This window comes from Neolamprologus brichardi, chromosome 5 (assembly GCF_056152115.1).
Source record: "Neolamprologus brichardi isolate AB-2024 chromosome 5, ASM5615211v1, whole genome shotgun sequence".
Classification (NCBI taxonomy): domain Eukaryota; kingdom Metazoa; phylum Chordata; class Actinopteri; order Cichliformes; family Cichlidae; genus Neolamprologus; species Neolamprologus brichardi.
Window position 1 is genome coordinate 25,258,683 of NC_142108.1, and position 144,179 is coordinate 25,402,861.

Consider the following 144,179-nt stretch of genomic DNA (forward strand, 5'->3'; position numbering starts at 1 on the left):
CTCAGACTGAAAAAAGAAAGCCAAAATATTAAGTGAATGAATGAATGAATGTAACAATAAAAAGTAAAAGTCTGATACAGGACTATCAAACACAGAGTCCAAGAGGCAACTGGCCCACCGAAGGGTTGAACCTGGCCCCTGAAATGGCGAATGTTAAAACTGTCATCAGGTCAATGAAAATGTACTTTCAAAAAAATGTAGTCAAATTGTAAAATCATTTTCCCCAAAAACACTCTGGATGTGTGTTTGTAGATCTGCTGTGATTGGTGATGCACATAACAATATAATAAGCTGGCTTATTAAATTAAATGGGTGTTTACCTGTATTTCTTGTCATTATAGAAAGCTCACTTAAAGTCAAACTGGGTCATTGAACTTAAGGGAGTTTGATCACCCTGGTGCAATTCAAATTGAGTACCTTTATTTATGATACTTGAAGCCTATTTAATATCAATGATGGTGTTTATTTTGTTAAGTAATTATGAATGCTGATAGTTTGTGTTTAACATGGTCCTAAGATGCTTCCATTGTGATACTAACACACCAGTTCCCTATGTTGTTTCAGATATTCACTGTAGTGCATTCTGGACACATTGACAAAACATGACAGGGCTAGCGCAGACAGATGACACACTCTCTGTGGCTGATTTAGAATAACCAGTTACCCTAAATTGCATGTAATTTGGTCTGTGGTCACCAAGACATAAAATGTGCACGTATAGAATTGTCAGTCAAATGTGATTTAAAAAGAAAAAAATAAAAGTTTTTTTTTTTGGTGTGATTTCCCATTACCCACAGATTTCAGTTCAGGATTCTTTGAGTGCCATCTCTGTCTCATAATGTCAAAAGTTGTGTATCAAAATGTCTAGCATTAAAACAAACCCATATAAAAATTGCTATTAAAATAAGTCCATATTTTTTGTTTTTTAGAATGCAAGGGATTGTTTCCCATCTTCTCAATGTGTCTAACCTAAACAAAAATAATAATAAAGAAAGTACATTTAATATATATATATATATATATATATATATATATATATATATATATATATATATATATATATATATTGAATATACATTTATGTTCAATTCAGGTAATAGACTGCTTCTTTAAAGTCCGTATTAAAGCCTTATATAAACGCACCTTAAACACACAGGCTGTGTGTGGTGTGGGGGGAACACAAGGATTATAGTATTAAGCATTACTTTGCTGGAGAACCAAATGTATTTTTTCATCTATTGTTTCAATTCAACCGGCTGCCTAGCACAGACACCTTCATCCCACGCGGAAGTGCTGTGAGATAGCGTTGCCCCTAATTCCTCTAGTCCAACCCCTTTCTGTCTGAATCTCGCCCCTGATTGGTGAAAATATCATCCCCTAGGCATTTCATTGGCTGCATGCTTGCCTTTGTCAATCTGCTATTGGTCAGTTGTGACTGAGAACCCTCACCCCGCTTTGTGCCGCTGTCTGGACAGCAGCAGGGGTCTGGAGAGTGGGAGGAGGGAGAAAAACCAAAGAAAGGACAAAATGAAACTGGATGAGCTGAGGGGTGGCCGGTGGGGGCAATAAAAAAAGAGAGGGGAGACAGAGGGAGGAACCGAACCAGGCAGCCAAGAGAGGCAGCGAAAAAGGGGAGGGAGCAAAGAAGGTTACCTCATCTAGAACTGTACACACGGTGCAGGGGAGAAGTTGTGGGAAAGTAAACAGGACAGGAGATTTCCAATCTGTGTTTAGCCACTTGCAGCCCTCACAGGAGACTATAAAGATGAGTGTGCTGGGACTGGAGCTGTGGTAAAAGCTGAGAGTTTATGGGAGGCTACCAGGATTAAAGGGTCATCAGGGAGTGCCTGAAGCTTCTCGGAGGACACACTACTGAGGACAAGGAGGTGAGAGGCATATTTGTTGTGTTCCAAATAGGTTCCCCCTTTCCTTGTCTTATTTTTTATCCTTTTATTCTGTCTCTTCTCCTTCTCACTCCCCACTCTCAGCATGGTTAGCATGTTGCAAAGACTGCAGCTTTGTCCAAGAGGGTTATTGATGGAGTGGAGTTGGGGGTGGGTGTGCTGGTTTGTGCCTCTCTGTCTCTCAGTCCGGCACTTAGAAGGGCAGCTGAATGGACAAGAAAATGTGGAGGAGAAGAGCAAAGGATGGGAATGGTAGATACCTGTGTGGCCCTTTGGCAGAGTACACACCATCATGGACGATTAAACCTGAGCCTGCCTCAAATAGCCAGCAGGGATACAGAGGATGAGGCCTTGTTATGATAGCAATTTCAGAGACAGACACCAGAAAGGATGAGAGAGGGATTGGTGGCTCAACCTAGACCCAAAACACCTACTGGCTGTTTTTTTTTTTTTTTTTGCACACTTCTCCAGTGCCTTTAGCTATAAAAAAGAGGCCTGATCCCGGCCTAAACCATTCCAGTTTGACGGTTGCTTCCCGGCGTACAATGGCCCCTTCTAGGATGGATTTCACACTGCCTCTATACTCTCAGCAGAATAGAAAGGGGACACAGGAGGGTGGAGGGTTGGAGTTGGGGGGCCTAAGGGACCTCTGACCAACTAATTTGCATTTTGTGCTAGGGCTCTGTTTGTGCTTCACTGGCCGGATGTCCAAGGCATTTTTTTTTAAAGAAACTCTATGGGCTCACTGTATCCGATTTTTTTTTCTCCTTAGTCACAGTCCAGCACTTCCAACAGACATTAGAAATCCATTCATGCATGTCTTTAAACTACCACAAAGACTTTACTATCAGTGGACACCCTCTTGATTTTGCCAAACATTCACCCATGAAACTTGCACACATGCACTCACACAGTGTACACATGTAAGGCCTTCAGACTGAACTTAACAATAAGCCATTTGATAGTGGGTACACGCCTCCCAAATGTTTACCGGTGTACTGTATCACACACTGACTACATTCCCCTGGGATGTAGTCAAGAATTAGATAATTAACTAGTAGAACACATTCAGAACTGTTTGGATGTAGAAGCTTATCTGAAGTATTTTGTAGTCACATTAATGTCATGTTACCCAAACATGTCTTATCGTATTTCCTGTTAGCTCTTTTTGATAACAAATTCTAAAGCCAAGTCAACTTAACAAAATTCATTAGCCTTCATTAGCCTTCATTAGCCAACAACATGTTTAGTAGGTTAGTTAGTGATTCTGAACTGACTATTTTTCTGAATGTGAGTGTGAATGGTTCGTTGTCCCTCTGTGTTAGCCCTTATAATGTACTGGCAAGCTGTCCAGGTCCATCATGGCATATTCTGAATTACAACTGAATGGGTTTACAAGACACCATCTCTACTTTTTTATTAAAGTACAGTTAGACCCATATATATTTGGACACTGACAAAAGTTTAATTTTTACCTGTTTACGGAAACATATTCCAATTATAGTTATATAATGGACATAATGTGTAGGCGCAGCTTTTATTTGAGGGTATCCACATTCAAATGGAAGGGTTCAGGAGTTTCAGCTCCTTAACATGTGCCACTCTTTTTAAAGGCACCAAAAGTAATTGGACGCAAAAGGCAATTTCATGGGCAGGTGTGGGCAATTCCTTCGTTATGTCATTGTCAATTGAACAAATAAAGGGCCTGGAGTTAATTTGAGGTGTGGCACTTGCATCTGGAAGGTTTTGCTGTAAACAGACAACATGCAGTCAAAGTAGTTCTCTGTGTGGGTGAAACAAGCTTTTCTTAAGCTGCTAACGGACAGAAAAACAGAAACAGAAAAAAAATCCATCTGAGAATATTAGGAGAGGCAAAATCTACAGTTTTGTACATCCTAAGAAAGAAAGCAAGCACTGGTGTACTCAGCAATGCAAAAAGACCCAAACGTCCACGGAAGACAGCAGTGGTGGAAGATCGCAGAATCATTTCCATGATGAAGAGAAATCCCTTTACAACAGCCAACCAAGTGAACAACACTAAACTCCAGAAATATGCAGTCAAAATGATTGGGTGGTGTTTCATTATACAGATAGATTATACAGACAATTACCCAAAACATACAGCCAAAGGAACCCAGGAGTTTATTAAAGCAAACAAGTGGAATATTCTTGAATGGCCAAGTCAGGCATCTGATCTTAATGAGCATCCATTTCTCTTGTTGGAGCCTAAACTTTGGACAGAAAGGCTTACAAATAGACAGCAAATTTGTCCAACTACCTTTGAGCCCCTAAAAGGAAGGGGTTGTGTTTAAAATGCTTTAGTTGGTTATATTTTTATGCAATCTTTTTGTTCCACCCTCTAAATTAAAGCTGAAAGTCTGCATTTCAACTATATATATGAGTTGTTTCATTTAAAATTCATTGTGATAACGTACAGAACCAAAATTATAAAAAAAGTTGTCTCTGCCCAAATATTTATAGACCTAACCGTAGTTGGATCAGGTGACCCTGAATCCTTCCTTAGTTATGCCGCAATTGGCTCAGGCTGTTGGCAGCTTCCCATGATGCCCTGAGTGTTTGTTATTCGTTCACCTCTTTTCACTTTCTGTGTTTATACACTCTGACAATGAAAGTTTGCCCTGTTACTTTGAGCTGCATAACTCTGTGTTTATGCATTTAATCATTAGTTGTTAAACTCAGGCTCACTTCCACAGTCTGGCTTTTGTCCAGTCTTCCTCCCCTCAACCCCGACCGGACGTGGCAGATAGCTGTCCCTCCCTGTGGCTGGTTCTGCCAAAGGTTACTTCGTGTTAAAAGGGAGTTTTTCCTTCTCACTGTCACCAAGTGTTTGTTAATAGGGGGTCCTTTAATTGTTGTGGCTTTTTCTGTGTTATTGAAGTGTCTTTCCCTGCAATATTAAGTGCCTCGAGGCAACTATTATTATGATTTGGCATCATATAAATAGGATAGAATAGAAGTGCAATTAAACTTTTGAGCCATAAGGAAACATTTGTTTGAAATTCAGTAAAATTGAATTTTTTTATAATTGTTATCTTTTGATATACTAACCTTTATCGGTCACAGTAAGTGTCAACACAAAGATAATGCTGGCACTCACTCAAAAATTCTCTTAGTGTGGGAATATCTTTTTATCTTGTTTTTGCTTCAGGAAAGGAAATGTGAAGTTTAAAAAGCTTTGACATAAAGCATTGACAAACAACCAGTGTTGGTTAAATTAAGGTAGGGTTTTCAAGGTCTGACACTGACAATCTTGGAATTTTTGATTAGTAGTTTCAGTCAGAAATAATAATAATTTTAGATAGCCTTTACACTACAGAGAATGTCTTTTGGAATATGATTATTCTCATACAGGATCCCCTCTGGTTTCAAAGTGGATTTTTTTTAAGAGGGGGATTTTGCATTTATTTGGAGTGTAGAGTAGACAGGAAAGGAGGCGAGAGCAGGGGAAGATGAGGCACAAGGGGCCGTGGGTAAGACTTGAACACATGCTGCATTTCAGCCATATGGCATATGGTTGCCTTCTCAATCGGTGAGCTGAACTGGAAAATAGATTTTTTTTTAACTTGATTTGACTGATGTAATTGTGCGAAAACAACTGTGTTCTTTAATTTAGCTATTCAGCAGCAATGTGGTGGTACTTTGAAGTCTCTTTATGTACTCTGTGAACTATGTTATATGTACTCATGTATTTGGAACTGCTGACGGTACTGACAAAAAAGCCAAAACATCAAATCTGAGTAAAATAATTAACTTGGTGTCCTTTTCCAAACAGAGGTATGCACCTATTCTTTTCACCCCATAAACTATTTTTATCTTCAACATCTCACTAGTTATACTTTTAAAAAAAAAACTTCTATGTTGTTTCTGCACAGATGTGCCAACCTGTCTGATACTGCTAAGTTATGCAAGTATAGAGATCTAATTTTGGAACGTAAGAAACACTAGGAACTAAACATTAGGGCACCCTGACCTCTGTAGTATTGACTAGTCTCTTTCTGTCAGATCTAATGAAACTAAGATTTCAATTAAATTACATGTTTAATGGAATTGCAGGAAGGTTTAATTGCACTATTATTAAAATAACTTCTTGAGATTTCGTAAGAAAACCAAAGACATTCTTTCATTTGGGAGCACATTTTCATATGTGATCTCTGATTTGATTGGCACATCAAAAGAGCAGCCACCCCTGTTTGTCACTGACAATGACAGTCTGCCTTGTTACTTTAAAGTGCACAATAGCAAACATCAAACAAACACAATGTCAAATCTAATGCTAAAGGCAACAGCAGACTGCAGAAATCTAAGAAAGTCACTGCACATATCAAAAACTGACTTGTCTGAGATTGTTTACATAAGACATTTTAGATTTACCTAAGTGTAGTTACTATTGTTGTTCTGTGGTCCCAGTTGCTGTTTTTATTGTTACGCTCTAGCCTGGAGCAAGATCAGATAGAAGAGACTGACATCTACTTGGAACTCAGAGGAAAGCCACTGAAGAGTTTTTATTGGCAACAGGGAATTATTCCCGCTACATTTGGATGCTCCAGCATTAGTCTGTATTATCTTTAATGTGGACAAAGAACAAATCAATAAAACACTTGCAGCATACATCATACAAGCTCATAATAGCACTTCACACAGGGATTTTTTTTTGAGCATTTGATGTTACTGGAGAATTCCCCTTTATGTATCAGACAACTTTGATATTTAGAAACACTTGTGATAAATTTTATGATTTTTCAGGCGTGTCTCTGAAAAATCTAAGGGGGTGTCTTTTTTGATGATTATATGCAGTAGACATTGGAGACATTGAATCTAAAATGCAAAAAACCTTCTTCCTGGTTTCTTATTAGTTTTTGCATATTTGTCATACTTCCATGCTTCAGATCATCAAACAAACTTTTAGACAAGCATAAACAAAGATAATACAAAACCCAGTTTATAAACACACATTTACTATGGGAAAAAAGCTAGTGGTGCAACCGATCAGAAATCTCACGGTTCGGATCGGTTAAGGGTTTTAAGTCACCGATCGGATCAATTTTCGGATCAACAAAAAAAGAAAAAAAATTAAACATTTACTTATTTACTTAGTGAAGTATTTTTTGCCTGTTAAAAACATTAAACTCAATACTTATTCCACGAAATTATATAAAAACAAATTATCGTACAATATAGGGCAATACAGGGCTTTGCATCTATTTTATTTATACAGTGTCAAATCACAACAACAGTCGCCTCAAGGCGCTTTATATTGTAAGGTAGACCCTACAATAATACATACCGCTCATTATATCGCACTCCGCTGTGACATAATGAGCTGTCACGGTCACGTAGCTTTCCGTTGCCCTGGAGATCCACCTATTTGTAGTTGGGCAACAGAAGATGCCTGGGACAGTCCAGCCATAACGTTAAACATTTCCTGCTCATACATGCTTGGAACGATCTTGCCACTAAAGTGGACGCGTAGCGTGGCTCAAGCGCGTTCATTACAGTTCAAACCCCGTGTTTTGCACAACGGAATACGGCCTCCCGTCTACAGCTAAACACCTTAATAGCTTTTGTAATAACTTTAGCCCGGTCGGATTGGGCAGGAAAGGGCTGCTTAAATACCGCAAACTCCTCTGCTCCTCCACTTGGACCGCTAGCGCTGGCCATAACTATCGCTTGACAGACCCACCACGCGCACCACACACATACTTTTTTTCCTTTTTTTTTTGAATCTTCGGATCATGTGCGTGCCGCACCCTTGCAATCAAGTGTTAGCAATAACTGGCCATGAGTCTTTCACATCACTGCAGAGGAATTTTGGCCCACTCTTCTTTACAGAATTGATTTAATTCAGCCACACTGGAGGGTTTTTGAGTGTGAATGACCTGTTTAAGGTCGTGCTTACACAAATCTTGAATGAAACTCTTTTTTATAGCATGTATACGGAGGAAATATATCAACATTTGATACAGGCAATGTCTTTGGGCCTTTGTTTTCTAACATTTGAATTGTAAGGTGAATAACACCATATTGATTAAAATGTTCCTCTAGACCTTTGAGTAATTGCTTTCATTTACTTCTAATGGCTGACTGCAGGACTTATTGAACTTAACCTTTCCTACATATGTTTCTGTCAAATCCTCCAACTGGTGACGTATTATTAACCTCACAGGTAAATCAAGGCATATAGAGACACCCAGATTACATATAAAATCATCAGTAATGGTTTTGCAAAAGAACAGGTGAAAATAAAAGAGAAGGGAATTAACATAGATACTACAGTAATTTGGGCTAGTTTGGATTAATCAACAATCCATTTCAAGCCTATGCAGGTACAGCAGTCAGTTTTACACATTTTTGCAGATATTTTATACTTAACATACTTTGTTTTGGTTAAAAAAAAAACTACTTCATGGATCAGGATATTCTTCAGCATTTGAACAGTAAGGGACACAGTTGTCTTGCCCACTATTGTGCTGTGTAAACAAATGGGATATGGGGAAGTCACAGTTAGTCCTACTGTTTCCTTGATTAATGTGACATCACCAGCAAATGTGCTGTTGTGAGCTGACATTACCACCAAATCTCTGTACAGCAGAGGACATATGAAGGCCAAAATGGTTCTTGAATGAATAATACATCCCCATATGTCTGAACAGTGAAAACATGACAGCAGATCTGGGAGAAAGTAGGAATAAACGATCAAAAATTTGTAAAGATAGCCCTCTTATCATATTGTGCTTACAGTGTGTTATTGTATTACACACGGCCTTTGGCACAGGCGCCTTGTGAATCTCTCGTGATCATTCATAAAGTATAAACCAATAAGACTTATCTTCTGGGTTCAAAGTCTTTGGTAGGGCAAGTCTATGTGTAAGCAAATCCATGAAATCCACAGATGTCTGTGAACAGCCTCCCACTCAAATTGTTACGCCTTTTGACAGCCAAAGAAAGACATATTCCGTTTGTTCTCAAAGAACTGTTTGCAGTTACTAAATTGGCCAAGTTACATTTATATCTCCTGATAGGAAGTCCACCGGGATGCTGAAGAAAAGATGAAGAAGGAAGGAATGCCAGCGGCAGAATCATCTCTGCCTGGCACTGTTTGTTCCTGTCAATGGTCTGCTAGTCTCTCATTGTCTACTGAGTGTTTGTGTGCCACTTTCTGTAAAGGAAAACCCTAAAGTAGTGGTGCTCTCAGTGACTCTCTGTTGGGTCTTTCCAATGCTGTTTATTCAGTCATCACCAGCTGCTGTTCTTTGCTTTTGTCTATAGATATGTACAATATAGTCAGCCACTGACTGTTGGCTCTGAGGTTTATCTGTATTTGGTCTAGTACTAAATATGAAGCCCAGCAGTTGTTTTTTGTCCTCTAACTTTAAACTCTGTGATTTAATTTCATTTTTAAAGAAAATTACGCACCCTTACTGCTTTGTCAAGTTGTTAAGTAAACTGCAATAGAGAGATGAGATGGAATCGTGGAGCACAAATTGGATGCCAGGGACCCACAAGATTTCACTCAGTAATCAAAGACAGCACACTTTGAATGGAAATAAAATGCAGAAGAGAACAATACGAAATATGCAAATCCAACAACTGCCACATTTAAAGTACGACAAGGTTTCAGCTACAAGGTACTCTGTAAATGTGTGTCCTGGCACAGCCTAAAAAAGACACGCATTTTGCACTTTCCCTGTACACATACATCCCTCCTCTCATTACCACATTTGGTGCACAGTGAGGGAGTTTTCAGAGCCCTATGTAGGTCAGGGACAGGGTGTGTAGGAGTTGGTTTCATCTCTATTCTGTGATGTATCTCATTTTCCCCACAAGAATAGCTTTCACACAGAACCACTCCTGGGGCTCTTTATTTTTCTAAGCTTGAATCTTTTTGATGGCTTGTCCAAATGCTTTCTTTCAAAGAAAGTTTGCTCAGAATACCTGCCATTTTAATTCTGAGGGGGCTATTTCAAGTTAAAGATTCTGGGTTGCGGTTTTCTATTAGCATTCACAAGCAGAACCTTTGTTTAAACCACCAGCTATCCTGTTGTCTTGAAATAATTCATAAACATCAATATTTCCATTGTCATTCATGTGTTGGCTCAGACCAAGTCTATAGTGAAGAAATGAGAATGATTCTCCATCCAGTAAGGCTTTTATCTGTGGAAGCACAACAGCAGAAACTTTCCAGTAAACTTAGTGTTAAGCTTGGCTGATGTTTATTTTTTCAATATTTTATATTTTTACCTTACTGACATTTCAGTCTGGCATGTGTATGATAAAGATGGTGAAATTTACATTCACCTAAATAAATAAATACATAAATAAAAGGAACCAGTATGAAGGAAAGGTATGAACAGTGGGCAGACTAAATGATTGAACTTTGCTACTTGGCTAGCTGACACCAGATAGGCTACTATGTTAAACTATAGGGCTGTTATAATGATATATATCGGATGACGATATAAAAACATCTATCGTTTCATTTTACGCTATCGTTTGTTTCGTGGTGTCGCAAAATAAACTGTTTACGGCAATATTTTTTCATTGTTTTGATGGTCACTGTAGTGGCTATATTAATTTCTTAAAGTTCTCTCTTTCTCTTATATTTTATATAACCACACTACGGACAGACAAGCGCCCGTTTTTATGCGTTGTGGTTAGCAACAACGACGGTAACACCATCGCGTGTCCGCTTGTTTATGTTCCACATAAACCTTTCACAATAAAGCTCAAGATCCTGTTGAGACTTTTCAAAATAAACTGAATCACGTGAAAGAGCAGATTTACGGATGAGAATTAAAAAAAGAGCCGCCAGGTGCTAAAAAATAAACCTTAGACTCAAACGTTAGGACAGACTTTTCCCCGCAGCACGCCGTGTAATAAATACTCACAAAGAAAACGGCGGCCGTTACAACTTATGTCTAAAAATGTATAGTTTCATGCATCTGTTAAAACACTCGACTCCAGCTACATGACACGCAGCTGGAAACACTTCCCGCAAGACGAGCTGCCCGAGATTCACAGAATTTACAGAAAATGTTACATTTTTGTGATTTATATCGTTATCGTAATTCTTATATCGGAATATGAGATTTTGGTCATATCGCACAGCCCTATTAAACTAATTATGTTATCAAGTGCTACAGTCAATGTCTGGCACTGTACCCCAACAGTTCCCCTCCCCCATTATAGCTATAAACAAGAATACTGAAAAGTATAATGGGGTGGTCTGTCCAAGCCTTTCCAAAAGGGTCACTGTTGACCACTCAGCTGAATTCTGCTGACATACTTTTTCAACTGTAAATAATACTAAGACATTCAGTTTCATAAAGAAAAAAATAAACACCATTGCTGATAAGTTATTGCAGTAACAACCCAGCTCATGTTCATTATTTGGGGTAATAGTAGCTCAGTGCTATCACTTAGCTTAACTTAGGAAGACACTGATTTTGGAGAACATGAGTGTATGCAATTCAAACTTTGGGAAGTACCTCTCATAAGAGGTCATTCATCAGCTCATGAAGCCGTAGCTTTAAAACATGATCTCACTTAAAAATTGTCAAACAAACGGAAAAGTGTTGAAGAGATTCTTTGCTGACAGTCAGTGACCCCAACTGTTCCAGTGTGTGGTGCGTTTATTAGCTGACTTCTGCACCTTGAGAAAATGTGTGTGGTTGCATAATGGTTCCTGATGTGGTTTTATAATGTTTTTTTTCTGCTTGTATTTTTTGTATTTGTGTGTAACGCCCAGAAGTGGTCGAGTGTGCATGTGTGAATGTAAGTGACACTATCAGTGTAAGTCTCCTTTCTCTCTCCCTGTGAGGTTTTACTCTCTTTAGTCGCAGCTTTCTAAAATAGTCCACAAAACAGTATCTGTGTTGGCTAGCTCACCTTTATCACTCAGAATACCCCCCCAAATTTTATTAGGTACACTTTAATTCTCACAGTCTCACATTTCAACAGGTAGCTAGGCTTGGTTAAATTTTCCACCACCATCCCTCGGATGGCATTTTTATGTAGGAATGTACATTACGTGACCTTAATACAGGTCATGGAATCCAGTATCAATTTAGTAGAAAGAGGAGGGTCTTTTAAAAAAATGTTTTTAAAAGGGATTTCTAAATACACCAGCATAATGCAATACTGTGATATTGCACAAACCCTATTGAAACATTCATGCATTCCTGCTTCTTTCCTTAAAAAATTTCTCCTTTCTTTTACAAAGAGATACAGCCATAGGCTACACAGCCATAATCCAAATGTCTAGTGAATTAATCAGTACCTCACCGCAGTGACGAATGTAGAAACAATGCTTTTGGAGGACAGAACAGAAGTTTTTTCATCCACAAAAGAGTCATTGTTGAGTTGACCAGGGAGTGGGCCGAATGGAGAAACTGTGTATGTGGTACAGAGGTTGTGAAAGAGGTCAAAGGCTGTGTTGGCATGCAGTTGTTAACAAGCAGAGAACCAGTTTCTGAGGAAAGGCTTGTGCTCTCTATTAAATTGTTTTGTTTTATGTTCATTTAAATACCCACAAATGTTCGCAATATTCCAACATTTTCCTAAAACTATTGTTAAGTTTTGGGAACTTGAATCAGTCCTTGTGTTCCTTAAAAAACACTTCCAAAATCACCATTTCCAGTCTCTACAAAAATGCATGCTTAACTTTATCTAACACTAACATGAGGTAAGTCAGATGAATCAACACGATAGCTTCTTAAGTTAGTCTACGGCCTTCCTCTGCAGTATATCCTGTGTTCCCAGAAGCAATGTTTTTCCTTTTTTTTAGCAGCAATGCAAAGAGTGAACTATAATAAAACACCAACTTAAAAACACATTCAGTTATTTTGTGTTATTTTAATTACCCGAAAAGGAAAATGGACAGAAGAAAGAACAAAATAACACTCTAGTGTTCATGTTGGTATGTTATTGGTGTTTTAAGATCAAAATGAAAACTAATGAACCTACTCTTCAAACACATTTGCTTTAGGATTGAAAGCCATCACTAAACCAGAAGCACAGCACAAATAAACATCATCCAAATTGAGCTGTCAGCATGCAGTAAAAGCTAATGAGAGCCATAACAGACATTACCCTTGTATCCAGGTCAAACAAAATTGCTCACAATGATTTTTTACAATCCTCAAGCAACATGTTTCATGGCTGTGTTCCCGTGCATCCCGTGTTTAGCTGTCATTTTCCAAAAGCAGTCTGACAAACTGCCCCCCTAATCCCAGTTCCAGCACTGGAAGCAGTTTGGTGCTAATCAAAATGCAAAGCAGATGTTGGGTTCAGGATTGGTGCACTAAAATGGGCCGAAATGGAGTAAGTACAACATATTTAATAATTGTGTGGAGCAATTTAGTACCTTGTGGGAATGTGTGTCATAGAAATTATAAAACAACAAAATAAAACACAATTTTGAAAGTGCGATTGCAAAATCACAATGAAATGGCCTTTATTATGTGTACCAGTATGAAAGATTCTAAAATCATAATGTATTTATTGAGAAGACAAGATGAATTCGGCTTCTTCTTACAGTGTTCTCTATGCATTCATAAAACTGTTATCTGTTGTGTGAATGCCTTCATTTCCTTAGTATTTAAAAAAGTGTACATGAATCTTATTTCTACAAAAAAAGTCCACTGTTCATCCTTTTGTTCTGAACACACTGCAAGGTTAAAAGTTCATTTTTTCCGGATTGGTGTTGTTTAGTACAACAGAGATCTTTATCTCCTACTTCTTTGTGTCTCTTAAGCAGCTTTGGTATGTTTGCAAAGTTAAGACGACATTCCAGTCTTCGAGCTTATTTACCTTTTTGCCTTGATCCTGGTATTAAAATTGCAGTGATGAGAGTTGAAACAACATATTTAATGTCTGCACAATGTTTTGTGATGGAGCAGCTTATTATTAGACTTGGGGTGATATAACCACCACCTTTTCTCTGCTTTCTACTTGGAGTGTATTATCACCCTGTCATTCAGTGCGTCAAGTAACCTTATCTTTTTCAATGCTGAGATCTTTTTTGATTACGTGGACACGATACTTTTTCTTGTTTTGTTCTCTAAGTTATCATCTGTTATGAAAATGCTATAAACAAAACCATTTACACTAGACGTTTCACTCTTTTTCAGCGATTATGTCTACTGTGGTGTCTCAGCAACTGCTAAAAGAGGATGGAGAGGATGATGACGAGGAGCAAGGAGAAGAGTTTGAGTTTGATGACAGTACAGATGAGGATAAACTTCAGGAAGACAGTAAGACGGTCATAGACTGTGTCAAACCTGTCCAAGCATCAAAGCATGAAGACAACGTGACATCAGGCAGCGTCTCGCAAACATTTACTGACAGCACACTGCTTCCTACAACTTCACCTTCTGCTGGACCAGACAGCGTTGCCACCAAGGATCCAGTTTCAGTTTCTGCCACAGGTAACTAGTGTCCAGAAGTAAAAGGGGTATCAGGCAAATGCTCATGTGGCTTCTTAGTTATGTATTTTGTAAAATAATAAATAAATTCTACAAAACAGCGTAAATAATTGGCCAATCTAATGTGTACACTGGGGGCTGTGCGATTATCGTTATTATATTTTTAAGGAGAAAAGTCAGCAATCTTCTTTAAAAAGTTATTTATAGTAAACAGATGTGCTATTTATTTATTTATTTATTTTTTAGATATTTTTAAATGTCAAGGGATTTGCCAGTTTTACATTTGAACTGAAACAGATAGTCCCTTTGAAATCCTTTTAAGACCACCCATTTACTCACGTTTTTATCTTCCACTACAAAACTTAACTCTATCAAACATATCAAAGCCACACATCAAACAGATAAAACCATGGGATTTCATACTCACTTTGGTTGATGGACTACATACAGTCCAAGTCAGTCTCGATTGAAATGATTGTGCAATACCATATATTAAGAAAAATAACCTTCAGAAATGCCTTTTTTCCTTCCATTTTTTTTAATTTAAGAAGAGGATTTTATTAAAAAACCCAGTGAAAGGCCGCTCTTGCTCAGCTTGCTTAAAAATTCCCAAGGCATCAGAAAGTATTAGGCTATTTCCTGTAAAATTATCTTCTGATTTAAGGCAGTTTCCATTTACAAAACAGATGATGAACAGCCTGAGAGCCTACTGCCATGCGGTACAATGTAAGTTTCACAGTGGAGAGGCACAAAAACTGACAATTACAGTCTTTGTGCTTCAAACAACTTGTCTAGATCTAGAATTACTTATAATTTTCCAGACATTTTCACACCTGCACAGCAATGCTGGCAGCAGCACAAAAGATGAAGATATTCATTTTATTAAAACGTAATGCTAGCCATCCAAAGTGGACCCTAGTTGTGGACTCCAGCCGCATGTTTGGCACTCCTCAAATGTTAACAAACCGCCAGCCAACATGCCGACGCTTGTCACAGAGCAACAGCAGCCTGCAGACACAATCCACCTTTGCATAATAACAGTATGTGATTGCATTCACGGCAACGAGCTACCGCAAGGGCGGCGATCGTGTGGGTAGCTGTTAACTTGCTCTTTACGGAAGTTATATTCCTTGTTTTTTGCTTTTTGCGAACTGTCTTTTCATCAATGTACAACCCTGCATCAACAGCTTTATTGGGCACGCGGTAAGGCTAGCCATTCTCGTACAGCCTCTAAAATGGACACAGGTAAACAAACGGATATGAACAGAAATATCTAAAATAAGTAATTTACTCGTGTAGGCATCGACAAAAAAATAGTAATCCAATCCATGTCCTGAAATTATTGACGAAACTAACTGGCATAGTTAGATATGACGTTACTTAAACTCAGCACTTGGCAGCCGCATAAACTAGTTCATGGACAGCAGTTAGCGGTCATCGGCTTTTAAGGTAGTAAAAGACTGTCACGGTAAGAGATGCGCAAAGCTACTTTTTTATACATTGTGTCCCGTAAACAGGTAACGTGACACCCAGAGCACTCTCTACGCACCTCTAGCCTGAGCAGCATTGCAATACACTTGGCTCGTTGGTCTAGGGGTATGATTCTCGCTTAGGGTGCGAGAGGTCCCGGGTTCAAATCCCGGACGAGCCCTAGGTATGTTTCCTTTTTATTAGTAAAATTCATCAGTATAGGTGAAGAGAGCTTCTCTGTCAGCATGCAGTGGTTATTTGTGCATATTTATCTTACAGTTCTATTTCTGTACATATGTGCTTCATTTTCTTTAATAATTTGCCTCATATTTGCTGTTTTGCTATTATTGACGTTAAGGACTTCAGTGAATTACACAGAGTCGGTAGGTACTTTCAGCTGCCCCTTTGTTTCCCAAGGGGTTATGACAGGACATGAATCACATGTGTGATTTGGCACAGACTTTTTTTCCCTTCCTCGGGATGGGCATCTGGTGTAATATCTGCTCCCTGAGGCTGGGTGTTTCTCCTCCTGGCTTCTCCCAAGAATCTTTTGCAAACACGATGACTGTGTAACCTACATCATAGATTTACCACCTTCATAATAGTACTTAGTCTGTTTTCATTGTTATGTTTTCTTAATACTAGATTACAATACAGCTGGGGTAGGCACACAACCCTCCATGACCCTGAATTAGATAAGTAGAAGAGAATGAATGGATGGGTGGATGGATTATAATACTCATGTAAAAAATTCCAGATGTGGAAATACTGTATAATTTCTAAAAAGTGTTTTTAATAAGCATCCAAAGCTTTGCACTCAAAGTTTTACATCCTCCTGTCTTTTGGTCTAAAAAGCAAATAAATGTCTGTCAAATGTAGTGAGGTAGAAGTATGAAATAGAATAAAGTCAGCAGTATAAGTGAAAATGACTGTGTGGTTGGCTGTACAGGGGTTTCAAGTCATCAAAATGATACCTATTCTGGTTACAAAACTCTGTTAAAAGTACAACTGAAAGTACAAATGGAATAAAATGGAGCTTTCTTAACGACAAAAGTGAAGGTTACTGTTTTGATAATTTTCACCTGTGAAACCCACAAGCTCCAGCCCTGTGTTATATTACGCAACTTCCATTAAACTGCCCCTGGGCATAACGGTGAACTGCACCTACTATGCCACTGCCTAATAGCTCATCTCAGGTAAGCTGAGATGTAAATGTGATTTTTCATCACTTAATGTGATCTGATCTGTTTTCTGTAGCAAGACAGAGTCTCAGTGACTTCAACCAGTTGCTTGTGGATTTAATCTCTCCTTAAAAGGATTTAATTGTTGCCCGAAGCAGACAGGCGTTAGAGAGCAGAGTTAACTTTCCTCTTAATTGGATCAACTTATGTAGATATAAGTATGATATATTTCAGGGTTCGTATGGGTGCTTGAAATCCTTGAACATGCTTGAATTTTAATGTTGTCTTTTCAAGGTTTGAAAAGTGCTTGAATTACAGATGTGGTGCTTAAAAGTGCTTGAAAGTGTAACTGTATTTCATTCACCACAAATAACTATCTGATTGAATAGTTTTCTTATCAGATAGAGAAATAAAATGAGTCGCAAAATGTAAAAGTAACATTAGCCAGATACTAGGGGTGCAACAATACTCATATCGATATTGAACCGTTAGATACAGCGCTTTCGGTTCGGTATGCATATGCATCAAACAATACAAAATTTTTAATTTATTTTCTCAACTTTCATTCTGACGATGCTGTCTGTGTTGAGCGCTCAGTGGATCTGTGCTCGACAGTGCAGCCTAGGCGGAGTAGTCGAACGCAGATTCACTGAGTGCAGGGCAAGCTAGCGAGACAGAAGTTAAGCTGTCATTGCAACATGGCAAATTGAACCTCCCCCACTCTCATTCAGATCTGGCGTTTGGAACTATTTTGGTTTTCATATGAGGTATGACCCTGAAGGTAAGCGCGTCATGGACAAAAGTAAAACAGTATGTCAGATGTGCCAGGCAATGCTTAATTACATTGGTGGGAACTAGTGGTTAGCGCAGGTAGCTCGTTAACGTGTTGGCCGTCCAGCCCCACGCACGGGGCCATCCGCGGTAGCTCGTTAACGGAGATTTGCCGTGTTGTGGCGTTAACGTCATTTCAGATTAATGCTGACAGCACTAGTGGGAACACAACGAATATGACTGCACATTTACTCTGACATCATCCTAGTGCAAAGACAAGTGGAAGCAGACAAAAACAACAAGCACGCATGCTGCAAACTTTACTCGAGTCATTTAGACAGCCGTTAGCACATGATTCTCCTTATGGGGACCTGATATGTTTAATATGGTGCTGAGAATATAGCCCAGAAGAAGCGTATAGTATAGCTTTTATTTTGGAAAGAGCCATTTCTCTGTAATAAACTCTCTTTTCCAAAGATGAGTGATTCCTTGATCAGATAGATTTATTTTTATTACTTTGTTGTTTCAGCAACATTAAATTTAAAAACTGTACTTTTGAGTTAAATATATATATTTATAATTTTAATAAATGACAAATTAAAAAGGCATGAACATTTTTTTTTGTATCGAAAAAATATCGCACTGTGACACCAAAGTATCGAACCGAACCAAACCGTGAATTTTGTGTATGGTTGCACCCCTACCAGATACATAACTAGCCAATTTAAGGCTTTCTGGTTAACCCTCTGGGGTTGACAGACCCAGGGTCTCCATTTCAACTTGGGTCAAACATGCGGACTTCAAACTATATACCTGTTTTTAAATTGTGTTGATAGGCCATGTAAAACCGATGTTTTTTTTCTGAATACAACAGTGGCGTTTACTCCGGGAAGAAACGGTTAAAATTGCATTTTCTAAGGAGAGTGCTAGCAAACACGCTTTGCTTGTGAGTGAAAAAAGAAACGACCAATCAAAAAATGATATGGCATCGTGGCATTTGGTTGTTTGGGAAGAGGCGGAAGTTTTAGGAGTGATCGAAAGAGAGTGAGAGTTTTGATACGTGAGAGATTTGTGACGTTTCCCGTGTTTGTAGTCTCAAGTTAGTGTGTTGTCTTGTGTAGTTAGTGTGTAGTGTAGTCGTTGTTTTGTTTTGTGTGTCAGTTCTACTAGTGAATGTCACAGTTGCTGCAAAAAAGCCACCAAAGGCAGATTGCAGTGTAAACGCTGAGTGACACACCTGCTGTCAGACCTGCAGGTTTATCCCTGTGCTGTTCTCATCTGTCTTATAGTGGACACAAACTATTTTTTGGAGTTGCATAGATAATTTGTGTGCCTTCTTATTTGATGCAGAACACCTGATTGTTCTGTACATAGTTTTAAATGGTTATATAAAAAACGTCTGAGCCTTGGCTGCATTTTTAGGTAAATAGTACCATATAACTTTGTTGTTTGCAAAACTTGTGCATATTTTTTAAAAGTGTACAATTTGTATTTGCATTTCAAGTAATCAAAATGATTCGTTAAACATGCTTGTGGTTTTTACAGTAAAAAATATCACTTTCTACTCGTATTTTAAATTTTGTCTGAATTTAGATAAATTGTGCTGATACAGTTTGTCAAAATGAGAAAATAACAGATTGGCAAGATAAACAGTTTTTAAAGGTGAAATATAGAGGCCAAATCAAAAGTAGTCAAAAACGGCCAGTTATACCCTGGACCCCAGAGGGTTAAAGGCTAAAAGCAAAGTTGTCACCAAGTACTGTTTATATTTGTTTGTACAGCTTTTTTGAGTATTAACTTGGTGCCTTTGGGTGAAATGATGGTAATATGAGGGAGCGATCCATATGGTCACAAAGAATAGCCACTTGTTTCTGTGCTACCAAAGTTCCCCGGCTTTCATTCAAAATGTGTTTATCATCAGCACCTACACATTAAACTACTTAAACATTATAAATGTCTTCAAGCTCACACTGAGGCCTGTGCTGGAAAAGTTTGAAAAGGGACCTTGAAAGTGCTTAAAAAGCTTGAATTTGACCCTGAAAAAGGCGTATGAACTCTGATATTTACTACCTGGCTAATGTTGCCAAATAGGCCCTGGTAATTACATGCTCAGATAAAGAGGGAGATTTAGGTCTTGGGGAAGTTCTGTTGGACAAAGTGGAGTGATTAGTCCTTAATTAAAAAGCTTTTTTAGCAAGTATGTGTGGTAATCCGTTAAGTGGGCTGTGAGATGCGTAGGGGAATTCTGAGTGTCGATAACAGTGTGTAGTGGAGGTCTTATGTAATCTAGGGCTGAGCGCAGCTAAAATGTAGATTCTTCCCTCACTTCGATGACTCAAGCTTTTGTGAAAGGTGCCAAAGTAGATTGATTGTAGCCTTTGATTAAGGGCACCTTTTTTTTGTACAGAACATATGCCATCACAATACATTACAATCATGCAAATCACTTTTAGCTGTGGGTTATACACATATTGCTTCACTTCTAGTAACACTCATGAGTTTATTTAAATTCTAAAGACAAATTTAGTTTATGAAAATTTCTGCATACGAGTAGTAAATAAATAATAAATACACCAGAGTCACAAAATGTCTTTTTATCATGTGGTAAAGTTTCATTTTAAAGTTTTTACGCAGTGCTTCATTTTCTTCGGAATAATTTGCCTCATGCTTGCTGTTTTGCTCTCTTTGACAGATGTTCCAGTTACTGAGTCACCCAACTGGTAAGTTGCCTTTGATTATGATCAGACCATGGGGAAAACCACTCAAGGGTGGTGGAGAAAGTAAACTCATTACTATTATGTCATTACGCCTGCGATAATGTCATGCTTGCACTTCATCCAAACACGACATTGAGTGGGAGATACTGTGACGTTATAACATTTAGATGCCAGATGACATGTCACAGATAATGACGAGGTAATGTCAAGTATGAAGTGCTTCTGCTGATACAGTTCTAGAGGGAAATCACTGGATTGCCTGACTCACAATGATGCATACAGTATATTAGGATTAGCCTCATCTATAATTCCTAATGTAGTAATGTAAATTTTGCAAGTCTTTTTTGCAATGCAATTTAGTTTTCTTCATATAGCACCAAATCATAACATATATCAACTTAGCACACTTTACATAGTAAAGACTAGACCTGGTTTCTCTCCATTATCCTTTGCAAATGTCTCCCTAATGGAAATGAAGCAAGTCTAAATGTATGCATGTACTGACAGTGGGGTGCATGTCGATTACAAAAACGGGGACAGCGTTTCTGTAAAGACCCGTGTGTTTGTTTTTGTTATTGCTTTGAGTAGAACAAATTGAATTCCATTAATCTTCATTGTATAAGTGTTGTGGTACCTGTTAAAGCCCTGCACATATGGAACGCCCACAAGTTCATTCCATTTATTTATTTTTTGTTGGTGTTGTTGCTGATTAGACTTCTTAGAACTGTGTGGGCGTGTATGACTATAAATGACAGCTCCCTCCCTCGCCTGTTAGCTTTGCTCTGAGATGTGGGGGAGGACTTCATGTACTCATATCTGTACACAGAGTCCTCACATAATTCCAAGCAGAAGTCTGACTGCCTCCAACCTGAGGAGTGGTCTAATCAGCCAGAATGGCTGAATATGCTTGTGTGGGTGTGCAGGGACATTAGGAGGCAGATCACGCCATAACTTGGCGCATAATACTAACTGCGTGGTTCTCTTCCACTGGGAGTACATTTTACTTATTTTTGTTGAGTTTTTGGAAATATTACATATAATATTTGACATTCACGAATGAAACTTTCTACATGCATGAATACATGATAATCCAGTACCTGACTCTGAATCATTGGAAATGTAAAATGAACAGCAGACAAAATATCCATTCCTGAGAAGGTGCATGAAATGACCTCGATATTGATGCAGTCAGAAATCATCTTTCATGCAGTTAAGATGATTTGCTGTGAGGCGTCTGCATAGTAAATGATGATTTGATAGTTTATTGATTCCACTAAGGAAACTGTCTTTTTGCCTCCTGCTCTCCACAGGGAGGTCAGCAGTCAAAGTCACTTACAGAACAGAAACCCAGACACTGACGTGCAGAATTAGAGTTTCTCCAAAGCATATTTCAGCTCACGGTGAGTTTGAACTCACCGTGAGCTTGAAAAGCAGTCATCCTATTAAATCCCCAAAGGTAAAATCCATTGCGACAGTCAATAATAAGGAAAATAAAATGAACACTGAAATTAGCCGCAATATACAAACACTTGACTTACACTAGTTATATAGTTACAGCTGAACTTACTAAGAGGTAGATTATCCTAGATTCTAAGTGGTATATTTGCTTTTTAAAAAGGACAGTTCTAGCTACCCATAATCACTCAGGATCACTCAGCGTTCACGACTCAAGTGTAGAGCAAAAACTGACCCGTGTGTTTCGGTCCCACAGGAGACAGATTTAAGAAAAAGCTGTACAATGTCAGTAATAGAAAGGTGTCAAAACGCAGGAAAGATTGCTGTGTGTGGATATATGTAGCGACAGACTGGTCAAAGAGCCCACACTGACCCCATCTCCTATGTTGAAAGTGCTTTAATAGGCATGTGAGTGCATGGAAGTAGACGTGGTCTGATGAGTCATATTTGCTGTTACACCGTGTGGTTGACTGTCTATGTGGCAGCAGGACACACTATTTTAAAAAGGCTGCAGAGGCACACTATGGGCAGTATACTGGGTCTTAGCATTGATTTAGATTTTATTTATCAGTGTCGTGCTTCGGCAGATTAATAGCTCTTACTCTACTACAAAAATAGTTTCGGAATAGATTTAGGTATTGACTTGGCCTCTGAATTCCCTGGTGCTCCGATCAAATATCTGGGGGTTGTGCTTTGTAGCTTATACTGCTTTTTGTACTATATTTTACACACTGACCTTGTGTGCAGTTCTATTGTTTTTATTTCTGTCTATGAAAAAAAACATTAAAACTACAAAAAAAGACAAAAAAAACCCTTTGGTTTGAGATCTCATCAGAATAATTTCTCTCTACCCTCTGTGCTTGCTTGATGGAAACCATGAGGTCTCCCACCTGTGCTTCTAGGAAGTGTGTTCAGAAACCTCTGCTGATAGTTTGGATTCCTGTCGACTTTCCTGCGCTGAAAGAAGTTGCCTGTGTCTGTACACAGGTGTGAGCGTGTCTGTATGTGTACATTTCTGCTGTGTGCATATGTGAGCGCATAAATGATTATATACGTGTGTGCCTGCGTGCCTGTGTGTGTGCGATAAAGTCACAGCGAGGTCTTGGCAATTTCTTATTCAGGAAGATTTCTGCTGAGTGCACATTTCCAGTTTGGTTTAGTCAATAGTCTGCCTTTTAAAGAAAAGCTATCAATAGCACTTTCCACAATCAAGGTGTTAAGACTGTCAGCACATCCACTAAATCTGTCAGCAGTTTTAGAATAATATTGCCAAAATTACTTTGCGAATGTTATTGTAGAAATGTGTTTTTTTTAGCACTGCTATGACAGCACATCAGCTCGTTACAGCTATTAGGCTCAAAGCAGCACTTCTCTCCTGAGTTTTATGTGCATGCCAGTGTTTGATACCAGCATTTACCTCTGACTTCACATTTTAACACTTGACAGATAGTTTTCATTAAACGGATGACACGGAACCTCAGCAGTGAAAAGATTAGCACAAAAGATACCATGACAACGTGTCTGCATGCATCTGTTTTATGCACACAGAGCTTTAACCTTACCGAATAATTTTCCTTTTTCACTTTTTGTTGTTTTTCCCCACAGAAGTTTTTTGCCTTCACCTTTTTTTTCCCTTTTGCAACTTTGCGGGGAACTTTACACATTTGCCCTTGGAAAGCAACGTGTCTAATCTACCATGAAGAACACATTTATTTTTCACAGCCACTTTGTTTGAAGAACTCTCACCTTGTGCTTCCCTCTGTTGGTTGCGCTGTGAACGAAAAAGAAACAAAGATGATTCTTTAAAAACATTCAAAGCAAACTAGTATATAAATATAACGAGAAGCCATGAACTCAAGACTTGCAGTGCAGTCTAACTGGAGTCTGTCATTGCTGTACAGAAAAGCTTGGCATTAACACAGTGTGCAATTTGGAAAAGGTTCAGGATAAGTAGTGGGCAGATACAGGGTTACTCAGTGTGCTTAATAAAAACACTAAAAGTGCTACTGTTTATTATTTGTTCTTTAAATTATGTTTGGACACATTGACTTAGATGACGATCATTCAGATCACTGTGGCGGGGTGTGGTTTGTGGTTCAGCTGGGGATGTGTTCACAACATTTAGTGGCGTGTAGTGTCTGCGCTGCACCCAGCGGTGACGTGGGGGTCGTCGGACGCTTACTCTGGTGAGAAGGAGATGACGGGGCCCCGCCGGCTCCGGTATTTCCACTCGAACAGCATCGTGATGACACCCTACGCTCAGCCTTTCACCAAGTGATAAGAATTGATGGTCACACGGTGTGCCCTGATGCAGCGCTGCATTTTGTATTGATTAAAGATAGGCTTTAGCGAGTGAGTCGTGACACTCACACAGAAGAGGAACACGCCCAGCTGTTGGCGCCTAAGAGCTGCTGCGAAATGAATCTCCAGGCGGCTCATTATAACCCAGTGGCAGGGATTATGGGATATGACAATACTCTGGAATGAATTATGGTCCAAATTATTGGCCGTGCATTTGGGGGGATGTGCATCAATGGTGCGCGTCCAGCCTGGGATGTGAGCTGGTCAACTGACTGGCCATACCAAAAAAACCTTTGCGCCCTTTGCCATTAGTGGAGGACCCTTTTGAGCAGCGGTCTCCAACCTTTTTTGCGCCACGGACCGGTTTATGCCCGACAATATTTTCATGGACCGGCCTTTAAGGTGTCGCGGATAAATACAACAAAATAAAACTAGTACCAGCACCGAAAAAAAAAAAAAATTATTCATAACACACGTGAAAAGACCAAGGAAAACTGAGTAAACGATAACAAAATAACGCTGAAAACCGATAAAAACTCTGAAAACTATACATTTCACACCTGAGCCTCAACTCTCGCGGCCCGGTACCAAACGACTCACAGACCGGTACCGGTCCGAGGTCCGGGGGTTTTGAGCACATTGGTATCAGAAGCCAGATAGCTCCCCTGCCTAAGTTGGGCAATGGGGGGTTGTGGCGGGATGTGTGGTGTCATCGCATGGCCACGCCTTCCCTACTTCAGTAGGATGCCGAGACCAGGGGAAGGTGTGCTGCACAGAAAGAGGTGGCTGAAAAGCCTTATGAGCAGGAAGCAAATTGTAAATAAAGTCGTTCACGTGTCTATAACACCATGTGCTTTGGGTCCTTTCTACCACACATATTATGAGCAATCACCAGAAAAATTCTGATAATTCCAAAGGGTCATTTTTCCTTTTAGCTCTATCTGAGATGATCAGGAGAGATTGAGGGGCTAAAACGGGTAGGGATTTGGCATATTGCACTGCTCTGGTGTTGTTGGTAAAGAGAATGGTAACAGATGGAAATGCAGTATTTGCATTCAAGCAGCTTCCACTTTAGGCTGTGCTCTGCCCCAGGCTATGTCATTTGCATTGAAAAATCATTCCTCTTTCTCTCCTTAAGCTATATGACTCACTAGGGCTTATAGGCAGAGATAAGTTGTGACGGGGGTGCGCAAAAATATTCCTGGATCGATTGCTACCCTGCTCAAATTACTCATACTTGACATGAATGCACACAGTCAGGGAGGCAATCTGTGTATCACTATTGTTCTGACTCTGCTCTTTTCCCACACAAGTAATTTTAATGACAAGAGATCAGTTCATTGCAAGCAATGTGATGAGAAATAGCTCTTGTTTTGTTTTCATGTGGGTGGAGATCCTTTTTGTCCTTCAGATTGAGATGAATGATGTCACATCATAGTCAATGCATTAGAGTAATACTTTGCAGAACTTGACACCACTGTAAAACCAAACGGTATTATCAGTAGCTGTAATACAACATGTTGGCAAGGCGTATCTGCTTCCACCTATGTGGCAGGCGTTTATTGTGCAACAGGGAAACATGGCACAAACGAGAACTGAAGCTATATATATACAGTGGGGCAAAAAAGTATTTAGTCAGCCACCGATTGTGCAAGTTCCCCCACTTAAAATGATGACAGAGGTCAGTAATTTGCACCAGAGGTACACTTCAACTGTGAGAGACAGAATGTGAAAAAAAAATCCATGAATTCACATGGTAGGATTTGTAAAGAATTTATTCGTAAATCAGGGCGGAAAATAAGTATTTGGTCACCTCAAACAAGGAAAATCCCTGGCTCTCACAGACCTGTAACGTCTTCTGTGAGAAGCTTTTCTGTCCCCCACTCGTTACCTGTATGAATGGCACCTGTTTGACCTCATCAGCTGTATAAAAAACACCTGTCCACAGCCTCAACCAGTCAGACTCCAAACTCCGCCATGGCCAAGACCAAAGAGCTTTCGAAGGACACCAGGAAAAGAATTGTAGACCTGCACCAGACCAGACCAATCATCAGAAAATGGAAGACATACAAGACCACTGATAATCTCCCTCGATCTGGGGCTCCACGCAAGATCTCATCCTGTGGGGTCAAAATGATCATGAGAACGGTGAGCAAAGATCCCAGAACCACACGGGGGGACCTGGTGAATGACCTGCAGAGAGCTGGGACCAAAGTAACAAAGGTCACCATCAGTAACACACTACAACGGCAGGGAATCAAATCCTGCAGTGCCAGACGTGTTCCGCTGCTGAAGCCAGTGCATGTTGAGGCCCGTCTGAAGTTTGCCAGAGAGCACATGGATGATACAGGAGAGGATTGGGAGAATGTCATGTGGTCAGATGAAACCAAAGTAGAACTTTTTGGTATAAACTCAACTCGTCGTGTTTGGAGGAAGAAGAATACTGAGTTGCATCCCAAGAACACCATACCTACTGTGAAGCATGGGGGTGGAAACATCATGCTATGGGGTTGTTTTTCTGCCAAGGGGACAGGACGACTGATCCGTGTTAAGGACAGAATGAATGGGGCCAAGTATCGTGAGATTTTGAGCCAAAACCTCCTTCCATCAGTGAAAACTTTGAAGATGAAACGAAGCTGGGTCTTCCAACATGACAATGATCCAAAACACACCGCCCGGGCAACAAAGGAGTGGCTCCGTAAGAAGTATTTGAAAGTCCTGGAGTGGCCTAGCCAGTCTCCAGACCTCAACCCCATAGAAAATCTGTGGCGGGAGTTGAAAGTCCGTGTTGCTCGGCGACAGCCCCAAAACATCACTGCTCTTGAGAAGATCTGCATGGAGGAATGAGCCAAAATACCAGCTACTGTGTGTGCAAACCTGGTAAAGACCTATAGTAAACGTTTGACCTCTGTTATTGCCAAGAAAGTTTATGTTACAAAGTATTGAGTTGTATTTTTGTTATTGACCAAATACTTATTTTCCACCCTGATTTACGAATAAATTCTTTACAAATCCTACCATGTGAATTCATGGATTTTTTTTTCACATTCTGTCTCTCACAGTTGAAGTGTACCTCTGGTGCAAATTACTGACCTCTGTCATCATTTTAAGTGGGGGAACTTGCACAATCGGTGGCTGACTAAATACTTTTTTGCCCCACTGTATATATATATATATATATATATATATATATATATATATATATATATATATATATATATATATATATATATATATATATATATATATATATATATATATATATATATATTTGAAAATATTTACAATACCTTTTGTGTGTATATGTAGAGACATAACCAATGTAAAAGAGGAGAGCATTTAAAACAGTGTTTGTGATGCTTCCATCATGCAATGCTTCCATTACAAAAACTCAGTTAATCTTACCTTTCCATAGTCCAAAAATCGCAGATGGTACAAACGCCTTCCTGCTAGCTTTGATCATTGTACACACATTGTACACATGCTCCCACAGTGAAAGATAACAGTTTGCAAGATTGTTGAATACCAACAGTGTGTTTCAAGCTTGCAAGGCTACCTCCCCAGCAGTTCCCATGGACAACATTCTTCTGGCACGTCTCATTTGTCTACCAGTTGCCCATCACCTTGAGTAGCTGCTGCTGCTGGTACTGGCATTGCAAGTGTTGCTGAGGTGTTTAGCTGAGAGACAATTTAATTAGTGTAGATGAGATTCTCCTACATGCTGGATCCTGTCATATTATCAGTCATGTGGGGGAGAAAAATGCCTCACTGGCAGCATCAACACAAGCATTGTGATAGCTGTATCAACACGATTCCCCCCTGTGGTGCTAGAGTCTGATTTTAATAGCTGGTTCAGGGCATGTTTTCATTCATAAAGCCAGTAGTAATTATAGTCAGACTCAGGCATGACAGACAATGATATGACAGTGCTCAGGGACAAGTTAAGTGACTCAAGTAGCACACTTTGGGCTTTGCAAAAGTTCTTGTGAATAATTGAATCAGCAAAGTATAGCCCAGTTACAACTGAGGGTATCACTGTTTTTTGGGATTTTTTTAATGGCATAACATTGCTGTCACAAGATTTAAACAGTAATTCTACAATATGTAGCTATTTTCAGCATTGGTAGGAAGATGTTCATGACCAAAGAGCCTCTAAATACCATTAAAAAACTCAACACCAACAACTTAAAAATATACAAAAAAGAAAGCAATGAGACAGGTTATAGAGGCTGAGCAGTCCCCTTAATTTAATCTTGGTTTCTGATCTGATTTCACAACTGTATCTCGAAACACATAGTGGCACAATGTCCACGTACGGTTTAGTGTTCATTTATATGATAGAAATCTGTGAAATTTTCCTGTTTCTGGTGGCTTGGTAAAAATGATGTTGACTTTTACTTTTGATGTTTGAAAACGCTTGATTAAACGAAACACAAATGAGAAAACAAGCTGAAATTATGTTAGAGACTTTTCTTTGGTCGTTGGACGGTGCCAGAATTCCCCAATGCAGGAAAAAAACAGTCATCACTTCCAACCAAATTTCTTTGAAATCAGTTTTTGTCTTGGAGAAACCTCTTTTAAATATCAAATAAGCACAAAGACAAAAGGGAAAACAAAACATCCTCTAGCCAAATTGGGAAAAGAATTATGTTCCTGTTTCCGAAAGAAGTTACTTCAGAAACGCACATGAATTTGACAGTAGCAAGATGTGTTCTGTTACACTTTAGGGAGTGTGCATTTGCACGCTTGAACAGCAAAGAACTATTTTCGACCACCCCCCCACCCACCCATCCACCTCCAACCACTCTGCCTCCCCTTCCTCCCATTGAAATTAACTTATTATGAGGCACACAGAACTCGGTGTTAGTTTAACTGTGCTAATGTTTGGGTACCTTCCAGTGCCTCAGCAGCAGAAGCAGATGAGCCCAGTGCTTCAGTTCCTTGTGTAGGAGAGGCGCTCCGGGGGCTTCCTGTGGCACCATCAGCTGTGGAGTCCCCGGTCGATTCAGGAGACCACAGCAAAGAAACCGTCAAGCAAGGCTCGACGGGCATCCCTGAAGGTACGAAGCTAAATTATATTGACAGTGAACCGTGCACCTTATATTGTAGATCAAGGGTTCAATTTCAGACCAAAAAAGATTAAACCTAAGCTTGCCTTGGGACTCCAACTCATTCCACCTATGTATTACAGTGTTCACATTGCGGATAGATCTGATAGAAAAACCAATACAGCCTCCAGAATTGGGTAAACAGTACTGTGGACCACACCATAATGAAACTGGCAATATGAATTGTAAACAGTATTTTGTTAGTATCACACATTCCATCTCTTGACCTTGATCAAAGGTGGCAAGAACACCATATTACAAATCTGTGGTCATCTCATGGCTCATTGATTTCTACATTGAAAGGCCAGACACACATAAAGATGCCTTCATGTGTATAAACACATATGTACCCCTTTCAAACATATACTGATACAACACAGACTGACACACACACACACACACACACATATTCTGTGCCATGATTTGATTTCTACACAGACATGACATGAATCCAATTAATTTAGGACGAGGATCAATAGAGTACCATTTCCATGAGGGAAAATTGCTTTCGGATTTCGACTCAGTCAGCAGTGCTGCTGTTTGAAGGTGGCTCAGAAACGGGAGATGTAAAGGAGCCCTGCAGTACTGCATGACGTTTTTTATGTCCCACCCCTCTGATGCATTTTCACACAGGGGCCTCTGCTTTAGTCTGAATGCGTACAATGCAGTTAAATTGATCAAATAATGGAAGTATATTAAACCTTTCTTCCTGATATCTAAAATTAAAATACAGAAAATGGTAGATGCAAGCTGACTTAAAGCAAGAAAAATGACTACAGTTGTGCTGATGCTAATGAGAAATTTATTACTATTTCACGCTTGCCACATTTTCAGATAAAGTCTTCAATTGTCGGACTTTGTATTTTGCATGTGGATTAACCTGCACTGGAACCAAAGTTGTGTAGAGTCATTGTGAATAATTAAGTTTTTTCTCTTTCTTAAAGCAACAATATATTTTTGTGATCATAGATATTATATGGATTAGAGTGTGCCTTTAGATGCAGTAAGAACTAAGAATGAGTTTATTCAAACGTCACTTTCTTGCTGTGGAGAAAAGTTAAATATAAAGTAAGAAAACACAGTGAAGAACTTCTGGTATACCACATTTAAAGTAAAAAGCCATGTTCCCAAGAGGCCCAGTCACTTTGCCGATATGCTGGGAGTCAGGCTGATAGCCCAACTCCAGTTGTTTTCTTCTCTGTTGTGAATCCTCTTTGAATGCACAGGCATCGGAAACCAAGCGAGGTATAACGAACATTTGTGGAGCTAATCCTTTTTTGTTGGGGGATAAAAGAGGGAAAGAAAAGAATAGTTTATCTTCTGGCTTGTATTGCAAGGTTATTTTAAATTTTAGACTCAATAATCCATGATAGAATTCACATCTTCAGTCAGATTAATTGAAAACAGTGATTGTTGCTGTTCAGGGTTTAGGGGAAAGTGTTGCAGACAAATCACAGTTTAAGACCAAATCAATAAAGCTCACTGAGCTAAATTAGGCTGAAACACTCTCAAAGCAGTTAATGACAAATCCTGCCAAGCGTGGAGAGAGAATGGGTCAATAGCTCAAACAAGCCTGATACAATCATCTTATGTCATGTAGGCAAAGCCGTTGTGGCAACAGTACACAAGATACACATGATATTTGGCAGATCTCCCTATGAATAATGATGTTTAAATGCTGTTAATGGCATAAATGTGGAAATATTCTAAAACTAAGTGACACCCAGAGTCTAAAAGATCGAGCATAAACATTCAGTCGGTGTAAAGCTCTGTTAGATTGTGTTTGCTGTTTTTTTTTTAGAGATATAAAAGAATGATGTAACAAAAGCAGGTGCAAGTCAGAACATTTATTTCAACTCTCCTGTTATTCTCTGCCAACTCTATGTGTGACTGAAGCCGAACCACCGACGGCAGAGGCTTCGGAGGTGATCTATGATGATGTTCCAAGCGAAGAACCCCTCTCTCCTGATGAAGGTTAGGAGCTGTAGACACCTATTCACTTTTTTTGCTTGCTTTCTCACAAATCTCATTATGCAGCTTCTGATGTGTAATAGTTCTTGTGTTTAGCAGATATGATCTATGAAGACGTTCAGAGAGACACTGGTGCGTTGGAGGCAGGCAACGGATGGAGCTCCAGTGAGTTTGAAAGCTACGATGAGCATTCTGATAACGAGGCCAAACTACCAACAAAGAGCAAGGTAGAGCCTGTGTGAATGCATCCGTTTCCTTCTCTACACAAGTTGTCATTTCTCTAGATTGTAAATGGCAGCATGACTGACCAGGTTGTTTTGGTTGGTTTCCAGCAGATAGGGAAAAAAAATCAATGTGACTATTTCATCTGGTGCTTCTGCTGTGCAGTTGTCTTTATTAATGTATAGAACTGTAAGGAAACTATAAATAACATAAAAAATGTATACCAGGCTGTCTAGCTTTATACTTTCATTGTGGGATGAAAGTAAACAGAAGGCATTTCTTTTTGAAAAGCCTCAGATCTCTTTGCCTCTTTTCTGCCAAGGATGCTGTTAATCAGTGTTCGGCTTCAGAGTGTCCTTCCACATGATGGCACTGTGTTCACATTCACAATGTGCTGCATTTCTTTTCATGCTTCACCAGCCTTCAACACGCATACACCGTTGCAGGCATGAGAAAAAATTTCAATCACTCTAATAAAAAAAAGTATTTTGCTCAGTTGAGTCTTTATCAATGTATAGATGTACACCTACCTTTACATATTTTTACATATTGAAGGTGTTGATATAACTCCATGGTAATCCAAGAGAAGCTCAAGTAAAATTAATGCTTTGAGAAGCGAGGGAGACCATAGGTAGCAAAATGCTGCTTGTGAAGGGAGAGAAAAATGAGTTCAGGTAATTACACGAGGGTGTGCTGTGAAAATCCCTCCACAGGTCTCTTTGCAAACTTGTCCCAGGCCACTGAACAAAAGGAACGATTCAGCGTCACTGGTTTGACAATTAAAGGCCCATTAGAGCCCAGTAACCCTTTTTGGCAAGTACAGCCTTGATCAAAAATATCCTTTTTTTAATTAGCTTCGTCCAATTAATTTTATACCAAGTATACCTAAAGTTCTCATCTTACCGAAGAAACCTGGGAGACCTGCAATAGAGTTTTCTTATTTAATATGTTCACTAAACCACCTGAAACCCCTGACATCCTTCTCTAAATCAAAGGCCATCAGTCTGATACAGCATAACCCCTCTGACCAATGCAGTGCTTCGAGCTTTCACTCTGCGCTTGTGATTAATTCCCAGTGTTTCGTTGCTTGTTTTGCCTTGATCTCTTTGCCTCCATTTCCCTTTTCTATTTCCTTTTTCCTGCTCTTTCATCCCCCTGTTGCCTTTTGTGGCTAAACACAACCCGCACCTATGCCCTGCCCTTCCTTGTCCGAAACCTGTAGCTCACTCCTGAAGTGCGTCGGCTGAGGGAACGGTGTGCCAGGACCAAACGAGAACTGGCCATGAGGCTGTCTGGAAAACACAACTATGACATCAAGGTATATCTCCAGCAGCAAGTGAACACAGCAATATCTCACCGTGTCTTTAGAGAGCTAAAAATCACTCTGCTAGATGTTTGCCAATAGGATTGACCCTGAGCTGAAATATGCTGTCTTGTATGCTCAGCTGATGTAAAGGCTTAACTGGCTTGCTATACCATCCTTCCCAACTTTCCTGTGGACTCTGACTTTAATTTAAGATTCCTGGTCAGTCTATTGGTCTCTCTCTCTGACTCTCTCTTTTCCTGCCTGGTTTAATATTAAGATATATTTGTGGAACTCATTAATTATTAACTAATATTCAGCATATTTGCTTCCATAAACACTAGCGCAACTTGCCCCCAATTAATGACCTACTTTCCTGAAGTAGCATTGTTTAAAAATACTAGCACTCTGGGTATATTCTGGGTCTGTGGAGTCTTGTTGCAGGGCTATTCTGATACTAAAGGTGGAGTTTGTGGTCAGCTGAATTCTCCCACCATGAGCTACGCAGCTCCGTTGCTCTCATGTGGAACTCTCTTACCATAATCTTCCCATGATACGCTCATAGACTCACTGATTAGAGCCTGTTCAGCGACCCACAGGCAGTTGCAGATGGTGAGATTCATGATGAGTCTACTGAGCGCCACTTCTCTCCATCTCTCTCCAGAGGTGCACAGTAGGTTACCAAGTTGCCACAGCATGGCACTTTCCTCATGCGCTAACACTCCTTTGTTGTCTCTGTCTGCTCTCTCTAACTAGGTTCAGCAGCTCATGAAGGCAGCAAGAAGCGGAACGAAGGATGGGCTTGAAAGGACCAAAATAGCCGTCATGCGAAAAGTTTCCTTCCTGCAGAGAAAAGATCAATTGGGTAATGCAGGAAAGTCTAAAACTTTGTAAATCTTGGTCAAGTGGCTTTTGGGGATAGAAATTATACTATGTTTAGGAAGTTATGAAGTTTGGGTTTTGTAACTCTTTACAGTTGACACTTTGAATTATAGGCAGTTGCTTGTATATAAAGCTAGCCAAGCCAAAGAAGTGTTTCAGGGAGAGAGAGTAGAAAGTCTTACTTTTTCTTTATACAAATCCCTTCAGGGAGAAATGAAAGCACTGTGAAAAACAGATCTCACTGATTATAACTATAATAAATAAAACAGACACGCTTCCTGAGTTTTCCGACAGACACTGTGGTCGAGCTATTCTTTTTTTTTTTTTTTGATGCTAGAGAAAGCAGAAGAATGAAGCACCTCATGCATTCTCATATATGTTGCGTTATAAGGACCTTCGCTTAATGGATTAGCATCCATTAATGGAGAACTGAGCAGCCCCATAAACCACAGGCACTAAACCCACACCTCCAACAAATCTTAAAGCCATCACAAAGAAGTAAAGAGGCCAGTGTTGCTATTTTTAGGTATTGATTGAAGGAAATCAACACAGCATTGTATTTCTTTTCCACCAGTCCTCTGTCATCGTTCCAAAGTCTTTAATTGGAATTTTGGAAGCTTCTGGTATTTATGTCTTTATGGTTAGTGGTGAAGTAGGGATTTTTGAAACTGTCGACTTTGTGCCAATGCACAGATGAGAATGTTTTGGGTTGTGTCTTTGCAGTCACACTCCTTTGTGCCTCCTTTACTCCTACAGAAATACAGTATTGTTTGATTTTTTTTTTTTTTTTCGTTTTTCTAAAGGCCTCTCTGCCTCGCCTGCTTTCACTCTCACTTCTTTCTCTATTGCGCTCCCTTTTCAGAGAGTACAGAAGTCTCTTTATATTTTAGAGGTAATAAACTTAGTGTGTCGCCGTTTTTCTCCAACTGCAGTGAGATGTGAGGGCTGCATTTTTGTTATTCTCGCTCTCCCTGCCTCAATCTCTGTCACATACGCACGCTTTAACCATTCTGTGTCATTCTCTCTTTTTTCCCCATTTCTCAACATCTACAGAAGAGGAGGATGATGCAGGATATCTGGATGTGGCTGTGTCAGAAGTGAAGCATCCTCCCCCAGAGCTGAGCCCGATGCCAGAGGGGCTGACCAGCCACCAGGTACATCAGAGGGCTTTTTGTCGCAAGCTTGTGCATGTTCTAAACGTCACATCTTTATGGTTATTGTGTTTCCAGTTGAGGCTGTTAAATGTATTTATTGTTTCCACAGTATTTACCACACACTCTATACTTTTCATCCTCTTTCAAAAAGCGTTGCGTTTTGTATCTGGTACAACAGTTGCTTTCATGTCAAACAAATCCAGTGATTCATGCAGTCTGCTGCAAACCTTGTTCAAACAAACCTTCCTGTCTTTCAGTGTTTTCCTCCTGTGACAAACATATTATCATAGTTCAATCCATCAAACTGTGCCATGCTTAACTGAAAGCATACACATACTTCTGCCTAATCATATCTTCTTTGCGCTAGATCTCCTGACTGGTCTGTTGTGTGCGCAGGTTGTCAGGCGCCATATCCTTGGCTCCATCATTCAGAGTGAGCGCAGCTACCTGGAATCTCTCAGGAGAATCTTGCAGGTAAGCTGTTTAGTCCAGTTGTCCTCTTCTGCCACATGCAATATCATCAAAATTTAACTGTTATGAATTACACTGAAAAGAGAAGCGGCGGTATCAATCAAATTATCGAGGTGTCTCAGTGTAAATAATCCTGATAAAACACCCATCCTCATTTTTGTGATGTTGTACCGCTGCCGCGGGAGAGAGGCAGAGTTGTGGTTGCATAGAACGGGGTGCAGCTTCTCGTCCTTAATCTTCCTTTTTGGAGGGAAAAAGAGTTGTTATCTCCTAATCGCTAAAAAATAAGAGGCGCACCTACTGAAATGGAATAAACAGCGATCAGTGGCTTCACAGCAAAATCCTTCATTGTAAAGATAGAATGGGCTACCTTTGTTCTTGAGTGACATGATTGCTTATTATACATAGATTGGATTAGCTCATTTGAAATTTCTCTTTTCTTAGTCAGAGAGTCCTGATAAATACAAAAATAGTATCTTCAAACATATGAAAATAAGAATCTATACCTACCACAATTAGATACAGAATTGTAAATCCATTATTAGAACTACATTCTGTATTATAACATAGGAAAACTACTTTGCAGTTATACTGAGCTGCCTAGCAAATTTCTTATGTTAATTATTAGTTTGGTGGATTTGCACAGACAAGACTTGCAAAACAACTAGAAGGGCTCTTGGAGAGCAAATCGTTTTCCAATGCCAATGCCCTATCTCCAGTATTAGCATTGAGTTATAATGCTCATTTCCAGCTCCATATTTCTTCTCTTGGACCCTCTTTGACATCATACACATCCAAGAGTAGAAGAAAAATGTTGGTATCCAGCCATTTAGAGCTTGGCACGAGTTTTTGGTTCATAACTATTACTTGCATATACACTAGCTCATTATTTTAAACTTTGTCAGCTGTAATAAGAGTTGCACCCAGCATGTAACAAGTGTATATATGACAGGAAATACAGAAAAGCATAATGGACACACTTTAAAAATTTAATGGACTCTTTCCCAAATTTAATGGGTTCTTCCTTCAGATAGATCTGTCAACTCAATACACTCTGTTTCCATCTTCAGTCTGACAGTGCCTCAACTCTAGCAGACATACAGCTGTGTTCAGAAGTTTACATACGCTCGTCATAGGCAATAATGTCATGGCAATTTCGGGCTTTTAATGATTTCTTTGAACTGTTCTTTTTTCAGAGTGGAATTTTTATCTAGCATACATCTTTAATGACGTGGTTGCACAAGTTTGAATTTATTTTGGATTTTCTGTAATCTATACAAGGTCAAAAGTCTGGGTTCAAATATATACGTGTACTCGCTTAAATCCTTCGATTAATAGTGCTGAAGGTTCCATGTCTTTTACTTGACAAGGCCAAGGTCTGTTAACTTCTCAATTTAAGGAACACAGCAAAGACCTTAGAAGGAGAATTATAGATTTACACAAGTTGGGAAGTCTTCTCAGGCCATTTCTAAACAGCCGCAGATTCCAAGATCATCAGTTCAAACAACTATACATAGCTGACATCGCTGTGAATGCGGGCATCTTTTACATACCATCTATGGTGTACGAGGAAAAAAATGACCAACATGGTTGCTGCATTTGATTTTATTTTCTGTTAAATAACATTTTTATCTTTAACTTACAGCTTACACATTATATCTATACTTCAGCAAGTACAGGTTCAAGGAAGTTAATTATCACCCACAGAGCATCAAGGCATTTCTGTACGCTGTATAGGCCAATATACCCATCAGTGCTGACTGAAGAATTAAGCCTCTTTTTGCCATGTTGTTTTTTTAATCTATAACTGCTGGGAGCTCTTTTTTGTCATTATTATTCTGGCTTTTGTGATTACAGGTCACATTGAGTTCTGAACATGTTTGTTAGTGGCAAATGCTATTTTACAATCCTTGAATTACTGGGCTTCCAGGCAGAATAACTGAATTTTCTTTCTCTCCCCGATTCACAAGAAATGCGTCAGTTACCCTGCAGTTTATGTCTGTTTATGCTTCTGACAAGAGAAGTGCTTAAGAGAGTGGATTGCTGGTCTCTCTTAAGAACCTAACCTCCCACCCACATACTGTATATTGATATACAGAAAAATGAAAACACAATTTTCTGTCACAATCTCCCCAGGAGTATCACCGACCACTGATGGAAGCTGATCCGCGCATCCTGAGCCCACGGAAAATCCGGCCTATATTTTACCGAATCAGGGAGATCACCCAGTGCCACTCCATGTTTCAGATTGCACTGGCATCACGTGTGGCTGAGTGGGACAGTACTGAGAAAATCGGAGACTTATTTGTTGCATCGGTTAGTGTGCGTGCATGTGCATGTTTATGGTGTGTGCGTGGGGCAAATAAAAATGAAACCGGAGGATAATTTGCTGTCTTATACACGTTTGTGTGTTTACGTGCATTCTTTGTTTGTTTCTAAAATGCAATCAAAGTCTTGCATGCTGTCTAGAGGCACTCATATTGTTTTTACCATTTCTGGCTAACATTATAACACCGGCTTTGCTACCAGAGTTATAATGAGCTACAGGTTTTAGATTGAGCAAACAGGGATAGTTTACTCCAAACATGGAATCAATTACAGTTGTGATGAATATCTCCGATGCATCCACTGCTCTCTGGGATGTGCGTTTACAACTTCTGGCGCTAGAATAGTAGTGTTCAGGAAGAGCTTTCCTATGTGAGTCTCAGCCATGTGCTCACCCATAAGGTTGGCTCATTATTTGCCTATCAGAGGGGCTGATTTGACTCCCTGCACTGCTGGCCATTATAGTGCTATTCCATTGATATCATAATGCCTACCACCAAATGAGGACACATTGGAAACAAGAGTACTGGGACTGCGTACTCCTCACTGAGCAGGTCTTTTTCATGTGGTAATGTACCTGTACCTGCAGGGCTTGTTGTAATATCTGAAAGGCAGTATCCTGAGGGGCAGTGTGAGCAAAGAGGGTTAAATCCTTCATGCAATTTGCCAATTCCCCACTACACCTCATACTGCCACTATCAGCTGTCTGGTGTGGGTTTAATTGAGGATAGAGAATAAATGACACAAAACGGACACACCCCCTTCTCCCACAGACACACACACACGCGCGCACACACACTCGCTCGCTCTGCCGGCTCATTCCTCTTTGCCCAACTTCTCAAATGGCTCGTGAAGGGTGTTTTTCAGTAACTGGAATGGTAAACAAACCATTTTAAAACACTATGCTTAAACATCCATTTCCTGGCCTCTCTTTACATTAAAATTAAAGGTTGCAGGTCGTCCTGCAAAAAGGATGGTTAGTCATTTGAGATATTAGAGGAAATTACATGACAGTGGATTCTGCTATAAAAACAAAAACGCGGTCGAGCCTCTGCTCGTCTAGCTGTTGGCTCCGATTCAGAAAATGATGCTTTCTGTTTGTGCTTTCTGTTTCTACAGTTTTCCAAGTCCATGGTGCTGGATGTGTACAGTGACTATGTGAACAACTTCACTAATGCCATGGCGCTCATTAAAAAGGCGTGCATGTCCAAACCAGCTTTTCTGGACTTCCTAAAGGTGAGCTTCAACAGAGTATAGTGTGCATATTTGTCTTATTTACAGATTAATATGAATCATTTGTGTTTTAGCTCCTATTTTTTTCCCTTTTAGTGTTTAGCAAACGCTGAATCTAGCAATCCCCAAATCTTATTGAGCCATATAATTAAATCATACATTTTCACTTTTTCAAACATACAAATAGTTAAGTTTATAAAAATGTGCTTATTTACACAAAATTGGGATTCAGCTCATTGATTGTATTAAATTATGGTCTGATTTAGTGTGTATGCGTGTGTGCGATTTAAAGGCGCGCTCTGCTGTTTACTTAATGTTTCAGACATTAATTAGAAATCATGGGCTCATGGATAGGAAATAAAGTACCACAGTGTATGGAGGATGCCATGAAATGATTTAACAATTCCCTCTGCTCCCAGCATTTACGCATGAGTATGACCCAGATCATTGAGCTGTAATGCTGATTTACAGAACCATATCACCCGGCTGACAGGCTTGCATGTTACTCCAGATAAAATGTGTCCTGTTCTTTCTCTTGAAAGGTTCCTCTTTCTCTCCCACTGCATGTTGCACCTCTTACTGCCAATGGGATGACAAACAAAATTACAAATTACATGGACATAAAGAAGAAAAAACACTGAACTCATGAGGGTTTTAATGGGTTCTTTTTCAAATATTGCAGCAGCAATGACATTATCATGTTATTTCACTGTGACAGCAAAGTGACAGCTATAGTTGTAGATGTGCAACTTAGTGAGTTCAGTACACATCAGTTGATACAGTGATTTACATATAAGGTTAAATACTGAAACCATGAATAAGAAAATCAGACAATACATAAAATCTCAGAAACACTACGACTGTAAGTAGTCCTCATTGATTCAACTTTGCACTAATGGTACTGTTAGACATTTTGTACTTACCCGCATTAAAGTGTAGCTTAATCCAGATCACAAGTTCCGTTAGTAGAGCAAATGTGAAGTGAGCTTGTTCTTGGATGGCAAGACTTGTTATTAACCCTGCTGGAGATGTCACTGGCCTAATGTAGTTCATGTCAGCTGTGGAGGGAAGTGTGCACTTGATAGGTCCAATCCAGTCTTGGCCTATTCCCTTTTTTTCAAATTAGAAATTGATGTCAATTTCTAATGTGAAAAAATAAAATACTTTCCCCCAAAATAAAATTAACATGGGGGAAAGTTCAATCATTTACGTCATGTCGGTAAATGCTGAGACATCTTGCTGTTTGATGTTTAGGTTGCAAACACAGTTTTATGCAGCAAGGTGAAAGTGGTTATATTTCTGGTGACATTGGCAGGTGTTTGCTTTAAAATAAAATAATTTGATTGATTGATCATACATGTGCCGATCTGCTATGTGCTTTTTGCCTCTTCCTCGCCTGCTTCGTAGCTCTGACACAGCAACAGATACTTTGCAGACAGTGGTTTGAATGTCAAAATGGGGCTTTGTTGCATCACCCTACATTGTGGCTGTCACAAAGTACAATTTATTTTCTAGATGTCATCACAGAAACAGATGTTTTCTCCTTGGATACCACTTTGAACTTTTTTTTTTTTTGCTTTGGATCTAATTTCTCAGTCTATTTACTGTCCAGGAACAAAAATCAAAATTAAAGGAATCCAGTTTGTTGTAAATGACATTTCATAATATGGAATAATGGGATAAATCCATTGACAGAGAATTAGGGATCTTGTGATTAAACTTTAAGCATAAACTTGATCTTTTTCCATCTGTGAGAATAGCCTTCTCACACATTAACATTTTTTCTCTTATCTGGAAAATACAGCAACTGTGCCTTTAGCTAGCAGACGGATTCTGAGTCAAGCTGCACAGAAACAGTTTGTGTGTTTGGTGATATTTGATGAGCATTTTTAAAAGCTGCATGGGGAACTGCTGTAACTTTAATGCCATCTGCATGCGAGCGCACGTGACAGACATGGGAAGAAAAACGAGGATGTGTTGAGATTGCAGGCAGCACCATGGGGTAACATTACTTTCTGATTTGTTGATTGAGTATCTGTTTTACATCAGCTGGAAGCATCACCAAGCTGCAGCTCATAAAAAATTAACCCGATTAATATTATGTATTAAACTGCCTATCAGATTTAATTACTCATTAATTGCAGGTGCTTTAACACCTAGTTCCCGATCATTTTGGCCCACTTTTATCTCTGGTGGGAGCTGATGTTGATGTTACATGGTTAAAACAGTTACACCCCCCCCCCCCTTTCTAACTCTCTTAATGGAGATACCTTTTAGTTCATCATATATTAAGAAACAACTCCAGGGTTTTTCTGGACACTTCTTATTAGTGTGGAACGAGGAGTCCTACTCTGCCTCACTTGGTGTTTCCCACGACCTCTCTATTAAGTGAGAGTATTCAGATCATGCCCTGAATGAGGAGTCAGGTGAACGTCTACGGCATTCAGATTATCTGAGACAGTATTATGGTTTTATAGGCCATCTGTGTTAGACAGATTTGACTGTACATGACTGCCCTCCAAAAGGGAAATAGAGATGTTCTTTTGAAAACTGCTCTCACCTTCAACTGCCTGACACCACTCAAACATTTTAGTGCACCAAGCAGGAAAGAGCCCATCTCCAATGACGTCTTGCCTTGGCCAGATGTGGTGAAAAAGATTTTAATCTGATCATTTGAAATTCTTTACGGATTCCACTCAGGGGTCACCTTTGGTTTACAAAGTTACCTTAAAAAAAGTTGCGTTTGTCAGTGTGTGAACATTAGATCAGGTAGATACGATCTTAGAGATCACTGCCTTGTACTTGCAATTGTGTTTGAATAGGAGGGTGGTTGCAGACTACTGCCAACTTGTCTTTGTCAAATGATTGTGTGTAACTTGTCTTCTGTGTTAGTATTTTCTTTATACAAGATGTCTCCTCTTAAAGCCCATTTACAAGGAACACTATTGAGCCACAACTGATGGACAAGAAACAAGTTCATATCTTTTGCCATCATTAAGAAACACTGGTCTTTGATAATACTGCATGATCAAAAACTAATGGAATTATGACATATAATGAATAAAAAACCAGTAGCACAGAGGTGTTGTTGTTCTATGAAAGACTGTTTTCTTAATTCTTGCTGATGCATTTACATGACAGCCAGTATGGGATCATAAAGGAGATATGTGAGAAAATATGATGAGCTAATAGTGGAGGTAGTCGTCAGCTTTTTTCATGAATTTCTTCTTTCATTTGAGGATGGAAGCTCCCGTGTCACTTCCAGCAAGTGGTTTCACTTGTTAACTGGTTTAAATCACTGTTGAAGAAAATCAGTCAGTTTTCTTGTCCCATGATTCTACTAACAGGGACCACTAGCACATAATTACATCTAATCTAGGGTGCATTACACACAACATAAAATGTCATACACCAATGACTCCCACCAGCATTAATGCTCCACCAAAACCATACTCGATGGGCTCAAAGGGATGTTTGGCCAAATCCAATTCCCCCTCAGCACAGACATGTCTGTTGTCCGTAACTGACAACCTATCCTATCCTATAGCAGTCCAAACTAAAGTCAATAATGATCAGCAAAACAGTTTATGTTTTAGTTCCTAAAAATAAAAAATGAGATGCAAGACGCCTTCCGGTCTTTTTTCAATATTTCTGTTTTACAGTTTGGTTTATCCAAACTGTTCCACCATACAGTCTATTAAATAGGTCCAGTGATTTGTCTTTTTACACTGGCGGTGTCATCATGTCATAGACTTAACACTGCACCAAACAATATCTTTCCCCGACCTGCACCCACAGAAATACTTTAGACATAACACACTCAAAGAAACTCCCCTTTTATACACTCATATGACTAATGCACCCTGTTTTTCATATCTTATTCACCCACTCACACACCCACATGTGGTCTAAAGAGAATTCTGACTAGATCCTTTTAAAGCCGGAATACCATAGTTTCCTCTTAATGGCCTTTTTTAAAAGACATTTTTCTCTAACTGCACAATTCTGTTTTCTTTTTTCTTTTGTTTTCAGAAAAAGCAGGCATCAAGTGTTGATCGGATCACTCTATATGGCCTGATGGTTAAGCCCATTCAGCGATTCCCTCAGTTCATACTGCTCCTGCAGGTATAAAGTGTTGTTTTTAGAGCCTAGTAATTTTATTTCTTTTATTTTAATCAATCTCTTTATGTCTTACTTGCTTTCAATATAAGAAACCTTGGTCACATTAAAGACTGAGCATATAGACTAATAAAGATGAAAAGCTGCAATGCAATGCAATTGATTATGGATTTTAACTCCAAAGTACATTTCCTCGCATACTTTCAAAGCACGGAAAGTAGCTAGCCACATCAGTTTTTCATATTACTGTCTTTATGTCCTAGCTTCCATTTTCCATTTTGAGCAAAGATTTGGATTCGAGCTTGACTTGCTGGATCTGCAGTAGCTCATTTCATCCCTCAGTAGGCATTGATTATCCATGAATTCCAAAGATAAGTTATGAATGTGAATCAGGCATTTTCTTCCAGCCTGAACTCAGTACTCTAAAGAAGAAGTGTATGTATTAAATCATACATTACAGGGAAGTAGACCTGAAGGCGCAGAGGTGCAGCTGAGATGCATATCAAGAAAACATTTGACTTTTCACTGCGTCATAGATGCAGATGGAAGTCACAGAACAAGCATGTTAACAGACATTTGGGGGTTTAAAATCTGTTTTGTTGATTTTGTGCTTTATAGAGCTAACATAACCACTGGAAGATCGGTGTGATAAACATACAGTGAGCATTTGATCCTGATTAGGATATTTCAAGTTGGGGACAGCACTCCTAATCACACATTAATTCATTGTATTTTAGGATAAAGGTAAAAACACTGAATGGCTTATAATTCTAACAAGTTATACCTTTACCTAAAACTTTTTTGTGACCTTTTTTAGGACATGCTTAAGAATACGCCAAAAGGACATGTGGATCGCCTGCCCCTGCAGCTCGCTCTCACAGAGCTAGAGGTGCTGGCTGAGAAGCTGAATGAACAGAAACGAGTAGCCGACCAGATTGCAGAGACTCAACAGCTTGCCCGCAGCGTTAGTGATCGCTTGCTCAGTAAGGTGACTGGATACGCATGCACTCCCGCATAAACATATCTGCATTTGCACACACGTACATATGCCCCAATCAAATCAGCCGTGAACCAGTCCACTGAGCCCTCTAACTCCACGTGTTGTTATCACTGTGAGCCAAACACCTAAAATTAAACTAGTATAAAGCAATCACTTATATCACTTTCCCAAACATTAATCTAGGGAGGCATTTTTATTTAGAGAAATTACCTCATAGAAACGATGCCCATTATCATCCCAAAACAGTACCAAATGCAGTGGCAGAGGCGTTGCTTCTCCATTACCACTCTGAAATTACAGTCCTGCTGCTGCGAATCTGAACAAATGCTGCTCTGAATAAGAAGAATTAGGGGGTAAATGAGACATTTAATTGGAAACTGTAAGAGAGCTATCTCTTTCACCCTGTCGCTCTCCCTCTTCCTTTCTCCCTCTCTCTCCTCTTTACCTCCTCTCTAGTCCCCTCTTGCACTCCATTGCTTACTCTCTTGCTTACCTTCTCACTCAGCTTATATACTCTTCTTCTCTTTTTCTAGTGTGACTGCTTTTTTCTCTGTCTTCTTCACTTTTTCACCCTCCCCTTTTTACTTCTCTCTATCAGCCCCTGCTTTCCAGGACTCTGAGATGAGCTGATTCGGCCAATCTCCTCCACTCACACAGAATTCCATTTGCTGCGGTGACACTGCAGAATTCCAATAGGAAACACTCGCCTCTATTGCCCCCATAACTATCCAATGAAATATTCATTCTTTGTCTCAAAGTATCTAAGTCACCAGAACAGGACAGATAACCATGCGAGCGAGTTTCATACACGCACATACACAAATGCACTCACATGAGCGCACATGCACAGTGCACTGCCGTGTGTGTCTATTGATGCTTGAAGACTTTAAGAATGTATTCTCATAACAACCCACATCTCGAAGGAGCTGTATGGTTTTGTGCCCATCAAATAGCAGTCCAAGTCAGACTAATGAGTCATTCAGTGAGCTATCTGAGCCAAAATCAGCTACTTCTTGTAGATAGGACATTCTATTTTCTGAAATGTGGTCAGCTGCGTCGTTGCACCGCAGGTTGTAGAATGAACGCAGCAGAGAGTTTCATTATTTGCTAAAATCCGTGCCTTTTAGCGAGCACAAACATCAATGTATCAGGATGTGAGCTTCATCTTTGAACTTAACCTGGTGCTTGCACTACAGTGGTCTTATTTTAATTGTGATGAGTCTAGCATATTTTGGTTCAGTGTGCATAAAATAAAAGTATTGATTTAGCCAGTCATAAAAGAAGCTGGACCAAAGTGATAAAAAGCTTTCCTTTGCCATTTCCCTTAGACAAACATATGGATGACTGAAAAGGAAAGCATGGGCCAACATAGTGTAGCATAAATCCCATCTGTTATTGGATTCTTTAACTGTGTCTCTGTGTGGGTGTTCGTGTTAAAGGGGTGCACGCAACAGCTAATGCATTTGTATCCCCGTGTAGTTGCCCTGTTGTGGTGGAAAGGATTGTATGTCCAAGTGTTCATAAGCTAAGCCAGTTTGGATTCTGTGTTAGTGGGATGGTGGAGAGCATAGTATAGGCAACAGGACGAGGAATAATTGTAAGCATATTTCTGAAGCATTGGGCGAAAAAAATCCGGGCAAACCTTTCTTGCCCTCAAATTAAACTGAAGGTTGGCTTTATGATCCTCTCTCATTACTTAAGAATAGTATGAAAAGCAGAGATAGGCAGAAGGCCATGCGTGGGCTTACTTTAACTAAGTCTGTAGAATAAACGTGCTTTAGATGTATGTATACATTCAGGACACACACATTAAACGACCTTGGGAAGGATGAGTGTGTTTGCTAATCCCTGATGAGACATCTGTTCCTCCAAGCCTGACTTGTGCGTCCTCCAGGCACTGAACTCCAGAGGACTGGCCCTTTGTGATACTGTCTTCTGTGCCTCTGATCTGATTGCTGTGTCCCTTTTAGCAACTGAACTCGGAGCAGGGGTCACTCGTCCTTTGTGAGACGCTCATTGAGACTGTGTATGGTGAGCGGGGACAAGTCCTGAAGTCGAAGGAGAGAAAGGTCTTCCTCTTTGATGATGTACTCATCTGTGCCAACATAAATGTCAAGTAAGTCCCTCTCGTAGAGCAAATTGAGCTAAATGCCCTTGCATCCTCGAACACTTTGCTAATGCGTTTCTAATGTGTAGTTCTAGCATGAAGTTGTGTGCAAGTTGTGAAAAGACAGTGTGGTACGCTGCACGGTTAGAAAAAATTGCTATTAGGTGGCAAAAGGCTCTAATGTTGTGCCCTAGGTTTCGCAAAGATATTTTGGCAAACTGCATAGTAAAGAGAAATAGCTGCTAGGGGTTTTGAGCACTATCTGGAATTGCAGCAGCTTTATCAGCTTTAAACAAATGGTAGAATACCTAACTACAGCTTCAGGACTTCTAGATTACTGACATAAAACATTTTTTGGTTTCTGTCCAATTTATCTTATGTGACAGCACCATTGATCACATCTCGCTCACTCTCTTTCTGCATTTCTCTCACTCTTCCCCTGTCTCTTTCTGTCTGTCCCTCTCTTTCTTGAGAGAAGTAAACAGGAAAGGGATTTTGTATATTTTGCAAAGCCCCTGTCAAAGATGTCGCTTAAAGCCTTCTTGTTCAGCCTTCAAAGCAATTATCACTCTTCGTCTCATTCAACTCGAGTGTCCCGAAGTTGACTTTGTCTGCCCTCCAGGAACTTGACAAACCGATCACAATGTTGATTGTCTGCGTGATTACAGGAATACATGAATAGCAATGAACTCCTCCTCACAGCTAGGGGTACAATTTTGGTGGGGAAAATGGGTGATCATAAAAATTCTAATTCCCACTACCAACCACCTTTGTAGCATTTCGCAGAGCATCTCGTTCCATCGAGTGTTTGGTGTAGTGCTTTTAGGGGGAGCATTTGGCTAGAGCGAGGTTTTCTCTTGAGTTGTTTTCCTTTTAATTACATCCCTCCTGTTTTTTCTCTCTCCGTCTCTAACAGAGGGCCTCCAGATATCAGCAGCCTAGTCCCTGTTGGCCCCAAGTACACAATTAAGTGGAGCGCCCCCCTACTACAGGTGCAAGTAGTAGAAGTTGGGCAGGAGGGCTCTCAAAGCAAAGACACCTTGTTCCAGCAGAGTGGGGCTAAGAGGCCAAGTGGTACCTTCACGTCAGGTAAAAACAAGAATGCGAACACGCCAAACTGTCTTTTCTCATTTATTTTGTTAATCTCATCACTGGGACTGACTGTTAGCCCCAGCCTTTGCTTCCGACTCAGCAAGCCTAATCTGTTTCTGTTCTGAAGTATCGCATGGAGGGGAGGAGATGCGTCCGCGCTGCTTGTCACTCTGATTGAGGATGTGTTTGTGAGGAGGATAGTGATGATGGTCACTTGTTCTCATCTGCCTGGGGTGTTTTATCTTGGAGAGCGATGTGGGGCTAGTGAGCCCCCTGCTGCATCATCCTCGCAGTCTCATTTCACTCTCTGATAGACCACAAACACATCTAGAGTGGAGTCATCAATCTGCAGAGATTATTCCCTCCCTTTCCAGGCCCAATTAGAGAGCCAGTAGCTGTAGATAGGAATCTGTGGTTGAAACACTAGTTCTCCCACCACCCCTCACAAAACTCTGGTGTATACAGAGCTTGACGAGATCCCTGATAAATGTGCCATGGGAAAAGGGAGATACAAAGCCTTATCAGGATGTAATGCTACACACTTTTTAAAGTTGCAGCTCCATGACTTAAATATTAATGGCGCCTTCTTCAGAGCTCTCCGTGTCACGCTCGGCGAGCTGCTAGTGTTTTGAGAGTTGGTTTAGATTCTCAGAGGATTTAGTTTTCGCAGTTGTTCAGGTAGTCTGTGGTTGTATACTCACTACATTGCTGCAAGGTTTTGGGATCGTTTAGGGTTAGCTCTCACCCACCTGTCTGTCTTCCTTACCTGTGTACAACTCTGCAAATGTTATGCCCCTGAGAGGTGCTGGATACTGATTCTAACATTCTCTGTTCTCTTTTTTTTGCCATTTCGTGTGTGGTAACCATAATCATGTCTATCCAGAAACCTGTCTGAACATCTGTGGGGCTGTTTCCCAAATTTTCATCCTGACTGGCAGTCCCATCTATTTAGTCCCCTGTGATGTCATTCAGGTTTCGGGTGTCTAGTCTAAATCCTTCTCTCCCTCAGCGTGGCTCAAAATGGAGTCATTTTTCATCTTCTGCAGGCCCCAGTACCCTTCTTTATTGAAGAAAGGTGGCCTTTAGGGACATGCAGGCCAGTCTTTTTTACTCTACCCAATGAATCTGCCTGTGTCTCTATCGTGTTGTCTCTCTACTTCTTTTTACTAATACACAGAAGACCCGACAATGTTTATGGGTTGTTTTTTTATTTCCTGAAAAGCCAATTGTGCCATTTGTTTACTCTCTTGCTGTCTTACCTCGTTTTGCCCTTTTTATTGCTGCTTCCCTTTTGACCCACTCTCAGAAAAGCTATTTTTTTTGTCAGAAGTGTAACAGCGGGCTTTGGCTGGGAGTCAGACAAGGATTTTGGTGCAGGTGTGAATCTGCATTGTCTCTAAAGCTACCAGCTAACATTACCGGTACAGCAGCTGAGCGCAAGGATGGACCCCTCTGGGCTCAAGCCTTCCACACCAGTGAGTTATATGCCTGGCGGCTCGTGCGGATAGCCGTGTCTGAGTGTATAAACCATATCGTGCCTCACCAACTGGATTACGCTGGATTACAACTCAGCACATTCACCTCTCTGGCCATAGCCAACAGCAAGCCCGCGAGGACTCGACAAACCTGCACAGGGTTCCCGGCAGTCTCCTCAGGGAGAAAAGAAAAACGTTGTTTTTGCGGCTCGCATCCCACCTCTTTGTATTCAGATGTCTCACCTATTGATTTCCTTCCACAGATGACAGATGTCACTGTCTCTCTGTGTCAAAGATCCCATTAAACCCCAAAAGCTGCAATGGAGCTTTTTAGATGAACAATACCAGGCTACCTCTCTCTGTCTCTCTCCCTTCCCTATTTTGGCTATACCCTAATGTCACGTATGCATGTGAATGCACAGAAAGCTGCAGGTCCCATTGGACATGCATGCCTCACCAAGCCTGCCTACCAGCTCTGCTCTTCTGCTACTTTATTGTGTGGTAGTGATGACAGTGCAGGACAACTCTGGAGCAAAAGCTACCTGCAGAATTTAATTAGGTGGTTCTCATAGAGCCTGCTGCTTGGGAGATGTGGGCCAGGGGAGCTAGGACTGAGGATGGCAGACAGGAGGAGACGCAACTATTGATTCCTGGCAGTAGGAGAGAGAGACTTTGAAGGAAGCGGACCTCAAATCGATGCTGAATTTTGCGTCTAATGAGACACCTGCATTCCTTTTGGCCTGTAAAAGGGCATCATGGCTCCAAATAACAGTTTCTCCATCTAATTTTTTTTACTCATAAATTCACTCTTTGTAGTTCAACAAATAATTAAGATCGATCCATCTGCACATTGAACCTCTTTTATTAGTGCCACTGGAGTTTCAACAAAAGCAACTTTTCTTTCAGCACTTCCATGAGTTCTAAGGAGAAACGTCACCATGTTCTTTACAGTTTTTGAACACTGTGACCTTGAAGCTTTTGCTTAAATATATAAAATTCTTTTAAAACCTAATCTGGCCAGTTGGTCCATAAACCGAGTACATTTATAATATAAACTGAAGTGGGATTGAATCAATTTATTTTCTATCACTCAATTAACGTCAGTTTGTCAAGGAATACCGTAAACCAGCGGTCCCCAACCTTTTTTGCGCCACGGATTATGCCTGACAATATTTTCACGGACCGGCCTTTAAGGTGTCGCGGATAAATACAACAAAATAAAACTAGTACCGGTACCGATAAAAAGAAGATTTATTTATAACACACATGAAAAGACCCAGGAAAACCAAGTTAACGATAAAAACAATAACAAAATAACGCTGAAAACCAATAAAAACCCTGAAAAACATACATTTCACACCTGAGCCTCAACTCTCGTGGCCCGGTACCGGTCCAAGGCCCGGGGGTTGGTGACCGCTGCTGTAAACTGTCCACTTGTTACAGCTTCTCAAACCTGAAAAGTCTCTTCATTATTATCCACATTTATTTTTGTAACAGTAACATATGTAATATATTCCCTCAATACTAGCAGTTGTTGAACACCGTCTGCACTCTTTCTTTAAATAATAGTAGTGGTGGTCATTTCATAAACTCTCCAACTTTGTGTGTTGTCTCTTAGGTAGAGCAATCCTAGGCCCTCCACGGCTTTACCAGGAGCTACAAGAGCTACAACATGACCTTTCTGTTGTGGAAGAGGTCACTCTGCTCGTGGGTACATTGGAAGGGACATATCAGGTACTTGTCTCTTTATGTGACTTTTGCTCTTCCTGGAGTGTCTCACAGGGAAGTGTGTATCCCAGAACATTTGTAGTACAGCAAAATTAGCTGAAAGACAAGGCACTGGACATTGGCTTTGTCAGTCCAGCTGACTCTACGGGCCAAACCACAAAAGTCACAGCGTGTCGTTTGTCATATGGCTGCAAAGACTAAATCTCTCAGGGTTTATTTAGAGAACTTAATTGTCAACTATAGAAAAAGAAGAAAAAAATGCACTGACCTTGAGGCATGCTGTTCTCCTCTCAAAAACCGCTTTCAGCATCACAAATTATTCATAAACGCGTTATCTCAAGGCATGGAATGGAAAGGGTTGAAGTATGGAATGTGTTCTGTAAGCTGACAATACCTTCTAAGCCTTGAGAACACACTGAAGATTCACAGAGGTAGCAAAGACAACAATGAAGTATGCTCAGTTAAATTAAATCTCTGAACTCAGTGTAAACTCAGTGATCACATTTGGATAGTGAAAAGACCGTTTGGGGAGTCTGTTTCTGTTCCTGTAAAAGATATTGCAAAAGGCTTCAAGATGTTTTAAGTATGAACAATGAGATGTATAATATGCTTCTCGGATCACTGGTTTCTAAGAGCCATGTTTCAAATTCGTCTAATTATCAATAGTAGGACAACTGTGAGAATGAGATGTACCTGTCATATATTAAAGGAGTGTCAGATTTGTTAGGTTGCAAAAGAAGCTGTCAGTACCCCTCCTGCAGAGTTTAAATCAGGGCACAGTAGTGCAGCACTGTCACATTAACAGTGCCATACACTGCATACAGTAACACCTCCGGGGAGGTATACTCCAGCAATCACCAAAGAACCTCTCAGGCTAATGGTGGCACCTTTGCCTCCCTGCACTTAATGAGCATAATGTCCTCAGGAAGAGTGATATTCGCCTTGCACTAAATGACATTCACTTTCCACAGAGTTCTAATATTGTCCGCTGAACAAATAGACAGAATATCTCTGCACAGCTCATTGACTTCAGAAAATTGATTTGATTCTGTTTGACTTGAGGGTCTATGTTTTACTGTAAAATGGATACTATACTGAAGTCAATTCAGAATTTCACTTGATGAGATAAAAATGCTTGTTCAATATGTTATTTGAAGCACATTGCCTCAAATCACCTACTGCAGTTTTTTTTTCTCAAATGGATGTGTGGCAGTTTCTCAGTTTGTGTGCAACAGTATCAAGTACATCTATAGTGTACACCTGTGCTCTGTGAACACATATTGTACTTGGGTCTGTGCTAGATGACCTAGTGTACACTAGAACTGAGAAACAATTTTTAACTGTGTGTTTTTCTGTCAAAGAACCTCAACACCACTGTGGCCCAGGACTGGTGTCTGGCTCTGCAGAGGCTTATCCGCATCAAAGAAGAACAGATCCAGAGTGCTAACAAATGTCGCTTACGCCTGCAGGTGCCTGGCAGGCCAGACAAGTGAGTAGTATTTCACATACAGATGTGGATCCAAGTAAAATGTACTGTTTAAGTGTATATGGCATGAAGAGTCAAAACAAAACAAAACACCATTAACAGTAGTTCAAAAGTGTTTTTTGGTAAATGGTTTAGATGTTCAAATGATGAAATTACCAAACACTGACACAACCTGGCAGTCATATAAACCACTAAACGATAACACCCAGTGATGAGGGTTTTATAACCAATGATTATATGAATTAGTTATTATATTAATGTGCATGTACTATCACCGTGGAGAATTAGGCTTATGCTCGGCTAGAATCCATGCTCCCTATGCTTTGCAACATTTTTATTCTCCCATGCCAAGCAGCCGCCGAGGCTGATAGATGAAGCCCATGTGCAATGCAAAAAAACTGCAGTTCCTCAATTGGACACTTGAGCTTGAGTCATTTAAAAATTCCAACATTATAGTAGAAACAAACATGTTTAAAATCTAATTGAAAAGACCTTTTTGGTCTTTATGATTTAGTTATTTTTTATTTAACTGGCATACAACATATATTTAAACCATTTAAATTATATCAAGGCTTAAAGTTGTGATTTATTTGGTTTTTGGCACTTGGTGAGTGCTATTTTGTCTCTGTTGTGAGAGTGAGAAAAGTGGTGCTTAAAAACACGAAAACCTACAACCACAATTTAAAAAAAATGTTGGAACGTTGTGTAAATTGCAAATCAATACAGAATGCAATAAGTGACAGATATTGTGTTTTAAACTGACAAAAATCTAAAAGAAAAAAATGGCAGAAAAATTCAAAAAACGTTCCAGAAACATCTGCAAACTGAGGAGACCAGTTGCTAGATTTGTGGGAGAATAATGTTGTCCCCTTCTTGTCTGATATAGGATTGTAGCTGCTCCTTGGTTTTCTTTGCTCTTTGTTTTTTTCTTATCCATGTTATCAAATGTTTTTATTTGTCAAAGTGTGGACTGCAGAAAGGTCCATTCAGGACTCAGACTCTTTCATTCCTAAGCCTTGTTGTTGTAATAGGTGTAGCATGCGGGACAGTATTGTCTTACTGAAATATTCAAGGTTGGTCTAAAAACTCTATATATACCTTTCTGTATTAATGGTGCCATTTCCGTATGCACAAGTCCATACAGTCAGGATTTGTTGTTTTCCTCTGATAACAAGCTGGGTGGTCTTTCTTCTCTTTAGTCTGAAGAACATGGCTTACATTTTTTCAAAAAAAGAATTTAAAGTTTTGCGTTTTCCACTTTGCCTCTTTCAATTTAAACGAGTCTTGGCTCAGAGAAGACAGCAGCGTTTCTGGATCACGGTCACATATGGCTTCTTCTTTGCATGGTATAGCTTTACCTTACATTTGTGGGTGGCATTGCAATCTGTGTTTACAGACGCTGATTTCTGGAAATGAGCCCATGCAGTGATTGACACGACAGAGTCAAGTCTATTTTAATGCAGTGGTGTCCAAGGGCCCAAAGGTTACGAGCATCCAATACTGAGTTTTGACCTTGTCCCTTGCACACAGAGATTTCTCCAGTCACTCTCCATTTTGTGTTGATATTATGTACGTATTATTATGATGATAAGAAATTCAAAGTCTTTGCACTGGGAAATGTTATTCTGACAGGGCAGTTTTTTGCAGAATGGTAAACCTCTTTGAGGCTCTTTTTTTATATCCAGTCACATTGCTGACCTGTTGCCAATTAGCTTAATTAGTTGCAAAATGTTCCTCCAGCTGTTTCTTTTTAGTACCATTTACTTTTCCAGCCTTTTGCTCACAACTTTTTAGAGTTGTGTTACGGCCATTCCATTCCATTACTAGCATAAGCTGATTACAGCTCTAGGGCTTTTCTAATGGCTGTCCACAAACCGGTCGCTGATTTCACAGTGGGTACATCCATCTTTTATATACAGTCAGTTACAGTTCCAGCTGGCAAAAGCTGTGGCTGGAAGCTTTCTGTTTTTGGGTACATTTGCGCATATGTTGATACATCTCACAACATTTCTTAAGTGCCTTGAGGAAACATTTACAGCTTTGGCACCAAAATTCACTTGGACTCATTTGATTAGATTTTAGAATTCAGAGGTTAATCTCCTGTTTCAAGAACACAGCATCTTAGGAACACTTGAATTCATTTATATTTGCAGCAAATGGTCACAAGCAAATGTTGAAACAAATGTTTTTGGCATTTATTTTTTTTAACATTGACTTTTTATTTATGGTATTTTTTTAAATGCCTAAATTCACATATTTTTATATTTGTTAATGTGACAGAGGCAGAAAATACTGGAAGAAAAATAGGAATGGGTAAAAGCAACAGGAATTGTGGTGACATACATGCTCTTAGAACCGTGGGCCAACAGGCACCTTGACCTTTTGCAAATCAGAGGTGAGAACAGTTTGTTCTGTGGTGACTGCGTAATTACCCAACTCAAATAATTCATTTTATTCAGTGCTTGGATTGAATAATGAATTGTCTCCACAAAATTTTCTTTTTCGAGCGTATAATGAGAAACGTTGTTTGCTTTGGCCTTTACTTAACTCTTGGCCCATAATGTGTAATTTTGATGAATTGCCCGGTAATATCTTTCTACATTTACGGTGTGTTTATAGTGTCATGAAATGCAAGATATTCTGTCCTATAAATGGATTTCCTAATATAAATGTTGTACTCTTATAGTTCTTTTATTTAGTTTTATTAAGTCACAGAAAATTTGTAAAAGGCAATACTGTGAACTTTCAGGCATGTTTTCTTCAATAGTCCAAACACAAAACAGCATTTGATTTTTTATTGTCTTAGGTTAAAATACAAAGCCGCATACAATGTACAGAAGGTTACCTTGCACAGAAGTGCTAGTGTTACATGTTGAGGTGCATCCTGGTGGGTGGATTGACTAATGAATGACTGAACACCTACTTAGAGACCAACAAAGACGGCAAGGAGAGAGCATATGAGTAGCTTAGAGTGCTGGAACAAGAACTGGAAAATAGCAAATAATGGCAGATTATAATGGATTCCATTTCGTGGCTTCTGCTGGGAATAGGATAAGAAAGAGGCAAGGGAGGACAAAAAGAGAAAGATTGCGATAAAGAAGCCAGAGCCCTGCTGAGACATACTAAGCAGGGGGAGGAGAGGAAGAAAGAAAGAGTGAGAGTGATGAGCGACCTCCCCCATGAAAGATTTGGCTTGGTGCCGGCAGGGCAGCGGCAGTCAGAAGAGTGGGCCTAATGCTTCAGAGCCAGAGAGAATCTAACTGTGCCAAACCAAGCTAAAGTGACAGCTTGAGCAGCGGAGCTGTGCAGATCACTTCTCCCACATCTCCTAGCTTCCTCATCGGCTGTCACACCAGGCCTGCAGGGCCAATCTGCTTACTCAGATGTTTGGTGGAGCCAGATGCCACGCTTACAAGAGAGTCCCTGAATTCCCCTTTAAGGGGTACCCTATTTGCTGAGTTCCTGTGATAATGTCATTAGCAACTGAACTGACAAGAAGATTCCCCACCCCGACATATGTCCAAGCTGTATATTTGTACTTAGAAATCCAATACTGTAGAGCAAGACTCGTGTTGAAATCATACTTGGAGTTTTTGTGGTGACGTAAAAGATAACAATGTCAGCTGAAAGAGAGAAATCTCCTGTAGGGAAAAAGAGCCAATTCTGGTTGTGTGATAGCAATCTAATTGAGGCTGGGCCTCAGTGCTGGGTGGCTGGACCGGCAGTGAGCCTCGGGGCTGGGGTGACAGGTGGCACAGCGGGTACCCGAGCCATTCTGACACTACCCAGGGTGCAATAGCAGCAGATTGTAGGGGAGAGCAGTGGACAGACTGGCTGTGTTTCTCTCAAACACACATGTGCACACACACACATTGTTTTTTTTCCTAACTGTCCTTTTTTGTTTTGTGACTAATATGGTTCACATTTTCTGGTTCACAGTCTGTGTTTCTTAGAAATACACACACGGGCGCACGCACACACACACACACACACACACACACACACACACACACACACACACACACACACACACACACACACACACACACACACACACACACAAACACAAACTGCTCCTTCCTAACTGTCTTTTTTCCGTTTTGTGACTAGTATGATTCATAAGCATTCCACTGCTTCCAGCACCTGTATGTTACGTGTATTCACATATACTTCCCACTGACAAATGCAACTGCAAAAAAAGCAAGCATGTATTTCACACGATGAGGCACACACATTACGGGGCAGAAACATAGATACACACTCTCGCACGCAGAGCTAAGCCTTTGCTCTGCTGGTGAGAGAGTGGGACCGCAGCAGGGACCCCCTGTACTGAGTTGGTCCCCTCCTGTCTGGCCGCAAGCGACTCTCTGCAGTCAGGCAGCACATCACAGCCTCCACACTGCAAACAGACGAGTACGTGAAGAGAATCCCGACTGCTGCCTCAAAGGCACCAGCCTACGTGTGACAGCAGTTCATTAACATCCTCTTTTACTGCGTCTGCAGGAGCAACCACAGGCATAGATTCATGGACCATACTGGCAAGCGATAGATACAGAGTTCAAATTTCATAGTTTAACCAAATGTGTTTGTTGCTTCATCCACTTACACCACCAGAACAGCATACACAAAAGAGCAGTATTATAAGCCAGAGAAACATTTTTTCTTCCTCTTTTTATTTAACGGAGGCTTTTATGTGCCGAATGCCTGCAAGGCAGGTGGCAGTACTTAGCTCGCAGTCAGATGACTGATTTCTAGTGCGTTCTGACTGAAAGTCTTATCTTTGCATCTGGACAACAGAGGTTTTTCTTTGATTGTTCCACATGTATAACAAGAAACATACAGAAGGCATGACTTGATAGTACCTGAAGCCCTAGTTTCAGGAAAAGGTTTCTTGCTTGGACTACAGTCGTGGAAATAGTGGGTTTTAGCTTTAGATTAAAGTTATTCATGCTTTGTCCAACTCTCAGATGTTGTCTGTCACACAAATAAAAGGGGACTAAAATAGAATTGAACTTTACATTATTCTTTTAGTAGAAATTGATAATTAATGATAAGCAAATCTGCCGCTTGAACGGGCAGCAAACTAACTGAATTGTTTGCAGGGAGGAGCAGCGGAGTAACTAAATAACGGGATGACTCTTTTAATTAAGCACAGCTGGACTGAAGAGAAGGGATCTTGTGTCGGCACTTCTGTGATTTAGTTACCATTTAGTTATCTGGAACAACAAGACATATATATACTGAGGTTGGCAGGTGAGGCAAATCATCAGGCTGATGAGTAAAAGCACACAACAGAGTGAGGATCCTGGCCACCAGCCTAATTACTGGAAAGCATCCAGGGCAGCGGGAGACACTTGTCCCAAATTTCTGAAGATGGCAGTGTTAGTATAACATCTGTAACATACTTGTGAATACATACTTATGTGAAAGGCACTCTACCTTTGCACCTACCTGCGCTGTTCTTCTATTTATAGCCACTTTTATCCAGGGACAGGTTGCTCTTTTGTTTCTTTTTCTCCCTCCTTATTCCCACATGTACAGTACACACATTCGCACAAGTATGTGGCAAAGAATAACCACCGTTCTCTACTTTGTGCTAGTTATCAAGTGGAAACATTTTACTCACTGCTCGAGCAGTCTGCACTGTTGGAGGAGTATGCTCTCATTAACTGAAGAGGTATCTTATATTATCTGAACCTGTTTCCACAAGAACATATTCATAAATAGCTTTTTGTTATGTATTGATTTTTTTGTATAAATGCTTCTAACCTTTACACCATGAATTTTAATTACTAGATACCACTCAATTTAGATGTCAAATGTTGCTCTAAACCTTTATTTATATCTCAAGCGCCTGACAGTAACATCAATGAGATAGTGGACGGCCCACTCAGCTGTCTGTTCTCCCCTTCATAGTTATAAAGATATGATTCTTGTGAGTTAACATTAACTTTTCATAATGCAAAGAGAAATAACTTGTACTAACAACAACTCTGCCAAGCTCACAGAAATCTTTAAATGAATAATTCCATATAGCTAGAGAAAGTGGGGAAAAAACCCCACTTCACATCAAACACTGCTTATTTTAAATGTAGCCTTAAGCTGTGGAATAAATCATATAATAAGGTCACCTCACCCTGTTAACTACTTTAACTGTAAACACCGAGGCAACCAATTAAGATGAAATTAAATTAATTTTAACCATGTCCTCTAAGTATAATTCTTTTGTGTAGCAGAGTGATTTCCACTACAAGGATTGCAGGTTGACTTGAGACTTGTATTAATACCGACAAGCAGATATTTACTTGCGATCAACAGTATCGCAGATAAAACCACAGTGTATGCTGTCCGTGTCTGTTTTTACTGTGTCATCTGCAGGAGGGCTGTGCTGGTGCTGGATTCACAAACATTTAAGTATCAAGACTGCTGCTGTGGCGGTTTGAGCATTCATTCAGATTTTAGGCGCTCCTGAAGTTGCAACCTGCATCACCAAAAGCCAAACACGATTTTGCACATTATCATGAAACGCCTCTATAAATCAGATTCGATCCTGACACACTTTAAGTGTATCTCTCCTGAAGTTTCATCAAGTCCTACCAGAACTACATCTGAATGCTTCCCTTAGTTATCTCACTTTTTGCCGAACAAACTTTCTCTTTGATTCTCTGGAGGACGGGGTGAACTGAAGGATGGGTGCATGACAGGCTGCCACTCAGCACTCAATCCTACATCTGTCCCGTCCTTGTGCATTAGTATCACACGTGTGCTTCGGCACTGACCTGCTCCCATAAATCCATTGGGCGAGCGCCTCTCTTCGCTCCCTTGCCCCGCTTTGCCCTCTCTCTGTTTCCCTCCCCTTCCCTTTTCTCTCTTTACCTCTCAGCCTTTCTCATCTCGCCTCTGCCAGCGTGCCCGAGTCTAGTTCTCCATTCTGGCAATGCACCACACCTGCACTGCGGCTGTCAATCAGAGGGCAGGAGGGAGGAATGGAGACTGCGCTCAGTTTAGCATGTTTGATGCCGTGTGGGCATGAAGTGTTACCTAAGGAATGTAGCCAAGAGAGTAGTTGTATTCTCATCACACCCTGTCTACCCTTCTGTCTTCGGCAAATTGCCTTTCCTATATTTAAGCAGCAAATCGTATGAATTACACCTCTTTGTGAAAGGTCCACTTTTTCAACATGTCAAGGAAGTTTGAGATCTTAGTTATTTTATTCTGTTCCTGTCTTCAATCTCTCTCTCTCACTATACGTGTGTGTGCCTCTCTGACGTTTTCATCCTTCCTCTATGAAATTAAAATTAATTTGTGGCGGGCAGTGGCAGGTATGACAGAAGCATAATATCCGACTGCGCACTGCTCTCCACTCAATTACCTTCTAATGATTCCTGAGTGTGAAATTGTCTTTCTTATGTGTGCCTGAGACCCTAGCCCCTCCCCACCCCTTTTTCTGCATTCCCTTGCTATTTTTTTTCTTTCATTGCCTCAGAATCACTGCAGAATAGCTGTACAGGTGACTGAAAGTAAAGCATTATTTTGGAAAGTTGCTTAGCGCTCTAAAAAGATGTCCCATCCTTGGCCAGACAATTTACTTGCACTTCCAATACAGCCAGGCAGCACAGCACCGTCTGTCCGTGGTTAGACACTGACTGAGTCATTGTTAACTCGGGGCCAGTCTCTGCCAGTGTTGTTTTAGACTGCTAGGAATTTGGAGGTTATTTTATTTGACTGAAAAGAGAGTGAAAAATCAACACATGCATGACTAGTGGTCTCAAGCTGACAGAAAACCTGACAAAAGGGGATGCTTGAAGAGACTAAGTGTTTAGACAGGCGTCTATTACCTGGGGATGAGTTTTGTGTTTCTAGCACTTTACACAACCTTTAAGTAATGGCATTCAAACAGAAAATCTACTTTAAAACATTTTGCTCTGGGAGAGACCTTGCATTTCACGACCCATTTTGATACCTGGTTTGGTAATCACTTGGAGTGTTTTCTATTGGGTGGGAAAACCCGCTTAAAGCTTTTACATAAGACACGCTCAGTGTCACAGGCATAGGTCTTGTTTCAGCACCAGGAAGGAACACATTAAGCTGAGAATCTTGGGGTGTCGAGGCCTTAATTTCCTGCGTTCAGGTGAATTTTAATGGACCAAATTGGGTTTTTTTTTATGTAACAACATTCAGGCACTAGCTAACAGTTTAACATAGACTGCAGTATAATGCAGTTAGACTATTGCTTTCAAACAATTACCTTCAACTTTTATCATTTACTGTTTACTGCTGAATCAGCACACATGTGTTTGTGTGATTCCAGACATTAGTGAAAGGTAAAATTGATATAGCACAATGGGGCTCAAGCACACGGCAACCATGCATAGTAAAGCATTTGAGTGCTTTAAGCTCAAGCAGCCAGGAAGGCTCAGCCCATAACAGTTTGACTGACGTTTATTTGTTCACCGCACATGTTTTTTTGTTTGCAACCAAGGACTCCAGAGAAAAAGAAATTCAGAGGGGATAAAGGAGACACAACACCAGCTGGCTGTAAGGCTATTGACAGTGTTAACAGCTGGCAAATTTAGGGTGGTTGGCTGTGCGTTAGGGAGGAGTCAGTGCAAGTAAAATATTTTGTCTTCACATGTTTGCACTGCAGTTTGCATTGATAAAATTCAGATTGTTCTGAATTCAAATTGTAGTAACTCCTTTGTGCTATTTATCACGAATAATTTTCTGTTTTCTGTTGCTCACTTGTCAGTTTGCTTCCTAAATCTGAAAATATGCACATATTTAGAAAATATGGGGGAATCGTGATCATTTTCAGTTGTTGGTTACTGTCGGGACTGTTGTTTTAATTGTTTTGTTGTTTTTTTTTTTACTTTTTTGAATTTTTATCCAATTTAAAAGTTAGCATTTTTTCCTTTCATATCATACATATTTTAAACTCCTGTAATTTGAAAAAGACTTTATGAAATAACCTTTCTAATTCTACGTGCTGGCTACCTTGAAGAAACAACCTGTAAATACATGTAGATACTGATAACCAATATTACCATAAAGCATTGGAGGCAAAATGCAAATTTGTATAAAGGCCATAAGCAAACTATATTAATGGGATTTAAGGATGTAGGTCATTTTTCAGCTTTGTTTAACTTCAAGTTATGAGTTCATAATGGAACTACACATAAACAGAGTAGCTAGTGTTGTTCAGGGCATTTGTTTCCTCTGGTAAGTTATTCCCTTTCCATTTATTCAACTTTTGAGCACCTTCATTAATTAATGACTAAGTTTGTCTTATGGTTTGCCAGCATATTGTGTATTTTGAGGATAAAGAAATGCCCAAATCACTCACTCCCTGTCTGCACTCCTTGTAAGAAATCTACTAATATCTTTGTCACATTAAGAAAAGAGTTAAAAGAAACTTTTCTTGGCACTCTAATAGCAGAATCATTTTCTGCTAAGTATGGTATTCATAAACGTGTCTTCCTTTTAGATTGAGCGATTGAAATCTTGTTGTTGTTTTTTTAAAGAAAAACTAAGAAAGCTGTTACATGCTGACTGAAATTATAGTAATTTAAAATGAACATGTATTTCCAAATTTCTCAGTATGTCAAGTATACAAATCCTTCGTTCTACCTATCATTTTGTTCCTCTATTCCTTTCACACCTATACTATCTGGTCTCCCACTGTGTCTGAGTTTCTTTCAAAAGAGCCTGTGCTGGTTGTGCCATTGAAGCCCACGCATTAGTGGCATTTTGAACACTGGAGGCTACCTATAAGCGATTTAGTGGGACCACGCTGTGTGATCATCACAAGCCAAACTGAATGTTGACGTACAGGCTGAATTATAAAGCCCCAGCTTACTGGACTGAACTGCTGTAAAGCTACAAGCAGGCAAGCAGCTGTTATGACATAAAAAATCTTGTTGTATTAAACTTAAAGTCCCATGAAATGAAAAATTTCTTTTGGTGCTCTGTTGGTGCCGTTTCTCTGAGCGTATTGTTCTGCTTTCTGCTTTTATATAGAACATCTCGAGAATATGTCAAAAATGTGCTTTTGCTGTCTTCCGTGTGCCTTAAAGGTATCAGCCTTGTAGTGCATACAATGTATTAATAATAAAGATAAATAAAAAGAGGTAAATATAAAACAAGTTCACCAGCTTGTCACTTTAATTATGTGTTAAAGCAGATGTTTTGATTAGTTTAATTCTCAATTTAAACACATTTTAAACCCCTTTTTTGGAATTCTCAGCCAGTTATATACTAATGCATGGCCGCAGTTTGTTTTGTTTGGTTAAGGTCATTACTGCTTGGTAGCGCACAGAAAGGAGTGATTACATGCAACAGTTAGAGTGTGATTCCTCTGCTTTTAGAGCTCCATTGGTTGAATCCTCCCTGCTGTTTTGTTTTGGGGACCAAGAACGCCTTTGCATTTATATGTTTATTTAGTTGTTTTACTGCACCAGTAACACTGATGCAATTTTCAGTTCAGTGAAATGAGACCTGTTAAGCATGCTGTTTTTTCCCCCTGTTTTCCTCATTCTGGTTTAAGCTTCATGCTTTCACAATAATGTGAATTTGAATTTGTAGCCTTCTGTTTTGATGTCACAGTGATGTCAGGCCTACTTAGTTGTATACCACTTAAAATGACTCCTGGATCCCAACAACAGAGACAAAATCCATCCATTCATTCTTTTATCTTTTTATCCAAGTCAGGGTTGCAGTGGGGCATGGAACATATCTACGGCTCCACAGCTTAAATAGGGTGTATGCCACAGATCTAACAGAGAAACAGACAATCATTCACTCCTACTGTCAATTCAGAACAACCGATTAACCTAACCAGCATGTCTTTGACTGTTGGAGAAAGCAAGAGTACTTGGAGAGAACCCATGCAGGCTAGACAGGAACATGCAAACTCCACCCAAATGCCACCAAATTGCACAAATATAATAAAAATAAAAGAAATAATACCCAAAAAGTGTTTCTGCTATTGCTTAATAATGCCTTTCGATGCCATATGATGTCTGCATCCATCTGAAGCTGAGTCTGTGTTTTTTTTGTTTTTTTTTGTGCATGTGTTTTCTCCACCAGGTCAGGGCGTCCTGTCAGTTTCATGGTGGTCTTCAACACTCCTAACCCCCTTAGTAAGATCTCTTGGGTCAACCGTCTGCACTTGGCCAAGATTGCACTACGTAAGCACACACAAACACACACATTCACAAAGGCACACATGCAGTCGAACACAAACAGAAAGGATTACGAAGTAATTTCTTTTTAAACAGGATGATGTAATACAATGAAATGCAATGACAATGTTTTAAGTCAGGCACTCAGACGCATCATCAGTGTTTGCTTCTTACTCTATTGGCTAAGTACTAAGTATTACGACTTATGTAAGCAGAGAAAAGGATTCTCACTTGGGTCACCTGAAGTTTATGTTGAACAGCGAAGCAAACTGTTAAAACAACGTTACGTTAATACAATTTTCCATCTGTCTGTTGTGGAAACAATCGTCAGTGATCATTCAGGAAAGATTCCCGCCTACGGGTTAATGATGTTGCTTTGTAAGGATGAAGGTTACTATTGGGACTGAAAAAGCATTAGCTTTAGAACTGTTTTATAGCTCTATATCCTACCATTTTTAATGCAGTAAGTCTTCTTTTTCTAATTCTGGACATCACGACTGGGTATCAAGACTTCACAACGTGCACATTCAACATAGAAAGAAATAAAATTGGCCAGACCCTGCCCAGCAGGGAGCAGCACAGTTCTTCTTTATCTCCCTAACCTCTTTCCTCTAACCCTTGTCTTGCTCTGCCCAGACTTTTGCCTATTATGCAATCTGACCATGCTGTAGTACAGGAGATCTTCCTGTCTTTGGTTCATCGGTGCATTCTGTCATCCAGTGGCAAAAGCAGAAACAAGACTCTCGAGGACAGTAATCTGTTTATTTATCCATGAAGGCGCATTTTCGACTTAATCACTACCTCTGTTTCCTCTTTCCAATCCTTTCCCTCTCACTGTATTGCCTTGAGCACTTTTTATGTCACATACAGTTTATTCTGGGTTTGTTGTGCGTGCAATGTGTCCCCTTACACAGCTCTTGTGCAAATTCAATTGCAATGTGCATGCTGTTGGTCTTCCAACAAAGCTCTTGCGCAGTTTTACTGATGTGGTTTCTTTTATCCAAGAGGCTATTGCATTGAGTGTTAGCACAGAAAAGAAATAGTTTTAGAAGGTTTTGTAGCTAGATTAAAGAAAACTCAATGAAATGTCTTGTTTAGATAAGTGGCCATGTATTTGGGAATGATTTAATACCCCTACTGGGCTTTGAAATGAACAGGGGGTCGGATAAATCTTGGTTGTGCAACGGTCAAGAGGAAATTTGAAATGTTTTGTGCTTTACAGGATTTTTCCCAATAACTATACTTCTGCTGTATCTAGAGATTCTCCAATCTTGCACATTACAATAAAAAAACAACGCTGGATTCTTCCCATGCGCTGCCGGCCTACCTCTCGCAGCAGGGGTATAGAGGCGCAAGAAGCATGAAGTGCACCTGTAGACCCTCCAGTAGATCCTGCTGTATATGGTTTGTGTCAGAGTGACATCAAAGACATCAGGCTGAGAGCAGAGGATTCTGTGGTGGCAGTGAAGCACAGCATCCCCAGTCTTTCCTTGTTGCTCACACCTTTATCAGCAACACAGCAGGCGTACTGATGAGGACAGCACCATAGTTATAACATGCAGCTCTCCTCCCCTATGGCTTCTGTGTGGACATGGGTATTATTCAAAGCCAAATCATGCAAATTAGCCATAGTTGTCATACTCACAAGGAACCCCCATGCTGCAGTTATTACTCATTTATATAGAGCATCCATATCAAATATGAATTCAAGAGAATACTAAGGAGAATAATGTGACCAGAAGAAGATTAAAAGTATGCAATTTTAACCCACTGTGCTTAAATTAATCCAGTAAACAAAATATATTTGGCATTCACATGGGAGGAAGACAAACATTGAATTTTCTTGGTTTATTGGATTTGACACCTTTAGAAAGAACCTGAACAGCCTGAAGACAATGGATAAAATGCTATCAAAATGTAAATATTGCATTGTATTATTAATATTATATTACTGTAATGTTTATTCACTATAACGGCAATGTCAGCACCTATTTGTGTTTGCCACGTTACCCTTCTACCTTGCAGTGTCAAGTGCTTGTCACTGACATTGCAATTTTTCTTTGACTTAGAAAAGTGTCCCATCTTTGACATATCTAAGATTGTAAGATTTTAGGCCTTTAGCCAACACTGCTATCAAGGCCATGTTACCATGAGAACTGCAGTAACATACATCTAGATTTTACCATCACCAACATGACAAGCAGTCAAGTGTGAGGAGAACAAGCTTGAAGGTGTATGGCAAAGTAATAAAATAGCAGAGTAGGGACAATAAATGAAATAAGAGCGAGCAAGAAGATGAGTTCAAAGAGGGGAAAAGAGAGATTATAGATAACCTCCCGCTGCAGTCAGGATATCAAGTAATTATGTGATTACTACATATCAAGTTCAAGACACAGATTTGGGCAGTGTAGGCTGGAGGAAGAATGAAGACCATGCTTCAACTTGATTCCCTGTCAGTGATTGACAGCATATGTGTTTAAACCTGTGCTTATTTTGATGATGTTTGCTTTTTTGATTGTATTATCAAAAAACAACTAGGGTTAAGTCTCAGATTTTGTCTCAGGATAACATCAGATATTTACAAAGAACTTAAGTTGCAACATTATTTTTTTGGACTTTAATATATACATAAGCCTTGGTTGTTTTGATCTGCAGAGCTCCGTGGTGTTATTTCATGCTCTTTTGACTTTTTCGCCCAGAAATGATAGAAGTAACTCTCGTATTATGCATCACACAGCTGTATCAGTGCAGTTTTAGGATCACTGCAGTCTTAACTTACCAGTGGCATGCACAAAAATGATGCACATAAAAGTGCGAGCAATTGGAAAAAGTCATGAGTAGCACAGACTTGAGAAAAGTTGCTTGTTTTCGTTCTATTTTTTTCTTCTTCGAAGTAGTAGTCTAGGGCCATTTTACATTTCTCCTATCCTTGAAGAGAGCGAGCCAGAGAGAGAGAGATGGGGAGAGATGTAAGATATTCACAGCTGACAGTGCACACAATGTCACTCTACTTCATTTGCAATCACAAACTGAAACTAATGGAAATTTTTAATAGCTAATAAGAGTATAGAGTTTATGAAAACAAAACAAAATAATTAAAAAAAACCTTGTTTACTTAAGCTGGTCTAAAAGTATGAATTAAATGAGCTGCTTATAGTTCATCTTTCTGTTTATTTGTGATAGCTTCTATAGGGTTACAGGGGTGCAGACGACCCCAAATGCTGTAAAGTAAGCGATACTACATACAAACCATGAATGATTGTTGAATATTAATACACAGTTTAGTGCTAATTTTGTTTTATTAATCTGGAACATATGTTGTGCAACTAAATAGATTCTAAAAATTTAAGCAATTCTGACCAACTGTCTAAAATCGTCTTGCATCCATTTCATGAAGCTATGCATTGGTTTATTCTTGACAATATTTGTATGAGCAGCTGTTCCACTTATAAAATGTCTGTTGTAAAACATCTTCATTAAGTTTAGAATCAGGGTCATAATTCCGCGATATATATCTTTTTTCCAGTTGATCACAGAAGCATTTAGATCACTTACATTACACCCGTTTGGTAATGAAGCTGCCCTGTGACCCATTGGTACTCAGCAAATCATTCATTTCAAAACAAATGGTACAGAGGAGGGCAGGGAGATGGATTTCATTGAATCCCTTGGGGAAATAGATCAGCACCAACCTGGTCAGGATGACAATTACGTGTTAATTGTATTACAACCACACTTTGCCTTCCCATTTAACCAAATGTAATTACAATATGGGAGTTGTTGATTTAATTTCACGGATGGCGTGCTGTCATCGAGGCTTCCTCATCATTGCAATCGTAGGCAGGCCTGGCCTGTGCTCAGGGGAGACCTAGAGTTGAATCAGCATTTCAGACGCACCGAACCATGGTCTTGTTTAGTCTGAAATGGGTGCCTTGCTTCGAAATGTCCCCGAATAGTGGACAACACAAGTAGATAATGTTCGCATGCATGATTTACTGAGCGATTAGATATCACAAAACTCATTTTCCCAGACCCATCTTCACACTAGAGTTTATCCTGTTACCCCCATTTAGAGAAAATACGCCTCCATCACTCTGACGTACTTGCTGGCCTTCCCTGTGCGTGCCACATGTGAATATCACTGACTTTTAATGACATTTCTGTACACTGTATTTAAGTCTTATTAGTGTATTGCCCATTAACCATGGTTTGTTGATACACTTTGGTCTCTCAACTCATTGCACCTGGATCATCCATAAACTTTTGGTTTCTTGGTAGTTTAAAAAAAAAATCAACTACAGCATGATGTGCTTCAGCAAGATTTTTAAACTGCTCTGGTGGTGGAGCTTTACATATGATTATGGCAGCAAATTCTGACAAGACATGTTTCCAGAAAACAGTTTTTGTCACTTTTGAGTGCGTGTGGTGTAGTTATGAGGCCTAGAAATAAAAAGTGAGAATTATCCTATGGTGGTTCCTTGCCAGGAGCCCTGATGTCCATTAATAACCTGGTGTGCCACTGCATCTTTTATGCCTCTCCGAGTGGCCCTACTGTTTCTGAAGGGTCTTCGTGAAATAGCCAGAAGCATTGCTTAATTAATGGGTTTTCTCACTGCAGAATTAATTGCTTCCTTCCATGCAGTCCCAGCTCTTTCAGGCAGGGTTAAGGCTGCAGACTTTGATGGCCCTCACAAGAAGAACAAGAGGCCGTCAAATCATGAGAGACTGTCGCTGAGACATTGGAGACAGAAGTGGAAAAATGAATGAGGGTAGAGAGAGAGAGAGAGATGGGGAAGTTGTGTGGGACTGTGTGTTTGTGCGTGGAGGTGAGAAAGTGGCAGTTGTGGAGGGGGGGTGAAAGGATGATTGAGACAAGCAATCAGTCCCACTGCAGGGAACAGAGGGCAGACAGGGGGCCGTTGCCTGCGGTTACACTGCTAAGTGTGGCGGTCTCTCACTTTTTCCCTCGTACGTGGATCAATAGATGAGTTGAGTGCGGCTTGGGGGTTCTGGCACACTCTCTGACACGCCTTCTTAATCCACTGTGTGATAACCTATGCCATGCCGATGTATACCACACAGGAGACAAGTAAGGGTAGGGAATACAAAATCCACCCGGTCTTATGGGAGACCGTCAGGGGTTTACTTCCATTAGCCAAGGGATTTAGATTACTTGGTTGCTATGGTGACTGATATTGCTGCATCTCTTCAGATAACATTAGTCAACCTTACGTGGAAGTGTTATCTTTTATTTTTGCGCCAGTAAGCTAAAGAAGGTGGAAAGATTTCTTTTGAACACCTTTGTCTTTTAAACGAAACATTCAAGGAAAACCTCCCATTTAAAAAAGGCGTTCATTGGAAGGATTTTCTGTTAGCCCTAAAATTAATCTGTCAGACAGCAGAGATGATCTCCCTATCTCACTGTGCTCAAACATGGGAAATGTTTATGATGAGCAAACATTATCACGGATTTAATTAACAGATCCCACACTCGCATTGATCCATGGGAAATATCAATTGCACTGGTGTATTTAATTAGTCTATATCTTTGGCCTTTGTGTCACAAGGGTTGATAGAGTGCCATGATCTGCAAATTAATCTTAATCAGCAAAAGACTTGAAACAAAAGCATGATAAGAATAAAGAAACTGAGAAAAGAAATCTCCCTACTTAGTATTCCAATCCAGAAGCGTTACAAATGATGTTGTTATGAATAGTTATGGTACAGTAGCTGGGATTGAGTAGAACTGACCATGACCTTTAGTTTGTGTAATATCATCTTTTACATAGATTGCTTTTAATCAACACTGTATTAAAATAAACATCACGGCTGGAAATCACTGCAATTTATTTTTTGCTTTGTAAGACAGTAAAATTTTATTTTAAAAAAAATTCAGTGTTATGATTTAATTGGTTGTTTGATTCGTTTTTATTGTAACAAGACACTAACGCTGGTATAAAATGGTCAACAGTGTTCCATTAAATCCTTACGATGGAGATTTGCAGGAAATGTAGACCGAGAACAGACTGAGTACTTCAGTGTCACTAGGGGCCAGAAACAGCAGTCACGTATAGATGTAACTCCATTTTTGCGAGTGGGAGCATAGCTCAGTAATTGACTTCAATATGGTTTACCCTGAGATAATAAGTGTAGCCCTTGCCCAAACAGGTGGTAGCTTGCCCTGCAGAAGTGCCATTAGCAGTCATTTAACTAAGAGCACACTAATAGAGCCATAGCATCCGGGCATAGGAATTTAATATGTACCTCAGCCCCCTGGTGAGATTATGATTTAGTAAGCCTGGTGGTGCGAGAGTATTTGCCTGTAAATGGCAAACTGAAAGCTACATTTTGACTTCTGAATATTTTCTCAGTCTCACTATAGATTTTTCCCAGGAGACTACACAGAAACACAGGATTTTCTGGTTTAGAGGAAACCCAAGTGGTTCATTCAAAGGTTTTGCAAACAGCGCAAAAATTAAATGTTAAATATCAAAGAGGTTAGATTCCTGAGAACTATAATGTTCTTGTAATCTGTGAAAGGTTGTATCTGTCATTATTTCTTGATTTATTATCGTGTATATTTGTAATCCCATTTAACCAATGTGATGTAGTTTGCATGTGACACCAGCGTGAAAGACCTTTACTGTATAAGCTGCCAAATGACGAGGATGATATGATTGATGTCTCGTGTTTTTGCATGGGGTGAGGCAAACAGAAAAATCAGTCAAAATCTAGTTATCTACATGGTCTGTGATGTTTCCAGGGAATCTGATTGAACTGTTACTTGGGCATACTACCAGATTTTTCAATTTGCGTTTAAGATGTTTATCCATATGGTTCAGGCCTTCTGTTTCACTGCTTTCCAACAAGGAATTAACAACTAAGCTGACAAATTTTGTACTGTCACATAATTTTATATGTCAATTTCTTTGGATCAAAGGTATTATTCTGATAGGACACCATGGTAAAAACAAACAAACAAACAACTACTGTCTGTATGTGACATTAAAGCACATGTTTTTAACTGTCTGCTTACAGATGGATGCACATTCCAAGCCTCTACATTTAAGTTACTAACCACCTGCATGGAAAATAACTGTCTCATTTCATAATACCATAATAACTCACCTCTTGTTATTTAGACTGCATTTGTTTGTAGCTTTGCTGCAGTTTTCTGCCTGTGTCGACAATTTCCGACAATTTGAATCTTATTGGTATGCATAGGAAGATACAATAAATCGCATGTCCTACACAACTGCTTGTAATTGCGATTCGAAAGCTAACGTGACTGTCTTTCTCTCCTGATTTGTAAAGCCTATCTGTGGTAAATTCAACACGATGTGAATCTAGTTTGAGGTGCAGTGTGCTGTGAAGACACAAACAAATGCTGTAAGCATGTGAAATGTAGTTTTCTTATAAATATGTATTTGGCTATTGTCCTTAAAAAGGAGAAAATCTAAGACATGATAGACCAAAATCACATTTGTTGTGGTAATAGAAAAGTTTTTGTGTGCATCAATAGGAGCAGGCTCCTGTATTAGCTGATGTAACATCTGGATATGGAATATAGAGGTTATAAACGCGTGTCTGTGTCTGTGTAGTTCATATATTAGTTGTCAAAAAAACAACCAGCCACCGGAGCTTGCCCTGTTGTTATGCGTTTACACGATGTGATTGGTTGCCGTTGTTGTGATGACGGACTTGCCCGACAATTCAGTTGGCCAACACATGACGTCACCTCGATCAAAGTGAATGAGAAGTGAGACCACTGAAGCCTAAAATGCTTATGTGAGAGTCCTTTATAGGAGAAATGGGATGTAACAGGAGGACTTGATTGTTAGATTTTCCTGTGTTTAAAGGTTTGACTGATGCAAAATAAATTCCCAGAGGCGAAAGTGTACTGTGTAGTTGTGCATGCGTGTGATTGTGCGAGTGTGTGTGAGGATACTGGCCTGTGTGTCCCTATTCGATGCCGTATTCAATTTAGGTCTGTGCTTATCATTTGTTCACCGTTATTCATCTTCATTACTACATGGCAAAGATTGAAGGTTAAGGCTAATTTGTGTTCTTTCCTACCACTTTTCTCTCTGTCATTTTCTTTGTATCCCAGTCCTTTTCCTTCTCCGTGTTTCTCTCTATGTATTTGTCTTTTAATTTTTACTGAGTGATAATTTAGTAAAAGAAGTCAGCGTACCCAAACGGCACATTATTTATGCTAATCTAATAATTAGTTGAAGAAAGTCGATAATTTCTCTGTGGAATAGAAAACCACTGAACTTGCTGCTCCGTCTTCAATTAGTCTTTTAATAAGTGACCTCACACCTCCATGAATCGTAGCAGGGCCTTGCTGAGGGATAGTCAGCACACAAGCCAACCACACACAAAATAATCACTGTATTCAATAATACTCCACAATTCAAGATGATTAAAAAAATACGTAAGGATTTATATTAACCCTGCTTTTAGTGTGACTGTTTAAGTGTTGAGATGAAGCACTCAAATGGATGAATTATTTGTAATATCTCCATTAAGTATCTAAAATAAAGCATAATTTGATTATACAGCTTAAAAAATTGTAAGTAAGTAAATTATATCAAGTATGTTGTGTGTATGGGGTTGACAAGGTACAATCTGTATGCAAAGCTGCTTAGAATTTATAATATAATGTACAAGTATTTTTTTCTTTATATCTTTACAGGAGCCAGGAATATATCCTGTTATACTTGAGGATAAAATTTCTTTCATCCAATAATTCAAAGTGACAAAATTAAAATTTGGATTTGAAAAGTAAGCAACCTTATAAAATAATTAAAAACCGGAACCTTTCATTTACAGAAGCACTCGTGATTTTTGCTGTAGCGTTCCAAATTGTGTCCAAATGGATCCTGTTTGCTTTTTTTTTTTTGTCTTTTTTTTTTTTAAATGTTTAAAATTTGATTGGAGTCCATCAATGGAATATCTTTATGAACATACATCTGTAATGAAGATGTTGAATTTATAAACATTTATGGCCTTGGGATAGTTCTGGTTTTTGCTTGCAGTCCACTTATAGTCTGTGGTCAATTGGCCAGTCAGTTTACAGACTGCTTTAATTTTTCTAAAATGTATTCTTGAAATTATCGGTCAATGCCTAACAATTCAGTGGACAGAATGACAAAATCAAAAGCCTTTTTCCTGATCTCTGCTGGCTACAGAGAAATGATCCTCCTCCTTTGACGATCATGTGGATAAGACAGGGGGTGGGGGGTTGCTTGTCTCAGGTACAGTTAGACTGTGCAAAGGTTGAATGCAGCCAAAAACAGAGGTCCTTGTAGAAAACCTGTTACAGGCTTTTGAAAAGGCATTTGAGTTTGGGGAAATAGTTAATCTATTTGCAGTGAACAAAAACATTCTGTCACAATATTGCAGAAATGGCTTAAGGACAAGTCACTGACTGTCCTTGAGTAGCCAAAGCTAAGACATAAACCCCTCAGTTTTAAGCCTTTAGACACTCACCTAAGAAGGTTTGAATTTGTAATGGCTGCCAAATGACAAAGTACTATTTTTATACGAAAAAAAGTGTCAATTCATATACAACAAATAATTTACATTTTTTTTTAATGATTTATTGAATGTATGTTGATTGGAAAAAATGACAGTTGTGATTCTGCTTTTACGAATCCAGTAGAGCTGAAAGAAACTCTGTAGAGGTCAAAAGTTTCAGTATGGAAATGTGAAAATTATGAGAAAATACAAGGCACAAAGCACAGGATGAAACTCACTGAAAGAAATTTGTAAAAAAGATAGAATGCACTTATCTAAGTCTACACAGTTTTGCCCTCGATCATTCTTACTGTTTTCTTTGTATAAATGTGTTTTGGCTTTTATTTATACTGCTAAAGCCTCAAATAGCACAACAATGCAAGATGCCTAAAACAACATCAATATTAAATAGATATTAAAAATCCAGGAATAATATTTGAATCTAAACATATTAAACACAAAGCATGATAGCTGATATGCTGATGGGAACAGGTGGATTTAAACTATGTGATAGAGACTAGTTGTAAGAAGGTGAAAAGGGTAGTACGTTCCAAAGACGAGGCACAGCACAGCTAAAGGTTCTGGCAACCAATGCATTTAGTCTGAAACGAGGAGCAGTCAGGACAGCTCCTGAGGTTGAGCGTAAAGCACAGGATGGGGTGTGAAAGAGCTCGAAGAGATATGGGGGTGCCAACTCACTGAGAGCTTTAAAAGTGAAAAGCACAATCTTGTATTGGATGCACTTGGGAATGGGGAGCCAAGTTGGATAAGTGTAATATGGTGTGTGAACTTTGTGCAGGTGATGATTCTTGCTTTAGAGTTTTTGAGGAGATGAGAGAGAATGGCATTACATTAAATTAGGGGTGACCAGGGCTTGAACCAGAACGTGGATGCTGTGTTGAGAAAGAAAAGTGCATAGTCTAGAAATATTACATAGGTGAAATAGGCTGACTGTGACATCATTTGTGTGAGTGGTAAAAAAGAGAATGTCTAGCGAACCAGCTATGGAGACACTTTGGAAAGTGAGTACTTTGAGTTAATATCTATGACTTCAGTTTTATAGCTTTTTGCTTTGAGCTAATTGATTGTTAATCAAGTGGTGATGGCTTCTAGGCGGGCAGTGAGGTTAGAAGGGGAAAAGAGGTGTTGGGGTTCGTGGAAATATAAAGCTATATCCTATCAGCATAAAACTGAAACTGTATTTCAAAATGGAAAAAATATTTCCAATAGGAAGGAAATAAATTATAAATAGCAGGGGTCCCAGAACTGATCCCTGAGGGACACCTCGTGTTCTGGAGGCTGATGGAGTGCAGAGTCTTGCCTTGGGCAAACTGTTTCCTGCATTTTTTGCAAAAGGAGAGCTATTGTAGTGCTTTGTCCTTGATTCCAGTGCTGGAATTTTTGAGTAATCCAATGATTTTGCAGTAATGCAAGCATTCTTGTAGAGGAGTTGGCGATTAAGGTATGTTTTCTTGGGTACAGCCAGGCTAGTTGTCTTGGCCAACATAACTGACTGACTCTTAAATTTTATCCCCTACCTAAAGAATAAGGATATAATACTCCTATAAAACAAACTCTGCAATTAGCTTTTTCCTTTTGCTCATTATAATGCATCAGTCATCTCTACTAGCTTATACCTAGATAAAATATGCAAACAAACCAGAAAGGAGAGCTGTTAAATTTCATGCTCAGTTTAGTTTCTATACATTGAAATAGATGATTACACAATTATATAATGGGAGTACCTTGGCAGAATTGCCCGGTGACTTGTCAGGGGTACACCTGTTGTAAGGCTCAGTGCTATGAGGCTCACACACCAGGCAAATCCATTATATTATAACACAAATCAGGCAGTTGCATTTTTCCTGCTGGGGCAGACTCTCACTGTTGATTAAGTAAAGGTTTAATCACTGTTGAAGCCCTGCATTGGCAGTACCTGGCCTCGCCTCCTACAACAGGGGATAAGCCTCTGGCTGATTATTCACATGCTAATCACACCATTCATATTATATACCTGAGATTGTGAAATGTGTTTATGGTGATTTTATGTGGTTTGACATAGCTTGAAATAGTTTACAGATTAGCTGAGCTGTGGGAATGAGATGCATGTTGAAAAGAAATAAAACAAGTACATAAACTAAACATCAAGTTGGGGTGACCTAAGTAAGAATGAATAGAAAAGAGTCTCTTTTTTTTTCTATTTCAGGAGAGGAAAATTCACCTGGCTGGTTATGTGGAGAGGATGAAGGAAAGACGACAGCCCCCTTTTGGTATCCACTGCTCGCCTGTCACATGTCTGTTTTTGCTACAAAATCAACGGAGCGAAAGGTAATTTTGCTTCTGTGATTAAAGGACAAAAATCAATTTTTAAAAACAATTACTTTGTACACATGTTTCTGAAGTTTCAAAGATCAGCCCCTGCCAGCACTGCTTTCCAACAGTCTAACGGTATTTCAACATATAGGCTCCATGTTCAAATGTTCATTCTGGTCACTGTTCTGGTGAAGCCAGTCCAAATAACATCCCTGCTAGTTCAGATAGTAACTGTTACATGTTGTTTTTAACATGGCTGTCTCATTTACAGATGAGCAGACCCAAAATGGGGATGGCATCTCTATGTAGCGCCTTGAATTGCACACCAAAGTCATTATTGTTTTGGGGAATGTTATAAACAGCAAGAACATAAAAAACCCCCAGAGAAATAGATTCTCTCCTTCGGTCTCTATCTTACATTCACACTGCTCAAACTAATCTCATGGAAACCTCAAATCTGCTGTTTTGGGAAAAAACAGTAGTACATCTTAAGGTTTTAGTGCGCGCAGGACAAAGTCTGAACATTAAGCTTTTTAACATTTAAACACCAACACTGGTACACAAATATCACTGAGAGGAAGAGGCACAGATTTTATTACCAGAGGTGCAAACAAACCATTCCATTAAGACAACCTGTTGAATGTGTGTGTTGAATTTTCCTCTTTTTCCCCACTTTGCTTTATTATGCTCTAATTTAGTTGTTGATTTAAAAGAAAAAACTTTAGGGTTTTACTATGATAACGGCAGGGTATGTGATGACTCATTACTGATGACTATACCTTAATCCATCCATGAGGAAGGTTGGAACAATCACCCACAGAGCATGACAGCAGCAATTCATTAATAAGTTAAACCATTTCTGGCATGGAGACTAGAGCATTCAGGGTCTAACAGGAAATGGCATTATGCCCCCCACTTTAGACAGGCGAGCTGTTAAACAGTCCAAATTTATAAGCTGGAGTCTACTAATTGTCTAATGCAAATCCAGAGATTTCCTGGTCCGTGTTTTTGTTGAAAATAGCTGTCATCATAACAGACACACACATGCACATATACACAAATACACAAGTTTGAAAGTGTTATTACAATTCTCTGCAGTTAGTGCTTACAGTATTGGTTTCAAGAAGTGCAACAAGCCTATTAAATGTTCTACCCACGCCCTGGCTCTTCCTGATGGAGTTGCAGATATGTCTCAATGAAGCATCACTTTAACAGCTTGAGGAAGCCAATGGTGTTACATATCCCATGTCTGGAATGGGCTAAATTGCATCACAGGTTTCAGCTTGCCTATTGATGGTCAAAGCAGCACATCTGGTGTAATATTAAGCTGTACCTTGTTGAGGATTATGGGTGTATGTAATTTTATCTTGTAGAATTAGCAATCCACTGGATGAACGCATTCTGCTTTTTAATACTCTCACTGACTCGGTATAATTTAATTGGAAGTGCAGCAATAATGCTAATAATGACTGATGAAGTATAAACAGTGGAACAAATTAAATTTTTAGCAGGATCATCTTACTGTTGTTGTCAGTTCAGAATTTTAAATCTCTGCTTCTTTTTGAACTTGGCAATTGTGCTTTAGCTGCAAATATTTTGATGTGTTCAGTGTTTTTGAACTGGCAGTGTTTATATTCGGCAAGCAAAGTGCCTCTCTTAAGATCAATCTGTCAAACCAATTTGACTTCCACTGACGTTAACTTTTCCTGTGAAGCAGCCATTAGTCCATAGTGGTGGCAGAATGGCTCCTTTAATAAAGATTTTGTCAAAAGAGATCATAGTGCCATTTTACACAGCCATTTCCCATTGAATGTAATCAAAGCCCACTTGCACTGACCTAACAGATAAAAATACACCATCTCAGTGATGATCTCACTCAAAAATACATAGACTATTGGAATTACAAGGTGACACGCAAGCTTTTGCTTCTGGTTGCTGGCTCAAGAATTTCGATCAATACAAGCTGTTAAGACCTAGAAGCCGCCGATAGATCAAATGGTCAGTACAGGTGAGAGATAGACTTAAGGGGTTTTAGAAGTCAGTGGTAATGGTATAAAATCAGTTTGCAAGGGCTGAAAGATGATATTTCCGACCACATTTTCTATATCCATAATGTGGTTATGGGTCCTACTGTGCAAGTTGGAATGTGGCAGGGAGGCAAATTACCACAACCACCAGGGGAGGATGTTATAAAGTGATCATGCAATTATCTTAATGGCTGTGGGACAACCAAGCATAAATCAATCTTCCAGCATTAGATTAAGACCTGTACAGCAAACCATTGTCTGCTAGCCATGTTGATGACAATAAGGTGAAAGAGCAGCTGGTGAAAAGTGGAAAAAGTGCAGCACTGACACATCGGGGTCAGGGTGGGGTGTGGGATTTCCCAAAAGGTGCTAATGACTATCTGGAGTATTTTGCAAAAGCGTGTTACACCCGTGTAGAAGCTGAGCCAAGTGAATTAATGAATTTTGAGCCAGAGGGACGCTGCAGTCTCTAAGGATCTGCTGATACCACCGTCTTCTTGCAAAAATAAATGAAGCACCTGAGCACACCAGTGAAAATCATGGCAGCTATGTCAGTTACAAACCTTGTTTACCGCAAAATTGGTCCATGTGGTGAAATGAACATGCATGAGTAAACGGTAGAAGCATTTACGCTTGTACTTCTGTGTGTGCAGGTATTATGTTCATGCTTCCTTAACTCTATGAATGTGCATGACTTGCGCGTTGCGCTATATTTGAGTGTATACTGTAGCTTTGGAATTTTATGCATCTCAAGAATGGGTTAGTAATGGGAATGGGGGCCTAGGTATCAGAAAGCTGGAGAGGTAGGCAGTAATATTTCTTTCCTTTTTTGACTAAAGAGAAGGTAGCATTAAATGGAGTGACTTTAAGTCCTTCATGCAGAGCAGACTGTGATTAGGGGCTTAACTCAGCAGCAGCCCCCCACTCCCTCTCTGTGTCTCCATCTTTGCCTCAGACACTGCCTCTGGGAAACACACGCCTCTCTGTGCCAAAGCTCCACTGCTCTTTCTCCAGCTTTTGCAGCTTCTCTTGGCAGTCTGAGTTACAGTGAGTAGAAAGGATGAAGAAAAGGCAAAAAAGAAATCCCAGATTAAAAAAGATGTGGCCGAAGGGGCCAAAGCCATTTCCTACAAAAATAAAGTTCTAAAGCAGCATAGCATGAACAACACGCACAGGTCACCTTAGGGAGCTCAATTCACTGCTGGCTGTGTGCAGCTCTGTGTGCCCCGGTCCACTCAGTGGGAGCTGGAGTGGGCTACTGGGCGAACTCGTTAGGCACCGGAGATAAACCTTATCACAAGTCTGCTGAGTGAGAACAGCAGGGGTGGACTGATTCCTCTCAATTTATCTCTTTCATTCTTTTCCTGTCTTTCTCCCTCGTTCTCTGCCTGTCTCTCACATACACACAAACACAGAGGATCCAGCACTATCTTGGTTAATAGACAAACCACATTCTGATGGTCCTTGTTGTTTAAAGAGTCAGTGCACGCTCTGTTTCACTGCCCTCTTTGCCACTTTGAAAGATGAAACGGAGCAGGTTTGGCAGTTGGCCCAAAGGGAGGGTGTGAGGTGGTTGGGTTAAGGGATTAATAGGAAATCCTATAGCAGAAAGGGTAACAGCCGAACCAGACTTCTATACAGGAGAATTGGCTGTTAAATGGAACAATTAATACTATTTTCTGCAACAGTTGCATGTTGGTGCATGATGTCAGTCTTAACAGGATTGATGTTTTTAATTATTACAGATAAACAGATTAAACGTTAGCTCAGAATTTGACTGAATTTTTTGCCGAACTGTTCCCGAGTGCATCGGTGGTGATTCAAATAAACATAGCACCGAAATGAACCAGTTCTGAAACTCAGGGTGTGTTTACAAAACAATCTGTTTTAAATTCAATTAACTGCTTAAGTCATTTTTCAAAGTAAAATGCCAAATGTAAGCTACTTTTATCTTTTCAGTTTCAGTATATTTACTATTTTGTATTGTACAATTGGAACACTTGGGTTTCAGCCCAAAGCCTGGATGAAGCAGTTTAAAAATGGCATCCTGGACTCTGTGGTGACGTGGTAATTTTTCATTACTTTAACTGTGAGAAGAGCTGCAGCTCTAAAAGGAGGTAGTAGCTGAATCAGGAATGGTATTTACTGCACTGTATTTGCTGTAAAAGGGGGGGAAAAAAGGACATGATATTTTTTGGCATGGACCGTAATCATGTTTGTTTGCTCTTTCTCCCCTTTCATCTCTCTCTTTGACTGTACAGCTCCTACAGTTTAATCGGCCGTATCTTTCGGTTTTGTCAGACAGGCTGTGTTAGTTTGAAGCCTGGAGACCAATAATGGAGGCGTTTATGAAACCCAGTAATCTGACAGCTCAGCAAGCTGTTTAACAACTAACTGGCATTCGATGGCGTCACATGGAGCACTTGGAACTGAATTACTTAAATTACATACCTGTCTCTATCTAGGACACATACCGTATGTTTTCTTGTGCACACTATTTCTGTCCCACCACTTAGTCAGCAAGGCTCTGAAGATGATCAATGCCTACTTCCTTTCGTGATCTAACCATTTTTAAAGAGGTATATGTGCATTCTGTATTTGCAGTATTTAACAGTTAGGGGACAAATAGTGATTCACAAATGCCTCATATCTTCTCCAGTAGGAAAGCACCTCTTCTTCTACCGCTCTAAAAAGGTTCTTTACGATCCAAGACTACAAAGACTTGCGAAATAGTAAAGGGACATGTTTCTAGACTCCATTTATGAGGCATTAGGCTAGGATGGGGTTGAGGATGGCTGCTATGCCAGAGCTCTTATAATACCTTGGGGGATTTCATCATGTATGCTTTGAAGTGGGGAATGACAAACTGGAAGGGGTTTGGACTGCATCAGGGTTAGCCTTCTTTCTCTATTTCTGAGAGGATTAGCTTCTGTGTCTCAGCTCAGAAAACGGCAAAGCCTGCTCACATCTCACCGCTAATACACTCCACTAGTTTACATAGATCGCACAGATCATCGGCATTATTATTTATTTACTTATGTTTGCTGTAGTCAAACAAACGCGTTTGAATTGATTGCTACTAAGCCTCGAAAACTATTAATTATAGGTGCTCGGGTCTTTACCATCTGTTGAAACGCACCGAGGTCAATGCTTGTTTGCCGGACTAGCTGGTGCTTTTGGGCCATGTTGTGCAATGTCCCTCTCACTTGCTGTGTCATCCATCTTTCCTGCTGATGGAGTGATAAGAGAGCAGCAATGCACATTCAGCTAGGAACATGAAAGTGACTGCATGTACAGAAAATGAGCGGGTTGAGTGGCACCCCTGGCAGCAGCATACACTTTGTTCATGGCTACATTTATGGCATTGTCGGGGGAATGAGTGATTTACAGACATAATGACTCAAAGCTCTTACACAAAAGATGAATGAAAGGGTTCACTTTGAAGGCTCTGTGTGTGTGTGTGCATGGACAGTACAGATGAGACACAATGTTATGAAATATGGATTAAAAAGGACGACAGTGTGAAAAGGTGGCGTTCCCCTGTAGCAACATATTTCTGCTGATTTATTTCCTTTTCCCCCTCGAGACTATTTTTATTCTAATTTTTTAAAGGTAAAGTCATCAAATTGGCAAGTTACGCAATGCTTGTCCCTCTGTTTTTCTTGAAGGTCATTTGCTAGCTTTCAAGGTAGCAGCTTCAGCCACCTCTTTGATTTGTTGAGAAAAGATGCCCCAGCATGGATTAAAAGCTTGTTCTATCCACATAGCCACCCAGGCGTAGCGGCTCCCCTTCTAACTCTGCAGTAATATCCTTCTGGCAAACAGAAAAACACAAACAGCAGGATGCGCAAGTACTTGAGACTGTTTTGAGAGAGCACATCGATCTCTCTCAGACCCGATCCTCATCCACATCACTTTGCTTATATTGTTAAAGGCTTGACATTAACTTTGAAGCATCTGTCCAAATATCTGACAAGTGTGTTTAGATTTCACGTGACTAAACATGAGTCTCTTTTTCATTTTTTCAATGCATAGTGCAGTTCTCAGATTCTGAATGAACAATAGAAAGCAAACAAAAGAATTAAAATAATTCATTCATGCGTGATTCTTATAAGTGGCTATAAACTGTGTAACCTTTAAATACTTCACAATAGACCTCGACCCAGCTACAGGCATGTATAAGGTGAAGAAATTGTTTGTGGTCGCTTCACAGATTATCTTATTATTTTTCGGTCAACATCATATTCGGAAAAAATGTTTCTCAAGGCACATTTAGTGATTAATTCGTTTCAGTGCCATTTCAATTCAAGCCACTGCTCCTCTGTAAATAATCTCTTCATTTAATCCCTCAGTTGATTAATCACTGATCATCAATACTGTTTTACAGGCACATTTCATAGTAGTTCTATAAATCGCCATATCCGTGCCTAGCAGGTCACATTTAAGAAAGTTTCTATATCAATTTATTAATAATTGCTGGAATGGAAATGAAACGTGTGTCCCTATTTTTACAATGATTGCAGTTTTGTAAAACAAAATCAGGTGCGTCTGAGGCTTTATAAATTGACTCTTGATTAGTCAATCATAGAATTCTGAGTTGGGTAAATGATGGGGAAAATAATTCAGACTGTTATTCCGCATCTAACTGTTATTTGGAATATTTAACAAAATAGTGAATAAAGACAAACTCTTGAGTTTGTTTCTGACTTTTAACTTGTCCACTGAGCACAGTGGAGCATTAGAAATTTAGGATACTCAACATACATTGGGTCATATTAATAATGATGTTCAATAAGTCAATAGAAGCTATGATCAGTTGCTGTTTTTTTTTTTTTCTTCATAATTTTTTGCTGCAGCGATGCTCAGATCTAACACCAATAACTGCACTTTGATTTTGATTTAACCCCAAATAAGGCTAATATGTTCATCTGTGCAGCTTCTGGATTTTTTTTGTTTGCAAGGTCTGCAGTTTAGATTCTGAAGACATGTTATACATGCTCACCACAAATTATGCGTCACGCTGATGTTTTCACAGGATAATCGGAGTTATTGGAGTTCTTGCTTATATGTTTGAATAATTGCTGTCTTAAGCAATAAATGCATAGATGCTAGCACATTCTGTTTTTTAAAACTGCTTTTGTGTTTGTTTAAATCCGCAAACTAGTATTTAAAATGGATTTGGTATAAAAACTGTATCCTCTGATTAGTAGATGTAACTGATTGCTGTAATTGCTCTATTTTTAAGCCACTATCTGAAGCTTTGTAAACATGGACCATTGTCCTGACCACAAAAACAGAGCACTTCTGTTCATGCTCATCTTCTGAGTTCAGTGAGGGCAGAGGAGCGTTTGGCATGCAGAATATAACAAAGCAGGAGGAAGTGTCAGTCTAATTTCTCTGTGTGAAGCTGGATCACAGCAGACCTGTCGCCAGAGCTGGCCCTTCTGGTCACTGCGGCTCAGCACAGCAAAACCCAACCCCAGAAACACCAAACTTGTCACTGTCACAAATACAGGGGGCATTGACAACATGCAGTTTCAGACTGCTTGACATTCCCGATCAAAGAGCCCTCTCTCTGAGGTCAGGGCAGAAGTCAAACTTTGGCATTCGCCGAGAACAACTCTGGGGGAGTTGTGACAGTTCCCAGCATTTTGGCTAATGTACCAAAGTGTCCAGAGGTCACGCTTTCTTTGTAGATCTGGATCTACCCTGCCGTTGGTCAGCAGCATCAGCAGCCGAGATTATTGAAGTCATGTAATAGTTAGAAGGTGCTTCGTAAAATATTGGATTGACTGCTGTGTGTCTGGATCTCTCTTAAATTCTGTATCAACGGTTACAAACAGGAGCTGACTATGAAAGTGGGAACTTTTTACAATTTTATAAGCACCTGTGGAAAAAAATGTACTAGACTAAAAAAAACAAAAAGAAAGATAAGGTAAGAGTTTAAAGCCTAAAGCATATTATTTTTATAACAAGTGATGCTGACCTTGTACTCTTTCAGACTTTCAGGGGGAAACATTTTTGTATTGTATATACGACCTAACTAACAAAATAATACCAGAGTGGAGCTATTGTATTGTGTAGTTATTGTATTGTATTGCAAATGGTTGCCAAGCTCACTAACAGTAACCACCTTTTCTCCCTGCCTTATTGGACAGCAGGGCGATACAGCTTGGACTGCCAGAGCAGGCATTAAAGTTGCTGAAATAAACAGCGGTGTTTCGAAATAAATAGTGCAATCTCTGAAAGGCTTTTTTAGTACCTGCATGTTAAAATAATCATGTCATCATTACCGCCTGCGTATCTAAGCTTTTAATTTTAATTTGCTAAACAGCTGGAACTAGGAACAGTGAAAAGGATTTAAAATTTTTAATTTATAGTGTAGTGAATGGATTGCGGTGGTCTTGCTGTCACAGTTAGTGCTGCGGAGCAAGAGTCTTTCACTGTATGCATTTTCAGTTATCTTATTATTTACACATGCTGTGCATAGTCTTTGTAAACTAGTTAAAGGCTTTGCAATGTTCACTTTCCTCTGCTTTCCACCTAGCAATCTCCTTTCCAAAAGAGGGCAGTGCAGTGTCTGTATAAATGTGAATAGAGCAGCCACACCCCTGCTTGACAGTGAGGTCATTTGCAAAGGGCCTGATCCGTTGCTGTGACAGCTAACATACTAATTACAGTGAATCATAGACACTCTAGCAATGCCTCAGAGTGGAGTTCTCCTTCTCGGGCCCTGGGTTTCTGCTCGCTCTGTACTCGTCAAGATAGCATGCAGGAACAAATTATGTACCCAGAAGGGAAATCCTGCAGATCTGCTAAATGTGCTAATTTGGTCACATTTTCCTCTGTGATTATACATCAATGTGGAAAGGATGATAGGAAAAAGCTGTAGTGAGTCAAAAGGAAAGGGATGAAGGCCGTCTTGTCTTTGAGTTCCTATTGTGCTAAACAAGTCCTGTCTATTGCAGTGATAGCTTCTCTCCTTATATTGCTTTTCTAGTTCGTCTAATTAGTGTTCCTGCTTCATATTTTTAAGACATGCAGAGCTACTGCTCTGAATGCTGCTTAATTTATTGTTGTTGGCCACTGGTAAGCTTTTTAAGGATAGGCTGTCTTTGCATTCTGTTCTCTCTTTATGAAGGTGCAACCAGGATTACTTTTAGCTTTCAAGTTTTTCAGAATGTTTGTTCAATTCATTTAATTACTGTGGAAACTCATGAATTTGCCGTTCAGTTCAGTCATGAAAGAAGGTTAACCAATCTAAGATCATTACATCATGGTTAGAAAATTATATGTTCATCAAAAGTAACAGAAGAAGAAGAAAAATTGAGACAACTGGCCTAACCTATGGTGCTTGAAGTCCTGTTTAAGAACCAACGATTTATGTTTGTTTTATGTTATGCCAAAGAGGCCACCATAGATTTAGTGTCCAAGGATTGTAAGGGCCACATTCAAATTTGGGAGGTACTCCTTGATGTGCAGAGCTTCCTTGGCAAAAGTGTTACAGCCACCAAATGGCTAGGACTGAGCTGGCACCAAGGTTCCCTTTGTTCTGCATTTCCTGCCATCTGATATTAAGGATTATAGAAAGCCCCGTCCAGTCTTATGCCCAGGGTTTCATCTGGGACCCCATGTTGACACACAGTTGTGTCAGTTTCTGTGTTTGAGGTGAGTAAAGATCCCAAGCTTGTTTGGACCCAGTACGGATATCTCCTGTCTCTGGCAAAAGGGAAGGGAAGATGGAGGAAGTGATTGAATACACAGTAGCCCGTAGTCCTCTTTTGAACCCATTAATGCAGGGGCAGTACAACCGCTTTCATCCAGAGTTGGAACTGCCATGGCCGCAGGAGTCAGCGGTGTGGGTGTGTGGATCCGTGTGTGTGTATCTGTGAAGAGGGGGCATAGCGACACAGCGAATTTGCATCACATTTGTTGAGCGTGTTGCAATCGTTCAGCCAGGAGCGGTGAAGGACACGAGGAATAAAATCTCAGTCGAGTCATGAATATGAGTTTGTAATGTCCTACCAATGTCAGGCTGTGGCTTTGAGCAGAGATATGCAAAACCACTCTCCAGCTTCATTCCACTTATTGCTGATATGATCTGTGGCATAGCCAGGGGAGACAGGGAATCGTTACTGTACAGACAGTGGTTATTAAATTGGAGGAGATGTCCTGAGCCAGTTTTAATAATAAGCTGATAGCCATATGGTTTTGCAGCAAGTCCTAACCACCTCTAAAAGGCCCGATACGGACCTATCAAGAGTTAAAAATCAGGTTGTCTAGTCAGCCTTCTTGTGCAGATGGTTTAATCTTATTGTCTTCCAGTGACTTTGAATATTCTGAGTGTAACGCAGGCCTGCAAGCACAGCAGGTGGTTGGCCCTTTGATCTCTGCTTGTTGATGCTAGTGGAATTTAAATCACAGGGTGACATCTAGCTCATGAAATCATAACATTAACAGCAAGTTTCTGCTTTGATCCTGTTGTCCTTTTGTATTAGGTTCATGACAGATTATGATAAATTGCAAGAGTGATAATTAGCAAACAACACTTTGCCGTGGCCATATGGTCATGTCTTGAGAGTGTGACTGTCCACAAGCACTATGTTTGTGAAATTTTGTGCGCATATGGTATACTCTACATGTATGTGCAATGGAAATGTTTTGTCTTACCAACTCTTTGACCTTTATAAAATCTGCCTGCAGGTACAAATAAGGTAACATGAACCTGAATGACCTCTGTTTTAGCATCCATTTACTTTTCCCTTTTAAATAGAAAAAAACAAGTTTTAAAAAAGTTATTATTAGTTAAAATTTACTAGTTACAGCAAATTGTGATTTGCATATAATAGTTACCAGTGAATAGAGAAGAGGTTCTAAGATGTAATGTCCATGTTTGGGATTCAGCCCGAGTTTTCTTATGGCAGGAAGAAGCAAGCACATAAATATCTTAGTTAACCTCTCTCTAACCTCAGAGATTACTCCGTGCAACTCTGCAGGTCTTTGTTCAATTTTGCTGTCACCATTAAAAAAACCATCAATTGTTATGAAATATTCATGATATACTTTTTTTTACTTATAGATTTCCCTATTAGTAAAATAATATCTCAGTTGTTTCTATAGCAACATTACCAATAATTTATTTACACAGCTCTTCTCTGTTTCTGGGTAAAATGTGCAAAAACAATGTCCCTTCTTCCCTTTAAGAACCTGTCACACAGAATGGCCTTGTTGAATATGAGCCCAACTAGGCTGCCCTCACGACACGTGACCATGTGAAGCTAGACAGCTAGCGAACAAAATAGACGAGATCTTCCACACAAGGCTTGCTTTTCTTGCTTTTAATGAAGATCCTTTAAAGCCTTATCCTCTCTCAAGGCTTCTCCTTGCTATTTCTTATTTGTAAAAAGACGAACGTTTCCCAAGGTACAAGCGTGTTAGGGCACTCTTAGCGTATACATGAACACGTTCACTCTTTTAATACTGCCGAAGCTCTTTTCACGGCATTAACGGAGAAAATACGTCAAAGATAGGTTAATTGTCAGAGCGCTCCCTCGCTCCCATTTCCGCACATACAATACAAAGATCGCTTGTGATAACGATGACTCACTCTGAGCAAATTTCGAACCCATACATTTTAACTGTTTTTAGCATGAATTACTTATAATATTTCTTAACTTTGAACTTATTTATCACTTTGCTTATGTAACTTAATCAGACTATGCACTAACTACTGACTTTTGACCAAAAGGCATAACACCAACAGTCAGTAGTGTAAAAGGAGCCTCTGCTTACTTAAAAAAACAATAATAAAACTAACAGACTGGACTGTCTCATCACTCTGTTAGTATTAAGTAGTTCAAATACATTACCCAAACTGTCCTCAAGTGTGCCAGTGTGATCTTGGAGGTATTAAAACTACAGGTTGACAGAGGTCAGAGTTCCTTTATTCCAAATGTAGTCATGATCTTTTTTTGTTTCTTTTTCAAAATTCAGTTTCTTAGACAACAACCAAAAAGTACATCATTTAGAATTAGATTAATAGACAAGGATTCTTCTGTAAATTGATAAAAAAGATAAAAGGATAATTAAACCTTCGGATTGTTTTATTGTTTCGGTATTTTTATGTGTGTCAGTGTCAAAAAGAACTGCAAAGCAGACCAAGGACTGATGGGATTTTGACTGTTGTGCCACCTGCTGACCAGCAGAATTGAATTGTTGAAAAAGAAAAAAACAAAGCGTAGGTGTCTCCTTGAGGCATAGTCGTTACATGCTTTCACTTTGTGTAGTTGAAATCTTGTCTCTGGTTGTCCTCCCCCTCCTCCATTACTCTGGTCAAAAATTCTCACTGAACATTTGCTAAATGTCACCTTGTCTTTTGTTTCTTTCAGCTCCCACCATCTGTCTTTCATTTCTTTGTAGCATTTTTTCTTCTTTGTTTGTGTGTGTGTTCAGACGGCGTTGTGTATACCTCACTATACATTATTTTTGCCTATACTCGCTGATTTCCTTTCTTTTTTAAAATGTAATTTTTGTATTTGTTTTTTGTACTTTAGTTCAAGCACAGAACAGATCCAATATATTAAGAGTTTCAAGGGGATTTTTGTGCAAGGTTAGAAATCATTTACTCAACCGGGACAAGGCTCTGAACAAGTTTAGAGCACGTTTAGCTGTAGAGAGCATGCTCAATAGAAGACACGCTTGTCAGTGCTACACTGACATAAAAGGTCAGATTAAGACGAAAAAAAATGTGGTTAACCAAGTCAGTATCGTGTTATTTAGAAATACCCATGCGTCAGGGTTGCCTTCTTGATAATCTGAGCAGAAACTTTGAAAAATCTCTCATATTTGTGGTTTGTTTAGTGTGCATTACCTGTAGCAAGGCTTTGGATGTAAGCAATTTCAGGCTGACTGGCGATTCACTCTGCGGCCATCCTGCCTGTAGCCTTAGGCAGTGGGGTTGCAGTGGGGAGGGAGCGCAAACACCAGTCAATTACCAGTTAATAAACAGTGGAAGTTTTCTATTAGTGCTTGTTAGTGCGTGTAAAAGATTGTTGGTACGTGGAATTGGGGGAAGTCACTGTGACTATGGAATCCGAAAAAAATAGTACAGCCATATTTGCTTTCTCTGGGTGTAATATACAGCACCCAGCCCTCTCTGTGCATGCCATTTAAAGAGATAATATTTGTTATTTGATTTTCAGAAGGCCATGGTGCAGTGTATAGCGTTTCCAAATACTTTTTTTGTCTCGTAAAAAGGTCCAGAAATGTGTGGTCAGGAGTTTCTAGTAAGGCAATATATCATAATTGACTATAAAGCTCTCTTTCCAATAAAGCATATATAAGTGTAGTGGAGGCCAAACAATGCAACGCTGGCTGCAGCGTGTCTCATCTTCTTGTTGATAACATTATAGGACCCTAGTGAATATGATGCATGGACTTTTTCCGGGAAGCAATTGTCAAAAATCCCACGTGTAGTAAATCTCCCGCATATCAGAAAGCAGGTTTCACTGTGCTTACAGAGGAACATTGCTGTAAGGAAAAACAGTGCACCTGAGTAGCCTTGGGAAGTATAACAACATTAATTGGATTTGGAGAAGTCATCTTTTGCAAGGGAACACTGTTCTGACAGTCTGACAGCCAGAAGCATGAATCATTAAAGTGCCTCCCTGTCATATTAGACCACTACCAATCTCTACCACTGCATGCATTTGCAGTTGTTGTTGCACAGAGCCAAGAGCTGTACCAGCGTGTACACCAACTAGGCAAAATCTTCACAGTAAATAAAAGACAATAACAATAAATGGTCCCATCCATTCTTCCCTGTAGGATTGTAATTTAATTACACACGTTTCACATTTATTTTCAGAAGAACAACAAAGCTCCCGTGCTTACCATTGCCACCTGGAGCCAGCATCTGGGCTGGCGTCTTCTTGGGGTAATGGGTGGGGCACTTTGCAACTTGTTCTCTAACGTGTGCCTTTCTCTTATTTTTGTATATGTTCCTCTTGATTGAATATATTTCTCCTGTTTGCTGTTTATTCCTGCTGTCTACTATTTATATTTTATTTTGGCACAACTGGCTCAGAGCACCCACAATTTCATTGTACATGTACGGGGACAATAAAGGGCTATTCTAGCCTATTCTGTTCATTGGTAACCAGCAGCTGGGAGGCCGCGCTCTCATCACATCAACAAATCTTGCTTTAATTAGCTCACCTGCCCATTTCCTCCCCTTTCTTCCCCCGTGTTCCCTGAAGTCTTCCATCAACCCTCCCTCAGCTGGCTTACAGGCTCACCTTCCTCTCTCATCCTGCCTCCCGCGCAGGGGAATAGCGTTAGCTTTTCAACTTCACACCTACAGCTCTGCAGGCACACACACGCAGAATGTGCGATAAACGAGACTGACAATAGACTTTGAGAAGGCTTGGATCTTATTGATTTTTAAATGGGGCCTCACTGATACGGTATTAGCATTGGGATTGCCAGTGATATGGCCATTGCTGAAGGCTCACATTTCCTAGGTGCCTGTCAATATAATTTGCACATTCACAGGTAGAAGTGGTCTTACAGGCTCTGTTGTTATGCTCACCCGTGCTCTTTCCACTGGCTGCTTAAAGAACTTCAATAAGTGGACCAGTGGTTTACTGTATTGATCATAGTCACTGTCTGCACTTTAATGGGAGCCAGATCTCTCCTTGGCTTGGTATCCTTGTGAGCTATTTCCACTCAAATTGTTCATGTAGCAGTTGAAGAGCTTCATTTCAGATTGATAATATAGAAAATATGACTCACACTAATTATCACATGATTGTGTGGAATTAAATAATTGCCCTATAAGGAAAGAAGTGCTGTTTAAGATTTTAAGCATAATAAGGGGTCATTAGCAAATAGCTAATTACTTATACAATATTCTAAAATGAGATTTCCTCTTTATACCCGCAATCATTTTTACAAGAGTAGGCGTCAAATTTTTCGAATGGTGGATAACTCATTAAGGAAGGAGCCTCTTCATTTACAAATGAGTTCTTTATCCGAATGATCCGAATGCACATTCCTGTTTTTGAATACTGCTCCCATTTGTACTGCCAGACTGACTTTGCTAACTCAGAAAGTAATCTAGGTCTGGGAAGATTGGCCTGCAATGCTTACCAGTCTCAGGTGACTGATAAACTCCAACCACCATTGTGCTGCCAGCACCGTAAGCTATAGTGTTCCAGTCCCTCTGGTCCACCGTCACTCTCTTTCTCTTAACCACAGGGCTTCCATATGGATACCTATTATGGCTGCCACTTAATTACCTATCAAAAAACATTTCACAGCTCTTGACGGAGGGCTTGCAGAAGGGGAAAAGGGGTGGGGAGGCAGGGATAAAGAAGAAAAAAGCAGGGATAAAAGGAGCATGAACGGTGCTAGAAAATGGGAAATTGGGACTGAAAGATTGATAGAGAGGACCAGCCATGCATCTGTGGGGTGAATTTGAATAAATGGAGAGAGACACAGAGGGAGTGGAGAAATAGCCTCGCAGTGCAGATGAGGGGAGCCGTGAGCTATCCGCTACCATTTTTTTGTTTAGTGTTTACAAACACACCCAACAAGAGAGAAAAGAGGGAGGGTCCTGGACAAGGGTGGCTATAAATTACCTGTGATTGATGCTTGCTGCCATAGAGGACGACAGTTAAAGACGCGCAGCTCTTATTGTTGACACTCTGTTCACTTTCACTCACCCTTCCCATTCTCAAAAGCAGCACCTTACCCACTGTCACCTCCCATCATCCCGAAAACACACAATTAGCTGTTCTCTCTGTCACACAGTCCACCCTTAGCGGTCATACAGTAAAATGGTAATCATTTCCTATATGACAGACTGCAGGTTAGAGAAGCTCGGGGTTTGATCGGGTATAGACTCCACACTGCAAATGTCAATGTCTCATTTACAACCTGTCAAATAACTTGAGATTTATTTTACTTTTTAAAAACTTCTTAGCTCTTTTGTATTGATAATAAATACTTTGACAGGTACTTTGTCTTTCACATCAAAGTGCATTCAAGTTTGACAAGTTAATATTGTAAAGTTAGCAGCTATACTAAATCCCGGGTGCTTTTTAAGGGAATAATCTTTGCAAAATTATTGCACGTGGAAATAATAAGGAGATTCACTTTTCTGCCTTTGCCTTCTATGTTTAAATTGTTATTTTTGTGTTTCAAAGTTTGCCAAACAAAATGTATAAAGTGCACTGAGCAAAAGAATTCATAGAGCGAATAAGTTAATAAGAAGGAAGCTGAGGGCACTAAAGGAAAAAAAACTAAACTGAAAAGTAACAAATCCAGTCATTTTTTATAAAGAAAGCTCAAACTAAACTAGAACCCCAATAGTTGCCTCCAACAATAGCTGGAACATCAAACATTGTTTTGGTGTTGTTCTTTTGATCTTGCCAATGGTAGCAGAATGCAAAGTAACATTTAACACCTGCTGGTTATATAATAATAGGACATTACATGAAAAAAGCTGTGTTTTTCTGTGTCAGTGTTCTTAGAATATTAACTCATGAGTATTTCAACAGCAAACGAGTAAAAAGAATATATATATAGTTGTGGTCAAAAGTTTACATATACTCATCATGGGCATATGGATATCATGGTAATTTTGGCCTTTTCAGGATGTCTTTCAACTGCTCTTTTTTTTTAAAGGTTATATAGTTGTACAGCAAAAACTTTTAGCAAATAAAAAAAGCAACAATTGGATGAACAAGTTTGAAATTATTTTGGCTTTTCTCTAATACGCACTGTGTCAAAAGTATACATATACCCCTACCAATATTTGGTTAAATGTCTCATAAAACCAGCTCGTCCAAATGATTTTTGGTAGCCATCAACAAGCTTCTTCCATAATCCTGGCTAGACATTTGACGACTCTTTTTGGCGGTATTGGTAGAATTTATTTATTTGCTTCGTTGGCACAGCCCCAGCTTTTAAGCTACATTTTCTTTTAATAGGGTTGAGGTCTGGGCTTTGGGCAGAACTTTCCAGAAGCATAATATTAGTCTGCTTTATCCATTCCAAAACCACTTTTGATGCCAGAAAGCCAGAAATTAATCAAGCATGATATTCAACCACTAAAGCAATTTTTATTTTTTATTTTTTTTATGGGAAAGCCAGTAAATAACTGTAATTTGGCATTTTAATCAAACAGTAATGATTTGCTTTACTGATTTTTTTTTTTAATGAATTTTAAAATTCATGGATAACAATAACAATAATTATGTTTTAGCATTAAAAATATAATTTGGATTAAAACGCTAGCACATACTGGTGGATTAACCAGAAACATAAAAAATGATTTAGGGCAGCTGTGGTGTAAAACTTGCATTGGGTGATGATGTAATATGAATGTAATATGTAATGTTTGTGGGAAAGTATATAACAAGGTTCTGTCAGTGTAAAAGGAAAGAAAAAAGTTAAGGTATTGAGCCGTGATAAACACATTATATAAGCAATATTCATTTTTGTCTCTTAAAGCTTGAAGCTGCTCTCCACAATCCTGTTCATTGTGCGCTGTTGGGCTTCTCTGCAGCAAGTACATCCTTACCTCAAGGATACCTCTGGGTAAGTAACATCCTTATATACGCATGCAGACATTACATTACAGGCATTTAAAGTTAAAAAACAAACTCTTCACTCTGAAAGTGAAGAGATCTGATGGTGGTGATGAAACATTTAGTTCCTGAGAGGGGCGATCTCATCTGGAGTGCTTTAGGCTATAACCTTAAAAACCACATCTCCACCAAACTGGCCATCTATTGGAGATAGTGCTCTCAACTGCTATCATCATCAAAACAGCGAGTAGATTTTACAGGAAAGGTAAAATCTACTCTCATTCAGTAAAGTTCTGGAAGCACACAGTGACCTTGACGCTTGAATATTGGCTTTCCTTTAATTTGTCACCTGTCTGTACAGGAGTGTATATAAGCACACAGATGCTGTTTCATGTCCATTGACTAAACTCAAGGGAGAAGAATGCTTGTTTTATTGGTACTGATTATTTAAGCTTTTCACACAATTACCATGACAATTTAAATGTCCATCCTAAATTTTCCTCTCATTCATTAAAGAGCGAATAAAAAAATCTATCTCAAGGCTAAGAGCAGGATATGCAACATTTTTCATTTTGCAAAATATCGCCTGAAAACTGTGAATTCATTCTGTAAAAAGGCTACCGTCGAGTAACTGCTGCAGAATGTTTCATGGTGAGCGAGGAAAATTGCAGAGCCTGACTATCGCATCGTGTCTCGGGACTTGTGGAAATTTAGCTGAATCGACAAAGACGGGGAGAATTTAGAATGATGCAAACAATCTATTATTGCTATTAATCTTCCAGTTTTAATTTTTTCTTCCCCTTCTTATTGGAGAAGGGTGGTTAAATCAAGTACAGGCCCTCCAAGAGACACACTATGGCTCAGTGTCTCAGGCTTAATTGCTTTTGTGTTGGTATTCTAAAGAAGACTGGATGCTCACTCAGATGAGGAGGAGATATGGTGCCATTACCATTTAGGGTCTTGTGATATCAGTGTTTAAGGGAGAACAGGCTGATCTAACTTTCTACTTTTTTTGGAGCAGAGTGGCCTAAAATAAGGTAAAATAAACATTTCATGGGGGATTAATGTATTAAAAAAGCTGAAGTTGGTTCACACAGTTTTTGTGAGTACTTTTTTTAAATCATGAATTTGAATTAGGCATTCAGACGTGGAGATCAGAGAAGAAGGTTTGATGCTTGTAACGATGCAGTGAGACGCGGTTTTGTACATGTAGATGGCAATGCTTTAGACTAGAAGAAACAGTTGTATTGAATAATAGAAACCATCTGTTCTGTCAAATCAGAGTGAGAAGGACATCTGCAGACCTTCTTAGACGTCTGTAGGCGTAGTTTGTTAAATTTGCAGATCTTCAAAAACTTCAGGAACTTCCCTAGGTCTCTAACTGCTGACCCACATTGTCTAAATGTTTTCTTTCAAAGTTCCAGTTTTACCGTGTCTGAATTGAAATCTTTTTCAGTTAACTAACTGCATTTTGTATGTGACCATCAAAGCTAAAAATGTAAGTTTCTTTTGCCTTACAGTAAAAGGGTTCTATGTGGCTTGTTCATATTCTCCTGTGCTTGTTTTGGGTTCTTCTTCTGGGTTCTCCCACAGTTGAAAAGCAGGCTATGGTAATGTCTTGATGCATGCTCACTCATCCAGGTGACTGCAGAAGTCACTTGGATGAGTGACGAAACGTTTCTCCCACTGAAAACGCTACGTCCTGTTGAACAGAATCAACTATCTGGGGCGTGCTGTGTTAATGCTGCCTATTTTAAACCAGGACACTTGAATGACATATCAGATCTTAATGAGTGAAATGTCCAAGTTGAAAATCATGACTAATGTACTGATGCAATTTGCTGAAAGAAAATAAATAAATGATGTACAATGGCCACTGCAAATGAAAGTCCAAACCACACCAACAATGAAAGTTAAAATTGTGCAATTTTCCCATTCAGTTCTTTTGAGCATCATAAAGTAAGCTTCAAAAGAGAAAATGCTGGGGTTTACTCAGATGGAACATTGCTCGGTAAAAAACGGAAATGTATCTCTTGACGTATTTATAATTTTGTTTGGAAACAAAACTACAAAAATTGTTTTTACACTTATTGCTCTTCCATAAGTTCAAAATATCTCCCTGTGGAAACTAAAGGACTGAGAGTCCTTTGTGTTGAATGTTTTCTATAACAAAACTCCATTCAGGAGGTAATTTTGCTTTGTTATGAATTAAAGTCTCAGGAGTGAATTTCCTTTGCATTCTGCTTACGCAGTAGTGCACAGTACGCAAACCAACCTTGCAGACAGAACAAGCAGCTCCTGAGTAGTAAATACACTGGTCCTCTTTTTACTATCACGGTGATTGTTCTATACAGTATGGTACCAAGTGTAACAAAAAGATGGTTTCCAATAAAGAAAAAGATAGCGAAGGCCTGAGGAACCAGGACGAATAATTAGTGGCTGAGTGTTCCGCCTCCAGTTGGTTCTACCTCCCTGGCAGGCTTGTCAAATAAGGGATGACACTAATCATGTTAAAGTGAGATGGGCTATGGGGATTTCTGCGTGCTTTGATCAGAGTAATGACATTGTGTCTAATCATACTGATACCCCAGTGTTTCCCTGTTTGCCTTCACCTTCCTTGTCCCACTTTCCCCAACTTCCTACTTCTCATTTTAGATAAAGGCCTAATGAATTCTGGTTTTGTGCGTTTTCTTTACGCACCTATTCAACAAGCTACCTTTCATAGCTCATGAGAAATTTAAAAATATAACAGCTTCAGAGGAAATTAACAATGTAGTGACCCATGGTTTTCATTCTGTGTGGTGAAAAGAATTTAGGAGAGGGTGCCATCATAACCACTCTCCCACACCTCCTCACGGCTTGCAGAATAATCTCATTAATGCTGGCAGAGAAAGTTTGTTTTTTTCTTTCTCCAAGGCAAAGATTCTTTCCAGGGCATAACTCCAAATGTATCTGTCCCTTTAAATAAGTCTTTGTGTGGACACCACAGATTCCCTGGATAGGTTAAACTAAGGCTGTTTGGGTACAAGTGGACGTGTGAATGTTAAATTGTGTAAGAGGCAGGATGAAGGGGTCTAGGCCTCTGGCTCCGTTTCCATAGTCCTTTGAAGCCATTTTTGGGCTCCTTCCTGCAAGATAAGTTCTCCCTATCGTCGTTTCACCCTGTGCAACAGAGCATTATTTGTTCTGGCTCCTTCTCAAGAGCTCGAAGGATTGCTCCTGTCCAGATTCTGCACACTGATACAAATCAAACAAATGATTGCATGCAAATAAGGGTGAGCGTGGAGGAGAAGAGCTAAAGACTATATTTAGCTCCTGTCACATTCGCACGATGTGATTCATACAGGGAATAAATCCTCGCTGTCTCGCAGCAAGCTGCTGTGTGTGTTCTTTTCCAAGAACAGCATTGTGTTTTGTATGTACATCTACCTTGGTTTCTCACAGGAGTAATGAAATCATATTGAAAACTCAAAGTGACACTTTAATTGTTTAGGAATGAAAGCGATGTCATCTTAATTGGAATTGCATCAGAGATAGGTTGGAGGGTTCCTGCCCTTTTAGTTTTCTCAGCATTGGTTTTGACATGCTTACTCACAGACCAATAAATGCGCAGTAAAAATGTGGTACACAGGATATCAAGCTTCTATTGAGGCAGACTTTTAGCTACAGCTCAGGGCGTCAATCGCCTTGAGGAATTTGTCATGGGTGGTGAAGCATCACCACCCATGACAAATTTATGGAGCATCAAGCAAAGTGGGCGACATCTACAGTCATTGATTGGTGAAAACTTTCTCCACATCGGGCGTCCATGAAACTGAGCTGTCAATAGCTCAGTTTGTAACCTTGTATATATCTGAATATTAGAACTGAGAGCAGCGTCTCACATGTTTAGTGTGACCTTGGACTTGTTAATATCAGATGTCAGTACATTTAATTGAAAATGATTTTTCTTTTCTTTGTAATGAACTGACTCCAGCAATAGATCAGTCACTTGATCTCGTAAAGTAACGAAAACCATCATGATTAAACGACTCAAAGCCTTTCAGAACCCTCTGTTCTTCACTGATGAAAAGATCGCACAAGTTTTAAGATTTTTTTGATGTTCTGGCGATGACATTGTAAATCCATTATATAATGGTATTTAATAGCCTAAAGAATATAAAAGGGAGTGAGCTTGGGCTACAAACAGAACGCTTTAACAGGATAATTGGTTCGATTTTTTTTTTAGGTCTACATTGTTGTCAGGTAGATAATGTTTAATCATGATACGATCCTCTTGCCTTCAGTGAACATACACTGAAATTGTGATCTAAGAGAACTGCTCCGGTTGTGCTCCCTGCTACTGGTATCCTTTTTTCAGCAAAATAGCTTATTATCCGTGGCATTATGATTCAGTCCACTGGTACCGCTTAACATGAGGTCTCAACCTTTTTCACTCAAGGTTTTTTTCTTTCTACAGGTGGCTGGCGGAGCAGAAGGTTCCCAAGGACAGATAGAGATATTTTCTCTCAACAGACCCATCCCACGGGCTGTAAAAAGCCTGCAAGTAGATTCTCCAGTCCGATGTCTAGAATATGTTCCGCTACCTTCCCCGACTGACGAAGTGGAGTCGGGAGTTCATAAGACACCCTCGGCAATCGGCTCCAATATTTGTGTTGGATTAGACGATGGCCGGTGAGCAACACAAAATATAAGAGAGGTTTAATGTCAGAAAAGGCCAATTTTTAAAGCTATGTTTAGTGTAACAGAAAAAGCACAAATTCAAAGATAAGGGAGGAAATGGCTTTGGGTATACCTGACATCTTCTGTTTTAAAATAATCTGCTGTATTATTCTCTGTGATGGTCCCCTGGGATTTCTAGCAATATAGATTTGCTTGTCAGTATTTCATCAAAGCAAGATATCAGAGATGAAACCTCAACACAGCATCAATACTGCGACTTTAGCTAAGATCACTGTTTCATTTTCAAATAATAAACCTTCTGATCCTCACTGTGTGAGATAGGGGATAGGTTTAATCTCAGTCCCCTGTCACAGTAACAGTGCATAAATTGTTGTTGTTGTTTTAGACAGAGAATACTCCTATGTTTATAAATTTAGTTATTTTTATTAACGTTAGTGTTAGTCATTTGCATAGGAACTGATATGTCAGCAGTTTGTTTATGCTGACATATTCCTTTTCAGTGTAAGTGTCTATTCTGGGGCAAGGGGAAAAAAGATATAATAAAATAATAACAACTAATAAATAAATTTTTAAAAAAAACACAATTTCAGCATTTTAGCACAGCTTGTCAGCTCCAATGTGACTTAACATTTTTTGTCAGTCAGAAAAAAACAAATGTGATGTGCATTTGTCATCCTGAAGAAGACAATAAGATGCAGCCAAGTTCAGATGGCATTTCAAACACAAGAAAGACGGAGTAGTCCCACATACTCAATGCTCCGTGCACTCTTAAATCAAACTGCATGAAAATGAGCCACTCTGTCATTTCAAATGATGCTCATTTATCACGTTGGCTTGTGCCGCTGTTGTTCCTACAGAGTGCTGGTCTATGGCAGTGTGGACACTGCAGCACAATGCTTACTGACCCTCCATAACCCAGAGGGGTGCCCTGTGCTCTGCCTGAAGCACTCCTCCCGCTTCCTGTTTGCAGGACTGCGGAACGGAACCATGATGGTTTATGGAAGAAATAACAGTGGTAAGGTGCTCCTGAATCTGCTTTGCTCCATAGACTGATTGGCTATAGTTTAGTGTCTGTCAGGGGTGGCTACCTGTCTGTGAGTGTGTGTGCGTGTGTGTGTGTGTGTGTCTGTGTGCTAGTTAAGGAAGTTAAGGATGTATCATTGACACTGGGTGTAGTTTGCCCTTTGTAATGGGTATAAAATGATAAAGACATCAGAAAATAAATGCATATCCGTTGGGCATCTTTCTTCGCCTTTAGACAATAATTCTGATGGCAAAAGAGCAAAACGGGACAGGCAAAAGAAAAAAAGAAAAGAAAAGAAATGCATTTTTATATTAAATAAATGCCAAAAATGCTGTTTTTTCTTTTTTTAAAACATGTATATCCTGTAGAGATGGCACATGAGGCTTTCTCCTTTATGAAATCAATGTGTGTTGTTTTTCCTCCAGTGCAAAACAGTCCCAATTACACAGGCAGAAAGCATTGTTTTTAACAACAAATTAAATTTAGATTACTTTGTTGGTTATTTACTCATGTGAGGTCATCCCATATTTCAGGTCTTTTTGTGTCTCTACAGATAGGCACCTGCATGGCACTGATGTCAACTCCTAATGAGATGTAAAACCAAAATGGGCTAAAAAGTATTTTATGGTTGACTTCTAATGGGGATCGTTAATCAACAATAATATTTTTCCCAGCAGTGAAATAATTAGTACAAATGGGTTTGCTGTTTTCTCTCATTAGGTATTTATAAAACATCTATTGTATTCAAATGTAAATTGTTTTATTAATTTGGTCTGCAAATTTGTGTGTGTATGTTTAGATAAAATAATCTAAAAATAAAAATGATTTAATCTATGTAATATATATATATGTCTCCTATGGCAATAATTTCAAATCTAGTCCATATATATAGATATAGATATATATAGATATATAGATATATAGATATATGGATAGATATATATATAGATATATGGATAGATATATAGATATATAGATATAGATATATAGATAGATATATAGATGTAGATATATATATAGATATATATGTAGATATATATCTATATATATACACATATATATATATTTGGACTAGATTTGAAATTATTGCCATGGAATCACTTTTCTCAGTACGCTACACTTCCCTTTCCCAGTGATTTTCACACCTGCTGAAAGTATGAAAATAACACTACACCATGTGGTAGATGGCATGCCATGTTTAGTCAGGCATTGCAAAGGCCAAGGGGGCTTAACACCATCTCAGCAGTGCTTTGCAGTCTTCACAGCCAGCAGGAGCACAATAGCTCTATCACCAGATTCCTTTTACCTGGCCACAGTATGTCAACAGGCTTGCCTGCTTGCCTCTTGTGCTCCTCTCTCCTCCCAAGCAGAAAAGATGATTAATTACACCAAGCTGCTGCATACCGATTAAATATTACTATTCATGCTTTGCATTAAAAAAAAATTTTAAAAAAGAGGACAGGAGAAGAGCTCTGGAGGTTGCCCAGGAATGTTTGTGGGTTCGGCACATCTGTTAGAGATTTATGCCCCTGACTAGCATGTTGCTGTCTGAAAACAAGTCTACAGCATTCAGGATATACCAAGGCTTCAGCTGAAACCTTTGTCAATACATTTAATAAACTGTTGACAATAAATAGCATGCTTCTGCTTATCTCACTGTGAAGTGCATGTTGAATATCATGTACTCTTGCGATGGTAATATTACACAAAACGTGGGAGGGAAGTTTGGTTTACTGCAACAAGATTGGCCCATATGTTAAAGAGAGAGAAGTAACGGCGTGGCATTGCTTAGCGATAGTGGCCAGAGGGACATTTACAAGATTGAATTTTGAAAAGGTGAAAAAAATGACCTTTATAACATGCCAAACAATTAACCTGTGGAAGTCAGAAGGCATTGTAAAGCTATTCTGCACTGAAAGGCAAAAATAAACAATTCAAAATGTTAATTAAATGGTTGGATGCACTCTTCTCTAATTTTGCTTCATTAACGCATAGCAAAGGAAATTCTCGTGTAATTTACTTTATAATGTGCTTCTGTGGTAGCCACAGTGTGTGCCCCGTGATTAAAACTCTGCTTCATTTTCACACCGATGAACCAAAGAACGAGGATGAGGTGTCGAGAGCCAAAATTTCAGTTTTTTTGTTTTGTTTTATTTTTTAATTGGCAAAAGACCTGGTGATAAAGATGTTAGGAAATGCACTAAAGTGTACACCAGGCTCGTTGGGATATGGGTGGCAAGGGTGTAAGCATTGTTCTACACAGTGTGGCGTTACGCAGTGTGTGGCGAGACGCAGTGTGTGGCGAGACGCAGTGTGTGGTATTTCAAATGGAAGTCCACAATCTTCAGTCAACCTGTAGTTCTCTCACAGTTGTTCATTAGAATGAAAAAAACAAAGCAAATCTCTTCCGTGAACCCTCTCCGCTGAAGCTTTCGTAATTGCTCAACAGTGTTAAAGAGCTCTATTTATATTTATTTTTTTATTTTTTTGTGTTATAAACACCAAGCTAACTTGCTGTGGTACAAGTGGGAAGAATTGACTTTAATTGCCTTACTCAGTGTGAAAGGGCTCCAGCAGAAGTGGGACATGTGTTCAGACTTTATTAATATAACTGTAGGCTAGCTGTGATAATAGCCTTTTCTGATTTTAAGGGTTTTCTCACATGTTGGTTGTAGTTTTGAGCATTGTGGTGTTTGTTTGGTTTTTTTTTCTCATTTCGTTACTGTTTTTGTTCCTCAGATGATCTTTGGGACCCCGAATCCCGTAGATGTGTAAGCCTGGGTACAGAGCCAGTTCGGACACTGCTGGTGTTAGACGACTCAGTGTGGGCGAGCTGCGGGAACTCTGTCACAGTCATGGAAATATCTAGCTTCAACAAACAGGTAAATAAAGAAACTGTCTCTGGACATACAGTTTGGCAGTGTATACAACTGCTAAAAATGTAAACAGCCAGTGCTTTTTCTACATTGCTTCAAACTAAATAAAACAGAGCAAAACACAAAACTTAGTGTTGGTATTTGAATAATGTTGAATTTCCACAGCTGATAGTAAACCTGCGTTATGAAAAAGCCCATAGAACAAAGAGAAATGTATTTGGTTGAAAGAAGTCAGATATAGTTAGCAAGTAGCTGATGAGCTGATAGCAGCTGATAGCTGTTGTCACTCCCTGTCTGTGTGAAATCTCATTTCCACATGGCCAATGACAGAAGAGAAATGATTGCATGCTAAAATTCAGGTGTTAGAACATCCGTTTATGTTCCCTGCTGATATTTTGTTCTAAGAAATATTAGTTAATGTTATATTTTCAACTGCATCTAGATTTAGCATCTCATTACGGTTACCTATCATATTAAGAAATGTGGACGCTGTTTAAAAACAGGTTAAGAAATAAACTTCAAAGAGATTATCTTTGACTTTTTCCAAAAGGTTACGCGAGCAAATAAATGAGTTCAGTGAAAATCCACATTACAGTGGTTTTGTTCTATTTTTGTTTTCTGCAACATTTGAAGAAATGCAAACTTACACTCCTTTCATTTTCTGGGAAGATTTATGCAGCCATCCTAGAGAGCCAGCATTCTAATCTGTGATGTAATCAAGATTTACTGCCTGGAGCTGCTGCATAGACAGAGACACAGACCCCTTGTAGAGTCATACAGTGTTCTTGCTCAGAAAAAACGTTTTATTTTTCTGTGCCACTCAAAGTTGCGGCACAGAATGTGTACCATTCTCTCCAGAAAATTATCACGGGTGTTGCCTTTGTCATTGTTTCCATTTTTCGTGTAGTCATTCTCCAAGGTGTTCTTCTATACAGCGCGTCATTAGCGGTTTAGAGCAGGGTGACTTCTCCAGCTGAGGTACACAATAATGAATGACATAAAACAAACTCTTCTGGGCAATGTTAATATGGTATTCCGATGCAAAACTGCAAACCATTACTGCTTAATTATAGCTCCCAGATGTAAGTCTACGTGGCTGTATAAATGGACAGGGTGTTAGCTTAAATGAGCATGTGTACCAAGTCAACCTTTCCTGGGTAAATAAAAGTTTATGACATATAAAATTAATTGCTGAATTTAATTTAAAAAAAACTAACAAACAGAAACAATACCAATTAAGAGAATTCATTTCATTTCATATAAAAGTGTTTTTCATTTTTCATTGTAAATGAGTTACATTTTCGGGGGGGAGAAAGCAGTAGAAAATGTACCACCTTCATTTCATCACTTTTTCAATTTGCAATTACTGATGTTTTCGTTCTCCCTATGCCTATCATAAAACTGCTGATGTACTTGCCCAAAAGGTAGAGGAAAAAAACATCTTCCTCAAAAATCAGAATTATATAAGATACATTTTATAGGTGTTGTTTTTGGTTTTTTCAGAAAAATAACGTGACAGATCTGGATATTCAAATCAAAAATAGCTGCTTTTTCAGCATGCTTCAAAATCCACATAAACAGGACTTAGTCGAGCTAGTGTCTGCTTTTATTCCTTCACCTTTTTTCCCGTAGTCTACTTCTCCAGAGACACAAGCTTAATCAGCTGAATGACCACGCAGTTCTGGTTCACAGTATCTCCCACAGAGCTTAGCAGGTCAGCTCTGGTTACTACTTTGCTAACCTTGTCTTCCTCACTAATATGGACTCAAGAGGGCTGACTTCACAGGGGCTGTGGTGCATATCCAGGATCTAGACAAGAAGTATTTGGCACCTACAGGAAGAGATATGACTTGGTTCAAGGCTCAAGGGTCATGGACTCAATTCTACTTCACTTCATTGTTTCCCCACATGGATGTTCACCACTTTGTGAGATTTGTACTTCTGAATCATTTATCTGTGACTCTGCTGGACATGTGCCCCGTTTCATTTGATGCACCCTGCTGCTCATCGTGAGAGTCTTTTTAAGTGTTCACAATCAAGGCCTTGGCTGCACAGTGTTATTTAAATATATCATTTTTAGTCTGTTTGGGTAAACAAGAAAATACTTCCTATGGTGTTGAAATTGCCTTCAGCAGATCCCCAAAGGATTGTCATAACACTTGCAAAATTGTATGGACTCTCAGCTTTGTATTATTTAATTATATTCACTCTAGCCCAGTGGAGTACGTGAAAATTATAGTGCTGACAAATGCTTAAAAATACCATGTTTGTAAGGAAAGGGGAAAGCAATAATAGAGGAAAGAACACATTTAGAAATTCAAAAGCAGCTATCAGTTTTATCACACAAAGATATTTTATGTAGTTCAAAGAGACTCCAAATGGCACTTTTCACTGCTGTGTCTGTAGCTGAAAACAAATGCGAATACTAGCATGACAATGACAACATTCTTAAGGCTCAGATAGTACACCGTTTATCTTGTTCAGCTCTAAAAACAAAGTACAGTTTATGACCCAACCTCAACAGATTTTCCCTGTTTATGAAAATGGATCATCATTTAATCGTTATTTGTGATTCAACCTCTTGGATCCATCTAGGTCGGCGCAAAATTTCATGGTAATCTAGCCAATATTAATCAAAATGTTTTACTCAGAACGCCTGTTGCCGTCTGAGTTGTTAGTGGTGCTAAAATGATCAGAATGATCAGAAGCAGAGATCCAATCCTTGCCAAGATCAGCATTAGTTCCCACTAATCACACCTCTAATTTGGCGCACATCTGTTTTATGCATAGACTGAATTTGAAATGTGTAGACCCCTCGCGACTTCACTTGTTGGTTGTGAAGTTCTGTAAGGTTTAGAAGTGAATCCATATTTGTGTTCATTTACAAAAATATGTTCAGAGGTTGCAGAGCTAACTATGCGCTATTTGGATTATCGCTAACATTTACATGCTTAAATGTTTACATATGCAGCTTTCAAAGGGTTATAATAATGTGCTGACCGTTTCTGTGGTTTTCCTATGCAGTTTAAGATCTTCTAGCTTCAGACTGGTGGAGTTGATAAAGTGTGGCAAGACTAAAGGTGCTGCTGTAGAGAGTTATCCATCTCCATCAGGCTGTTTCTTTTCAGTAAGAGTGATCAACTACCTCACAGCAAGCCCTCACTTTACAACTTTTTGGAAATGGTCGTGACAGCAAGGGCTGCATGGTTAGGAAGCGACTTGTCAATCAAGATGTAAAAGTAAGGATTGAGACCACATGCTCATCAGGAAAAAAATTATTGATGTATTATTTTAAGTCAGAAGTTGGAGCGTTTTCTAATGCAGTCGACCTTGCAGTCGCTCCTGCTGGCCATGAAAATAAATATAGCTTTAAGAAGTGTTAAACAGCTGAGAATAACCAAAAGCTTGTTTTCTTGTATTCAGTCTAAGACTAACAGAGCTCAACCTAGATGTCATTCATTTGGCACTGCAACAAAAAAATAACCCCCTCTTGACCTAAAAAGGATTGCCACCAACTCTTTCCCCCACCGCCACATCCACTGTGTCTCTTCACATACAATTGCTACAGTCACACTGTGAGGCGTGTTCACACCGACCAACCCTATTTACACCAAACACACACAGAAGGTGTGTGTCGGGGTGGAGGGAACAGTGTTTTTATTTGTTATTAAACTGTTTCACTCAAACAAAAACAATACATTTACTAAAATTATAACCCTGTTTACATTCACATCACGCCAGAGGAAAGGGTTTGGAAGCAGCAGGAACGCTGAATACGACGGGACTCTGAAACACTTTCATTGATTAGAAAATGAAGAAAATTTCAACCAATCAAGGCATTTTTTATTTAGTAGATTGTCACGCAGTAGGGGATCTGAATATGATAGTAAAACAGAGCTCGGTTTGTTTGTTTTGATTCATACACAAATTTCATTTTGCTCGAAAACTGCCAAGCTTGGCTTCGTTATTTCAGGCACTCAACATCCAGTCTCAGTATCATTACAGTGCTCCACAAACTCCAACAGTCTGCGGAGGTTTGAGTCACTCCCATATAACCAGACCTTAACAAAGTAGGACATACGTGGGCATACAGGCTTTGATCAATACTGACTGGCAGGCCCTGTTCTTTCCTCTTCCCATTACTATTTCTTACTCTTCCTGCTTTCGCCTATCACTCACACGTCCACTCAGCTCCTTCGCCCTTAGAGTGAAGATGTGGACTTTGCACTCAGAAAAGGACAAAGACACCTTGTCACCCTGTGTAATGAAGGACTAATGAGCTGTTCAGACCAGCTGTAGTGTTTGTGGCTTTAGCTCTGCTGTTATTTCCCACTGCTGGTGGGAGGAATATAGGAGAGATGTTGCTGTTAGTGTGGCACTGCCGAGCTGAGTGGAAAGGGCACATTACTACTGTCAAGCTTCACTGACTACCTCATCTCTGTAAGCAGCGTTGGATTCAGGAGACTAATACCACGTTGTTGGTTGGGGGCAACAGTTGTGGCTTTTACTTACCTCGTATTTGACACAACACAATGGGCATTCACTGTGTTTTATCTACAGTATACGTGTGATGAAATCTGGAATGGATTTTGCAGTGCGGGCTGAAATGTGAATCGATGCTTTTGTAAATTTCATTACACACATTAAATCAATATTTTAAATATTCTTAGGCACTTTTTGAGAATCCTTGTAGCCCCGTCAGATGGGCCTGATGTGTTGGTTTCGTTTTTCCAGGATCCCATCCAGGTGGTTTCACACATATGGCAGGAAAGATGGCGTCTAACCGCCACAGTATGTTACCCATTGATGAGCTGGAAGTCCGTTTTAGAGCCACCTTGCTCGATATTGAGGAATGCATTACTTATACATCACATGCAGCGCAACAGAATTTTTCTCTCCAAACGTGTCAACATATTTGAATTGCAATGGCTTATTGAAGGTGAAATTTTCCTTGTTATTTTGCATATCTAATTTTTCGATGGCTGCGCTTGAAAAACGTAGAGATGCACTGCATATTGTTTCCCTAGTGGAACAGGCACCCACTGCTGAGGAGTCAATTAAAAGGGAAAACACATCAAAGTCTTCTCTCCTTTTCCCTAATTTCAAACAAAGGAGGACCCACTGGCAAGGGCACACAAACAGGTGGTAATCCCTGTCTGCCGGTGCACTTGGGTTGGGGTGGGTGGTGCATTCTCATCCATACTGAGTCACTCTCACTGACTAATTGCCCAGCTCCATGCAACTTGTGCATTGACAGTGATATGAGTTTCAAGATGATGCCCAAAGCAGCCCTTGTCACGCCTTAGACCGCAGGGGCTGTATGTGTTGCCATGATAAGGCTCATTGCATTTATTTCAAGCTACTCATTAAGACTGTGCCCAAAACTATTTTTCCATTGTGCTCTTAAAATGATAGAAGCCAAGGGAATGATGCAAAAACATGCCCCGTGTGTCAGTGACTCTTTAAATTACAAAATTAGGAGGGACAGCTAGACTTTATTTGTAGAGCAACACTAAATGTATTATTCAGGGGACTTCTACTTCGACCTCATCGAGTTGTAATATAACCACAACAGTTATCTTAGATATTTAACAAAAAAAAATGAACACTACACTCTTTGAAATTTGAATTGAATGCCACAATGATTCGAACGCTAACTGAAAATGTTGTCATTTTTTCTCTGTTTCACTTTGTATTTTAGCTGGATTTTTATAGTTGATGCTGAAAATCTTGCAAATATTGTACCGAAGCCTCAATATTGGATGTCCACTCATTATGTGGAGAAAAAGTCATGTCTGTTGTTTGAAAGACCAGAACGAGAATCCAGAGAGAGCTAACCTTTCAGTTTTCTAAATGTTTTCTATATTATTTATTGATGAAATGGGTGATTGCATTTACTTCACGTGTCGTTGTAACAGAATTAACTGTTTGTTTGACAGAAGTTTGAAGTTCATCCAGACCCGCTGGTCAGTGTTGCACACATGGCGTGTGCTGGTGGAGGGGTGTGGATGGCATTCTCAGAAGGTTCGTCCATTCGTCTCTTTCATACTGAAACGTTGGAACTTCTGCAGGAAATCAACATCTCAACACGCTCAACGCTCCAGAACACTGGTACATGCCTATTTAATTTTTTGGTTTTTGTCTTTATTGCACGACATGATGCTTTCCTCCAGAATGCAGAGAAATATTCTTCTCCTTTGGTTTCTTGCCCTCACAAGACTGACCTGATAAGTATCCATCTCGGGCCTCTGGAAAGCCATAATAGAGTCTCTCGGTGAATGACAGGGATTAATAAAAAAAAAGATTAATGTCACTAAGCAGTAGTAAAATGGCAGCCTTAAAGATTTTATACATAGGATTACTTTGAAAATATTCTTGCCTTTCTTCAAATCCATGCTTGTTTAATATCGTGCCATTTTACCTCTTCTTCTCTACATGCACCTCCCCTCTATCCTCTTTTGGAGTTAATATTTTACTTTCTTTTTGTCCCACTTTTTCCCTTACGCTCCCTTTTTCATCTTTTCCACTCTGCTTTAAAATCCTCTCACCCCTGTTTTACTTCTCACTGCAGTGCGTTTAGGATGCCACAGAGAACCCATTACTTCCTGTGCACCTTCCTTCATGATGGATGAAATATTTATCTGCAACTGTGGGTGTTTTTCCCTTTTTTAAGCAAGAACTATGGTAAACAAATTAGAGCATACCTAAAAGTGTCTAATGTGATAATGATAGTTTGACTCAGTGTCAACTTCGCTTAAACATTTTCAGGCGGTGGCTTGTGCACCTATTAGCCTATTTGTAACATGAATTCACAATATTGAAGATCGCTTTAAGCTTAAGGGAGAGGTATAAATGCATCTGGATTCAGAAAATTTGGTCCTTTTATCGAGTCACACCAGAGTGTGATTGATGTATTTAGAGCATTACTCAAAGCCGTGGAAGCACTCCATCATATCAGGAATAAAAAGCTTTTCTCTTGTGAGTTGTGTAAAGAAAGAATACCAACAGGCATATGTTTCAAGCACAGAACTTTTCTCCTTTAGATCAAAGTTCCTTTTTTTTTTTTTTTTTTTTTTTTCGCTCACGAGGAGACTTTAAGGAGAACAGGCTCCTATGGCCATAGTATCTGGAGAAAACTGTGACCCAGAGGTCATCTTCACCCAGCGCTGGTGCTCCCCCTTGAAATATGCAGTAGATCTGTGGGAGGGTCACAGCCTCAAGACTTGGCCCTGGGGGAAGTTACAGGGTGAAAAGAAAAAGAGTTGCGCTGCTCATGTCTTCTGGGTCCACAAAAGGAAGAGGATCTTTGACTTAAGTTGTGATTTGTTGCGCTCACAAGAGAAAAGCGGATCCCTCGACACTCTACAACCAAAGATACTGCACATGAATTACTGATAGTTGTTTTCCATCACTGGGCCTCTGCTCCCTTAGGTTTCTCCTTGACTTATGCTAGGACATGCAGTAATGATATACCCCCTAATCCTCTCCCCTTAATGTGATTTATACTCAACAGGGAATTCCAGTTGCAGTAAACAACAGAGAAGTTTCTGAGGCAGAGAAAACTGCTGATCTCTTCTCTACTAATGCCTTTAATAGTTCTATCCTTAGGGTGAAAAAAAAATATCCCAAAATAAACTCCTCAGTGACATATCATAGGGAAACATTTATCTTTTGGAGACATCTTCTTTTTAAGCTCCCACGATAAACCCACTACATTTCGGAGTGTGTACATTGCTGTAAAAATTGGAGATGCAATATTGCTCGAGGTTAAGCTATACCTCCTTAATCTTTGCCATTATCCCTCTGTATCACTGTTCTAAAGACAATGCCTGGTGCCCACATCTTCCGACTTAACTTGAGATTTCATGGTAGCCCGTGAGTGGGTGTTCATGAGCATCATTCTCTCACTTAAGCCCTCTAACCAAAGCACAAACAGACAAACAGCTCATATAAACAGTTTTGAGATAAAAGCCATTTTCCCCGGACGTCTAACTAACTGCTGTGACCCTCTAACGTCTCCATCCAAAGGCCTCTGCGCTCTGTTTGCTCACTGCGCTTCCTCTTGTACACACTGCATGAACTTCTCTGCACAGTGAAATTAATTAATTAATAACAGTGTTGAGCCACTCATGCAAATCGTCATAATCTGAGCATGACACACAACCGCGTGTAAATACAGCTACACATGTAAATGAGCATTCTCTTGGTTGTATTCAAATGACTGTTGGTGTAATTCAATTATCATTGCCATGGATATTATGGTAAATGGTTCTATAGATAACTAGGCCACAGTGGGAGCCAAAAGCTGAGGGACCACATAAGGAATGCAAAAATAAATCCACAGCAACAATGCTTTTTTAGTCCTTTGTTAACTGGAAACAAAGAATGTGCATGTACAATAAGAGGGTGCAATTATCCTTTCCAAGGCACTAATGCAGTGCTACAAACAGCTCTGCAGTGGGAAGCCTAACAGTACAAAATATATGTTGAATATTGCATCATGCTCTATAACAGAATTTCAAAGTTAACTTTATCCAAAGGATTATTAACACACTCTAAAGGAAAAGAAAATATGCCTGAATTGTAGCAGAACGAATAACAACTTGCTGCAGTGCATCACATCTCGTGTTATCAACTACAGACGAGAATAAATAAGCAGGTAAAGAATTAAAGCTAATTCTGCTTGTCCACGTGCACAGTGATGGTCCTGGTTAAGATAAATAACAAGACACAAAGATCAAAACGTTTGTAGATGTGTGTGTGTGTGCATGTGTGTTATCAGGAGAGTTGGAACTCCCACCACTACAGTCAGCAAAACATTTCTCCCATGCCTTCTGCTTTGCTTGCACTCTAAATCTTCCCAGGAATTACAAAATAAATATATTTTGAATAATAATATGAAAATTACAGCCCGCAATTTTAAAAATAAATCAGCTAGTATAATTATGAAGCAGCTGAAAATGATATTTTTAATAAGAATGGCCAGTAAAAAAACAGCAGAGGTTCAAGCTACGAATAAGACAACATATTGCTCTTCCCAAAGTAAAATAAAACAGGAGGTGGCTGTGTCTCAACAAAACTGTCACAGAGCAAAAAACACCAACCCGATATGAACTGAAATGAGCTCGTTTAATAGCCTTCATATCACAGTATCTGTTTTGTGCAGCATTGTTTTGGGGACACACCTGACACATACCTGCACAGCAGATAATACACAAACTTGTGGCCTACAGCATGTAGTATACACACTCATATTTTCAGATGTTTTAATGCTGTTGTTTTTATTTTTCATTCGGGTTTTGTTTTCAATGCCAAAGTGACTTTCATGGCTCCGTTCAAGATAAAAAGGAATCCAAAAGAATAACATTAAAGGAGCTTAGTTGGATTTTACTTATATTTGGCCTGCTGCACACCATCAGGACTTTTTAGAAATCAGACCCATGTTCATGTTAAAGTTGGGTTTGTTTTAGTATAGAAGGTGCAGCGACTATGAAGCAGGTGAAAACGTTGTAGCTCCACATTTCTGAAGCACTCAGTTCGCAGACAAAAAAGTTTAATATTGAGTTCACAGTCTCGTTTCTTCTGTTGTGCTTCTATGAGTTTTCTTTCAACTGGGTCAGTAACAAGAACATGGATCCAACTTTTCATAATCTTATGTAACCCAGAGCCCTAGGTAGCTGTGCTGTGCATGTGTTAAGCTTGGCAAATACAGACTGATCACAGAGCTTAAACCTTACCTAAAGCTAACACCGGGAATCAACAATGAAAGTATTTCTATTTATTTATTTATTTATTTATTTATGTGGACATACTAGGACTGAACTGTTCTGGTATTATTAAAATAAATGAAAGCCCATAATTCATTCTCTAAAAGATAGACCATCCAGTCTGTTTGTATCTTTTTATCAGCAGGGAGTCTATTTTTATTCCACAATCTCCAATAACATGCTGGAGTTTTGAACTATGTTATTCTGTAACAATACGTGGTGAAGAAAACTCAATTTTCTGTCAATGTTTTCTATATTGCAGGTCAGAAGAGCATGCGAGTCACAAGTCTTCTAATTTGCCAAGGGCTGTTATGGGTGGGCACAGCTCAAGGCTTAATTATCACTCTTCCAGTTTCCAAACTGGAGGGCATCCCCAAAATAACAGGTATGGATCAGAAGGGGGTGTCTGACTCTGATTGAACAGCCTCTTAAGAGGTCAAAAGAAAATGGAAGAGTTGTTTTTTTTTTCGAAAGAAAATTACTCTGCACTGCCCATTATTGAGGTCGCACTTCACATTCTTCTTGTTACCGTGGGAATCGGTGCAAATATAACTAGGCTGACAAGACACAAATCATTGTGTGTATATATGTTTTCGAAGGATAATTTAAAAACTGCTTGGCTGTGTTTTGTTTATAATGCCAAGGGAATGAGGTCATTAGTTTCCCACTTGCAGTACCCTTACTTCACGGCCATCTTATTCCAGGCTAGTTTATTGAATAATATGTAAATATGCCACAAACTATAGCTGCCGTTATTGCTGCTATATTGGTAGGATTATGATAAATAGACACAGTTAACAGCTGATGACATATGATCCAAGGCTGGGTTCAAATCATTTAAAGTTCATACATTTGAAATTGGAACTTGCATTATTCTCACATTTAATTGATGCAACTCATGACGTCTTGACCCCGGCCCTGTTTATAGCAGAATGCCATTTGAATATTTTGTCTTCTGCCTTCTTCAGGAAAGGGAATGATCTCACTAAATGCCCACTGTGGGCCTGTGGACTTTTTGGCGGCCACCACAAGTTCTCTGTCTCCTGAACTTCTAAAGAGGGATTCTGTTGGGGATAGCCCAGACTCTGCGTGTGGAGTCGAGGATCGCAGCGACAACTCCTCTCAGGAATCCCTGCAACCTTCCAGCTCCTACCAGGGAGAGGGGAGAGGCAAAGGGCGTGGCGTTCTGCTGCAGTATAAGCTGCGCTCCACGTCGGGACTGCCCGGACGGCCGTTAACGGCGCTGGGCGACGAGGCGTCGGACTCCTCGCTGGAGTCTTTAGAGCACAGCGTGGAAGACGGATCTATCTACGAGCTCAGCGATGACCCAGAAATGTGGGTCCGGGGACGCACTTGTGAAAGGGATGGGGGCCGCAGGGACAGGGTGATTTCTGCTGCAGTTATCTCTGGAGGAAAAGGTTTTCGCAGACTGAAGGAGGGAGCAGCAGCAGGTACTAGGACAAGTGGGGAGGGTTTAGAGAATATTCTCATGGTATGGCAGCTCCCACTGACAGTGTGATGTGACAAACATATGTGTATTCATAGAATTCTCCATAGCTTAGGCTTGAATCACCTACTCCATAAATTCTGTACATTTGAGTATATGATGAGAAGGCGGTGCCTCTGTCCCAGAGCATGGCATGTTATGTTCAAACCTGTGAAATAAGCACGCTAATGAGTTAATGCTGCTTATAAGTCAGCCCATAGGATCCTTTGAATGTTCAGGATGGCGCATCATGATCTTTGCAGCAGAGGCACAGGCCACTACAGATTAGGTGTGTGCTGTGGGATTGTTTTGAACAGCTCCCTGCCTTAGTTAAGATTGATGCGCCACAATTTAACCTCATCATTGCTACGTGTGCCGTGCCACATCTACTCGGTGCAAAGGATTTCTGTGTGAGCGCCCATGGACACGACGCATTTGAGAGGCAGCCTTTGTGGAATCTGCCATGCTCTGCAGAGTTGGAAATGGACGTCTTTTATCTGATCCTGTGGGAGAGATCCCATCTGTTTAGAGCTGAAAGCTGGGGACTACCATCGCATCACAAAGCACATTAGCATCACTTTATAAGCTTTGCCAGCTTTTTTCTCATCCCATGCAATGTGAATGTACGATACCGTGCATTGTGTCTCAAAGCTGAATCGGTGCTCTCTGGGAGAAAAAAAAAAAAGAATGTAATTTTTCTTATTTTTTTGCAGGTGTTGCAAAAATTACTCTTGGTTCTTAAAGCATACTTTGCCTATATTAAGAAGAGTCATCTTAGTACAGTGTTTAAAAAAAGAAGAAGAAAAAACGGGATTTGGAAAACTACCTGATGAGAGTCACAGATGGTGATACTCTACGTTACAGAATCTATAATCACACTGCAGAATGATCTAATTATTACAGTTTTATTTGATCAAATGAAACTTTTCAGTGCCAGAGCAGCATATTATCTTCCCGCAATATTATAAATGCCAGATATGTGTTTCATTAGTCACTGGCATCTATCAGCATAATTAAACAAATGTGCACCCTGGTTTGTGAATACTCGGCTCACATCAGTGGGAAGCCCCATTCAAATATTCAAAGTTAGACTCAAACGAATGATGAAATGAAAGCGCTGCAGCCATCTAAACTGCTGTCAGCTGTGTACAAATACAAATGCTCATGTTTACAGGACCATTAATTTCAGTAACAGAAGAAGATTCTGACTAAATATGTTCTAATACAGTTACAATACAATTAACAGATGGTCGTGATGATGTATATTACCAGTGATATCACCCAGGACTTTAAGTCATGGAGACTTTTTCTTGTTTTCCTTCTGTTTTGCTAATGTTTTGTAAATATTTGGAATTTTAGTCAAACATTTTGTCCATAATATTTTATAATCAGGATATGAAGACGTCCTTAAACAACCTGTCATTCCTTATGTATAGAAACCTCGCAGTTTTTCTGTGGTTATCATGTCTCGAGATTAGTTGATTTACAGAATCGGTGTTTAACCAAAAAAAAATATAAAACTCTTTTTTTTAAATAATTAAAAAAAAATACAAAGGGATAACAAAGTATATGTAATGCAGTGTCCTTAGAGTCCATACATATTTTTAAACTTGTGAGCACCCAACAGTATGAGAAGTGTTCAGTGGTACTGTGTGAAGTATTTGAAAGCTTTTCCTTTAAGACGTCTTAAAGTTGAACACGCGTTGGCAGACTTGTAAACACGGGCTTTCATAGAGGAACCCAAATCAAGAGGTACGTATTTTACAATGCACATTTTTCACGGTGTGCAGGCACAGTAGGCGGAGGCCACACAAGTATCCAACTACAAACTGAGTTTTGTTGATTTTCAATAAGCCTGGCGATGGTTAAGGTTATGGTATATCATTTTTCTCCACCTCTATTCTACTTAGCTTTTCCACCACACGTGGATTCTCATCTTATCCCTTTATCGCAGAAGCATGAAGTTCATGTTTTGTATTTCCCTGAGGCACACCGAGGTTTATTCTCTCTTTTCTTCTGCTCCTCACAAGTGAGATTCAAAAAAACGTTTTAAACATCCTGCTGTCAGCCGGAATCATTCAGGAAAAAGATAAAATAAAATAGAATGATGTAAACTGTCCTTGGATGCTGTCATCTAAATGTAAATCTAAATGTCACATCAGAAATGTATATTTTAATTCATGTGAAATTCAACGCTGCTGAAGGCACAAAACTCACAGTAACTGTAGGGATTGTTCATTCAGCCGTTTTTAGGGTTATTTTTTGCCTCGACTGGAGAGGGAATAGACAGCAAACATAGCTGGAATCAAACCAGGAGTATTTGGTGGCATTTGGCTACTATGGCACTTAACTTATTTAAACAGAGCATAAATGTAATTTCTGCAATAAAAGTTTCACATCACATATCAACCTTGGCATTTCATTTGCTTACAGTATTGGCCTGCAGGTATTATCCATGCACTGAATGTTATTACTCAAGAATGAACATAATGTGTTACTAATTAGAAGTCCTACTGTACTAAACCTATTTCATTTTATATAAAGGACTGCAACTCTACTGATGTTTTGAAATAAGAGGCAGTTTACACATTGTTTTCTTCCTGTGGTGATCTATATAAGTAGATTTGACAATTATTTCTTTGAGCTATGATGACATTTACTCACAATGTAAAGAATCTGAGATTTGACACCATTGTGACAGTACTGAAAGTAAGAAGCCTCTGTTGTAAACACCCATCGCCTACTTTGATGTCGCTGTACGCATAATTTTCCTGTGCAGTGAAGCATTATTACCGTCATAAAAGATGCATTCACCCTAAGTTCCTCCTCTTAGGTTTGTTGGCTTATTTACAGGCGTCATTGTCACATAGTTCCCAGATCTCAGTGACTCGTTACTTTGGCGAGTAGAATATTATCATAGCTGATAGAAATGTAACGTCAATAAGGTTAGAAAAGCGATGAAGAAGAATTATACTTCAAATAATAATATTGCACTTGAATGGCCACAAGCATACAGGAAAAAATGCTTGTTTCCTTTTGCTGCAATACTTTGATGTTACATGTCTAAATATTGTCTAATGTACATATACTAAATTAAAGCATTTTATTGAAGATGAGTTTAAGCTTGATTTTTATTTATTTACATGACTGATTAATAATAACGGGGCAGTGGATGCTGTCAAAAGTTTACTATATTGCTTTGTCATTAAAATGTTGCTACTTTTCTGAGATTTAGCAGCAGAATATCCTCTATTTCTTTGATACCATCATTTGGGTAATTACCTCACTTTATTTTGTGTTTGGTTATTTAGATTATAACAGGCTTAATCTGTTGGAAGCCGGGCTTTTAAAGAAAAGAAACAACAACAAAAACAGAACTTTTTGGGGACTACTGAGACTGAGGAAAACAAAAGCTGATGTAATTTTTAATTTTGTGCTCAGTGGTTTCCCACTACCCCCAAGACATCACATCACAGGCTACTTAGTCCGGGACTTTTTTCTTGTTATTTCCCAAGAGCATTGTTGGCTTAAAACTGAAGATGGCATCAATTTTACAAGTGGATTTAATTTAAAAGAAGAAGAAGAAAAGCATTGATTATATCCTTTAACAGTCAGTAGGGGACAAAATGTTCCAAGCCTATATTTCCCTAGATTGACAGCTTTTGTCAATCACAGGCACTTTACAGAGATGTAGTTTCTATAAGTGCAGTCTTTGAGTAGAACTTCGAAGTTAAATTATCGCCACTGAGACTTGTTTTGTCACATCCTTTATGCCTCTTCACCTTCATCGTAGGTAAAGTGCCAGCGGCTTATGTCGTTGCATGGCACACTGCACTTCAGGGAGACGGGCAGGATTGTTACCGGCACACTCAAAAACACACTGGGGAACTCCTACCATTCCTCATCCATCCTCTTCCACCCCTCCTCCCTCTATTACCTCTGCCTGTCTTCCCTCAATGTCTTTTTTTATTCTCATTTAAAATGTGCCAATGAAGTCTTTACAAATATAGAATACTTTGTAGTAGGAAATCCAGCCATGCTTTTTCCTCATGAGTAATTCTCAGGTCAGTGTACACAGGTGTCCTTTGACCACAGTTATATTAATAGTCTCCTCTTCCTGCTACTTTCACATGGAGCAGTCAGGCCACATGAAGGCTCCCTTTAGTGCTGACAATGTCAGATAAAGGTTCAGAGGGTGGGGGTAATGGGGCTGTGCGCCAATGAGTTGAGCTTCCACAGCAGCCTACAGGAAATTACCACGAAAGGTCAGCTCTTAAATAAACCATAAATGATGGACTAAACAAAGAGAGGTCAAACTGTGGTTCAGCTGTATGCAGCAGATTTAGATTACATGTCTAAACTGATCACAACCAGCTGAGGTATAAACCTACTGTAACCTTGTGCCCATCAGCTGAGGCTGAAGAGGAAATAACGAGAATATCCATCCAATATCTATCCAATAATGACATAATTTTTTTTTTTTACTTTTTAATTGACACAGGTTTCACAGTCTGGATAAAATTCACATATTACAGACAAGTGCAAAAAATAATCCCAAATATGCACATTCAAGCACGCGCTCATGCATACATACCTACATGCAAGCATCAATGCACACTGTAACAAAATCTTAGGGCACAACCCTGAAAGAAAAAAGAAGAGAGTAGGGATTTGCAGTACATGAGTAATCTGAGAAGCGAAACGATTGTTACCACTGCGCTAACCTTCTTAATATTTGATTGCTGTAATGCACTGCTCTTATTGCTCAATCCACACATTTTCACATTTGTAGCTGGTGCAAAATTATGCTGGACCATATTTCCATATTGATTGTGCAGGTTTAGTGTTGTCTTGCTTTTGTGTTGTATCATGTTTATTTTATGTATGCATTGATTTTACAGTTTGTATCAACTTCTTGTTTACACTTTTTATTTTAACCTGTTTTTCTGCATTGCTATTTATTTTGTAGCTTACCACCCCGTTTTTAAATACACTATGCAAATGAACATGAACTAATTTTCTTTTTTATTTAAAACAGTAATAACTTCCAAAGTCACTGATTCAGTTAGATAAACATAAAAGTCAGATCTAGATCAGAAAATAATGCATTCTCTGCCATTAATATGCCTCTTCATTTCTTGGGTATGTGCACAATCTAGGTTTTGTTTACTTGTACTCCTTTCAGTTTTGCCGCAAGCTCTCATTTACCCAAACTTTTTGGCTCATAGATGTTATCGTGGGAGCATCCAATACGCAAACATGCATCCGGCAGCACAATAAGGATGACACCACAACAGGGAGCTCTTGGAAAAGTCCATAAAACTCCAGTAAGAACTGAGAATGTAACACTGATCTGATAAAGCAGTGCTCAATTGCTTCTTGTACCAAGGTCAACAATGGAGCACATGCTTGCCTAGAAGCAAAATGAGAGGCCAAAATGCTGTGCCAGCATTCCACTGTCAAACCCCAAACAGTATAAGGCATAAATAAGTGTGCTTTTTCTGGTGGGACTTCACAAACCCCCTTTTCTAAACCTTTCTATAGATATTTTCTGCCAATTAACCCTGCTCCAGGAGAGATTTGCCTATCTCAAGCCCCAGCTTTGCGCCTGTGCAGCTTGCGGCGTCACTCTCCCTACGTCTCAGGTATAATTTGCATGCCTCGGTCAAGGCTAAACTGAAGCGGATGAAGCTTTGCAGTTTGAAGGTCTCCCTGCTTTATCTGCCGACTCCTAAAAGCCTGGCATATTTGCATTGCTTTTCATTTCCGCAGGCTTGGCAGTACGAATGATAAAGGAAGAAGAGCACACTGTACAAACCTTGCTTAACAAAGGAGGCAGTAGCTACTGATTTGCATACGAAGAATGCATGGATAAGGCCCGCACAGGGCTGCCTCGGGTCTTATTATCACCCTCCATCAACGCTCGGAGCTGATGCCTGTCAACATCTAATGCACAGCCCCAAAGAGATAGGCTAGGTCACATCGTGATGTCAGATGTAACTGTCTCCTCTGGCAATGTCAGCTTCAAATAAACAGGAAAAAAAAAAATCAATATTTTAATAGTGGATATTGTTTTTGAGTTCAGAAACTTAGAGCTGAACTAAATTCCCTCAATGTCTCGTTTAAATTCGGACTGTCTTTTACAATCCTCTCCTGGCTGCTTATACTTATGTTTTATTTACAACGTTTTAATCATGCAAAAGACTAATACAATTTTGATAACTGTACATTATTTAACTTGTCCCAAAGGAGAGAGGTCTGTTTAATGGCATGATACATGGCCTGTATTGAATAGTAATAATCTCCCAGAGTATCTCTCTCTTTGTCCATCTACTTGTATAAAGGTACTGAAAAATAAAAATGTGATTGCTGCTTGTAAAAGTAGCGTCTCCGTGTGCTTTGGATTGCTTTATGTCCCTTTGACAATGGCATTTATGTTTTTTTTTGGCAGTCTGTAAAATCATAATAGGTGAAGTGCAACTTGCAGAGTTTTATAGCCAATTTTCTCCAAATGCATTTATATAATGTCTCAGGCCAACGTTCCTATCTCCACTATTTATTTATGGTGCTATGCATAAACTTGCCAGTTTTACATGTTTCTGCACACCCTTCTGTCCTGCAGTGTTTTATTTTCCAAGTCTGTTTAGGCCTTTGAAGGGCGACCTTCAATTCATATATCTGTTGCTATAACTCTTTGCTACTACCTCAGTGGGACCTCTGTAGAGAAGATAAAATTTCTTTTTATGTCGCGCAGTGTATCTAGTCACTTTTATGCCAACATTTCTCTGACTATTCAAACAAAATGAGAATGTTAGCATTCGGGTCCAGGTTTTCTCCTTTTTGCATCCCTGTTGAATCTGGAAGCCAGCCAGAGAGCATTTCAGAGGTAAATAATGTGTTGAATGTGGCTCTAACCTGCCTGCATTTCACCGGAGGGGCCGAACTATGACTTGAATTTTTTTCTTTCAGTATCAAAAGCAACAACATCTCCTCTTCACCGTCTCTGTCGATCGGTGTGACACCTCCGAGGCAACGCTTGCATCACCTGAATCACATGATTCACAGGATAGCTAAGCAATTTTTCTTTTTGATCCATTGTTTTTAATACTAGCCATATTTCCAACCATCCAAGTTTCCAAGCGTTTTTTTGTTTTGTTTTTGTTCAGTTTTCTGTGACTCTCATTCACATGTTTCTGACTTGTTCTCACTCTTACGCTTCTTCATTATCTCCCTCTCCATCTCTGTCCTGCATCACTTTCTCCCTGGGGGGAGAGATGTGCTGCACCTTTTACTGCTCTAGTCTTCAGCATGACAGATGGAGGCTATTAAAACACATTTTCATTGTATTATGGTAAATATGGCAGCCATGTTTTATAAAATATTACTGTTCCCAAGACAGTGCTAAAGGATGCAAGAGGAAATCATAACTGTCCTGCCATGGGTTTCTCTATATATATAAAGTAGATGTGGTATCTCTGATTTAGTTACTGTGGGTTGTTTTTACAGAGTTACGGCACGTCAGCTGTGGTTTTGATGGCCCTAGTTCAGAATGAAGTATTTAAAAAAAAAAAGAGAAGAAGATATGACATAAGCTCATCAAGCATGATTTCCTGTCTTGCACGAAAGGAGTGTAACAGAGTAATGGACTTTTGTAAAAGGCATCAAGTTTGACAGCCACTTACACGGTGCAGTTAAGATTCTTGGTTTTCCAGAGGTATAGAAAATCAATGTGAGTGGTGGCAGGTATGATATTTATTCAAAATGCACTCCCTCTCTTGATAAAAAGAGGAGAGGAGGGTTGGCTTGGCAAGAAGCTTGGCAGCTTTTAGGCTGTCTATTTTATAGAGTGGACATTCACATAACCAGCAATGACAGTTTCTATTTTTATACCCCTCACTCCTCTGAGAAAGACCCTGCAATCCAACACTGTCACAGCAGTTGGTTGGACCACAGAGAATTCATTTCTTTTTCAAATGCAGAATAGAAAAAAACCCCCATTGTGTTTAAACAGTAGTAATACAAAATAATGATCAAAAACATGTCCAATATGTTAAAACAGAATGAGCAAAATGTAAAAAAATTATTTATTTATTGCTTTTTAGGCAATAAACTGTGCAAAAAAACACAGTCAGCCTTGTTCATAACTAAAGTTAGGCTACTGTTATTTAGGGCTGAGAATCGTAGAGTATCTCACAGCTTGTGACTCTTTGTGACGGAATAAGAAAAACAAAATACCTCTAAAAAGGCAAAATCCCAGTAGTCTCACACTCTGACTCCCTCTGTGTGTATAATTATTGTTAAATCTAAATAATTCATTTAATTAGCTTTCTGATTTGTGTTCCCCTGCTGTGGACCATTTTCCCAGTTTCTTCTTAATCACTGCACGTTAGTTAACTTTAGTTTTTTTTTTAAAACTCCAAAATATTTAAGAAGCAAAAGAAGTCCTGAAGTAGTAACAGGTAAGACAGACATTTGGCCCCAGTGCATTAAAAACTGCATCGCAAAACAAAGTGATACAATAAACTGCTCCTTCAATATTTTGTTCTAACCATAATGGTATTTCTGTAATAATGTTTAAAATGTGTAATTTTTTCATTTTTTTTGTGTCAGCAGAGAAAGCAGGGCTTCATGGCAGTGCAGCTGCACACTCAGCACATTTCCTAACTAACTTTCAGGAGGAGGTGAGACTGCCAGTGGTCAGGGAGTAGAAGTTTTTGAACTGTACTGAAGAGGCAGAGAAATGCAGTGACTGTGTCATTTGGCTGCTATAGTTAAGATCAAATATAACTTTGAATCTGTAAATACAAAACAAAATACAAATACATACATGTAAAATCCAATAAACTGTCCAAAAATTATTTTAGCTACAACACCAATAATATTTAGGGCAGAAAGTTTGGATTAGAGTTTACAATTTACATGTATATCTTAGACTTTTCATAGCAAGGAAAAAAGTGGGTTACTGTAATTACTTTTTCTGTGATGCTGTAATTCGTGACTAGTTGGGGTTAAGGGAGGATGATTAAATGCAGAGAGGTATATATATACAGGGTGGGCCATTTATATGGATACGCCGTAATAACATGGGAATGGTTGGTGATATCAAAGTCCTGTTTGTGGCACATTAGTATATGTGAGGGGGCAAACTCCTCAAGATGGGTGGTGACCATGGTGGCCATTTAGAAGTCGGCCATCTTGGATACAACTTTTGTTTTTTCATTAGGAAGAGGGCCGTGTGACACATCAAACTTATTGGTAATGCCACACGAAAAGCAATGGTGTGCTTGGTTTCAACGTAACTTGATTCTTTCATCAGTTATTTACAAGTTTCTGACCACTTATAAAATGTGTTCAATGTGCTGCCCATTGTGTTGGATTGTCAATGCAACCCTCTTCTCCCACTCTTCACACACTGATAGCAACACCGCAGGAGAAATGCCAGCACAGGCATCCAGTATCCGTAGTTTCAGGTGCTGCACATCTCGTATTTTCACACAATAGACAATTGCCTTCAGATGACCCCAAAGATAAAAGTCTAAGGGGGTCAGATCGGGAGACCTTGGGACGATTCAACTGACCCACGACGACCAATCAACTTTCCAGGAAACGGTTCATCTAGGAATGCTCAGACCTGGCACCCATAATGTGGTGGTGCACCATCTTGCTGGAAAAACTCAGGGAACGTGCCAGCTTCAGTGCATAAAGAGGGAAACATCATCATGTAGCAATTTCAAATATCCAGTGGCCTTGAGGTTTCCATTGATGAAGAATGGACCCACTATCATTGTACCCCATATACCACACCAAACCATCACTTTTGTTGTTCCAACAGTCTTGGAGGGATCCATCCAATGTGGGTTAGTGTCAGACCAATAGCGGTGGTTTTGTTTGTTAACTTCACCATTCACATAAAAGTTTGCCTCATCACTGAACAAAATCTTCTGCGTGAACTGAGGGTCCTGTTCCAATTTTTGTTTTGCCCATTCTGCAAATTCTGTGCGCCGATCTGGATCATCCTCATTGAGATGCTGCAGTAGCTGGAGTTTGTAAGGGTGCCATTTGTGAGTAGCTAATATCCGCCGAAGGGATGTTTGACTAATGCCACTCTCCAGTGACATGCGGCTACGCTGTGGGCTCTTGCTAAATGAAGCTAGAACAGCCACTGATGTTTCTTCATTAGTGACAGTTTTCTTGCGTCCATATTTTGGCAAATCCAACACTGAAACCAGTTTCACGAAACTTAGCAAGCAGTTTGCTAACTGTAGCATGGGAGATGGGTGGTCTCATAGGGTGTCTTGCATTGAAATCTGCTGCAATGACCCGGTTACTGCGTTCACCAGATATCAACACAATTTTGATCTGCTCCTCACGTGTTAACCTCTTCGACATGTCAGTGGCTGTGAACAAAGACAAACTTGTAAATAACTCATGAAAGAATAAAGTTACGTTGAAACCAAGCACACCATTGTTTTTCTTGTGACATTACCAATAAGTTTGATGTGTCACATGACCCTCTTCCTATTGAAAAAACAAAGGTTGTATCCAAGATGGCCAACTTCTAAATGGCCACCATGGTTACCACCCATCTTGAGGAGTTTGCCCCCTCACATATACTAATGTGCCACAAACAGGACTTTAATATCACCAACCATTCTCATTTTATTACGGCGTATCCATATAAATGGCCCACCCTGTATATATATGTAGATAAATAGATAAACATGTATAAACATAGTGCATGGACAAGGCATTATGACGCTAAATTCACATTACAGTGATGATTATGTGGTGACTTCTATTACAAAGTTGTTTCAGTTGTCTGAGTGATGGGGGGATTAAAAAGTTAAACGTGGCTTTTTCAAACCTTTGAACTTGCATTACACTCAGCTGGCGGAGGAAAATGGAAGAGGAGAAGTGGAGCTGTGGACATTAGTTTTAATTATTTATTGCTTTATTTTTTCCACAAAGGCACAAATAGATGATGGTGAAGTGCATACACACCAAAAACAACTACTGCTAACACACTGACTCTGCACGGACAACACGCCAACATTAGCATGCCAAGTGAGTGCGTGCCAAACCCAACCAAGCAACCAAAGCTTGGCTTTCAACAGGTAACAAAAGCTGAGATGCTACAAGTAGTCGGGCTCGTGGCACTGCAGTCCATTTCTTCCTTGTATGTGTTTCTAGTATGACTGCTCTAGCGTCGCTAAAGTGCCTTTTGGGTTGGTTTTTAGCTTTGCTGTCGGCTTTGTGTTAAAATTTGAACACTAGGAGAAAGAACTTGTGTTCATCCTCATTAGAAAGGGACATGTGTCAGTGTTTAGGACAGCAGCCTTGGGTTTATGTTGTTAAGTGGTAATGACAATGCATCTCATGGCATATAAGGTAGTAACTTTAAAGTGATGCAATGAGTAGTGTAACAAATTACTTTCTCCAGCCAATAATTAGGTAAAATAATTTACATCTTTCAAATAAAAGTAATGAGGATTTTGTATTTGTTTTATAATGACTCCAAAAGTATCAGTGTGTTTTAAAACATACTGATGATAAGGATCCACGTGCAATGAGGCTTTTAGTTTTCGTTTGTTTGCTTATTTTTCTGTAAGACACACCAGCTTATAGCGACTCGTGTGGGGAGTGATTCATGGCCCCTAAGCTTACACAAGCCAATTGGGTGGTACCTGCCCTGCCAGCAATGTTCCTTTTTCATGTGTGTGAGCGAACACACAAACTCCCTGAGCGATCCCTTGGACCACTGTGAGCAACAGTAGACGTGTGCACTGTGGTCAAGCCAGCATCAAATCCATCCAAGTTACATGGTTTATTAAAATAATCAAATTACAGCGTTTACATTTATGTTAGACTACTTTTAATTAACTGCTTTAGCCCACTTACAATGAAAATGAAAAAAAAAAAAACCTTGTTCATGACCTGTGTAGTATGTTAACACTATTGGAAGTAAAAATAACTTTAACTCCAATTTTGAAAACAAAACTTTTTTTAATAAAGCTCTGACTTATATTATGAGTCTGTGGTCTGGGAGAGAGTCCTGTAACTCTCTGTCTACAAAATACAGTATATAATGACCAATGTTGGGCAATTAATTATATAGTTACTTCTTCAAAAAAGTAACTGAGTTTTGCAAACAACAAAGTTTTTTTTTGCAGCTGTTTACCTAAAAATACAGCCAAGGCGTTTCTTTAAATAAACATTTCAAACTATTTACAGAACAATCAGGTGTTTTGCATCAAATTTGATGTCACAAATTATTTGTGCCACTCCAAAAATAATTTCTGTCCACTCTGAGATAAAGGAGAACAACAGCCTGATACCTACAGGCCTGACAACAGGAGATGTATCACTCCTGTAACACCTTGTAACAGCAGTCTGGCGAGGAAGGAGCGGCTAGCAGGTCCAGTGGGCATGTGGTGTGGAGGTTAGCCGGATAACTCGAAGCCAGTCAGTTAGGTTAAACAACAGACCTTTATTTCTTAACAGCAACGTAAGACCATACGAGCCAGGTCTCCACGGCTCTACTCTGTCCGTACATACATGTCCGGGGTTCGGTAGTCGCCGGTGCCAGGTCGTTACAACATTAAGGTACTTCCTCGTAGAATTGAACATGTACAGCATGGAATGGCCGCTGCTAACAACAACAACACCCACTAGGAGACTCCCGCAACTACTACAATAATAGGGCAACCCCCCCTAGTGGTGCTATAACCCAAAAGGGTTGTTACATCACCCCCCCGGCAATTAGCAGGCTGTCCTCAGCCGGACCCAGTTAACCCACCTCCCGCTACCCTTTTTCACTATACATAGTTACATTAGGTAGTAAGCAGGTTGTGGAGGAATTGTTAGACATCCTTACCTTACAGCATGGGTACAGTCAATAAACAAACTTAGTGTTTGAAGCAAACAATACAGAACATGCAGTATTACTGCCAATCCATCTTCCAGAGATGGTCATAGACAAGGGAAACAGTCAGACATACAACACAACCGGTCACTCAAATCGGTACAACAGAAAACCAAACAAAGGCTCTCACGGGCCACGATGACGAGGGCTCAGTGGAACAGAACAAGTAATCACCCCAGAACAGAACAATTACAGCATGCACATGTATGAAACCAATCCTCAGCCAACATTGAGTCTGTCCGTATGATGACGGTTAGTCCACCTGGTAGCAGTCCAACCCTCAGTGATTCTGGGGCACCGGCGGGGTCTCAAACGATAGTGTTCCCCCTCAGCCGGTGGCGACTCAGAGGCGCCCTCAGCGGGGTGCCCGCCTGCTTCGATATCCCCTGAACTCGGGGATGAGGGCTGTTCCCACGTTTCAGTCTCATCCAGACTCTCCTGAGCCGAAGTCCGGCGCCCTGAAGGAGATGTGGAGTCCCAGGAGTAAAATGGCTGAACGTTCACGACATGGAAGACTCCTGCGTCTTCACCAGTGTCAATCTTGGCTAATCTGTAGTTGACCTCCCCAAGCTTCTGAGTAACCTGGAGGGGGCCTGTAAACAAGGGTGCCAGCTTGGCTGCGAAGGAAGATTGAGCGTCCGATCGATGATGAGCTTTGACTTTCACCAAGTCTCCGACGGCATAGGTCATCGGTCGGCGTCTCAGGTCGTAGTAGCGTTTCTGCCTAGCGTGGCTGCGAGCCAGTGTCTCCCTGGCACGATCGTGGGCCTCCTGAAGCGACGCTTTAAGGGTCTCCGGATAGGGCATGGATGACTCCTCGCTCTCTCCAGACGGCTTAGTAAGCAAGTCAAGGGGAGTCTCCAGCTCCCTACCATACAACATCATAGCAGGGCTGAGTCCTGTACTCTCATGGGGGGCTGAGCGCAGCGCGAAACAGATTTGGGACATGAACTTATCCCATGACGCGTGCTTATCGCCCACGTAGGCGCGGATGGCTGTTTTGAGAGTTCTGTTCACTCTTTCGGTCGCATTAGTTTGCGGATGATACGCCGTCGTGAGGCGGTGGGTGGACCCAAGAGTGGAGAGAACAGAATCAAACAGCTCACTGACAAAAGGTGAGCCCCTGTCCGAAATAAGGTATCTAGGGGCCCCATGCCTAGCAAACACCTCGTTAATGAACTTACTGGCCGCCACTCGAGCGGTCGCATCCCGAACCGCACACACTTCGATCCACTTGGAGAAGTAGTCCACGAAGACCAGTATGTACGAGTTCCCCGAAGCGGTGCGAGGTAGTGGTCCAACAAAATCGACCCCTGCGTATTCCCAGGGTCGCTGGGGCGTAATGGGGACCATGAAGCCCGCTGGCTTTCTTTGACTGGGTTTTGTGAGTTGACATACTGGGCACGACAAGACGTAGCGTTTAACTTCAGATGCCATCTTGGGCCAATAAAACCTAGACTGCATTCTTGCTAGTGTCTTAGCAATCCCCAGGTGACCTGCTGTAGGGTGGTCATGATAATAACCGCACAGGGTACCCCGGAGAGCCGTAGGAGCATACAGCTTCAGCTCCTCCTGGGGCCGAAGATTGCGCTTATGTTTCGGGCCTCGGTAATAGAGTAGGCCGTCATTGACCACCAAGGACGGTGAAGGACTGACGTCCGAACCCAGGTCGGGGGAACACTCCAGGTCTCGGAGCTTTGGACCTGCACCTGGGTCATCCAACTGCAGCTGCCTTAATTGAGTTCGGTCCTCTAACAAAAGGGGAGGCTGGGCACGAAGATCCATGCCCCAGATGACAGCATGCTCTGGTAAGATTTCAATAGGAGGACCCTCTGGTGCAGGTAGTGGGTTGCGAGACAGAGCGTCTGGCACCCTGTTGTGCACCCCCGCCTTATGTACAATGGTAAAGTCAAAGTCCTGCAAGCGCAGGGACCACCGCGCCAACCGGCCAGTGGGGTTTGGGCGTGACATCAGCCACTTAAGGCTGTTGTGGTCAGTTAAGACCGTCACGTGAAGCCCTTCCACATAGGGACGAAAGTGTTCTAAAGCCCAAATCACAGCCAGACACTCCTTTTCTGGCGTAGAGTATGGTTTCTCTGCCTTGTGAAGAGCTCGACTCGCGTAAGCGACCGCTACTTCCCTACCCTCTGCATCCTTCTGCATTAAGGCCGCCCCCAAGCCCAGGTCACATGCATCCGTATGGATGAAGAAAGGCCGGGAAAAGTCGGGGAGTGACAGGACAGGCGCTGTTGCAATGCTCTGTTTCAGGAAGTCCATGGACTCCTGACACCTGTCATCCCACTGGAAGGTAACATCCTTCCTTGTCAGGGCGTGCAGAGGTTCTGCATGGCGAGCATATTCCTTTACGAATCTGCGGTAGTACCCCGTCAGACCGAGAAACTGCCGCACCTGTTTCATTGAGGATGGAGTTCTGAACTGCATCACAGCCTTGATTTTGTCACTGTCCGGTTTAATGCCATCCGGGGTAACCCGGTAGCCTAGGAAGGTGAGCTCCTTCAGGCAGAACTGGCATTTCTTGAGCTTCAACGAGAGGCCCGCAGACCTAAGTCTCTCAAGGACCTCCCGCAGGTCCGACAAATGTTGTTCGAAGGTAGGGGACACAATCACGATGTCGTCCAGGTATACAGCACATGTCTTGTAAACAAGGCCGCTGAGGACGTTGTGCATCAGCCTCTGAAAGGTGGCTGGTGCGTTGCAGAGTCCGAAAGGGAGCACGCGAAACTGAAACAGCCCACAATGGGAAACAAAGGCTGTTTTAGGGCGTGAGTCCCCTGAGACCGGCACCTGCCAGTAACCCCTCGCCAGGTCCAATGTTGAAATGAATCGACCTCTCGCTAGGAAGTCGAGAGACTCATCGACCCTCGGTAAGGGGTATGAGTCCTTCTGAGTCACCTGGTTCAGCCCCCTAAAGTCCACACAGAACCGTGGGTCAGCGCCCAACCTGTTAACAATCACGACAGGTGCGGCCCAGGGGCTCATGGACGGTTCAATTATGCCATCTTCCAGCATTTTCTGGACCTGATCTTCAATGAGTTGTTTCTTTGCAGGGGAGGTGCGGTACGGGGGGAGGTTAATAGGCCTCGCGTCTCCCGTGTCGATCACATGTTCAGTTAAAGACGTGCGACCCAAATGTCCATCAAACATACTGCTAAATTGTTCAAGGAGGACAACTAATAGTTCTCTCTGACTATCTGTTAGGTTTGCCTCCAGAGCTTTGGTCTCCAGCGAGGGCTCTACCATGTCAAGCGTCATAATGACATTATCATCGCTCAACATATCAACTGAGCAACCCTCCTCTTCATCCGCGCCTGGGCATGGAATGTCGTCCATAACTACGGTTCTTGAGGGGATGTGGATTGTCAAAGAGGCCCTGCTCATAAAGTCCATCCCTAAGACAAAGGGGGACGACAAGTTGCGGATGACAGCAAACCGGTGGTAAAACCTCTTGTTCAGGAACCCTATGGGCAGCCATGTAACACTCTCCGGGAGACAGCGAGCACCGTCTACTAGGCTCACCGGTGGACCCATCCACTGGTGGGTTCTGTTGGGAGACAAGTTGTTCTCCAAAATGAGTTCAGCCCGCACAGCAGACAGGGATGCCCCCGTATCTAGCGTAGCGTCTACTGCCACTGAGTTGAAGTTAATTTTGGCTTTCAGTGGAGTATTCCAGTGTGCTCCAGACTCTACATCTTCCATGTGCCCCACAATGCCTTGCACAATCTGGTGGGCATCATGCGGGCGAGGCATACTTTGCGAATGGGGGGAGGGCTGCCTCATTGAAATGTCCTCCCCCCCCGGGGGTTTCCCGACTGCTGACTGGCCGCACGAGCTGCCGGCAGTGAATCCAGCCCCTCAGCATCGACCAGTTCCAGGCCCGGCGGTGGGCCTGGGAGAGGTCGGTGGGAGGTTGCCCTGGGTCTGGTAGCACCTCGTTCTTTTGGGGCAGCCCAGGTGCAACTTGGGCACGTGCGTGTGGTAAACCCTGGGCGGGAGCATTTAAAACAATGTGGTTCTCTCGCGCTTGCAACACTAGGGGATGAAGTAGGGGTTGAGCGGCCAACCGGCCCTAAGGCTGTGTGGAGCTCGTGCGCGCGAAGCAGTAGGTCCATAACCGATGGGACCGGCGTACCGTACAACGCAACCCGATACTTCTCCAATGAATGTTTACATATGAGCTCGATCTGTTCATGCTCCGGCGGCGGGCATCTTAGCTTATTAAACTCACCGAGCATGTGAGCTACAAACGTTGGGAGGGGCTCCTCCGATGATTGGACGCGATCAAGGATGCCCCGCCAAACGTGCTCTTGGTTATCAGCTGACACAAACACTGATTCAAAAAGTTGGTAAAAATGTGCCCATGTAGTAATGTGAGAGCTGAGGGCCCTAAACCATTTACTGGGTTCTCCCTTGAGGAAGTGAGGGAGCTCACTCAGAACCTGCGAGTCGGTTAGGCGCAGCGACGATCTGTAGCTGTCCACTGATTGGAGCCATTCCTCCGGTGACACTCTGCCGTCACCAGCGAACACTGGCGGCTCCAGCTTGGCCTGGTGCAGCGCTGCGGCGATCATCCTCGATGTATTGCAGAGTTCTGCCGACTGACGCTGGAGAAGCGAGGGGGGCTCTGCATTAATCCCTTTCTGTGTGAATGGTGTGGAGAAAGCCACTGGGTTGGGGGTTCTCTGAGGAGATGTTTGCTCCCCTGGTTCCCCTCTCGCGCCACTATCCAAGTGTTTCAGAAGGCTCTTTTGTAGCTCCAGCGAATCGTGCAAGCAGACTCGCAGTTTCTCCACCTCTTCCTGCAAGCTTTCCACCTTAAGATTGAGGTCATGAGGGGTAGCGGGAGGGATGATGTACTTTGTCAGGCTGGGAGCTTCAGCATCCGAGTCGCAGCCGTCTCCCTCGCTCCCTGTGTCTGGGTGGGACGCCATTTCAAAAGTATGGCCGAAACCACTCTCTCCCACAAAAGTTATGGCAAAGTGAAAGAGCGTTCACACACAGTACCTAAGCGTTAATATCCGTCAGACAGAAAGCGTCCGTGCACACTCTGATGCTTCGATGCTTCACACAAAACAACACGTCCCTCTGAATGAACACTGAGTCAAAGTCACTGTAGCGTTAGCCTTAGCTTTAGCACCGCCGATGTCGTGACGGTCCAATAGCACTGAGTTAGTGGTCCGACGGACCGCACAGTTACTCACGGAGTACTCTCCCTCGGCAGGCGAGCGTGTCAAGCGATGGGTCGGTGGTCTTCCACGCCTGCAAATATCGTTGAAATCGCGGGGAGTCAGCTCCTTCACGGGGTCCTATCGGCCCGGCCAATACAGCCAAACGAAGAGAAAAAAAAACACGCCACCTCAGCCGAAGTGTCGATCGTTGAAAAACATGGGAAATATATCCGAGCCCACCGTCTGTCGGTCCGGATGACGATGAAGATCCAGAGAACAATGTTCGGGCGCCACTTTGTAACAGCAGTCTGGCGAGGAAGGAGCGGCTAGCAGGTCCAGTGGGCATGTGGTGTGGAGGTTAGCCGGCTAACTCGAAGCCAGTCAGTTAGGTTAAACAACAGACCTTTATTTCTTAACAGCAACGTAAGACCATACGAGCCAGGTCTCCACGGCTCTACTCTGTCCGTACATACATGTCCGGGGTTCGGTAGTCGCCGGTGCCAGGTCGTTACAACATTAAGGTACTTCCTCGTAGAATTGAACATGTACAGCATGGAATGGCCGCTGCTAACAACAACAACACCCACTAGGAGACTCCCGCAACTACTACAATAATAGGGCAACCCCCCCTAGTGGTGCTATAACCCAAAAGGGTTGTTACAACCTGTAACATTCAGCAGTCGCCTCATTGTTCTGACACAACACATGGTACATTTTATGACCAATAGGAAAAGGTGGGGTTTTTTTTTGGTGTTGTTTTTGCTCACAGGCGGAGAGCGCTTTTGAGCGTTTTCCTTATAAAACGCCGTTTTTTACCGTTTCTTCCCGCAGTAAATATAAAAAACGATATTATTCAGGAAGAAAACCAAACAGTGCAAATATTTTTTATCATAACTCTGGTTTTACGTGGCCGATCAACACAATTTAAAAACTGGTATAAAGTCCACACTTTTTCCGTCAATTGTTCCTGTCCTGCTCACATCTCCAATGGTTGTACATGTTGTCATTAACGTGGCTTCACTCCACATCAGCCACACCGCTTTGCTAGCTAAAACACCGGTGTCGGCACATAAGGACGCTGTCATAGCCTGTCAACGACGTTGATTAGCTGCGTATATACAAATGTGAATCGTATTATTAGCTGGACTGTGTGATAAGGTGGCATCGTTCTAATCCTATACGGGAGCAGCCAGTCACTTACTGACTAACACTGCAAAACAGAATTGTTAAAGTATTAATTTTGACATTTCAATTCAGGTTAGATTTTTTTCTTTTTTGTGCGCAACGCAGATTTTCTGTGCGCGGAGACCGTGCCAGCAGTGCGCAATTGCCCACGCACGCAGCTTAGAGGGAACATTGCCTGCCAAAGGTGCCAGACAAACAGACTGAAGACAAATAGCAAGTAAACAAATTTCTGGTGAAACGAGATGCAAATCTAAGTAAGAATTTTTTATGTTCAAGACAAACACAACTCTTTCCAACTGAAGATTTTCCTGTAATTCAGGGTATGGCCATGCATATTGCTTCGAAAAGCACTTTTTGCTGAAAATGCAGCTGTGTAAAATTTTTCTTTGTCTATTCACTTTACACACATCTCAGCAAGAAAGGAATGTTGCTTCACATTCTCTATACTCGAAGGTGGCTCAGTGACTTCAACATTTATTCAATGTTGTTCAAACAGTAAAAATGAGGGCTCCACTTAAACCACCCATCAGGCTTTGATGCATTGTGCATCTGGTGCAAGTGTGCAGAAGCATCCATCCTTAGACACAATTAGTGATCCAGTTGGTGTTCCAAAAGCACAGCTCATTGAAAAGAGGAGAAAAGTCGACGCATTGTTTCATTCATTCTTTTAGTGCTATTAGCATGTTTGCAGCATTTTTTTTTAAACTGTATGGCTGTGCAAAAGTCACAGCCATACAGTTACAAGTACCAACATGTTCAATGACAGCTCATTTTACCAACCCACTTGTTTAAACCTGGAGTAAGTGAAACATTTATTTGTTGTTTGGTCTAGCTGATTTAAGCCTTTCAGCTATACCAGCTTTAACAGGCCAAAGCATTTATTGAGCGTATTGACTGAATATAGCCCTTCACTGAAACCCTGTTAAGTTTTGACCAATTTTCTTTTATTGTTAGTCTTCCTCTGCTTGTCTGCAGGGTTGAGGATTCTCAGCAGTGGATTCAGAAAATGCTGAAATACTTGACGAATGAAGTTTACCATCCACTGTGTGGTGCAATCATCTTCAGCACAACACACTAATGTGCACATTTCTCTACCCTTGTTTCTTTTTTGGATCTGCTTTCCAACGGTCTCAGTTTGTATAACAGTCTCATCTAATCAAAACGGGAACTTTTAACAGTAACAGTGGAAATTCTATGTCAAATGAATATTAGACATATGTGTTATTTCACACTTTGCCTACCATATGAGAAACACACAGGTGTTTTGCAATAAAAATATTCTTTAAATTCCATAAAAGCTATCATTTAACTATACTGCTTTTGTTCTAGAATATATTTCAGCACTGGGAAATAGCTGCTTACTGTTTTACAAACTTTAAATTCAAATTTTCTATTTTATTGTTATTTCTCCTGTGGGGTCAGTAAAGTTCTATTTTTCATGAATTATATTATGCTAATTCCTAATTTGATTAAAAAAAACAATTAACACTTTAAAAAACCCACACTTCTTTCTAGAGAAGTAGCATCATTTCATTAAGAGCAGTCAGAGGATGCTGGATACAAATGCGAGGTTTGCTCCCCTGTTGTTACAGAGGTAAGACAGAGTGGGAGTTCACAGTAAAGGCCGTTGTGCACTGCGAAGGTCACACTTGGAGTATACAGTACAAACAGCGGATGAGTTAGTGCTCTGAATTCATGAACAGCCACTGTTTGCAAAGTGCAAACAGATGCCCATAATCCCAGTTTACAAAGACGCCTTTCTCTTGGACACTCTGTATAATGGAAAAGGTACAAAAACGGTATTAATGTCAGAGCAACTGTCAACAAAAGACATATCAGCTATTGCTTTCTTTTTTGCTTAGGAGACATTAACACAATAGAGAGTGGGCATATCTGAGGAGCATTTCTCAACACCCCCCATCCCTCCATTTTTTTTAACAGATTGGACTCACTGGTTCTTTCTTATTGCTTGAGGTAGTTGTCACACAGTAAATCAAAATGGGCCAGGCAGACAAATAAGCCAATGGTTACTGAAGCGATTATGTTGCTGTCACAGTCTAAAGGGTTTCTGTATTTGCCAGAGTCTGTGGGATTTTTTTTTTGGTCTCATCTCTAATATAGGATTACCCCTTTGGCATGCAGAGCAAGTTTAACTAAACAGTTTAATGTTCTAGTGCCTGAGTATTACCACACAGCCACAGGGATCCTAGCTCAGATTTAAGAAATTAGGTGGTGAAATTGAATAAACCCGATACCCCAAAGGACTTTTATTGTGATATCAACAATCCAGGTGGCATAAAGTAGAAGGTAATCTTACAGAGTATAACCACTGGAGACAGAATGTGTATACATATCAAATTGGCTGGTGTGCCTAAGGTTTAATGCTCATGCAATATGAAAAGCTCAGTGAGAGGATGTCAGGGACAGTCAGAGCTTATCAGATACATTATGTAAGGGTCTCTATGGACAGGAAGCCAATACTGCAGATGGAAAATCTACTCATGCTGAGCAAGATGGAGTGAGAACAATGTCATACTGTATTTTTCACAATTCGTTATTTAACTTAACATTCATTGTTTTCTTGTGTGGGTGACTTTTGAGGATAGCATAATTATCAGTATTTTTTTTAGTAAATGTTCTAATACTATGTTCTCTTTTCACAAGCTAACAATGGAGATAAAATACACTGTTACCAGAGCTCCACATATTTTTTTTTAATTAAAAAAAAATTGCATTTTTTAAAATCTTTTTTGTCTGGATCGCAAATCAGATGATATTTTGCTCAAGACAAACTGTGCAGAAAGTTTTGCGTTACATTTCTAGCAGGTCAAAGTTTCTATTTCCAGTATCTTCTGATTGAATGGGCACAAGAAGTGGTGCTGGTGCTAAATGGGCTAAAGTTGTTCAAAACATTTTTTATGACTCAAACTAAGGCTATTACCCCATGTACCTGGGCTGCACTACTTACTAGAACAAATGTTAAAATGGTAATATAAGAACACTGGGCGGAATGGATTCAATGGCAGGACTCAGAGGTCAGGTTTTGCGCATTTATTCACAGTGAAAACAACAGGGTGATATATACAGGTTGTGATGGGGGAAACAGAGGCTCCAGGGATCCAGGCAAAAGGGCCATCCAAGCAATCCAAACTCTCCTTTCTCATTCAGCTCAGGTAGTCTCTCCAAGCACTCCAGGGAGGGAAAAATCCAGAGAAGGTCTGTAAAACGAAGGAAAGAACAATGAGATTAGTTGTAAGGGAAACACACTAGACTAAAGAGCCAGGGCTTTACTAACAGCATAGTTCAACAATCCAGCAAAGAATGAATCTCAGCCACCACCTTAAGTACTGGCCTGCTGATGAGATCATCTGGAACAGGTGGTTGATTGCTGCAGGCGTGTTCAGCCAGAAGCAGGAACCCATGATGAGTCCCGCTCATGAACACGGATGTACACACAAGCATAGAGAAAGGAGAGGGAGACAGAGAGAAAACAAAGCCTGGAGTGGGCAGCTCAGGAGGACTGAGGGACCACGATAGGTAAACTTGTAGATCCTATCTGATAAACACGAGCACGAAAGCCACTATCAGCATGAGCACTTTAATTTCTAATATGAATCGCGTCCCTCAATTTTGAGACATATGCTCTTCCAGGGGAAATATTTCGAGCTGGCCGCAAACATCATTATTTACTTATTTTAAATGCCACTGCAGGTATTAAACATTATCTTCAGTTTAACCTAACTATTACCACATGGTCAATGTAATTTTGATATGCTCTTCAAGTGGGATCCACACATGATTAACTTGGAATAAGATTAACTTGTTCCCAAGAAAAAGAGAATGGACTATTACCCTGCAGGTGGTTCTGGCTCAAAGACCTATGATTACCTGGAAGCAATTTTATGTTAGGTATCTTATCACTTGCTCATTGTGGTACAACTGCCGGTTGTAGACCTTTAACATTAAGTATAAATTCGCCATTTACACAAAGGCTTTTTTGTGCTTTAGCCCTATAATGGAAATAAGAAAACCTTACTCTATAACCAGAAAACCCAGTAATTTTGAGTTAACCAGTAATATGAGGAACATTTCCTTTTTGAGTCTGATGTGAATACTTCACATTAATTAAATGGCTATTATTACATTACATCGCATTTGATGAGAGAGAGATGAGATAGCCTTTATTCGTCAGTTGCAGGTCTTTTGCCCACAACCGAGATGACAGACCTTGCTGACCGTACATACAATACACAAACATCACATTGGGGAGACAGGTCAGGCTAGGTAGCGAGGAAAAAAACACCGAAATGTGTAACACAAAAGGATAATACAGGAATGCACAGATATCAACACACCATAGCACAATAAACACAGACAAGCAACATGGGAAAGAGTTCCAGTGTGTACATCTGATCTGGGACCGCGGCAATCTTCAACTGCGCCTCCAGCTGACCCAATGTCCACATCAGAGGGGTAAGCGTTGGAGGTGGCGTTGGATCTGGGGTAGGAAGGGTGATGCGTCAGTGAGTGCTTATCAGTATCAGTACATGTATGTGTGTGCGTGTCCATAGTTCAGCTGAGACAGTGTCCTTCGCCCTGCCAGGCTAAGTAAACAGTCTTCCAGCCAACCCAGGTGGCCTTGCATTTAAGTCAAAAAGAAAAAAAGTGTTTTTTTTAACCTAATATCACAGGAAATCAATGAAGGAGAGACTATAAATGCCGTTTATGGCATTTTCTAAATAAAGTGTATTACAATATGTAAATCTGAAATGCCAATATATTTACAACACATACACAGTCCTCAGCTCACTCAGTATGACTACCTTATTCATGTAGTAATTTATTCCCACTGGTTCTGTACATTAACCAAACAAATTCTGGATTCCTTCTTCCACCCACCGAGCTGTCAACCTGTATTTCTGCTCTGCGACATATACCCATGATATGCATTATTGCAGAAACATTACTGTGGGGCTCCACTTATCTTAGACTGTCTGTCAGCATTGCTTTTTGCACATTATCACACTTTCCAGCCCCAGGAATTATGTCCGTGTTCTAAAATCTCCCTAATAGGTCCCTCATGTTGTTCACTATAATCCCATCATGTTAAGCTGTTTGGTTGTTATAGACTAATCATACCTTACTCTAAAACTATGATTGCTCTATACTTGAAGCTGTCTTAAAATGTATAGCGAAGCGACTGAATGTTCAGAGGATTATCTATATAGTTGTGCCAAGTGTACGTGTCTTTTTACGGCACCTATTCCTACAAAAGATGTGTTGCCCGTGTACTGTGATCATACATCAGTTTACTTGGAGTACATTTCCCTTGCAACTATGATATCAGGGTAGTACCATGTATATATATTTTTCACAGGACAAATAAAGAAATTCTGGTGCTGACAAATTGCCCAGCAGCTACACTGGGTGACAGGGCCTACAGTAAAGCCAGTTTTCCTTTGATGACTCACAGCATCCTTGAAAGTAGAAAGTGTAACCTTGTTACTTTCCAGTATGCAAGTGCTGGATATATGTGGCAAGATTTATCTGTTTTCTTTTTTCCCTTCATCTCAAGGTTCATTCTTTGTGCACACTAATCATTCTTAAGTGACCTTACCTCAGACTTTCCTTGTTGATGCTTTTTTGGGTTCCAAGTGATGGTTAGTGAACTCAATCTTTCAGTCTTTTTGATGTTAAATTCCTAAGACCCAAACTCTTTCATGGCATGCATTTTTAATTTTTCTTTGCTATTTGGGTTGATTGGGACCTAAAGAATTACCAGATTTTTTTTTTTTTTACCTAATTTTTGTTTTTGAGAAAAATGAGATCCACATATGAGGACATTTGTTTCAAATTTTGATAGAACAGTGGCACTATAATGTCCTCGTAAGTGGATATCAGGCCCTTGTAGAGAAAAATTAAGTATTTTGGTCTAGACGTCCCAAAATGTGATGTCCACATATGTGGACGCCAGGTCCTAGGAGGTTAAGGTAAATGGCCTGTATAGCGTTTTTCTAGTCTCTAAGGACCCCAAAGCTCTTTACACATCCAGTCATCCACCCATTCACGCACACATTCACACACTGGTGATGGTAAGCTACATTGTAGCCACAGCCACCCTGGGGCGCACTGACAGAGGTTGCCGGACACTGGCGCGACCGGGCCCTCTGACCACCACCAGTAGGTGTCCAAGGACACAACGACCAAGACTGTCCAAGCCGGGGCTCGAACCGGCAACCTTCCGATTACAAGGCGAACTCCCAAATCTTGAGCAACGATCATTTTCACCTAATGAAAGCTATTCCACGCTGCTTCATAAAGTAAAGAAATGTATTGGATATATAATGAATGTAATAGACAATATATGGAATACATGGGAAATAGACTATACATTTATCATATTTATATAACCCAGCTCAACCAGTCATCCCTGGGACGATGTACCGTAGTTAGTTAGTTAAACAACCTTTGACACTGTTTTGTGCTAATTTGGGAGGAAGAATAGAGGTTTGAATAAAATAAGCTAAATCACCACTACTGGTTGTAGACAAGAACACTGTAAAACAACTGACTGAACTAATTGTTCACTAGCTTGTTTGTAAAGTGGACAGCTTCAAATTATATAACCATCCATCCGCACCTAAAACCAGTTTAAAATCACCAGTTAACTTAACAAGCAAGTCTTTGGACACAGTCATATAAAACCATATTTAAAATAAAGAAAACAACGAAAAGTCAACTAATACATCTGTTGAAAAATTACTACTGGAGATATGATAGATTTTAACTGGAATATTACTTGTATAGATGGCGTCAAATGCACCAGTGTGAGGCACATGTGCAGCAGATTCTTGAGATCCCTAATCAAGTAACCTGTCTCAGGTGTGAAACTCACACAGCTGAGGGAGTGAAAAAGTTGACCTTTTGTAGTCAGACATCACCTTCTCTGCACGTATACATTTCTGTGAGATCCCACCACTCAGAAAAGTAAAAATGAACTACAATGATGAGGCACACCACTTATGGGAGCGAAAGACGGAGCTGTTCAAGTCTTTTCAAGATGTAAGTGCCACCAAGCTAATAGAAGTTGACTCTTGCCTCACTAATACAGCTGGAGTTAACCACTCATTCTTTATTGGGTCCTGAAAACAAGCTTTGGCATTTCATATACAGCAGCTGATTGAACTAAAAATAAATAGTAAATGTGTCAATATTTGCTGTTTTTAAGTTAGATTTGATTTCTAAGCAGAATTATAGCTCCTAACAGCTCAGATTTGCTCGGAAATCCCTCAAACAGCAGCTACCGAGTCTAACTATTCATCATTTATGGTCTGTTCTTTGATGCAAGTCCTTTTTGCTGAATGGGTGGTGGAGCAACAAACCATTTCCCCTTTAAGAAGGAGAGATGGTTGCTAAACCTATTGTACTGTATATATAGCAAATCCTACATTATACAAACACTGCTAAATCTAACAAAGCAATTTTATTTCTGAAACTAAATCTCACATTGGAACAGGAAAGCGAGCCGAGAGTATAAAGTGGTGCCCTTGTAGAAAAAAAATGTATACCGGTGCAGCATCTTCATAATTGGTCCTGTAACCTTGTTTTCCGTTATTGTTCAGCATCAAAGTGCCACATGATGCATTGGCTTGTTTGCGTTTTTCTGAAACTTCTGAGGTGAGTGTGGTCAAGGTTGCAGCACTTATTGTATCTGTTATCTAAAGTTCTCTTCATCTCAAGGTTCAACTTAGTATGTGCTAATAATGCTCCACTGACCTTTGCACTGTTTGTTGTTCTTATAAATTTGATTTAAGAAAACAAAACAAAAAGATTCTATCCGTAGGTTTGATGTTAGGCAATCCCTAAGATTTCTGCGTATATGGAGAATGGATTTCTGCATCTTGTCCTTGTCACATGACCACATTAAATTATCATCCATGTTCTTGTACTCGGCTCTTTACTGCTAATATGATTAATAGGAAGATCTGGGTTTTCTTTTTCTATGTTTAAAAAAAAAACCAAATAAACAGGAATATTTTTCTTGGTAATAAGAAACATCTCTGATCCCTAAATATATAGCCAGAATTGTGCATAGTAAGGAGCACATGTGTCCGATGTATGCATATTTTACTGGAAAACTCTGCAGTTAGAAATCTGTATCTCAGTCGTTGCCTGAAGAATCCTCCCTCTCCATCGCTATGAACATAAAGACGCTGAGCATGCGTGGCTTGTATTTTACAGCAAACGTCTAATTTGCCAAGAAACAAGAGACCAGAATGTGAATGGCAGGAGGACTGAGGCAGGGAACCATCGGACACAGTGTGTGGAAGCTGGTAGGAAGCAGAAACAGGCCTGGGTTTTGGCAGGTTTCAAGTGACAGAATTTGGATGCAGTCGGCTTTAGGCACAGTTGTTGATTTAGAAATAACAGGGATGGCCCTCTTGGGTAACTCCTCTTCTCTTCCCACCCTTGGGCTCCATATGTGAAAATTGCATTGAGTGGGAATTGGCCAAAAAGCTGATTTTAGCCAAGTAGGGGTTCAGGTATGACAAATATCTAACAGATTGCTGTGACTGTTCAGATCTCTGGTTGCATGATGATGATAATAAGCTGTTAAAAATAATACATACACAACCATATACAAAGAAAGTAAGCATAGTAAAGTACTCGGTTTAGTCATAAAGCATTATCTAGCTCCTGTGTGAAGGTATAAAATAATAGGTTTGACTTTCACTGTCGTGCTGTTGCCATTAACATTTATAGACATGTGAGGGTTATTTTTCAAAATACTTTTCACCCAGAGTTTTAATTATAAATGCTGTGCGTCTCACACTCAGTATCCTAATGGCATATTAGCCAAACACACTTTCATTTTCATGGCAGAGCAAGGGATTTTTTGACTGCACCTGTTCTGAAAATGTGCACGTAATCAAAGCACATTCAAACATCCTTTTGATATCTGAGGTGGCTCTGAGGGCTTGGGAGCTGGTTCCCACAGGCAGAGTGCAGCACTTTTGAGCCCTAATGATGTAAACCAGTGGAAAAGAGTAAGTCTGCAGTGGCATCAAGGCTTAATTGCTCTTGTACGTAAAGCCATTCTCCTGTTCTAGGACTTAATGAGAGAGATGCCAATGTGTTACAGTCAACTTACCTCTTCATGTGTTACCGTGATGATAATTAGAAATCACTTGGATGTGTACCGGTTTGGAGTGGGCCCAAATCAAACCAACAGATCAATGTCTAAGCAGGCCATGTTTGTGGTTAGACTGGTTGCAGCAATGAAGCTTGAAGAGAGGAGAGCCTGTGGCGATGTAGGCAAAACATGAATTGCGTTGCCTTCCATAGCACATGCACATGCCTGCATGCACCTGTGCACCACTTGCATTTTTAAGTGCACTGGTCTCTGTTCTTCTTTACACTCCGTCAATGTGTGTGCATAGTACAGAGCATTGTATCAAGGACACGCTCTAATCTAGTTCTAGACTTTCTTACGATTTCTGTTTAGTCTTAGACAGATTTAGAACTCTATTAAAAATACAGAATATGTCTAATTGAGCTAAACTGAGTTAGTCAAAACACACTGTTAACACGGTGAGAAGCATTTCTGAAAGAGATCACTCTCTGCACCTTTTGCTCTGGACTGTCAATTTCACTCAAACTGCTTATGATGATTGTAGGACAAGAAACATTCTTAACCTGCAGGTCTTTCTAAAATGTTTTATGTGTACTGGTGTCAAGGTGTACTTTAGCGTAAAAAGCTTGTAATTAAATTATTAAAAGGCACAGAAACATGTGAAGAAAATCCTTTTTTAATCATTACTGTTTGGGCCAAAATTTGAGATTGAACTGCAGTAAGAATACCCCAAATGTTGCACTTTTACCCTCAGATATGATAATGTTTTCTAAAATGACCCCGCATACAAAAATGAAAACATTGAAGAATTTTGTGCTGTTCAAGTAATTTTTGGTACATTTTGTACAAGTCAAGGAACACAACATCAAAAAATCAATGTATTTATGATTTATACTGAGATTTATTCTTAGAGAATTGAGATGAATCTAACTGATGTTAAAATGGGGTCAAAAGAGGGATTTGAGGGTCACAAGATTATAAAGACACATAAGCTGCCATTTTAGTGAGTTTTGGAAACTCATGTGAAAGTCCCACACATTCAAACTAGTCTGCTTTAAATGAACAAATAGTCCATCTTATAACTAGATGGCAGCTCTGAGATTTTTTTTTTCTCATATAGCAGTAAGTATTTAATGGTTGTGATTATTTTGCATGGAGATCCTGAATATGCTTGACATTTTCACTTTAAGTATATAGTTAAATGAATATATTTCCTTGTCTTAGGTCAAACAGAACATTATATTTTCTTATCATGGATGTTTTCTCCAAAAATTAGTGTTTTAAAAACAAAAAAATGGAAGCCTTTTAGCCATTAAACGATGCAAAATGAAATTGTAGAACAGCTACACCTTCAAATGAAGAACAAACATACATATGAACAGTTCATAAGGGTTGATGAAATTAAAGCATTAACCTTTCAGTAGTTTAGATGAAAAAATGTAAATATCGCAAATGTGGATGAAATCATGTTTAAAAAAGACAGTTGATTATTCTGAGATCAGGTGATACAGTCACTGAATTCCACGTCTTATCTTTGACCTCTTTTTTTGGGCTTGCTTTGACTATATGCATAGGATTCCTTTTCTGCTTGTATCAACTTTGTGTTATGAAGCATTTGGTTGAATCTGAGTATACAAACTGTATGAACATCCATGCTGTTGCTTCTGTTTGTGGCAGTGAAATCGCAGACAAATGCCAGTTACATTGGCAGTCACACATGCCCTAGCTGCAACAGAAGCACCACATTCTTTTACAGATGAGGTGGTATGCTTCAGGTCATGAACTTTTCATTTTTCTTTCTCTCTACACTTTTGTTTATTCGCTACCTTGACAGAAGTTTTACTTTTTTAATTTGTCAGCTGTGCTCCTCATATTTCTGATTTAGATTTACCAGGAGTTTGCATAGTATCATGAAGTCCTGGGGTGTGTACTGCAGGGTTTGGGGTTATCCAAGTAACTTTGGGGTTAACCCTGGGTTTTCTTTCTTCTTATTGGGGCCCTGTCAGAGCCTGGGTCTGTGACCCAGCGTTTTGAATTTATTTGCTGTTGTCTTATGTTAAAATAATGTTTAGTTTGTGTGTTGTTCTTAAGGTTGTAGTTGGGTTGGTTATTTTGACTTATGAGATAATGTTGTCTTAGTTGAATCTTAGTCTGGTTTATGTTTTAGGTCTCTGTGTTTATGGAGTCTCTTTGTGTCCCCTGTGCAGTCTGTCTTGTCCTTTATGTTAAATGTGTAAGTTATGCCCGTGCCATCGACCCCCTTTCCTGTTCCCAGTTACCTCCTTATGTTCCATCCGTCCCCAGTCTGTCACGTGTTTTATGTCTACATGTTCCATTGCCAAGGCTATGTTGCGTGTCTGTGTCTCTCCATGTTTCCTGTGTTATTTTGAAAGGTCTAGTGTTTCTTTCTAGCTTTACTTGAAGTCACAGGAGGATTTTCAAGCTTCGGTTCATGTTTCATGTCACAGTTTTCATAGTTAATCCTAGCTTCCCCAGTTCAGGTTATAATTTAGTTTTGCCATTGCCTTTTATTTTTACATTCCTCTATCAGCCATAATTAAAGACTTGCTTTTTGTTAAAACCATTTTCTCTCTCAGAGAGATTTTTTTTTTTATTTTTTAAATTGCTGTATGTAACTTGATTTCTCTATTTTTATATGTAGTTATTGTTTGCTGCAAGCACATTTAGAACAATTATATTATCCTATAAGCATGACTATATGAACCTAAAGCAGGGCACTTATTTGTAAATTGGTGGACTTTACATCAAATTCACACTTTGCCTAGTCTAAGCCTATATTTGAATTCTGTTTTGGTATATGTTCTTTGCTCTGTTAAACGCCAATGATGCTGCAGCAGAAAGAATAAAAATTAAAAATGTTTTGTGCACATTTAAATGTTAATTTAATGGACTACTCATTACAGTCGGTCATGATATTGATAAGTCTGTTAACTTCCACAGTAAGCATTTTTTTTGATTACTTTCCTTTCTGCCTTCAAACAGGCAGAACTTCATTAATTTAGTGGCACTTTTCAAGTCTTACTGACCAAAGCACTTAAAGCACATGTGCATTTATAGTGCTTTTAATACTAAACTACTGTGCATCGCTTTTCCTTTCGCACACACTCACACCCCTGATTTGTCTGCACCAGCTGTCTTACTTTCACTTTATATTCTAGGTATAACCTCTATATTTTCCCCATAGTACATTTTTATTTTCCTTTGTAAAATAAAACAGAGTTATTTAGCCATAATTGTGATTGGTCAACGTCACACCTTTCGTATTAATGTGCAAGGAAATAATGAATTAACTCAAGTTGATAACCAGCTTCATACCACCTCCTAGTACAGGCTTCTTGTCATG

At 40.0% G+C, this 144,179-nt stretch overlaps 2 protein-coding genes and 1 non-coding gene across 5 annotated transcripts; 2 read left to right on the forward strand and 1 right to left on the reverse strand.

Moving 5' to 3' along the window:
• The first annotated feature begins 1,478 nt into the window (after positions 1-1,478).
• arhgef10la (Rho guanine nucleotide exchange factor 10 like a) lies at positions 1,479-115,505 on the forward strand. Of its 3 annotated transcripts, none has more exons than XM_006782919.3 (27): positions 1,479-1,886; positions 14,054-14,350; positions 20,462-20,489; positions 29,142-29,302; positions 31,247-31,324; positions 31,418-31,548; positions 32,766-32,861; positions 33,603-33,711; positions 34,782-34,882; positions 35,279-35,356; positions 37,490-37,669; positions 38,798-38,914; positions 42,944-43,036; positions 43,848-44,018; positions 46,001-46,146; positions 47,054-47,226; positions 50,323-50,438; positions 51,794-51,921; positions 63,004-63,104; positions 74,827-74,948; positions 92,477-92,563; positions 97,013-97,227; positions 98,094-98,251; positions 101,000-101,142; positions 107,076-107,247; positions 111,166-111,288; positions 111,872-115,505. In XM_006782919.3, exons 2-27 carry the CDS (start codon positions 14,059-14,061, stop codon positions 112,420-112,422), a joined length of 3,870 nt encoding a protein of 1,289 aa, XP_006782982.1. In that variant the 5' UTR covers positions 1,479-1,886; positions 14,054-14,058; the 3' UTR covers positions 112,423-115,505. The 3 variants fall into 3 exon arrangements, with proteins under 3 accessions (XP_006782982.1, XP_006782983.1, XP_006782984.1); XM_006782920.3 differs by having other exon boundaries at positions 31,421-31,548; XM_006782921.3 differs by lacking the exon at positions 32,766-32,861.
• trnap-agg (transfer RNA proline (anticodon AGG)) lies at positions 15,927-15,998 on the forward strand. The gene has a single exon. It is a non-coding gene; the product is annotated as a tRNA-Pro (tRNA).
• A 13,600-nt stretch (positions 115,506-129,105) lies between the features above and the next one.
• Positions 129,106-130,402, reverse strand: LOC148102802 (uncharacterized). The gene has a single exon (XM_087841345.1). It carries the CDS (start codon positions 130,258-130,260, stop codon positions 129,106-129,108), a length of 1,155 nt encoding a protein of 384 aa, XP_087697471.1. The 5' UTR covers positions 130,261-130,402.
• Between the last annotated feature and the right edge of the window lie 13,777 nt (positions 130,403-144,179).

Coding starts and splice junctions, on each gene's coding strand:
- arhgef10la (XM_006782919.3), top strand. CDS start 14,059: ATGTCTACTGTGGTGTCTCAGCAACTGCTAAAAGAGGATGGAGAGGAT. Junction 29,303..31,246: donor CTCGACGGGCATCCCTGAAG/GTACGAAGCTAA, acceptor GTGTGACTGAAG/CCGAACCACCGACGGCAGAG. Junction 111,289..111,871: donor GGGCATCCCCAAAATAACAG/GTATGGATCAGA, acceptor TGCCTTCTTCAG/GAAAGGGAATGATCTCACTA.
- LOC148102802 (XM_087841345.1), bottom strand. CDS start 130,260: ATGGCGTCCCACCCAGACACAGGGAGCGAGGGAGACGGCTGCGACTCG.